The sequence below is a fragment of the Pieris rapae genome, chromosome 11, assembly GCF_905147795.1.
Source record: "Pieris rapae chromosome 11, ilPieRapa1.1, whole genome shotgun sequence".
NCBI lineage: Eukaryota > Metazoa > Arthropoda > Insecta > Lepidoptera > Pieridae > Pieris > Pieris rapae.
This window is the reverse complement of record NC_059519.1, coordinates 6,383,958-6,528,136: the sequence shown is the minus strand read 5'-3', so window position 1 is coordinate 6,528,136 and position 144,179 is coordinate 6,383,958. Positions and strand designations below refer to the sequence as shown.

General features: G+C 32.7%; 8 protein-coding genes across 12 annotated transcripts in view; 3 read left to right on the top strand and 5 right to left on the bottom strand.

Moving 5' to 3' along the window:
• The window catches only part of LOC110998763 (protein O-GlcNAcase), a 13,624-nt gene extending 2,438 nt beyond the window's left edge, over positions 1–11,186 (bottom strand). Inside the window, exons 1-18 of the mRNA XM_022267542.2 lie at positions 10,887–11,186; positions 10,729–10,780; positions 10,310–10,538; positions 9,942–10,046; positions 9,429–9,591; positions 8,831–8,959; positions 8,218–8,361; positions 7,596–7,710; positions 7,238–7,317; positions 6,576–6,763; positions 6,098–6,422; positions 5,077–5,201; positions 4,039–4,118; positions 3,163–3,334; positions 2,069–2,243; positions 1,460–1,513; positions 446–651; positions 1–45 (exon numbers count right to left, since the gene is read on the bottom strand). The exon at positions 1–45 is cut by the window's left edge and continues 44 nt beyond it. Of these exons, the coding sequence (XP_022123234.2) occupies positions 1–45; positions 446–651; positions 1,460–1,513; positions 2,069–2,243; positions 3,163–3,334; positions 4,039–4,118; positions 5,077–5,201; positions 6,098–6,422; positions 6,576–6,763; positions 7,238–7,317; positions 7,596–7,710; positions 8,218–8,361; positions 8,831–8,959; positions 9,429–9,591; positions 9,942–10,046; positions 10,310–10,538; positions 10,729–10,780; positions 10,887–10,953 (2,454 nt within the window). The 5' untranslated portion in view covers positions 10,954–11,186. The remainder of the gene's footprint in view (positions 46–445; positions 652–1,459; positions 1,514–2,068; positions 2,244–3,162; positions 3,335–4,038; positions 4,119–5,076; positions 5,202–6,097; positions 6,423–6,575; positions 6,764–7,237; positions 7,318–7,595; positions 7,711–8,217; positions 8,362–8,830; positions 8,960–9,428; positions 9,592–9,941; positions 10,047–10,309; positions 10,539–10,728; positions 10,781–10,886) is intronic.
• A 1,526-nt stretch (positions 11,187–12,712) lies between these two features.
• Positions 12,713–20,712, bottom strand: LOC110998768 (protein glass-like). The gene is made up of 9 exons (XM_022267549.2): positions 20,525–20,712; positions 19,286–19,485; positions 18,051–18,162; positions 16,512–16,652; positions 14,885–15,250; positions 13,802–14,016; positions 13,535–13,618; positions 13,293–13,397; positions 12,713–13,059 (listed from the first exon to the last, which is right to left on the bottom strand). The coding sequence occupies exons 1-9, from the start codon at positions 20,642–20,644 to the stop codon at positions 12,987–12,989; spliced, it is 1,416 nt and encodes a 471-aa protein (XP_022123241.2). The 5' UTR covers positions 20,645–20,712; the 3' UTR covers positions 12,713–12,986.
• A 14,277-nt stretch (positions 20,713–34,989) lies between these two features.
• On the top strand, positions 34,990–40,033 carry LOC110998759 (protein TRC8 homolog). The gene is made up of 2 exons (XM_022267537.2): positions 34,990–35,425; positions 37,912–40,033. Exons 1-2 carry the CDS (start codon positions 35,179–35,181, stop codon positions 39,678–39,680), a joined length of 2,016 nt encoding a protein of 671 aa, XP_022123229.1. The 5' UTR covers positions 34,990–35,178; the 3' UTR covers positions 39,681–40,033.
• Positions 40,034–40,134: 101 nt separating this feature from the next.
• LOC110998760 (F-box/LRR-repeat protein 2) lies at positions 40,135–50,453 on the bottom strand. 3 transcript variants are annotated; one of them, XM_022267540.2, is made up of 12 exons: positions 50,192–50,453; positions 46,323–46,447; positions 45,277–45,445; positions 44,953–45,108; positions 44,515–44,664; positions 43,973–44,133; positions 43,222–43,327; positions 42,837–43,038; positions 42,055–42,222; positions 41,684–41,738; positions 41,126–41,274; positions 40,135–40,288 (listed from the first exon to the last, which is right to left on the bottom strand). In XM_022267540.2, exons 2-12 carry the CDS (start codon positions 46,377–46,379, stop codon positions 40,153–40,155), a joined length of 1,509 nt encoding a protein of 502 aa, XP_022123232.1. In that variant the 5' UTR covers positions 46,380–46,447; positions 50,192–50,453; the 3' UTR covers positions 40,135–40,152. The 3 variants fall into 3 exon arrangements, with proteins under 3 accessions (XP_022123232.1, XP_022123231.1, XP_022123230.1); XM_022267539.2 differs by lacking the exon at positions 46,323–46,447; XM_022267538.2 differs by lacking the exons at positions 46,323–46,447; positions 50,192–50,453 and adding an exon at positions 45,695–45,879.
• A 1,169-nt stretch (positions 50,454–51,622) lies between these two features.
• LOC110998757 (zinc transporter ZIP13 homolog) lies at positions 51,623–66,214 on the top strand. The gene is made up of 8 exons (XM_022267534.2): positions 51,623–52,174; positions 57,337–57,450; positions 60,555–60,800; positions 61,445–61,584; positions 62,542–62,662; positions 63,525–63,610; positions 63,765–63,834; positions 64,190–66,214. The coding sequence occupies exons 1-8, from the start codon at positions 51,994–51,996 to the stop codon at positions 64,360–64,362; spliced, it is 1,131 nt and encodes a 376-aa protein (XP_022123226.1). The 5' UTR covers positions 51,623–51,993; the 3' UTR covers positions 64,363–66,214.
• A 1,718-nt stretch (positions 66,215–67,932) lies between these two features.
• Positions 67,933–75,321, bottom strand: LOC110998765 (E3 ubiquitin-protein transferase MAEA). Of its 2 annotated transcripts, none has more exons than XM_045629954.1 (9): positions 74,967–75,321; positions 73,542–73,694; positions 73,086–73,229; positions 71,886–72,015; positions 70,978–71,114; positions 70,521–70,659; positions 69,636–69,786; positions 68,802–68,991; positions 67,933–68,269 (listed from the first exon to the last, which is right to left on the bottom strand). In XM_045629954.1, the coding sequence occupies exons 1-9, from the start codon at positions 75,003–75,005 to the stop codon at positions 68,171–68,173; spliced, it is 1,182 nt and encodes a 393-aa protein (XP_045485910.1). In that variant the 5' UTR covers positions 75,006–75,321; the 3' UTR covers positions 67,933–68,170. The 2 variants fall into 2 exon arrangements, with proteins under 2 accessions (XP_045485910.1, XP_045485911.1); XM_045629955.1 differs by lacking the exon at positions 74,967–75,321 and adding an exon at positions 74,823–74,920.
• Positions 75,322–77,164: 1,843 nt separating this feature from the next.
• On the top strand, positions 77,165–130,254 carry LOC110998778 (C-terminal-binding protein). 2 transcript variants are annotated; one of them, XM_022267558.2, is made up of 13 exons: positions 77,165–77,413; positions 98,616–98,650; positions 118,442–118,615; positions 120,705–120,770; positions 121,774–121,901; positions 124,173–124,432; positions 125,155–125,286; positions 125,853–126,052; positions 126,593–126,692; positions 126,891–127,021; positions 127,656–127,811; positions 127,939–128,166; positions 129,152–130,254. In XM_022267558.2, exons 5-13 carry the CDS (start codon positions 121,819–121,821, stop codon positions 129,215–129,217), a joined length of 1,356 nt encoding a protein of 451 aa, XP_022123250.1. In that variant the 5' UTR covers positions 77,165–77,413; positions 98,616–98,650; positions 118,442–118,615; positions 120,705–120,770; positions 121,774–121,818; the 3' UTR covers positions 129,218–130,254. The 2 variants fall into 2 exon arrangements, with proteins under 2 accessions (XP_022123250.1, XP_022123251.1); XM_022267559.2 differs by lacking the exon at positions 77,165–77,413 and adding an exon at positions 93,825–93,964.
• A 205-nt stretch (positions 130,255–130,459) lies between these two features.
• Positions 130,460–141,791, bottom strand: LOC110998766 (cilia- and flagella-associated protein 58-like). Its single transcript, XM_022267547.2, has 19 exons — positions 141,650–141,791; positions 141,136–141,264; positions 139,775–139,868; positions 139,515–139,650; positions 138,856–139,033; positions 138,313–138,432; positions 138,004–138,198; positions 137,673–137,794; positions 137,229–137,368; positions 136,736–136,874; positions 136,309–136,358; positions 135,947–136,125; positions 135,167–135,376; positions 133,630–133,780; positions 132,805–132,929; positions 132,252–132,409; positions 131,604–131,721; positions 131,212–131,278; positions 130,460–130,883 (listed from the first exon to the last, which is right to left on the bottom strand). Exons 1-19 carry the CDS (start codon positions 141,734–141,736, stop codon positions 130,720–130,722), a joined length of 2,562 nt encoding a protein of 853 aa, XP_022123239.2. The 5' UTR covers positions 141,737–141,791; the 3' UTR covers positions 130,460–130,719.
• Between the last annotated feature and the right edge of the window lie 2,388 nt (positions 141,792–144,179).

Below are 144,179 nucleotides of genomic sequence, written 5' to 3'. Positions count from 1 at the left end.
GCAGTCACCTCCATCACGACATGTCTTGTGACAGATGGTACACACCTAGGAACACGATTTTAACATAATAAAATCAAGCAAACATCGAGATCATGATATATCATCCAGATATAACATCGGCCCGAACCAATTTATTCTTGATTAGTATAATGCTTTTACTACAAGATATTCTTTCCATATATCCGAATTCGTAGGTTCACATATTCACGTACGTACTCAAAAAAGCATTTTATTAAACTGATTTCTTTACAAAACTAAACCTTTATTTATTTCCACTACATTATTCTACCTTAACAGTTACAACTAATTAGACAGAACGTCAAAACATCGTTCACAATGCTTGATTGTGATTGGTTGACAGCGTCTAACCTCACAACAATGGTCAATGCAACACATCGTTTTATTCATATTAAAACGATTATTATATGCAACAAAAGTAGATTACCTGTGCTTCATCGCTCGGCATATAAGGTCGTACAGTCTGAGGCGCAGTGCATAATAGCGGCGGCATTGCATTAGGAAGGGAGTGTCTCAAATCCGGTCCGCAATCCAAAGGCACAAGACGACGCAAATCAGCCGCTAACCCACCACGGAACACCCACGGCTCTTGAGCACCGCTCTCGAACGCCTCCCGCCAACCTTTCGAGAACCCTACGCGAATATTAATACCCCAATCGGTTCAAAATTTCATTTTCTTACACCATATATGGGCAACCACCATATATGGGCAACCACCATATATGGGCAACCCGACCCGGCCCTTTGTAAGAAATGATCCAACCCGCGAGACATTTTGAAAAATACCCAATTAAAAAATATTACATTAGTTACTACTTATCCTCGAGGGCGACACATAAAAAGATTTCTACAAAAAATACAGCAGCTTAGCTGACGATAATTTGAAAAATTATTTACGTCTTTGTATCTATGAAAATTCAAGCTGAAGTTCCTCATTGATTTCGGTGTATTAAATTTCGTAGTTTGTAACAATTGTAAATTTATAATTTAATTTTGTCATTTTAATGAATTCTAGTATAATAACACTATCGTATTATTTCATGTCTATCGCAAAAAATTACCACTACTTTAAAATGTACTATGTACCTACTTTTAAACGCGGCCCGCGAACCTATTTGCATGCTAAAGTTTGATAAACGTTGGCATTATAAATAATCAATAGATACTACTATCACGAGTGTCGAGGGGCCTTAAAGATTAATTGAATTAATTTTTTATGCAGTTTGTAGTACATCACAATGACGTCATTAAAGCGAGGTGCCTAGTTAACTTCTACGTGTAGTAAGTACGTCCATATGTGCAGAGCCGAGGTTCGTAACTACGATCTCAGGTATAAGAGTCGAACGCTTAAGCATGGTCAATGCTGCCTTTAATCTTGGCTTTCTTATTGTTTTTTATGTGTATATAGTTAAAGACAAATACTAAAGATTTATTTACTTACATGTATAACTTCCTTGCATGTTCGTTGCGATGTTAGCAGGAAATTTACCCAGCTCTGAAACGAGGAAACAATAATATATCAAAAGAAAAATTTATATGTCCTTCATTTTCGAGGATTGGACACCGTGAGCAATTTCTGCAAAAGCCTGTCATATTTTAGTCGATATCAACTCTAGGGAAATAAATACAGATAATATAACTTTTTCTACAGCTGTGATACTTTTTGACATTCAACACTGAAGACAAATGTGTCTTCAGTCACTGACCACGCACGCTGTAAAGCACGCGAAGCGACGATTTTTTTTTTATTATTTTTTAATAATTATAAGTTTATATTAATTATATCAGGTAAAAATGTATTTTCTTAACTGAAATGTATTAATTAAATAAGCAATAACATCAAATTACACAAAAAATGGCTTCTCACATTCATATCACATAATTTAATTCTTTATTATCAATGTATCTAATAAATGAAGCATCATCAAGTAACAAGACACAAAACTTTGAATATTACTCCCGACAGCATAGTAAGACAACGGGGCGTTAAAAAAACCTCAAATTCTGTCTTAATTAAAAAAAAAAACAGTTAAAAAAATTTAACACTCACCAAGCCACTTTAAAAAGGCGGACAATAAAGCCAAAACAGCGCACAAGTCCCACACATACGGGCGTAACTCGGCGTGCAGTTCTTTGTTAGGCGCGGCCGCAAGTCTTCGCCCGAGCCTACGACTGCGTTGCGCCCACCACGTGAAACGACGGTGGCGACGACGCCATTCACTCGTCTATAAAAGGCATTTATATTTTTTCAATTATATTCTATCCTTTTTATGTATGTACTTAATTACGTACGTAATTATATACGTACACTATAATGCCGTTCACAGTTCGCTCGCGATATCGGTAAAATATTATTAAACTCAAAACATCGTGTGCATACATCAGTCAAGTTCCAATTAAATCTAAATTATATGAAGAATAAGACATCAGACCGAAATCGGACCCAGAACAAACTGTAAGTACCAGTTATTATAAAAATATTTTGTTTTTGAACCAAAACAACTCAATTTTTATTGTTACTGTGTGAAGCAACATTATTTTAACAATATTAATTGCTATAAATTTCCTATGTATAATATAGATTTATCACGCTTTAACGGCAATGATAAAAACAAAGTACAAAAGGTTAATAAAATATATTCAGTAGTCTAAATATTTCAGTTTAATTAATATTCCAGAGTAATCCATAATTAAATGGAATTATATCAACGTTTTTTTATCCTTACTAAACTAATTCTGTAACATAAAAAAACTACTTATTGTATGTATGTATTTACAGTCCATGCATGGCCAAACTAAAATAAAATACAATTAAGCTATTTACAAAATTGACAGAAACCTACTATCGTCTAATCTTATGAAGATGTATCAGGATTTTATACTTCGTTTAAACTTATTTTATACTTTCGTACAAATAAACTAACTCATTTAGAATATTATTTTACCGGATCGTAACGATCCGTCTCAGCTTTCAACCACTGAAGCTTTATTTGCTTATGTATTTGAAAAATAAGTTTCAGTAGATTGGAGTTTTTTCGCTACAAACATACACAAATTTATCCTCTTTAAAATATTAATATAGATAAAGTATCACTCGTTTTAACTCAACTGGTTTAGTTTACGCGAGTATATATCTATACATACCTCAGGCTTACTACCTCTAGGCAGTATACTAGCAGCATGAGAAGTCAGCCAATGGAAGTCATGGAGCATCCGGAGACCACGAGACCCATGCTCGAAAGGCAGATAGAACAAGTCACAGAGTAGAAGAAGATCATCCGTTGTCAACTGATTCTCTTTAAGGGACTCCGATGATCTAAAAGATATGAATTACACAAATATATGAAATCTGCTTTTTATGTATTGAAACCCTTATATAGGAAATAAAGATTTATTGGTTCCGGTACTCATTTTGATTAATATATACATACACTTCTAAAAATATATTGTACACATACAAATTCAGTTGGCTTAAAGGAGATTTTAATGCAAAAAAATTATTATTATTTTAAGTTTTTGCTTCCGTTGAAAGGGTCAAACGCTGCTACCAGAGCGAAAATGTTTTCTTTAATGTATTTATATTTTTAAGGTTAAACTAAGTATTGTAGGACTGTGAGTAGCTTGAAAGAAGGTAACTCGAAGAATTTGATTAATTTTATTATATACAGTTAAAACTTTTCGTTTAAAACAACATAACGGTTATAATGACCAAAATCAAAGGTTGCGGCTGAATCTGTTGTATTAGGTATTTAATAACGTCATCGGGTGTAACGACTAACAGTTTCAGTTAATACAAAATATGAGTAGTCCCTTTATTGTTTTATTAATGTATTTATTTATTGAGTTTACAGCATAAAACTAAATCTACTGATTATTTTACAAAACCTTTCATCTAAAATGTAACAATAATGGTTAACAAAACAAAGTCATCAACAAAACAGCAAATCACGTTCGAGAAAGGTACCCAACAGTCCCTTCGATTTTTTATAACAAATTTTAACTGTATTTGATAAAACTTACACATCAGTAACATCAATTTGCTCAACCATCATATCTCCGCTGAGAGGGCTGTTACTTGGCTCCACTTGCATTGAACCATTCTGAAAATCATTAAAAAAGATAACAAAAAATATTTTAAAGATTAATTATTAAGAACTATCACGGATTTAAATTACAAATTCAAAAAGGCAGTCAAGATACATGTTAGAATGAACATAGCTGACTAAAATTGTTACGGCTAATGGCGACGTGTATCTCGCTCGTATATATTAAGTTTCTCATGTAAATAAAATATTTCTGTTTTGTAATTAGAAATAAAGTTCTTTAAACATAAATTATATATGCGAAGACTAGGGTCAATTGCAGAGTCAATATGAAAACGTACTCTGTCTCCAAGTAATACGTTCTACTTCGAAGGTTTGAAGAATAACGAATAAAACTTATAAAATAACAAACATTAAATACGAGAAATACAGTGTAAAATATATAAACAAACTTTAAATACCAGAAATACAGGGTTAAATACATAACATTCAACGCCTGTGCATAGTTTGACGTTAGATAATTGTCGTTGATTGGAGATAACAAAACTCTAAGTAATAACATAAAAACAATTCTTTGGAAAACTTTTCTCAAACTAACATCTCCCCCGCCTCTATTGCATCATTAAAACATTTTCACCAACACAGTGATTTTTTCTTACTTACCATGTTTACAGTAGCCATATTTGTGTGCAACTAAGAATGTAATACCGTATACATAATGATGTCTACTGACAGTTTACGAGCCGGAATCTACTTTCAAGAATTTGTACATTATGACATATTTGACAGCGCTCAAAACAAGTTTGTGACAATCTAAAGAGATACTTATCCCAATTTGTAAACAGACGAATGGATATATTACAAATTTTTGATTATTTAATTGTGTTCGTTAGTGAGAGTATATCCTAAATAGAGTGTATAAAAGACAAGCAAAGCCGAGTGATTTCGATGACTAGAGAATTAATCGTAAAATCCAGTGACGTAACATGTACTGTATATAAATCAAATACCATACCTCGCTATATGTATCGTTCATAACGACATCCGAGTCTGTAACGATGTTTGACGGTAGATCCACGTCCAATGGCTCCAAACCCACATCCGGGGCCACACGGGTGGGGCTTAGGGTTTGTGGCGTGTCTGAAATAAATTATATAAAAAAAATTCGAATAGTTCGATAGTTTTGTCATATCAAAAACGAATTCTATACAATTTGTATCTCATATTCCAATCAAACGATGCAAGTTCGAATGTTACGTTTAGTTCCAAATACTCCTACGCTACGTAACAAATTTGGGGGGGGGGGGGGGGGGGCTTCTTTCTTCTTCTTTAACGTTACGACACCGGACAGACGCGTTATTGTTAATATAATTTTGGACTTTCCGGTACTTCACACCACATATTGGTTACATTTATTTATAATATAATATTATTTAGACTTATAAAGAGTCACTGGGTGGTCACGTTTTACTATTGGGTGTGGTGGCGCGTTACATGACGTTTAATGGCGTGGAATAAGTACCATGATCTTATGTTCTAAAATAAACGTATTTTCAGAATCTCCAAAAATTGCCTAACGTAATACTTGAAACCTCCTTAACGTGTCCATAGAAAAATCCATTTTTACGTTACTAATACATTACTTATTTATTTGTACGTTATTTTTAACCAGATGATTAGATTACTATGTTACTAGCAGTTTATTCTTTTTTCATACCTATATACATATAACCCTCAAGTCATAGTTTCCATCCCTAGCTGTGCACTAATGGAATTTATGAAATGATGATGAATAATGAATTCCTTAGACCTAAAAAGTCACGGCGTGTGTCAGTCACAGGAGTCTGATCACTTACTTGGCTATTAGAATATTAAAATGATTACGAAACTGAGTCCCAAAACTAAAAGGTAGTGTAACTGGATTTTTTGTAATATTGGAAGATATACGTAAACTATATGTTACATGAATTATGATTAATTACATCTATTGAGGTCGTTCTAAATTTAATAAAGTATACAATAGTCTAAAAACTCACCACCAAGACTCATTTCCCCATTCCGTTCATCATCAACAATAATTTCCTCTTCCTTCCTAACATCCATGAAGCAATGTTCACTGTCATTAGAAAGTTCATTAGCATCCAACTTTTCCATAGCTTCATCCTTATCATCGATTGTTTTAAGACCTAATATGGGCACTGGAAGCGTCGAAACTGGAATTTCCGACGGCATGGAAACATTGGAATTAGCGATTGGAATTATCGGATTTGGAATGGATTCGTTCAAAATCACTTTAGTCGCAGAAACCAGAGAGTTCATGACTGGATTCGGAACTGGATTGAATGTTTCCGATGGTGACATCTATAACACATAAAATATAGATAAACGCTTATTAGATAAACACACAAATTATAGACACAGTACATTCGACTACATAAATATCCTTCAAATAGTTGAACATTGAGATATAAACTTTGCTTTTTATTGTCTGGATTTTTGATGTATGACACTTACCGTAGTTGTCAATGACGATGTGACATTCGAGTGACACATGTCAGGCAGTCCTTGTAAATGCGTTGTTGTGACAGTGGGAATGGCGGAAGGCCGATCCGCTGTACTCGTAGTGGCAGTGGTCGTAGTGCTGACGAGGGACATGCATGTGTTGACGGATGGCACTATGGGTATTATTGCTACCGGCGTCACTGAAATATTAATAAGGAGATTGCTATTTGAAGCTGCTAAAGGCGTCCTTTTTTATTAGTTTTAATTATTTAGATAATTTTAATCTGTCGCTAATATGAACACAAAATATATGAAAATATTACGTTACGATCACCATTTAGTGTAATTACCAACGCTTGTCAGTCACTCAGTCAGGCTGTCAATCAGAGCGTTCCCACAGTAAATATTATTTTCTCGGAATCAAAGTTTCGTGATTTAGATATATTTAATCTGTCGCTAATTTGAACATAAAATATGTATATAAAAACATTAAGTTACGATCACCATTTAGTGTAATAATTAACACCTGTCAGTCACTCAGTCTGTAAATTATTCCCACAGAAAATATTATTTTCTTGAAATTTAGAAAACAAAGTCAATGTTACTTTATTAAATTTGTCAATCCCGCCTTAGCTCCGGCTGAAATAAGACTTCCTTAAAAAAAATATTCATACCATTTGGTTGTGGTTTAATCACAGGTCCCTGCGCAGTTTTAGGGATTGAGAATTCGGGCAACCATTCATTTATCGCTTGCCTGGAACAAGAAGAAATTAAAAAAATAATAATTATAAAACTGTATGCAGTTAAAGATAATTATAATCAGTTAGTAGTAAACATATAAATTTAAACCGTTTGATATAAATTATTTAATGGGGCGGTCTCATAATTTTCCCCCTGTTCTATAAAGAAAAAAGTGATTCCTCCTATCCGGGCAACCCTAGTTAGGAAGAATAAAAACAAAGAAATACTACTGAGGGTAAAGCGCAAAATAAAATTACAAGTCACATGGGAATGAATAAATGAATTATATACCTTAAAGCCTGTCTATGATGATAAACATGTTTCGCTAGAGTGAGAGGTACGTCATCTTCACATACACCTTGCTCGCTCTCTCTTTCCAGTTTTATATCCCATGATATTGCTTCATCTGAAATGTTTTAGACATATATAGGTTCACAATAAGGGTAACACAATTTAATAGATAAAAAATTCATATAAATTCATAATATAGACATAATTATGCACAGTGGGTTGATGAGCTTAAGAAAGTTGGTAGAGATAGAGCCAATTATATAAGGCCTATAAGAGTATAGGCCTTATAGAGATAAGAAGTCCTTGAAAAAAAAAATTACGTGCGTACATTTTTCAAGGAATGACTGAGGCTAAATTATAATTATTACAGAATAGTTATGACGGTCAGTATGCTTCTAAATTTACATTTACTGCCAGTTCTCAAATCAATGCCGTAGAATGGACGAGAACTCTTTGTTTTTTTCAAAGTTTGTAAGCACCTGCACCATTACTATAAAAAATGGAGGTGATATAAATGTGTGACTTATATTTTTTTATATATTTGTATGCTATATATACATACAATAAAGAAATTGTAAACTATTTTTATGTATTGCAATTTGGTCTTAATTGTTTTACTTACTATGCGTAGGCGCATCCAAGCTACAACTAGCCCAGTGTGCGAGCGTCCTAATAGCAATCATATTAGCATTGTATTCACAGTTGGGGTTCGTCAAGACACCGCGGAGCAATGGAATCAGCTCTGGTGACCTGCCGCAATATGGCCCTGTTAACGGGACATTAGTATTATTAATGAGAAAAAATTAAAAAATAAAGAAAATGCGATTTACCTCTGTAAATATGATTATTATTATTAGATAATACATGTGCAGAAACATGTCCCACATTTATAAACTACTACTAATAAATAAATAAATAAATATAGCCTTTATTAACAATCTTGTAAGTTACATTTTATCTTATTTCTACTTTATATACTACTTATACTTATTACGAAATTTATTTAAGGTAAATGTAAATATTATAATATCATTTCCTATTAGACACCGGTTTCTTGATTGTCTTGCTTTTCAGCATAGGCCTCTGCTGAAACTACTACTACATACTACTTAACCGATTTTGAGTAAATTTGGACTGTTATGACGTAACACCTGATTTATATCAAAAAGGATCTTCTCAATATTAATAATTTTTATTTTTATATTTAATCTCATCTGCAAATAAGATTTTTTTACCCAAAAATATCCGTTTCTGATCATAATCATTAGCATGCAAATTGTCCCATATCACTGGTGGTCGTCTCAGCACCTGTGTTATCTCTTCTATGCATTCTGTTGTCAATATCTTAGATATTACCTTTGGGCCTGTAATATATAGTAGAAAATTTGTTAATATCATTCACAAAACAAAATTATGTTTACATGTATATATGTTGGTAACAACAAATATACATGAAAAAAGTATTAGTTTAAGAAATTTTTTAACTCTATAGTTAAAATAAATTTGTTGTAAACCTAGGCATTCAAATTTGAATCAGTCTTCAACATCGCAAATATATTTGATATATCAAAAGTATGACTCATTGTTTGAATGGAAAATATTAATGGGACAATGGCCTATACATATGGATATGTTTAGCATTCACAAAACAATATTTCTATATGCAATAAAACTGTATAGAAATTGTTTATGGTACATAGCTCCTTTGCTGAAACAGCAAAAAACCCAGGGTTGTCATGAGATTAACGAACATAGGAAATTTACTAATTACAATAACATACAAACCACCTTTATGGTTGTTAGTAGGCCATAGTTAGCTAAACAATATTTTACCTGTCCACATAATATCAATCTCCTGAGAAAGCTTAGTACCCAGAGTATTAAGATACTCAGAGTTATTGACTGTAGGTACAGCTCTAGTTGAACAGTACTGAGTAGGACATAATAGAAATCGTGGACACCCTAAGTGTTGATGAATTTCATTTGTTACGGATACCTGCAAACACTTAATAATCTTAATAATTGTAAAAGTAGAGGTAAACTCATTTGTATTAAAGTAATTATTTATTATTTAAATGATTATCATATTTTAAAATGTTAGTCAGTATCTTAATTGCAATATGATATATTTGTTCAACTATTCCTCTCTAAGAATTATATGCAATTCAATGTGACATGAATATTAATTGTTTATTGGGCTGAAATTATATAAAATTATAAAACTTTCAGCCGTAAGAACTACAAAATTTCATATTTATGAACTACCTTAAACTAGAAGCATAATTAAGCTCTACAGCAAATAGCAAGCTTTCCTTGCACACACATATTAAAGTTAGTTTAAATTACCTGTGCATGAGCAAAACTCTGAAATATTTGCTTATCTGCTTCACTCATTTCTGGCTCAATATCATCAAACAGCAGAGAAAAGCATGTGCAGCCGAATTGTGAGACCTAAAACCAATTGTCTAATAGAAAAACATTATAAATAAAATATATATATAAGATATTTGTTCACGGTTCGAAGCAGTGTCCCATGTCTTGCCATCTTTAGGCAATATAGCTAGGGCCAATATTAGATTCCAGTCTTATGGCGTCAAGTCTAAGTCAAGCAGTACCAAACACAGTTCACACTCTATTTTTTTCACAGTTTCATAAATGAAGAATTTTTTTTTAAAAGCATATGTGTTATACAAATCCTTTTAAATAATTCATACCTGTTCCAATTTCCGTTTTAAAGTTGTTATTTCCTTTTGACTACTGTATGTTATGTCAAGACCAGGAGATAAAGCATAACAAAATGTTATTCCATGGGCCTTTGCTTCAGATATAAGAGAAGTCAAGTGCTCAGCCTCTTCTACAGTATACAACTCCCTCCAGTAAGCCCTATGTTTGTAATCATCTTTTGGAGCATACACATACATGTCCATGCCCCATTTCTTCAGCCTATCAAGAAAATAAAACTATAAGATTCTGACAGATCTATAAAACTATCTGATTTATACTAATAGATGTATTCTTTACATGTAGTGTGACTTTTAACAAAGGACATTAATAGAAAATTACAATTGAATCATAACATGTTAGTATAAAAATCAATACCTTAACAGAACAATTGACTTAGATAATGACTTACTTTATGAACAGATCTTTTCTTTGCTCCGTAGTCCAAGGACGGCCGTAAAAGCCTACAACAGAAGCAGGCCATTAGGACCGGCATTTGATACATAACTATGTGTACAAGTATATACGCACGATTCTAAGCAAATTTAGAATTTCTATAAATAAACATACCTTCAACTACGCCACAAATGAAGTTCTTTTGCCTAAAATCTGCATCATCAGTTGAAGTTTCCGTCATTTTTTTTAATTAAAAGGAAAAATAAGAACGAAGAATATAACGGAGGAATTGTATCATTCAATTTCTAATCAAAACAATCCACCCAACGTTATCAAATAAATATCAAAAGTAAGTCTTAGTCTATAATTATGTGAAAAGCGAATTTATAGTTAAGATTACTATCTAGAAATATAAAGAATAAATAATTGAGATACAATTAAATTGTTCAATTGAAATAGTGGTCCTATAGAGTATAAGGGAAAGTGATAACTGAGAACTGTCAAGTATGGTGAAACATTTGATGTGTCAATTCACAATTGTCAAAATCAAAAGCATTTATTGTCTAGTTGGAAAAATGATAAAAACCTTCAAATCTTAAGCTTGAGACAAAATCCCTTTTTTAATATGCGTGATCCACTAAAAGTAAACATAATTATTTGTAAGGGGGCTAAAATTAGCTTACGCTATGTCACGTGACCATTTCCGTACAAATCGTTTAGTGTTAGAGAGTCACGTCCGTTTAGTTATTTTTTCTCAAGCTCCTCACGCTATGTCTCTCTTTGAAGAAGAATAAAGCTACAACTTGAAAAAGTCCATTGTCAATTACTCTATTACATTACCATCAAACATCAGTGATTAGTAATATTTTTGTGATACTTCCAGAGAAAAATTAATATGAATGGTAAAGCGCTATGATAAAAACCCAAGGCGATTGCAAATATTTTATATTAGTAAAAAAATCAAACATTTCAAATCTTTGTGCATAATATTAAATACAGGCAAAGTTTAAGCCTTGGAATTTGAATGTTCAGAAAATGAAACAACAAAATTTTTAGCTTAATCTGATTTATTTGGTTATTTAATGTTGCCGTTTAATAAAGTTGTTAAATAATCATATGCTACAAGACATTCTAGACATATGCATAAAGAGTAAAGTTTGCAGACATTCAATATAATAAAAATTACAACTTAACAACACGGACACCTGAAGTAAATTACAATCACTTGTAAAATCCTTTCCCTTTTGTGACTTAGATACGTCCTCTTTAAGAATACTAAAATACTTAATAAATGTACAATTAAGTCACATGTCGATTTGTTTATCAGACTATATTTTGTAAGTAGGAACCTACTTCTATTATTGTTTAAACAACCAAATGTGCTAATCTTATAAGACCTAATTCAAACTACGTTTATCTGACTAGAAATTATATTACAGTAAGAACAGCCCAAGAAAGTCCCTAATTCTCTCTTAATCTAATATTTACATTTATTCACCTTTAAGCTTAACTTTATAAAGCTTAGGCCCGCGACTTATCTCCCAATAGAGCTGGGGTTTAGTCAAAATGCCTTAACATTACAGATTTAGTTTTGACTTTCTACATATACTACTGTTAAGGCACCTTGACTAAGCCCCCCGAAAACCCTGCAAAATCAAGATGGACGATTAATTATGAATAAGCAACCAATTAAAAATACACCAATTGTTCCATTAATTACAAATTATCGAAATAAAATTTATTTTAACAACAATACAAGGTAACTAATAAGTATGTTATTAGATGTAAAATAATATTTTTAACGGTACCAGGTACCGATACGTACAAAGATTTAAATATGTAAGAAACATATTCACAGACATATAAATTTCTGAACTGTGTTATATTTTTGATTCGTATACAATAATGAAAATATTTTTAGATCAGAAAATATCCTATTATAATACTTTACTAGTAATATAAAATTATTAATGAGATCCCATTAATTTAATTTGGTTTTTATTAATACTGACAAGTGTCATAGCTAAAACATATTACACTCTAGATACATTTTTGTTATAGTCCTTTTAAAGAACAATACTCTTAAATCTAATGCTAGGTCCAACGATTATAATAGACAATTTACCGATACTAAAGCCAATGTCATCTCAAATTTAAGGCAAGACATAAGCAAGATTGCCATTTCGTAACACAATTATCACCTCACTTCAACAAATAGTCATATGGCAAGACTGTAGGTATATCCAAGCTGCATGCATGCAAGCACTGCATATGTCAGCCGAGCATCCCTCCCGACATGTTTCCATGCACCCGCATGTGCCTATTTAAATTCCCAGATTGGGAAAACCTTAAAGGAAAATATTTCGGTTAACAATATATTTAGTTACGAAAATTATACCAAAAACAGACGTGATTCAGGCACAGATAACCTATTTGAAACTAAAAAGAAATTGTCTAACAATGAAAAAAATAGAAATGGAATCATAGAAAAAGCCAAGGCTCACAATAATTCTAAACAAAAACGTTTTGATGATAATTTTTAATTTTAATTTTAAACTTTAATACAGGAATCGCACAAACCTAAGTAAACACAACTTGCACTGGTATGGCTTTTCGCCAGAATGGATTCGAAGATGTTTGGTCAGCGTGGAGCTGTCGGAGAACGCCTTTTTACATGAGCGGCATCTGGTAAAAATATAGACCCCAAATTAATATATATAGTTCCGATTACTTTTTTGTAAAGCAGGCGATAATTATTAATGATGACTAAATTCAAAGGTATATGTTTCGTAGTTAGGAATAATTAGAATTCACACACTTACTGGTAGGGCCTTTCTCCTGAATGTGTTCTCATGTGTGTAGTGACACTAGAACTCTGGCTAAACCTCCGATCACAAATTGGACACCTAAAATAGAAATAAACTTATATTAAAACTTAATAATTATATTGCCAATTTTAAAATTGTAAATAAAAACAAAGTTTAAATATATTATTATATTATGAACTCTCAAGTAATAAATTATTGGTAGCGACGAGTTATTGTTTAAAAATAATTAAAAGTTTAAATCAAATAAGTGCATAGCATTACCTAAATGGTTTTTGGCCAGTATGCGTCCTCACATGGGCCGTTAGGTTGGCGGCTTGTGAAAAACTCTTATTGCAATCCGCACATCTGTACGGCCGCTCTCCCGAGTGTGTACGCAGATGTGTCTTCAAGGTACTTGGCCGTGCATATGTCTTGCCACAAATACGACATAGATTTGGCTTCTGGTCGTCTTCATCTGAACCGCTAAGCGCACCGACCTGAACCAAGGACCGAATTGTAATATACTCTTGTAAAGCGAGATTACGTTAGGTAGTAAAGTATTAATACATAACAGAGGACTATTTTATATGTTTACTAGATTAAACGTTTAAAATAAAATAAATACAACCGTTTTAAGCGTGTTTAATTGTCACAAATGTAAGATATTAGATTTTAATTTTAAATGTATAGTTAGTGTTTCTGTAAAGTGGGTTTTCTTTTAAATATAGTATACATAAAATAATAGTTTTTATAAACGTAATAGTATTTTTTTAAATAGTAAATAATATAGAAATATTTTTTTATTAACTTCAAATTAAGAATGAACAGTACCGAAACCACGTAACAAGAGTAGCAAATACTACGGGCCCCGCGAATTTAGGGGCTCCGCGCTCCAACGTACCCGTAATAAAAAAATATTAATTCGCATAGCAGCGTACCTACTGTATTTTGCCTCACTTCCACTTAAAAATCTAAAACTATTCATCCCGTTAAATCGGGAAAATAAGTAGGTATTTTACAAACATTTTACCGTAATGTTCTAAAGTTTAATTATAAGCGATATAAGTATTTAGATTAGCATCTATACCACGTCTACCTTTCAAGCGACCAGATTTTTATTTTTTTAAAAGAATGTGTTAATCATTCACTTTGTGAAATATAGATCATTATTTGCTTAAGTCTAATTAAAAGTATTACTAAGTATTTATATATTTGCCGATATTAATTCCCAAAATATTTCTTTTATTTACCTAATACCCTAAACTTGAGAAGGGCACCTTGATAGAAGTTGCTACAAGTTGCTTAATCCGGCACTGAGAATGAAACCTATACCTACGTAGTGTTTCTAAAAATTATCCTTCTTACTTGAACTTTCCCCGAGTTGATACAGGAACTGTATCCATATTCTTGGGCATGCATTTGATTCTGATTGACCAAATACCCACTCTCCTTTTGGCCTTCTTGGTATATCTTGGAGGGAGACCTTTTAAGCATGGATCCCATCTTTTGGAAGTTGGGTTTCTGCTGGAAGATATAGTTGGGGGTCTTCTGTGTATTTTGGAGGACGGGTTTGAATGTGGAGGATGCAGTGATTAGAGGGTCTGACTGGTTCGGAGGCCGGAAGTCGGCTGTGAAGGAATACGTGGCAGATGGATAGGATGTGGGAATGTTCTGTGGCGGTGGGTAGACCACGTTAACAGATGGTGTTGCTGCATTCTGATTCCATTGTACCTGTAAAAAAAAATTATATACAAGATATTATTGTTTTTCTATATATTTTAATCTCGTCACTGGTAAAAATTTTATATGTACCTATATCCCAAATTATCCGAACTATGCGAATGAAGTTTCCAGTTTAAATCAAAGCTACCAATGCATTATCACTACATATTATAAAACAAAGTCGCTTTCTCTGTCCCTATGTCCCTTTGTATGCTTAAACCTTTGAAACTACGCAACGGATTTTGATGCGGTTTTTTTAATAGATAGAGTGATTCAAGAGGAAGGTTTATATGTATAATAACATCCAAATTATATCCACTATATAAATAGTGGAGAAGTACTGTTATTTTTGAGGTTTCTAATGTGATGTCGTAAATAATTACATTTTTTCCGCTTACATTGCCAACGCAGGCCGAACCCTACGAGTTTTATCATAATAATGTACTAAGTATTGTACACATTGAAAAGGTCTACAGAAAAGTCCGTGCTGGTATATTTCTACCTCTTATGGATAACCCACATTTTTATATACAACGTTCACAGATTTTCTGTAGTGTGTCGTATCAGCATTGCACCCGTGCGAAGCCGGGGCGGGTCGCTAGTTATTTATATGTGTGCAATTAACACTCGCTTATAAGGTTAAAGGAATCATCATACCCAATCTGGCATGCATTATACCCAAAATTCAACTGCATAAAGCATAGAAGACTGATCATCTATTTGCCTATTTTTAAAAACATAATACGAAAAGAGACCCAGGATTGTAGCGCCACAAATTTTGTGATCAGAAAAGTGCCTAAAGGGTGATACTATTTACTTTAGGCAATAAATAAAATGGCAGTAAAGTATTCGGCATACAAATATTACAATTGACTCGGAGTCCGAAAAGACTATTAAACTATATTCATTATAAAACTTAAAGAGACTACTCTTGCCATAAAGGCCTGTATTCACTTTGATTAGTGCGAGTGCAAAGAGTGTCCGATTATTGTTTAGTGGCTGTGTTAAGTAAATGCAGTTGTCATTTTGTTTAGCAGGTACGCTGGGAGTGAGGGGGAAGGGCGGGCGCACGCGACGTCACTACTCGTTCACTCGCAAAAAAATATAACACGCTTCTAATCACTTTACTACGGAGCCAACTAATCACCTATCACTAATCAGTCGCTGTCCACACTTGTTTTCTCTTAATCACTAATCACTTGCACTAAGGGCACTCAGCACTCACGTAACTGAGGCCGTAAGGTTTTTGAGTTTAAGGCAAGCCTATTACCTGTGAGCAAAGCTGATCTGGCTGGCAACCATGCATGGTCATGTTCATAGACACATTGACGCTCATAGTGGCTGTAGGGAAGATTGGAGTCGCTGCATAATGCTCGTAGTATGGATACCCACTTCCGCTGTTTACCATCATCTGTTTTATAAGTAAAAACTTAATTAACTCTTTTACATACCTTTTTCTGATAACTTGTATCAATGGCTTCGCACGGGTGTAAAATTCGATCAGTGCGAAGCGAAGTGATCATAACATTAGAAAATGAAGTGCCCCGGCCGCATTTTTCAAACGAGTATAGATAAAGTGATCAGTGATTTTTTTATTATTAATTAACTATTAATTACTTAAGATGTCCTGTTAAGATAAGCTCCTTACAAAGATTCTGTTAAAAACATGGCGATTAAAAATATAGCGGAGAGTTTATTGCCGGTTCTTCTCTTCCATTCTACGCCCTGGATTTGAGAACTAGCAGTTAATATAAAATTAGATGTATTTAGTATGTCTTTCTTTATTGACGTTCAAGAGTACGTACATGGTTTACCTAAATTATGAAATGATTTTGACTTTAACTTTCAATGTTACCCATGGACACCTGCAACGCCGTTGTTCAGCAGGTATGAAGACGGCCTTTCAGGGAATGATACTTGGAATACAGGGATTTTTTTCTTTTCCCTTAGTAGAAAGTAGCTTTAAAGTCTTATGTAAGTTGACTGTAATATGACAGTTATTGTTGAGCTCTCAAAAAATTTACAATGAGCAATTAACGTTGGGGAAATTGCCGTCGGAAATAATAATATACGCTGAAAATACCTCTAAAAATACTAATAAGATCTGTAGTTTAAGGGTCTGTTTCACAATGTATGGGTAAAGTACCTACCAAATAGCTGTGCAATAAATAAATTATTCGGAAGATAAACGTTCCAAATAAGACACTTCGCGTTTCATAACGAATAGCGCTATCTGACTGTAAAACGTACAATAGTGTTTATCCTACTTATAAGTAATAGATAGCTTATTTGGAACTTATCCGTACATTGTGAAACAGACTCTAAATATGACTGGTAAGATTCCAAGTCTAGTCATGGCTCCTAATGTCAGTCCCGTTTTGAAACAAAACGTATCAAATAATATGTATAACCAAACTATAAAAGAGCTTTGAAAAGGTTTTAGTATTTGAATAAATACTAAAAAACATTTTTTTATTTCTCTGCTAATAATCCCGATTGTTAAAATAAATATATGTCTACAATTAATTTCTTTTTTATCAAATTAACCATCAACAATCAACATAATATTATGAAGATAATTGACATGTCTACTAGGTAGTAGGGTACCTTTTACCTAAATATAGCTCCGTAAAAATATACATTTCAAATCAATTAATTAACAAAACTTAAATCCGAAAACCAATTCCATCAACAACCAATAAAATGATACCCTACAAGGGTTGGATTAACATTTGATTAATCTTCATATTTCCGATGTTCTATCTCAGTCTAACAACGATAATTGAATAGGAGTGAAAGAGATGACTACCTGTGGGTGGCCCTCCGCACAGTCGCTATGTACAACGGCATGCTTCAAAGAGAGGAGGACGTCTGCCGCCTCTCCCCCTGTTCTCTCCCGACACTCCCCTCCCGTGTTCCTGCTATGGGAAAACGGGGTTGAGAAATATTGCGATGTAGGTATAAATAAACAGGTATTATATATTACTTTCGGAGAAAGGATTTCTGAGGTATTATAATATTTGTATCTCTATAATAAACCTCTTAAAAACTAGTTCGACGATTTATTTATTCTTTATAAGATAAAATAAAATAAAGTATTTTTAGGTATTTAACGCTAAAACTGTTGCAACGCTTGTAATATTTAAAATAAAGTATTTTAGGTATTTAACGCTAAAACTGCTGCAAGGATTGTAATACATATTTCCATCTTTAACATTTAATTTCAAATTGTCTATGGCGGACACAATTACAGGTATATTGCATAGTAGTTATTTTTTTTATAAAGTATTTATAGATACTAGATTTACTAGATTTATTCATTAAAATCCATTCATCCGATATGCCTGCACTGCAGCCTTTTTTCTACTCACTAGTGTTTAATAATTGGCATGCAAATGTAGGTAAAAAATATCACTACATACATACACATCATGATTTCTTTATTACCCAAAGGAAGCTTTTAAAACTGCCTTAGTATCAAAAGTAGTGTTCTTTTATTTCTAGGCTATTTTAACATTTCACACGCGTAACTAAATTTTTTCACAAAATAGTGCATTTTTTATTCAATTACCCATTTGTTAAAAAATTGTCTTCACAAAACAATTCTTGTTAATAAAATATGTATCTTTCTTAGGCCTTGTATCTTATTGTTATAATTGTTAGTATTGATCTTTTTATGTATCTACTAACTATGCCCAGCGGTTTCACGGTAGGTACCGCTGTTGTGGTAGCAGATTGTCTAATTAGTCGGACAGGTATATTTTTATTATAAAACTTTTCTTTTACTTAGTTTCTTACAATACCTAAGGAAAAGAAAAGTTAATATACGATTACGAGGAGAAACGACTATGGGTTTACTCGAGATTAAAATCATGGAATAGATTATTCTTGGTATAGTTACCTACTCGTGTATAAAAATTAAGTTTTGTTGAATCCACCCTTAGATACACATTCATTATCTAATCAAGATGCAGAATTTAGTTCAATTTAATTATTTTTGTAATCTCTTTGATTTACTCAACATTATGTATTCAAACCACTTACTTATACCCAGAACATGGTGAGAATGGGAACAGCGATGGTAGTGGATCCAGCTCTAATGAAGGTAGGGAGAAGGATCCCATCTCCTCCCCGGTCCAGCTCTGCTCGTTCACATCACCAAGATTGACGTCGCACGGAGCGATTGATTCGCTCAATGCATTCAACTCTTCGCCATTCTCTGGACAACAATTCTCATTCTCCTGCTGAAAAACCGTGAGGTACAGGACAAATGGAAAACGAAATTGTGACTCTCAATGCTGACACGCTTTCGTTTGAATATTTACCCGGTAATAAAACATTTTAAGAGGAGTTTAAAATAATATAATATTTAAAAATTTGACGTGATTAGAAAAACGTTATATTAAACGTAATATTTAACGTTAAAGAAGTTATTCGCACAAATAAAAAAAATATATTTCAATTATTTTAATTGTTCAATGCAGAAGAAAAAAAAACAAATTCACTATTCCAGAAAAGCATAAGTCTAGATTTATGTGTTTTATAAAGTCTAAGTATGAAGGCGGAATTTATTTAATAGCCACAAATTTATAAACTATGTCATTTATTATATCATATACTTATATTAATTAATATTGTATTTGGGACTAAGGTGTATTTCGTATATTCAATAGAGTACATAAGAGTTGAATAATTGAAGATTGTGCTTGTACACAAACAATTATTTAGATGAATTATAACATATTATTTTTGCATTGATTTCAATTAAATTTGCACGCGGTCTCAATTATTACACTTACACACTTAAAAATAATGTATTACACTTATTAATAATAAATCATTGATATGCAAAGAAAGTGATTCAGATTGCTAAAATAAATACAAAATTTTCGAAAATAAAAGAATAATGAAATAAAATACACCGATCTTCAAATATTCATCCCGAAATTTAGAACGTGTTGCGTACAAAATTGTAAATTACAATTGGGAGGATCTGGATTTAATTGTAAAGCTAATACATATAAAAATTAATCCAACAATAGAATGTTCTGTTTGTGTTTTAATACAACTGATTTGTCATCATAATTCCCTGTATTCGTTCCTAAAACTACTAATATTTGTAATTTGAAAACTATATTAAAAATTAATATTAAACTATTATCCCAATCAATAAACCATTGCGATTACTTTATCTATGTCAATATTATGAACCAGATTATTTTTATTTTAAATCAAAGCAATATTGTTTAATTTGTGTATTCTTCTAACAATTTATTAACAAACCTGACAACACTGTTCCGAGAGCTCCCGGATCTGATCGCAGGAACAGGGCTGCAGCGGATCGCAACACAGCGAATGGCAGCATCCGCCGAACTGCGGGTTGTTCGGGACATAACAGTCCATGGCCCCGCCTGTGGGCTGCGGGCTGTGGGCTGAGGGCGGGTCAGAGTTTCCGACGCTTGTAGTCACGCATGGCTGAGATGAAATCGATTGGGTGTTTAGAATAAAAGATTTTGTTGTACTGACTTCTATATTTTTGGCTTATGTCGACTTTTATTGATGAAATTTGTTTGAATAAATGTGCAAAATGTACTTCTTGTATCGCTACTAATCATTTAATCTAGTTTTAGGTTACAATAATTATTTTTATCGACTATAATCTTAATAGCCGTATATATGTAATGTTGAATTCTGTCACGTTTAAAATCTCTTTAAAATATTTAAATTTTCACATATTTTATATTTGCCAGAAAAGTACATTATTTTGGAATTATGCATGAATGGCTTTGCTAGGCAATCTACTTATGTTCACGGTTAAGCAATAAATTAAAATTCAACCGTATTATTAAAATAATTATGCTTTACATACCAAAAAAAGCAATAATTTGTAATAGATTTCTTGTATTTGGGCAATAATATATTAATAATATATCGCTTTTCTGTGTTTTCGTACGTAATTTTCTTATTGAAACCAAAATTACTATCATAAAGTCGTAGTGGAAAACAGAGCCAATTTTTCCAAAATACATTCGGCTATTTATAATTAATGAATTATTTATTAACAACATATTACATACCTGTTGATTATGTACTAAGTATAGAAGCCGTTGAGTTTAAGGCTAAACGTGTCGTCATCAAAGAAAAGGTCAAAATTGAAAAGCTTTTGAATATAATTGTCATGAACTTACGAAAGGCAAGGTTTCATAATTCCTCTTATATAAACGTGATTTTTTTACATATATACATTTCGAGTGTATTTTCTGCAATCGTTGTCTGTTATAAATTCACCTATACATATATCATTTAAAGATGTTTTGTTTTGCATTAGTTAGGTATAACCTAAAATTACGTTTTAATTTAATTTCTATTATAAATAAAACTGTTACTCTTAAGTAACAATGTTACTCTTAAGAGTTAAGTATTTTGGACAACTTTATGAAAAATTTATAATATTTTACATAAAGTTATACAAAAAAGGTTTCTTTAACTACGTAAGCAAAAATACAGTGACGCTACAACTCTTTGTCTTGACCTCAGATTTCTGTATCTATTTAGGGTTAAACCTTTAGAGTGAATTTCCTGACGATGTTTTCCTTCTATAGACTGAAAAAATTGTTTTACTGAACTGGATTTTTTGGCATTTGATTTAGTATATAACATAACACAAGTGTCCATGTAATACGAGTATCTTTCGCAATTACAAAATTCTGCTAATTTTAATACAGATGTAACGAGGACGTTGTAGAAAAAATGTACCATTCCATTGTTAAAGGGATTAGAAATTCATTTCAGATAATATAAATAAAACAAAAATGCCACCTGTATTACACATACCTAATATTACCTTTTATATTTTTTTTGCTTTAATATAATAGTATGAGTTACACAACTAAAATTAATTCAAAAATAGGGACTAAAGACAATCACAACAAAAAGACACCTCAAACAGCACGGAAACAAAAACAAAACAATTTTTTTTACAAAAGTTTATTTATCTACGTATGGGACCAATACAATAATCTCTACTTGCAACTCCGAGAAGGAGATCAGCCGAAGAATCCGCTTTGGATGGGCATGATCACTTACTGGTAGCAAATTCAAAAGTGTTTTTCATCGATTTCGCTCCCTCTGTGCTTTAAGTCAAAAGTTTTCAAACAGTGCATCCTTACAGTGATGACTTACGGGCCTGAGACTTGGTCCCCTTAGAAATGAAGAGGTCTGTAGAAGAACTAAAGATGACTGAAGATTAAATATCAATGGGCCCCCACATCGCCTGAGAACGGATGGCCGAGGACCAGTGAACTGGCTAGACGTTGGTTGAGGGCAAAACCCGATGCCAGTACCCGTAATAGGTAAATTAAATGTATGCAGAAGCGACCTGGCTGGTCTATGAAAGTTTATTTGATATATAATAGTATGAAACGTTGATAACCACTTAGTAATGCGTTGGTACCTACAACAAACTTAGACTTATTTATAACTGGGGCCTAATATCTGTTAAATATCTAAATATCTTTTGTCACATAGACATATTATAGTATTTCCAGTTTCATATAGTTTACGTTTTAATAGAAAAGATTTCAACGATACTATTTAAAGTTGCGTTGTCTAGAAATATGAACAAAAGTCACAGAAATCTCTAGATACTACTCTACTACATGTTAACTAGGCACCTCGTCAATTGTCATTATCGCCAAATCAGGTGCCAAGTTGATTTTACGAGTTATACATTCGGGCATTTGTTAAATTAATCTTTGAACTCTGAGGAAGTATTTAATGTAAAGAAAATTCGGAGAAATTGCACGGAAAAATCTGAAAACCAGTTTATATTCCGGTAAAACGAAAAGCAACAATATAATTTAATAATTATTATTATAAAAAAAAGATGCTTCTAAAGGTTAATATCTCTAAAACCCAGGCTGGAGGCAGGATGTAGGTTTTTTTTATGTGTATATAGGTACTATATAATATCGGTAGGGTAGAAAATATCTTAGAAGAAAAATTTCCAACACAGAAATCTAGGACCAGACTCTATAAATAATGGTTATTACTCTGCATTATTATAAATAGCTAAATCCTTTTTGATGATATGTGGCAATGGATACCAGTGTGCGTGTTTGTCTTTATTTAACGCCTACGGCTACAAAAGAGTGTATATAATTATATGGTAATTTCAATAAATTTTCATAAAGTTATTCCTAGCTCCCATACGCATTTTAGTACTAATAATTTTTATTCCTTCGATATATAATAATAAGGACAGTACAGCTACTCTTCTACTAATCTGTTTAGTGATCTTTTGTTTTCTGATAGGTGACACACGTAACTCTTTGTCTTTAAGACAATATTTTCCAACGCACCAAAGAGCTGCAATTCGATTGTTAAGCCCCGCTATTCAAAAGTTTTAAAATGATTAGGTATTTTAATTCCAGTTTTTTATTAAGTACATGTTTCGTTAAGTTCCAAGTAATTTCTTCCTAAGCCTAAAATTTACATAAGTTCTTTATTAGTGAACAATGAAATTTTTTTTATTAAAAATATTATAAGGTGGCTCAAAATGGTTGGGAAGTACTGGTCTAAAGCATGCCAGTGTCCATTGGCCGCCGCTATCACTTAACATCAGGTGAGCCTCCTGCGCGTTTGCCTCCTATTACATAAACGCAGTCGCCAGCTAAAGTGTCCATGGGCGATATAACTTAACAATAGATGAGCCGACGGGCTGGCCGTTTTCCTTTTCTAAAAAAAACAAAACTAACTAAACTAGGCCAACACTGCCCATCTAATAACCAACAAAGTTGAATTGACTGGACTACTTATTGTAACATATTCCTATTTATACATTTGCTTAATGAATTGGCTCTTTGCAAGCTCCAGGCCTAGGCCGTATAAATGTAAATTAAAAAAATAATATGTACGTAAGTCAAATGACATTTATGACATGAAACAAAAATTTAAAAGTTTAATTCATTTTACGAGTAGGTACGTAAAATTTATTGGATGAATAACACAAATACAGTATTTACAATTTTCGTAACTACTGTAGTAATAAGCAGTTCAATGCTAAAACTACATCTTTAATAAACTAAATGCCGTGAAATAATTTTTGGAGCTATAACCATATTATATGAAAATGATTATTACTACACTATAACTAATTAGGTATGATAAAAACAAATGAATTTCAATTTAAGAATAAAATGCTTGTAATTATTTAACTACTAATTATGAAGTTTGCACGAGTTTTAACGGACTCTAGACATTTACTTATTTTTTTCGTAACCGCAGGCGGATATGGTTTAGTGGGTCTGTAGGCTTACCCTGTAACCGAAAGATTCTGATTTTGTTCATAGATACTCGTAATTTCATGAGACATCAGTGCTGTGTTGATCACTGTATCTATTTATTTATAATAAGCTTGCCAACGCTCAGTACACTGATACATTGATACAATAAAAATAACACACAATATTTATTGTAACAAGCACACAACCAAACAATTTAACTATAAAATTAAAGGAAATTTGTTTTTATAGTGGATATCCAGAACTTGTTTATCAGAATGCTGAATCTGGATATATTTTGGCTCAAACTCTATCGAAAATTGTATCGAAATTTAGTTAAAACCCAAAAAATATGTAGATATAAAAACTTATTTCCTCTAATGATTACTTGATATGTCTAGAATTACCTTGTTACTGCTATTAAAATCAAATATCCATTCAAATAAAGGTTAAGTACTTATTAGCCCTTTTGCAATGCTATGGATAAATTAATCTGGTTATAATAATACGCATTGTGAATCACGAATTCAACGTATATCATATATAAGTATTTTACCATTAAAGTGTTTTGATTATATTTTCTAAACTTAATTTAAAAAAATTCAATGTCTGCAAGATTTTTTTAACTGCTACACTAACTTGCCTACTGTTAGGACTGTTGTAATAATTTTGATGTAATTGATAAGATCCTGAAAAAGGTCTTATCATAGGCACAAGGAAATTAGCGGGCTCTACAGAGGTCAACTGACACGGTTCTGTTTCGACTTGTTAAATCTTTTTGGTCAATGCGCAAGCTACGATCGCAACTAAGCGATTATTAAAATTATTATTTTTAGTTATTTGTGTTCAAAACCTTGTTCATACCTTGCAAAACTAATCCATTGCAATCCAAAATAATTTAAAAAACACATCACAATTACACTAAACACTCACTATCACTAATTAAATTACTCGTACCGACATGCGCCATGGCATCTAGGTAAAAAAATCAATTTGACAACAGACTATCACTGGCCAGTGTGTCTGGCTAAATGGCTATCTTCCATGTTCGCCCGCCCCGCAGTAATTGGTTGTTTGTATCAACCCCTCAAAAAAAAACATGACATATTGTGCGCGGGAAAGTATCTGTCAACGAAGGTATCGGGTTAACGTAGCGGTTGGCGGAAGCTTTGTTTTTGTGGTGAGAACAATTTAGTGATCGCTATTTAGATAACTAATGAAGTAATTAATTTGATGTTCGATGTGTTATTTCAGCTTAGGTGACCACAATGTTAATGCTAAATGTGCTAGCGTTAACAATTTAATTAAATACTCAAAACCCTATATATACCCATCATATCGGGTCATATGTGGTCTGTTATTAATTTATAATTACCTCACAAACTTCACATACAAAAAAAGTAGAGAGAATTAATAACGTGAATGCAGAGATCGCTCTTACCTACATTATTTTTAGGTATGTACTTAGTTAACAGTTCATATTTATAAAAAAATACACATAATGAAGTTGATATTGTGTATAACATAGAGCAGTGTAGGTCTAGTGGCTTTAGCATATGACTGTCATCCCGAAGTTTTAGGTTCGTTTGACCTGTAAACCAATGCAATTTCTATTAGGCACAAGAGGCTGATCACCGACACCTAAAGAAACTTTATAAATTCTAAACTAGCATTAGACTTTAATCGTTTAATTTTGATACTCAATAACAAAATGCGCAGGAGTAGCTAAGCTAAATTTACGACTTTAAGCTATTGGGTTATACGCGGACTTTGCATTCGACAATTCGATTTGAATGAAAGTCACAATCCCATAGTGTATTAATTAACAAGGTACAAAATATCGATTTCGTATTTAGTTTGATAGGGCCACCCAGAGCGAAGCATTGGGCCGCACTAATACCTGTCACATCTTACCATATGGCTTAAACTATAGAGAATACTCATGTGAAGTTTATCTTGGTAATCAGCCTTCTAAGATTCTCTGTCGCTTAAAAATTAGCGCTATAACTTCCGTATGTCATATCCTACATTTACATAAGTTTGCGTACATTTTTTAAAAAGACTACACTGACCTTCACTAAGCACTAAATCCTGACTCTGAATCTATCAATCAAAATCTATTTTATAATATACAGAAAGCGTAATAAAAATTATATCGGATTCACTCTTGCGCAATTTTGTTCAAATAACTAGAAGATTAATAATAATTTTGAATATTAATCACTATTAAATACATCATAGAAACAAAACTATTTTAGTTTATTTAGAACTTAGTTGCAAAAAGCTGTCTAAATTTATTATTATTTATTACAGGATGCAAACGGTTTAACGCATTACAGCGGTTTCTTCCAGGCAAAATAAAGACACCAGAGCTGTTTTTGCTCGCACTATTTAGATGCGATTGCGTATACATCGCTGCAATTTGCGTTGTGTGCTAGCAATGTAAGATAGTGTACACGGGTGGCGGTATCACTTAATATCAGGTGAGCCTAGCCTATTACTCGTTTGTTATAAAAAAAATAAGACTAGCGAAAGAAGTGCAAAAACAACATAAAAAAAAACAAAATAGATGCAGAGGAAATATGAATGATAATAATGTATGATGGTAATTTCGAAATCATCTTCGGGACACATTGTAGATACGTAATCAACAGTAGAAGTTTAAATCAATTTAACAATTTCTGTTGAGGTTCGTAAGTCTACTTGTTTACCTATATGAACAAAGTTATTTTAAGTTTGACTTAAAGGTAGATAGGGGTGATATGTAGGTAAAAGTTGTTTTTTAAAGCAAGAAATGAAAATGCACTTTTTTTGTTGTAATTCCTTGTGGAAGCCCGCGAATGCTATTAACAAAAACCTCCATATATGCGTGTGAAAATATTTTTTTACCAAAAAATTTTTGCGTTTTTTGCATGACATTTTTTTCATTTAAATTTGAACTTAATCGTAAAGCAATAGGGTGTATTTTATTTTTAAAGGATGTGGGCCAGTTGGTCGAAAATTACTCCGTGTGAATTAGTACTGTGAGCCTCCGTCGTTCCTCGCAACTACTCAGTTCAATGAGCAGAAAAGCCTGCTTCGATCGCGTTGAGGTGGTCCATACCTCACACGAAGTTGAGATTAAAAAAAAAATAGCACATACATATCATACTTGCCTCCACAGCAGTTTAGAACCTCTAAAAACACTTCAGTACCAAATACGAGACTTTTATATACATCTGTCCATAAGTTATGATGACATTTGATTTATCACATGTAGGAACTAGATATTTAAATACATATTTGCCAATAAATAATACTAGTGAATAAGGTTGTGTTAATAATTGTTGTGTACATTCTTTTGTTCTCGTATTATATTTTGACACTACATTTATTTCAATTCGAAATAACTTTAGGGTGAAATGTGCGTCTCAGCTCTGCTTGGAAAATTTATTCGAAACTAATATAAAAGTCAATAGACTATCAATGACTTCGGTCTTCGGCTACTCAGTACGGCGCACTTACCCCGCGACATATTAAAGTAAAAGTTAGTCAACTGCGTTCTATATCTGTAACTATGACGTTTTGTCTTATCCAGAGACATCAATTAGCAATACATTTTTCGGTTCTAGTCGGATATAGGTAATCAATCGATATCAGGTACCGTTAAAATACGAGAATAAAAATCAATACTTTTTATTAGCTGTCAAAAATTTCGTTTATATACATATGCATTATATTATGCTAGAAGACCCGGTAAACGTGGTTTTGCCATACAAAGAGTAGAGTCTTCTTCTTCTCATTCGTTTCGCTCTTGGCAGAGCGGTCGTGATCGCTATGTAGTAGAAGTAGAAGGCGCAGATGTAATGCGCTTCACGACGCTCCGCCACCGCTGCCTATTGGAGGTCATCCTGCTGCACTGATTCAGTGTTTCTCCTACGGCGGACTTAATCTGATCGGTCCAGCGTGTAGGTGACCTGCCGCGCGGTCTAGCGCCTTCCACCTTCCCCTGGACGACAAGGCGTTCTAAGGACTGATCGCCACGCCGAGATACGTGACCGAAGAATGTAAGGATGCGAGATTGTACTGTTGAAAATAGACGCTGCTTAACACCGAGTTCTTGAAGTATCGAGACGTTTGTACGAAACTCGGTCCACGATACCCCAAGCATTCTTCTCCAGCACCACATTTCGAGAGCGTCTATTTTCTGCCTTTCCACATCTCGCAAGGTCCACGTTTCGGCTGCGTACAGAAATATGGGGAATATGAGTGTAACAAAGAGTAGAGTACTAATGCTAATAATAGTGGGTTATGGGTATAAAGACAAGAGAATTTATAAATTCATTTTCTAAATAGATTTGTTATTTATGTTTGTGATATCATGGTGTTGGTTCTATGTGAACTACGTTCATTTTGAGCGCGAAAAACAACGCTTGAAAATATAGCGCCCGGAGTTGTTAAACACAAAAAAAAATGTCAAATTCTATACTTTTTTGCTTACACGTTCATTTTAATCATGATAGGTTATAGATATAGGAAGATATCATTGATAACAATTTACCTTTTTATCGTATTATTTAAATCGTCGAGAATAACGAAATATATATTTATATTATTCAAGTTCATACAGAGACTATATAATATATAGACACTCACAAAATCGGTTCTGTAGATGCTTAGATCTACAACCTCACAAACATTACCGGTTGAGAATCTATACAGAAAATTTAATTAAACACTAGAATATACAATCGTCAAACATTAACTTCACCAAATAAGCATACATCACATAGCATCTAATAAACCTGTACATAGTTTTGGCGGTAGGTAGGTACATACTTAAAACACAATGAGTTTTATCGATCTTCCGTTACCTGTCGGAAACGGAAGGCTCGGATGACGTGTCCCGTGTAACCTGACCCAGGCTGAGCTGGATTAGATGGGGTGGGAAATTCGACTGAACGAATTTTGTTTTTTAACGTCAGTAATCTTCATATTGCATATGCCAGCACTATTGAAATTATAATATTTAAATATGGTAATAATTGAGTCCATTTAACGGTTATAGCCTGAAATACCTTACCTTATAATTCAGATAATGTTACTGTTGTATGGGATAATATAAATAACTAAATATTGAGTTACAACTTTTTTCAGAAGCAGATATCCAACTGATAAATTCCATTAAAATATAATAAAAATTAGTCTTCAAAACATTTTTTAGCTTTAATTTTTTTTGGATATATATTTGTAACAATCTAATTCATGTAAAACTGAATTCGATCACTCCTCCTCTACTGTGCAAAATATCCTGCTTTGGAACTCCTTGATAATATGAAACAAGCTCAGACTTTAAATTTATACAAAAATATTTGAGCATTAAACTTCTGCCTCGTAATTAGATATATTATTATTATTTTTAAGGTTTTAGTTTATTTTATTTATAGTTAGTGTTACATGCAATTTTATGTTCTGTTATCTTAAATCTAAAAAACCTAAAACCGTAATAACTAAAATATATTATTAAAAAGTCCCTTTAAGCAAGGTTCCGAAGCAACTGGCTCCTCGGTCTCCTGTGATGTCGACTAACCTTATTTATCAATTATTTATGCACTTCTAGTACTTTACCCGAAGATATTAGTGTTTCCTTTTAGGTGCATATACGGCGATAAAGGCATATGTCAATACTTTACCCATTTTAAGAGTGCTTTATAGCTGCTTATAATTTTAAATCTTCAGATGATTAAGTTGATTAAAAACGTATTCTTGACATTATCATAAGTATGCCTTATTATAAAGACCAAAAATTCAGTATGATTTAATATTTTCTGATATGCAAAGTAAAGTAAGTACTACTTTACTTTGCTGTAGATAACACTTTGCAGAGAACAATTGACTGTTTGAGCCAATTTGTCTGCATAACTTATAAGCTGTTGGTAAATATTAGGGTCATAATACAATGTATCCACCTGTGTTTGCCCGCGGGCAAGTGAATAAAGGCAGGTATCTTTTTATTCATTTATTCGTCAGAGGGGATTGATGTTTATGTTAACGCTTCAAAAGATGTTATGTTCAAATTAATTCGCCGTTTTGTTATGAATAAATCTGTGGCGTTCACTAAATTAAACGGTTGGCTACCAAGCCCTTTCATCAAGGGCTTCATTGGTGAAATGAAAAACACCTACGTTATTGCACAATTTTACGATCATACAAGTACTATTGAGGTTTATAAATTGTGTAGAAATTTATTTATAGTCTGAAACTTAGTACAGTATGTGCTTGGAACTTATGTTATGCAAAATGTTTCGTACATTAATAAATTCTAATTATTTAGGTAATCGCTATAAATAATTTAAATAATTTGCTATAGATTAGCCTTAAGATAGTATGTCAAATGCTCGCTCATACGATTTTTTAAAACCTGAGGCGCGGCGCGTATAGCCTAGACCTATCCCAACTATACTGTAAGGAATGCGACCTAGCTTCATAAGTCAACAGGAATTAAAGGAGCTTAGGCACTCGAGGTCGTCTAGCATTCTTAAGTCAAAAGGAATCCTTGTTATGGTCTAGATAATTTTATTAAGTACTTCCGGAAGACAGTTTTAAACAGGAGCTACGGCCTATTTTGGACGTATCCTAATTTACAGTAAGAAAAAAGATCCGGTGGTCTTATATACCTATTTTATTGGAAGTTATTTATCGGCTTTAAAATAAGATAAAATCACTTTAATTGTTCGCGAGAAACAACATCATATTACCAAATTGAAGAAATACTAAAATTTCCATACAAAGCAAACTCCTATTGATACTCTGCGTTATTAATGAAAAATAACTCAAGTAGATCGTAGGTGCTGAAGGTATCTTACTGTTTCTCAATTTAAACGAAGGGTGCGTGCAACAATAGAAAATTCATTCCCATAGAAAACAATAACTAACCGCTGTAAAGTGATACTGCTCAATCGGAAACGTAAATAACAGATAACGTGTAATTCAATATATTGCGGATTCATCACTTAACTGTACGATTCCTCACGATTGATTCACATTTAATTTTTGGAGGGAAGACGCGTGCCGGCCACGCGTTGACAGATTGCCGACATGTTATCTTTTTTAAAGCGTGGATTAGCGTCACGTGGTCTTAGCGTTTAATCTGTGGTTAATTATTATTTTTACCGTTTTATTATCTTTTAAGTTGTGATGTGATGATGGAAGTTATTACGTAAAATTATACGGTTGCTTTTATGTAATGAGGTGCGTATTAGGTGTACGCACTTTATAAAAAGGGAGAGTTTAAACATGAAAGTAAACATGAGTCTTTTTAAACCGTGTCTTAATGAAAATGGTGTAATTAGTTGCTCTTCCATTAGCAATTTGCTATAGGTATATTATTTCCACATTTTAGCTGACAAGCAAACCATAAAGAATTTTAGAAGTTGATATTTTTTTAATGAATAATTTTATTAACAGATAAATATAAATATATATACCTTACTATAGAAATGAATAAGAAAAATAACATGTACATGACAAAATCTCAAATCAAAGTAACTTTCTCAATCTTCTCTTCTCAATCAAAGTAAGTTTATAAAGCAGCAATTTCCTTGAAATAAACACAACTTTCAAAGCTCGCTTTCAGAAGCTATCACAATATCAATGCTTTTAATTTAGCGGCGAAGCCCCAGAGGAAACCTTTGAAGTTAGTAATCGATTTCTAGAGCTTTTTGACGAACTTTGTTGCATAAAGCTACCGACGCCATTTATGTATCATTACAGTATAATAATTACGTAGGAATCTTGGATAGGAAGTATTTATACTTAGGTACTTAGTGACTCGTTATATATACAGTTGGTAATAGTGACTATTGGTACATATTGTAATATTCTTATCTCTAACTTAAGACAATCACTTAGCTTAGGACTTCGTAGTACATACATAATAAAATCATAAATTAATTAGTGTGGTGTATCTCGCGACATACGCCCCGGTTACATCGGTAATATCGAAATCGAATATCGAATACAATTTACAATATTCCTGGGCGAGCCGGGGCGCAAGGCTTGCGAAACTCGTTTATTCATTCTTGATAAACAAAAATTAAATATGTAATTTTTTTTATCTTAGTTTTTCCATCGATTTTTTGTTACTGTCCGCCCTCTCAAATCCAGCGTACCGACGTACGCTTCAAGAAGAGGCTGATAAGAGTTCCACTTTTGCGGCACTCTTACAATGTCCAGCCGATCTCGGCTACCTATGGATCGACAGATCGTCCACTCACAATTACATATAATGGTGACCTTGAGTCACTATTGATTTTTGCGTCGCACTTATTTAAATTTAGATAGTTTATCGCGCTGTGAAGCGCTCACATTTAGGCTTCAACTGAGCAATGGGGTGAGATCTTCATCTTCTAGCTCTTTATTTCCGTTCCATGTAACTTTTGAGGTTAATGCCATCTACGTCAGAGTCAATTCCAGTTTTATTCAGCATTTATTAAAAGAATAGAACGCAAGGCATACATGGGCCTGTAAATTTGAGATGTTCAATGCTGATACCTTCGTGCCTATAACCTTTTAAACTGAAGCGCAAATTTGTGCTCATGTTCCACTTTTACGTCACTAATGTGGGTGGAGCTCGTACTCCTAGTGACAGACCCTATTTAGAACTCTATTTAGACCCTAGGTTCAGTTCCGGAAAGTAGCAAAATATTAAGTACTTACATACTTTTTCAAACATTAAAATAACGATAGACTATTTATATAAGTCTCTTAAATATTTTAATCATTTACTTATAAATAAGTAATATTGTTTAACATATTTATAAGTCGAATGTAGAAGTCAAAGTAAGAAGTAGACATGGGGAGAAATTGGCTGTGCCAAAAATAAACCCGGAACTGTTTAGGAAAGACACCTTTTGTATGGCAATAAGGGTTTACAATAATTTAAATAGACTTGGTGTATTACTTTTAGAATAAATGCATTATTTAATAAATGATTATTTGCGTGAGACACTGTAGACTGTAGTTATATAAATTTAATAATGTATGATACAAATAATATAAGAATTAACCAAGTAATGGAAAATTCAAAATTCCTTTAGGGACAAATATAAGTGTCAGAATATAATTAACGATTGTACCACCTTACACATTTTGTACTATATTTTTGCAATAAATTATTATTATTATTACTGTTAAGATTTAAATTTACTTCTATTTGATCTATTGATCCGAAAATTAATTACAGGGTAATTTTTACACCTTTAAAATAATGCATAATCCAATTTACAACCTAAGATACAAAATTAAATTGTATTATTCTCTATAAATTAATATCACTACATATTATATAACAAAGTCGCTTCCTCTGTCCCTATGTATGCTTAAATCTTTGAAACTACGCAACGGATTTTGATTCGTTTTTTTTTAATAGATAGAGTGATTCAAGAGGAAGGTTTATAATATGTATAATAACATCCATTAAATAGTGGAGAAGTACTGTTATTTTTGAGGTTTCTAATGTGATGTCGTAAATAATTACATATTTTCCGCTTACATTGCAAACGCAGGCTGAACCCTACGAGTTTTATCAAAATAATGTACTAAGTATTGTACACATTGAAAAGGTCTACAGAAAAGTCCGTGATGGTATATGTCTATCTCTTATGGATAACCCATATTTTTATATACAACGTTCACAGATTTTCTGTAGTGTATTTAGTATCAGCATTGCACCTGTGCGAAGCCGGGGCGGGTCGCTAGTTAATAATAAGCTAAAAAAACTTGACTTTTCGGATGAATACAGCACAAACATTTTGTTCTTATGATCTGGCTGCTCTCGTTTATTATCCTACTAGTACCATGAATATGCGTGAGATGGCGTTAAAAGAACGATTAAGTAGTATTCTTTTCATTTATTTTTCTCACATCATGTAGAAATGGTTACGTTTTCCAAATTTCTTTAATAAGAAGAACATTAATTTATATTTATACAATTGATATTTTTATGTCAAGAAAATCATAAGACCCTATTAGAAATTGCCGGTAGCATGACGTACTCATTTTTACTAATAAATAAGTAAATTAATTATTGATGTAATAATAAATTATAATCAAACAGATCCTGTTGACATTTTAGAAAAATAATTGAAATTATGAGCTGGCAATGAACGTTTTTTTTATAATTATTTTCCATATATTTTGTTGTTTTGTTGTTAGTATTCGAGTCTCTATTGCAGTTTGGTTTCATAGGTAACATATTTCATATTTAAAATATGCGGAACATACAGGGACATACAGGAATATTTTCTAATATGTAATAAATAAAATTTTCGGTAAATTAATTGTTGATATCACAAGTTTTCAACTTATGTTTAATATGCAATGGTGAACGCTTCTTTGTGGTACAGCAAATACAGCGCACACTTATTATGACAGGTGGCAACACTGATTAATTATTATTTTTGACATTATTGACTGTAATCTGTGATTTTTTACGACTAGTAACCAAATTTTGAAACGTCTGATTTTGTGTAGTAAAAATTTCAGTCATATATATTATTTTAAAAACACGTAATCCCAAAATAGAGTAGAAAAATATCGCACAAATAAGCTTGTTTCAGAGCCGCCGTTTTACGGCGATTGGTAAATTAGGGGTAAATTTTTTTACATAAATGAATAATGTCGTTGCGGTCGAAGGCCCTAGCGCTGGTGGAAGTGTTGCTACGGGTACCGCCGCTGTTTGTTGTCGATGAGTTCCTCAAGATCAGTTTGGGCCTGCCCGTGTCCACCGGCGAAGAAGTGTCCGTCCTCTCCAACGTCACTGACGACCACGTCGATATTTCGGATGCAGAGGCTATCTATTACGACGCCAATTTCTACAACGCGTTTTTCTTCATATTTCTTAAATTTCTTGTCTGCTGTTTAGGTGAGTGTTCCGCAAGTAATGCAATAGCTTGAAATGTTTCGCAATTGCGATCTCTAGTCCTGAATACTTAGCAACCTGTTTATGCATTCTTAGTACTTATATATATTCTATTAATTCCCAGTGTCAATTTCAAATTTATTTAGGGAATAAGCATTTGATTATAACTAAAGAACAGGTAAATATTTATTTATAAAATGAAAGAGAGTTCCTTTATATCTCTGTGAGTGTTTACTGACAATTAACAGGTTGCATGTAGCTCAAAAACTTTTCAGTCATTTTCATAAATATATTTTGGTCTTTTAAATGTGTTGTTAGGCCAAGCTTTACTTAATTAAATAAAAATCATACTTAATTAAAATAAATAATGTGAAGTAAATGTTTATATCATCAAATATTGCAATAATTAACAGGTAAATTTAGGTTGCTCATTATTATTAACTCGCTGCTTTCTTTAGTATGGGATCTACTGACTAAGTTGAACTGATACCTCCTTATAGTAATACTAACTTAAAGAGTATTCATGTATATTTGCTGGCATTAATGATGTTCTTATACTTCATGGGTTAACTGTTTAAAGATCTTGGCCACGCATTACATAAAGAAATAGTTCTTTGATAATTTTTCTCTTTATAGGTAAGAATTTGAATTTTGTGACCAACACATTAGTATGTTTCCTTTTATTGTCTACCAGATACTAGTGATAATTTTGCTCTTAGAACAAAAATCCATTGGTGTACAGCCTGCCGGTCACACACAGCCAGCCACGTGGCTGGCCTTATCTATTAAGCCATTTCATTTACATTTCTCATTTATTGGTAGTTGTAATAGGTGTTTCTTTACCTTTATGTAATTGTTACTTATAGGAGAATTATATTTATTTAAGTAAAAACTTCAATAATCTAATATTATTCAGTAGTACAGAATGGTCCCACCATTTTTTTTAGTTTGACTAGGTAAAATTATTTTACCTAGTCAATTTTACTACAATATGACTAGTATTAAATAAATTTAAATATTTTTGGTGTGATTTCCCTACAAATAGGCTAGATCAAAATGTGTGAGAGACAAAAATGATGAATTTATTACTTCAAAGTTGTTCTGAAACATTGTAAAAAGTCTGTTTAACTTTCTGTGAATGTTCAATCTGTAGTAATAAAATGGAAAGACTAACTGTTAAATGTTAACGTAGTTTTTGCGAATTTATTAAGTATTTGAAGTCAATGAACTCTTGAGTATACCAAAACTTTACCTACATTTGTTGTACATCATGAAATTAAACGCGTTTTTCAAATAATTGGTTCGGCGTTCGTGACCTACTCGACTAAGGTCAATGAAATCAAGTATGTATTCAGTAAGTAACACATAGGGCAGTTTTAATTTCGTATACATAGTTGCATATTTAACGGATACTGGAATATTGGAATAAGCAAAATAACTTTTTTTCTGTTATTGTGTCAAAAAATTCAACAAAAAGTTGGTACTAGACAAAAATTTAAAAAAAATTGCTTGAATCATGCACGTATTTATTTTTAACAATAATAACGATAAAAATCTATAAAAATCAAAGTCATGATGACATTCGCATAATCACGTCACACCTAACAAACTGATATACCGACCGTTTAAGTCGTCTTAAACAAACCTACCTTCATAAACAGGAAGGACGTATTAACTTCGAATTAAATTACAGATGCGAGAACTAAGTAATGATGTAACGGGATATCTACGCTTATATATATCTTCGTGAATTTAATTTCATTATACGAATTTAAAAACCTATTACAGAATACAGATACGCACTCGCGAATTATATCAATGTTTCTAATAATAAACAAATGAAATCACTTGTCTCAACTCTTTCTAAACTTCTTATACTTTCACAAATTTTCCATAAATTTAACAATATTCATGAAATATAGCCTTATCGGTTTTAATCAAAAAATCTGTTTTCGGCTACCCATGCCAGGACAGGAATTGAAATATAGTGTGCAAGATAATTTGTCGGTTTATAAAATATATTTATTCTACTATGACCTTTAAATATGGACTGCGTAATGTTTGTATTGTTAGATTTTATTGTAAAATCATAAATTATTAAATTACCATATTCAAGGTAACCTTATAAGGATATATGTCATGTAAAGATAAAATAATGTTTTAGATAATAATAAGTGATTAAATATATATTTTATGTAATTCGTTGCTATGCATTTTTAGTAAAAGTCGTCAATGACATTATATTCAATAGTTTAATGATCTTAGGAGCAATCCATACTGTATACTGAAACTAACCTATTTAAATAATAACATTTTTAAATAATGAAGATTGGTACATACCTACATTCTATAATAAAATTAAAAATACAAATTTTTCAGATACATTTTCATTTGAAATAACTTAAATTCTTGGAATTTCCTTAACTTCTTATAATTAGATTATTATTCCTAAAATACTAACAGTAAATCAAGTTTTCTCTTTTTTCCAGGATGTATGTCAGCCCTTTGCATTTTCGTGTTGTGCACGAAACACCTGATTATAGTGTACCTCTACTTGATGTCCCTCGGTATTGTCTTCATCTCCTACTGGACTAATGTATCTGCTATCAAGCAAATCCAGGCACTGACCTTATCTGCGGCATCCACTCAACCCTCTGCGAGTATACTAGAAGATATTCTCAACCTAAACCTCAAGAACCTACTTGACCTTGATGGCCCAGGTATCCTGGTCATACAAAACTTCGCGATACAGTTTACCCTATCAGTTATCTTCAGAAATGTTCACCTCGGACCGCGCCATCAGACAGTCCAGAAGTTATTACCGATCACGTTCATGGCACCATCTTTTTTGGCAATGCTCCCAGTACCTCCTCATCTTTTACATCATTCACCAGTGTTCTCAGCGCTTTTACCATTGTGTCTAGTCAAATATGTACTTTGGTCTTCAGCTTATGACGTCATACAAGTGATATACGCTGGGTATCAACATGGGAGGCTATTTGTAAGCAACTTCGGGCTCTCTGCTCTTGTGGAAACTGAATGGATTCGTTTAAATATACCTTGTGTACTGAGAGTGTTTTGGGTGCTGAGAGTTGCGGAACATGCTATGTTACTTCTAATGGAAAACTACGATGAAGACAGCGATGAAGGATTAAAAGTCTCCACATTACTAGCGGTCCAGTCTGTCGCCTCTATGGCTAAATCTTTGCTAGTAACAGGATGTGAGACTATCACCGCCGTTCTCGGTATGACCTCCGTTATCTCATTCTTCTGTCATTATATCGGGAGCTTCTTCCAGTGGATCCTGCTGACAGATGAAGAAGAAGACAAGAGTATAGGAACTGTGTCTGCTATTCTTTTCTATATACTCGCCTTGCAGACTGGTTTGACAACTTTGAATCCCGAGAAGCGATTCGTAAGATTATGCCGAAATTTCTGTTTGCTGTTCACGGCCCTGTTACACTTCTTGCACAATATTGTTAATCCTATGTTAATGTCACTTAGCGCTTCGCACAATCCGAGCACCCACCGGCACGTGAGAGCATTAGGCGTTTGCGCCTTTCTAATAACGTTCCCGATCTCGTTACTAGTATATCTATGGTCGCAGCACACGATTTCAACCTGGCTTTTGGCTGTCAGCGCTTTTAGCATCGAAGTTATCGTGAAAGTAATAGTTAGCCTCATGATATACTCGCTCTTTTTAATAGACGCATACAGAAGTACATTCTGGGAACAGTTGGACGATTATGTTTATTACATACGCGCGTTCGGGAACACGATAGAGTTTTGCTTTGGAATCTTCTTGTTCTTTAACGGCGCTTGGATTCTACTGTTCGAATCTGGTGGTGCGATTCGAGCGGTCATGATGTGTATTCACGCCTACTTCAATATTTGGTGTGAGGCGCGCGCCGGTTGGTCGGTGTTTATGAAACGACGTACGGCTGTTAATAAGATAAACTCGCTAAGAGAGGCTTCAGTACAGCAACTCGATCGTTTGGACGATGTGTGCGCTATCTGCTACCAGGAGATGCACTCGGCCAAAATAACGCGTTGCAACCACTTCTTCCATGGAGTTTGCTTAAGAAAGTGGCTGTATGTGCAGGACCGTTGTCCACTTTGCCATGACATTCTTTATAAGATAGACAGCGATCCGACCAAGGACAACAATTCAGAGGCTAGCAATGAAGATAACAGTAATCAAAACATTCTCTTGGACGACGAAGATCCGGATCTCTTGCTTGGTGAAGGTGTAAGATGACTGACCGATGAAGACTTACTCAATTTAGAATAATTTAAACATAGTTTGATCGTGTTTTTTCAGTGGTATTTTTGTATATTTTATCAGGTGCAACTGTGATTAAAAATTTGTCTTTGTGATGGATGATGTGTGATTAGGTGTAAGTACCGGACGCTTGTGGCGATTTCCTATTCTTGTTTAAAATCTGCGAAAATTGCTAGTGCAAACAAAAATACATATTGATGTCTATAATATGCGGAGCTATTTGTAAATAGATTTAGAAATAGCTTTTAATATACAGAGTCTAAATGATAGCAAAATATAAAAATAGTAATTTTCTCACTAAAATGTAAATAAACTATAATTTAGTAGTAGCAAGTCGTTTTACTGAGTTTGCTTCTGTTGCGTTAAAACAGGTATTGGGGAGGTTTTTGTAAGTTATAATTACAATATGAGGCCTAGAAGGAAATACAAATTAAAGTGGTAAATGTTTTTAATTAAATATAAGATCTTTATAATTAGACAAGAGGTAATAATTGGAAACACGGCAGTTAGTAGATGTCCGAACGACGGTGGTACGATCCGCGCGCTCGAAGTTTGCTTTCACGATCTCGTAGTAGCGGCCGTCACTGAAATAAATAAGATTACAATGAAATAAATTAGATGAAACGTTTTACTCTCATGTGACCATCTAAAAGTAATGGAGTTGTTGATGGCAACCGCATACATTCCCACATTATGGCGGGATTAACAAACTTTCTCTTACGCGCATTCTATTCTTTTTTAAAAAATTGTTTTATTTTATGCCCACATTTTCGTAAATCAATTGGCCACGTCTCGTGGTAAATTGTAAAGTAACGGATATCCATTCGTAAGATTCTAAACGGTCTAGGTTAGGTAAGTGTATTATTTAACCAATCTATTAATATATATTCTATACTATAATCTATTAATAAGTAGGCTATCGCTTACTTATTATTTTATGCGTGAATTCGGTAAGTTTATCAATTTGCGAAAATGTGGGCGTAAAATAAAACAATTTTTTGAACAAAAGAAATGGGCGTAGTAAATAAGAAAAAGTTCGTTAAAACCGCTATAATGTGGGAATATAAGCGGAAGTTTTCTATGAATTTTCTTAGAAATTTATTTACTTGCGGATTTTGTTATATTCCGGTAAAATATATCATAAAGTTTTATAAATAGGTATGTAGCACTACTGCAAACAAATCCCACGACTGTTCTCTTACATCAAAATTTTTAATCTAATTTTTTTTACATAAGTAGAAATCATAAATTGTCTGAACTTTTCTTTTTCGAATAGAAGTCTTACAGTAACTTCAAAATAGAAGGGAGAATAGTATAGAAATACAGTTTGATTCGATTCGTAAGCATAAGTACTGTACACACGTAATTTCCATATCCGAGTTTTCCTAAAATTAAAAAAAACCTGTTCAGTAACGTCATACCTTAGTACAAGACTCTTGAGTTTAAGACATTTCACTCGCAAAACATCGATTGCCTTCTGACTCTTGTCACTAAAACGTAGGTTTTCAGGATCCCAGCGCAGTTCAAGCCGCTCCAAGTTGGGGCAGCTATTGGCAATGCCGTCCATTAACTAAATAAAAAAAATATTTGAAATTCATATTAAAAGGAATTCGGATTTTTTGTTACCCTATTTTTAACTGTGTATAAAGTAAATATGAGCAGTGTTGGCCTAGTGGCTTCAGCGTGCGACTCTCATACCTGAGGTCGTAGGTTCGATCCCCGGCTGTGCACCAATGGACTTTCTTTCTATGTGCGCATTTAACTTTTGCTCGAACGGTGAAGGAAAACATCGTGAGGAAACCGACATGTCTTAGACCCAAAATGTCGACGACGTGTGTCAGGCACTGGAGGCTGATCACCTACTTGCCTATAAGATTGAAGAAACAGATTCAGAAATCTGAGGCCAGGACCTAAAAATGTTGTAGCGCCACTCATTTATTATTTATTTATAAAGTAAATAAATGACAATTATTTCTCACCTGGTCCACGTGAATGTTGACACCGAGTCTCTCCTGTGTACCCATTATTAGTATCCTGAAATTTATTTATAAAATGTAATGAAGGTATGTACAAAAAGTTGATTTGTTATACCCTCCTAACGGAAATCCAAACTCACTGCATATTTTGTGGAAATGATTTACTGAAACTTAGATTGTGAGCAGTGGTGATGGCTAGACTTTCAACCTTGCGGTTGGGCATTCGAAACCCGGTGGTACAATTTATGGCAACTATCTGCCACAATCTTTATGGAATTGAAGAACTATTTAAGATTCTTCTAATAATATATTTCCCCCCTATACCGCCAAATATCGTAGCCGTTTTAGCTGGACAAGTGTTCACGCATATTTACTTAGCATTAGTAAGAAGCTGAAGAACACTCTGCCATAGCTGATCAGTAATATGGGGCATCCCGCTAAGCACCAGACCCGACAGTTGTGCCCCAACACGAGACAGGAAGCGATGCAACGCGTCATCCGACAAGTTGTCAGATGAGTCCACATCCAGGGCTAAAAGACTCCTGGAAAAAAATGGATTCGTTTAGATTCTGTGTATTTATGTATTAGTGGTTGCCTGGAAGAGATCGCTCGAAAGCGATAAGGCCGTCAGTTGCTCTCCTTTTCAGTTTTCAACTATTTTTTTATATTGTAATGTAACGAAGTGTTAATAATAATAATGATTAGGCATCACGATAACTTATAAACGTACCTAACCTAACTTAACGAGTCATATAAATAATAGCTAATAATAATTAAATAAATAGTTTAAATTCAATGATATGAGCATCCCAATGTCAAAATAGTACCTAAGAACAGTAATGTTATTTATAATTGCTGAGGAAACTTATAGGGTCCAAAAATTATCATCTTCCCCTTGAAAGCATTATACGGCAGTTAACAAGTTTAACTTTTAGTCGTATTTAAATAATTTTTATATTTATTTTCGCACTAAGTTGTAAAAAAGGGTGCAATTACTATTGGCTGTAGGTTGTATGTACTGTTATGTTTTAAAATCTATTTATGATGTTTCAAATGGGATATATTTTAACACAGTTGAACAGTATCAGTTCAGTGGCGAAAATAAATATACTTGTCATAATATATATTATTCATTACCTCGTATACATTTCATTACCTCGTAGTACCAGCCTCCAGCCAAGCCTTTAACACGGAGTCATTGAACCCATTAATTTGACCTGCGCTTAGGAATCTAAGGTTCGGGATCCTGCTAAGCATGTCAATTAAACATTCAGTTGACAGATCCGTAGCTGTCACATCCAACTCCTGGATTGAAGACTTTTCCCACTCCACCTGCATCACGTACTCTGATTGAAGACCTGGAATAATATTAACTCGCATAAATACAAGTTGAAAGAATCATCAAAATCGGGAGTAACTTCATCTTTTAAGTAACAATGATTCAACATTACTTTTGTGAATAGAATACAGACGCAATATAGAAGTATAGAAGTCTTATGTCTATGGAATAATAATTAGCATTTAGGTTTAAGATTACATACTGCATCCATTCATAAGTAGGCAGGTGAGTCTTCGCGATCTTTGGAACAGTGTCTTCATAGTGGAACCCGTTACCTTATTGCAGTAATTCACTGCTAGACATTCTAACTGAAAACATAAATTTATAGATTTGATTTACTCTACATTATTTGCTCTTAATATTTTCAAACATAAAAATATAGAAAAAAAGAAATTACTATATTATTATACATATTAAAGCAAGATGCACACATAAAGGTGTCCTTTAAAGACCTATATGGAAAGGAAGAAAGAAAAGAAGGAGGGTGCCCTAAAAAGGTGGATAGAAGAAATAGAAACGAATGGAGAAAGAAAGCTATAGCAAACCAGCTAATAAAAACTCTCAGCCACACTCTCAAATAAGTGTTTTAAACAAATACTCAGACCAATACGCATATTTAAGGTTATACACAACTTTTGTTTGATTAGATGTAACGCTATTTTTCTTAACAAAAATCTCTTTTGTTAAGAAATCCATTGCATCATGTACTATGAAACAAATTTCATCTACCCACAACAAAGGTAGGTACCCCACCTAGTGTCACAATCATATTTCTGTCATTATTAAGGTTTTACTATTATAGGACATAGGATATTCTTAGGACATATAAAATATTTATTATGAGTACTTCATAGCAGCAGCAGCATGTTCAGCAAGTCTAGCATATATATGTTAAGAAAGTATAATAACATTTAAAAATTAGTGGTACACGCATTAAGTAATTAAATATATACCTGGATACAGTTAGAGCTGAACGCATCAATGTGCGAATCGTCCACAAAATTGATCCCATACAAATTAATCACGCGCAGGTTGGGCGTGGCCGACTTGAGTTTGTGTACGTTGATAACTTCGTAGATCTCCTCCTCTTCTTCTTCTACCTTCTCATACGTGCCTAGAAGAGATTTGCTGATTAAAGTAAGTCATGATTATAGTTATTCTTAACCATCAGGCGGAATTTATTTAATATATAACGTAACATAAAAGACTCTTTCTAGGATTATAAAATATATATGTTTTGATTTATTAACGTTACGAATTTAGAACATTTATTTTATAGGAAAGACGCCGAAAAATGGAACCCTATGGGCAATTTTAGTAGATTCGTTGCCGGCCGGCTGGAGTTCGTATCTCCTTCGTCGAGATTACTAATTTCGCAAGAGAAAATGTCTTGTGAAGCAGACTGTGGAAGACGCCAATTTTGAAAAATTAACAGTTTGATAATATTTATTCTAAGGAATTTGGAAAATGGAGATTGTATTCAGTATATATGTACCAATGAGGTGCAATATCTCCAGGCCGTTGATAAAATTGTAAATCTTCCTCATGAAACCTTCCATGAAGATGACTTCTGACAGGCAAATGCAGAGATAACGCAGCTTCGTAGGAAACGCCTGCATCTCTGAGAAGTCGTGGAGTTGCATCGCTGAAACGAAATGAATAATTACTTCTAATGCATTTCAAAAGTGTTGTTTCATAAATGAGGTCACAAAATGGCATATGGAATATCGAGGACGAGAAAAAGGCAAGATAAAAACTAACTCTGGGCGATTATAAGCGAATAAAAATTGTTGTCAAATTTCTCGCTATTGATACTAATGTATATTAAAAAAAATATTATTAATATTACAAAAATATAACTTAACACTTAAATATTACGCAATGATTAATTCATGGCTTCGAAATAATTCGGTTTTAATAAACGTTTTCTTACCAGTACTGAAGTCCAGTAACATATGAGTCAAATTGGGGCACTTGGCAGCTAACTCATGGAGTACTGTGTGAGTTATCAGCTCAATCGGGAGTTCGATATAGCGAAGAGATGGACCGAATCTGATGGATATCAATGCTAGGAGAGATTCTAGGGAACCTGTAACATAGATTTTATACATTGTAGTACTTTTAACCTTATATGCTAAATTTATGTATCAATATTGCTTATTCAGTTATTTAAGAAATAATTTAATAATAAACCTGTTAGAATCACCAAAATCTATCAAGATTGGTTCAGCTTTTTAAACATTAAAAATGGCCTTACCAACATGTAAACCAGAAATCTCGGGTCTCAAACTGACATGGGTCCACAATCTCGTGTCATATGCAACCATTCGCCAACGTTTGCACACAGTGGCCATGCGACATATTTCACGATGTGTGAGGTAGCAGAATATGTTGAGCAACACTTTATCAGGCAGCTTTTCTATAGTCTGGAACAAAATTTTCGAATAAGATACCATCGAGCTTTTGAAGCTGATAAAGTATTTTTTTACCTATTTTCACAGATCAATAAACAGTCTTAACTCGAACTGTTTGTGTTCTCATACAACATACAAATGTATTATATGTTTACTCACGTTTTATAGCATTACAGATAGTCTAAAACCTCTTTAAGTTTGTGTAGAAAGGTTAGAGAAATTCGTAAACAGGTCAAGAACGCAAACAATATCATCGTTTACCGTATTAGCGAAAGGACTCCTCATTCCACCTTCAGTCAAATATACCTGGCTGGCCTCAAGGGCCAGCTGTCCCCAAACATCAGTTGGTATATCCATAACTACACTTAATCACTACAAATGTATAAAAAATCACAATATTACTGATATTAGGGAGGAACCACGGTCGTATCTAAGAAAAGACGAGTTAATTTTAGCATCAGCTGGTCGGCTCGGTGTGAGTAGGAATCAGTTGGAATACTTTTTAATTTATTTAAAACCTATTTTGTAACGGAAATATTTTTAATAAAAAATGGTGAATTTTAAAAGTAAATTATAAAAAGTAAATATGTGTTAGAGGAGGCGAAATAAACCACGCGCGTTTTAACAATTTCAAACGCCTGTTTAATAATGGTAAATTTTACTTAGAAACTTGTTGAAAATATTTCATTAAATAATTACATAAGATGGAGTTACCGCCTTTTATATGACAAAAGTTAGGTCTAAAGTAAAGTATAAAAGCTAATATGTTAATGAAAAAAGATAGCCTTGAATTGGAATGATCCATAATAGAGTAATTATGAACGCCTACTTAATTTTAAGGAGCAAAATGTAAGAAACGCTATTTTTACGTATAAAGTGAAAAACCGACTTGGCTCTTTTTTCTTCTAAGCGGTATAACGGGATATCCAGTACTCGTATCCTCCATTTTGAAGACGTGGTCTTAGGGGTCGTGCAGGTAGATAAGCCGAAGCATTTGTTATGTGTTAATAGATCCTGCGTAAGAAAATATTAGATTAGTAGTATTTAGTATAAGTAGTATTCAACTATTTATTTACTTCTTTATTAGTATTAGTAGTAGCCAAAGATGGAGGTGTCGCTACAAACAGTTAAGTTACACCTCATAACTGCTGTTAAACACAAAGTAGAACAGTAGTCATAAATAGCTTAGTTGTTAGTAGAATTGTAAACTTTCTCGCAGGCAAAACCCTTTTAATGTTGCTTGTGTAATTAACATAAAGTCTTACTCTCTGTGTAGAGTTAATTTGTATATATGAGTCTTCATTTCAAGCGAAACAGCGCTAAGCGTATCCGTACATTAAAAGTGTATTGTATTTTGATAAAAGCGGGTGATAGTTCGCACTAATTTTTTTATCTCACCCGAGTTGAGAATTAGTTCGAACCATCACTCTCGTAAGTCAATAATGCATTTTAATCCTTAGTTATTGTTATTTGATCAAAGGCCAATATATAATAATAAATCAATTTCATATCGATTAGACTAATAGCACTCCGTTTGCCAAAACATCACTTAAGATTAAAAGCAATTACTTTGAACATGCAATGACTGTTATTTATACTTTCTGGTTATTCCAACTATAGATATTAGTGATCTTGTATAACCTCGCAGGTTTTAAATATAATTATGTAAGGTTGTCTAATAGGTACTGAAAACTGGAAAATTGGAAAGGCTTATTGCGGGAACAGCAAGACCAGAATGATGAAACTGAATTTATATGAAAATGACAGTTCGTGTCGATAATTTTTCTAGATTATATTAGAATTATAGTTTTCGACTCTCTACACATATATTAGTGTCATGGCATCTTGTCTAAGCCCCCAGGATGGATCAAGCGAAGGATAGGATAGGATACTATCTCTTGACTTTTGCCTCATATTTTGGCAAAAAATATTAAATTGAATTCTTTATCATTTTTATGCTTCTTTATTTTATTCTACACATGACAATATTTTATGTGATAAAAAAGGTTACCAGACTGAGACCAACCAAATTGCGAAATTCACTTAAAAAGTAATGAAATGCAGATGTCTTCGTGAAATATTCGATTTGACGAAGAATGCGAACTAATAAAATGCTAATTGTGACTTGTAGTAAACAAGTTGTAATAAACAAGTCATGTACTCATCCAATTTGATGTGACACCAAGTATATTTATTTAAATGAGAATTCAAGTTATTTTTTTATTTACTACGTAATGTTATCGAACAGGAATATAATAAATACTAATTTTAATTTTCGCATTAAGATCAGTATTGGCCTAGTGGTATCCGTGCGCCACTGCATCCCTGAGGCCGTTGGTTCGATGCCCAGCTTTACACCAATGAACTATCTGTCTATACCTAAAAACGCACACGACCTAGACCTAAATACTGTGTCAGAGCCTACCACTAGAACACTTACCAGCCTATTAATTTATCTTGCAGTTCCACATATACATTGTTTTATATTGACTAACAATATGTAAGCACTTCTGGCAACTCTCGTGTCGTGGGGGAGGTTTGATGGAATTTTCAATTACATGGAATCGTAATGGATTTTTTTGTCTATTCACCCAATATCGTATTCCATATTCGGTGAATGAGGCATGTCTAAGACCCAAAAAGTGTAGGCTTGTGTCAGATATTTCTGTTACCTCCTAGTTAATGGTGAAATAATAAAAAAGAGAGACAAAATGATTGTATGCGCCACTGTTTTTCCCAAGAAAGAAGTACATAAATGTTTCTTTCTATTTACAGTAAAAAGAAAGGAATCCCAAATATCCCAGTAATTTTTCCCGTCTGGCATTTTGAAACTTGGCCGTCGCGTCGCCAGGTATTTCCTGCCACTGATTCACGTTCTAAAGTCTACAAAATCAAACAAGCGCACTTCATATTACATGTCAAAATTTAATATAAGAGCATTATAAATAAAAGGAAAAACAAAACAATATCACTTATCAAACAACGCTCTACAAATGTCTCTTTTTCGAATCGAAGGTCGAATCTATGATTACGTCTCAATTCTCTATAGAAAATGTCCCTTTGATCAACATGTTAGTTAATACATTGCTTGAAACACATTGCTTGCAACTTGGATTAATAATAATGTATAAAAGTCTCCAGAACATAGTATTGAATACGAATAGTTTAAATGATTTAAAGACTGGAAATGAATACATGTATTAGTAAATCATATCTACACGTTGGAAATAATTTAAACTAATGTCAAACGAACAGATGTTATCAGAACATTGAAAATCCTTCCAGAAACTGGACATGCAATAGATTATCTACACTAATATTATAAAGAGGAAAACTTTGTTTGTTTGTTTGTTTGATTGTAATGAATAGGCTCATAAACTACTGGACCGATTTTAAAAATTCTTTCACCATTCGAAAGCTACATTATCCACGAGTAATATAGGCTTTATTTAATTTTGAACAAAAATAGGGTTCCGTAAGATATTAGGGACACAAGGTGTAAAAAATCAACCAAAAAAGTTACTTATTTTGCGTACCCTGCCTAAACTATTAAAGATAGAACCATAAAATGTTCTAAGTAATTGTAGATCTTATAAATATCTACAAAAAAGTCCGCGACACACTATACCTATCTAAGTCGAGTGAGGCACAATAACCATAAATGATATACATGGCAAAACGACGTTTGCCAGTTCAGCTAGTATTCAATATATTTCTGTACTAAAATTGTCTAGAATTTGCGTGATAATTTAGATAAAATAAAGGTTTAAATATAATGTGTCTTTTTAACTCAAATTATGTCAATATGTATCGTGAGTAGCGGGTAAGCCGACCGTGACGCCTAGTTAGATTAATTAATTAATTATTATCGGCTAAATTTAACTTTGGCTCTAGTCTGTTGGCTTCAATAAGATGTAGACGCTTGTAATAATGTTAACAAGATATTATAACAACTTGATTCATATCTCCGTACCGTGTATTTAACAAATAGGAAATAAATAAGAAGGGGCAATTTTTGTTATTTTGTTCAGGCAGCGTTATAAATATTTATTTTTTCCACTTTTATTTCCACTTGATAGATTTCTGGTTAGCCAAATTATACATCTTTAAAAAGCATTTGGTATCCAAATATTCCTTATTTATTTTGGCTGTTAATATGAAACTGGCATGTTACATCTTGATGATTGACGTCAGAACAATGTTAGAAAAATATTAATTTCTATTCGCATCTCGTTTCGTGACACAAATTGTTTGGTTCTTAATCATAGTTATTTATGTTATTATAGATAGAACTATGTTAGATTAAGTCCGCTTCTTTACTTGGGAGATCGACATCGTCTAACTCCTCCTAGGCAATAGGGAATACAGATTAGAATTATTCCAGAGAAAAAAAGAATAAAAACAAAAAAAGTAGAAACAAGATAATCTAATTGATTCTCTTCTAATATAAAGCTGTTACAATTTATTATATTTCATGAAGGAGAATAAATAAAAAATAATAATATTCCTCAAAGAACTGACAAAAATATATAAATATTATTATTATTATAATATAAATAAAAAACGGAAGTTTTTACTAAGAAAAGCATTCATTTAAACTAAAAACTTACTAAGTATGATGTTTCGTATGCTTGTATAAACCTATAATGTTGGCTTGTATATTTAAGTTCGTACGTAGTGTTAGAAATAAACTTATTTTAGTGAGTGCAAATGCACTAAGGTTAAACATCACCTTTTAGTAATAATTAAAATACTTACCACATTCTTCCGCCGGAAACTGGCACCTGTATCATCTCTCGAGATGATAGCTGCTGCACTGTCCACATTCAATATACCCCAGGAATCCATTTTAAGGCAACTGTCCAAAACGAGCTAAAACAACACTTCCGACTTGGCACACGATTTTTTTACCATTAGCATTTAGCCCTCGTACCCCAAAACAGTACCTTAAAAAATAAACGTCAACGCATTTTGGCGCGAACTCACTAACTGACCGTCGCGTCCCTACTATCACTACGCACGGTAAACGTTTGATTTTCAGTGTAGCAATATCTATACTAAATTATCGTATCTGAGCAAAGTCTGTTCATAATTAAAACAACATAAAATTTTAGGCTATTGGCAAAAGATTACACTCGGTAAAACATTTTTTGCAAAAATTACCTATTACAATAATAATTATCTGCGATTGGGCTAGAATCGTTATATGCGCAGATGCGCTAAAGGCATTAAGAAATATCAAAAGAATCTACTCAGAAAGCCATATAGTGCAATTCGGGGCGTATTGCTAGTATCTGGTATTTAAATTGGCAGGCCAAAATAAGTTCGGCATTTCGTTTCAACTGGGTTGTAGTGTGGTGCCAAGTATTCCCATTGCATTCGTGTCATGCACTGATGCCGATGGACGGATGTAGATCACTTTTCAAACATTGTAGGTACTATTACAATTTATTAATTTACACCTGGATATTTCATGGGATTTTTTGATGAAAAAAATTTTAAACATTATAATCTAGCAAAACGTTCTCAAAATTGCACGACATAAAAAAATATTGATGTTAAACTAGCCAAATTTAACTCACAATTAAAAAAAATGCTTTATAATGTAAATATCTCTTTCTTTCCTCTTGCGCCTACAACAAACGTTAACATAATAATAACAGTTGGAAAAAAATTGTCAATTCATTTTCTTATGAAGATAAGATAGATTTTTTGTAGTAATAATAAAGATAATGCAGTCACGCAGATCGCTTTCAGAGTTGCTTTAATTTATAAACAGGCGCCGTAAATTTTTATACAAGTTTATTAAAACTATGATTAGAATTACTTCTAAACTAAACTACTTGTGAACTAAACTATTCTTGGTACGCTAAACAAAATAATTTGCGAGAGACGAGTCACAAAAACATATTTAGATAACTAAATATATACGCGTCGAGGACCGAGGTGTAAACCTCCAGGATTTTTTAAGTTCGTTTCAAACCTGTCGCGATTACAGATAAATTTTAAAGCATTTAAGTGTGATCTATTGTATCCCTACACTCTATTGTACTTTGTAATGTATATTTCAAAGTCATAGTTTATGACAGCGAGTTATTTGACTTTGACTTTGATGTTTCTCAATCATTTCGCTTTTGATATATTAAATACAAACAAGTTTGAATATTTTTCTCAAGCTGAAGCATCAAGCAATCGTACAATTCGTATAATCGTTTAGTGTGGACGTGCAATCGCGTTCGAGTTTTGAGTCGTACGAGACAGGTGCTATAGCCTATATCTAATAGCTATAGAATTAAGTTCCCTTCCGATAAAATGGAATTAGGAATGATTGAACTTTGTTAGGAAATGCCTTAGTAGTAATATTATCTTGTGCTTGGGATGTTATTGGAATTGGCAATCTGTGGACTGATAATTTGATAAGGTCGCAAACGTTTTCAGTCTCAGTGAAGATTATTTCGTCTCCGCGGCATTATAATAAATAATGAAACGTTAGAACGTTCGTTGTCTTGTGATAAAACCTTTGTTTACCATTATTTTTCGCGGAAGTATAATAAGTAAGAATGGAAACCGGAGAAGCTGTTGTGGCGGGAATTTTTCCAGAATATTTTTATAGTTTTGTTGAAGAATTAGATGAACACCCATGGTTGTTTGCGGCTCTAGCTTCCGTATTGGTTGGACTCAGTGGAATTTTGCCTCTACTAATCATCCCAATAAACGAAACAGCGTCGTTTAAAGATGGAGGTAGGTATTTTATTTTAGTTCTAATCTATTTTTAATTTTCTTTTAACACAAGTCATTACAGTTGACAGACTATTATTATTATAAGACGTGCACGTGCGACACTGTAACAAAGAGATTATTAGTTTAAAAAATAATGCGGGCAGTGTCGCTATTATTTATACCATGAACCAAAATATACTTATATCTTAAACTATAGCTGCAATTTTTACATATTAATTATAAGTTGTGGGAAGGTAAAAAATACTTATTACCTACTTCCCATAAATAATAAACAAAATCAAAACATAAGCAGTAATGTGTATAGCCTTAGGGAGTTTGTGATTTTACCCACATCCATTTACTGCAAAATAGACCATATCAAACCCATATCAATCATACATGCTTGACCAAATTACCTACATTCTGATAAAATATGAATTATTTACACAAACACAATAGGAACAGAGATAAGTAAGCTATTTACCAACAGTAACCAAACATTTTTATCTATTAAATATGTATTGAAAAAGTGTAAGAATTGATATTAGATATTATAAACAACGTAGAGGTTTAAATTAATTTAAGATTTTTAATATGGTATGATGCAGAGAAAATCTCTAATTCTATATGTGAAAAAAGAAAACATCATTATTTGTAAAAATATATCTATTTGATGTTTTATTTGTCTTGGTAATTGGGAATTCAATACTTAATTGAAATAATACATTTATAATAATTATTGGGAGGAGTCTTAACATGTACTATACATGTGAACAAGAGATTTTAGTACAAAAATTATTTCAATTCTTTAAATTTTACATTTAAAATTACACTTCAAGTTATTTACCCTGATCATGACAATTATGGGAACTAATACATGTTTATGAAATAATTTCCTTAATTACAGGAAGCAACATAAAGTCCAATACAGTTTATCAAAAGGTTTATAGCTTGATTATAGCTATATCAACAGATGATAGTTTTAATGGCTATTATCAGTTTTCCTCCATATTAGAAAGTTGACATGTAAATTGTAGTGTATCTTTTAATTAATTATTATTTATTATTACTGTACAGGTATGTGATATAAAAATATAACAATTATTGTTATATACCAGTTTTAGAAAATTACTAAAAATATAATTTGCTTTTGAATACTTTTCCATCTGTATGACTTGGTTATGCTTGTATGTATGTTGAATAATATCTTGTTTAAATATCATATAAATCCTGTTCTTCAGTATAGTCTGTTTCTTCAGCTTATATGCAACTAAAACTTCTTTGTTCAATGCTTTTTTAAAAGATATGATGGTTAGTGGCTGTAAATTTTAAAGCACTGGTATTTTAAGTTACAACTTAGGTGTTACTGAAAGTGAAATTGGGATGATGTTGTTTTTGGGGAGTTAACAGGTAATGTGTGTAATAAATGCAACAAAATGGGTTTTTTTATTATATTACTAGTGAGGAAATTTTAGTATGACCTCTATCAGTTTGAAATAAAATTAAGCAATGTTGAATGATTTCTCTCAAGATTGCCGATATCTATCTGACTGATAAATGCTTGCAACATTGTATTAGCCTATGATGTAGCATATTTAAACTTATCAATAATAAACGTACATACTATAAAGTATTGTTGTTAACATAGCTGGATTAGATTGCCTTTGCCCTGGAATTTATTTATAATGACTAATTATCTTCTGCAGGGGGACAGAATTTATTTCAAGTCTAAAAAAACATATATTTCAAATCAAAAATTAACTTTTACTTAACATTAACAACATTGAAACTTGACTCTATTATGTCAAGTTAAATATTCTATGCTATTTAAGAGTATGATCTTTTGAGATTTAACTTTTTGCAGTATATTATATTATAAGAATCTATTATTCTTAAGAATAATAGATTCGATCATTAAGAAAAATAATAGATTAAAAAAAACTACAAGTATCACTACTATTGAAATCAATATAAGAAAGAATTAAGGGATCAAAGAAGATAACTCTAAGACTGGCATGCCGAGATAACCACTACGTGATGTGAAACATTAAATAATTGTACAAACATGATTATTTGATGAAAATAACTAGCATGATATGACAGTAACAGCTGTCGTGTAAAATATTTCAGTAACAAAATTAATTGATACAAATAACATTTATATTTAAACTACGATTAACGTAGCTATAAGATTCGTTTACAGCTGATTATCGAACTAAAGCACGCGTAGATCATAGTCTTGATTTTATTGTACTTTTTAATGCTTTAATTCATAATTTAAGTTAGTGTATTGGTTGTGTATATTTATTGAATAATAAAAAAAACATTTTCATCGGCTATCATTGCAGCCATAAGGTACCGTATTATTAAATATCTATATAAATAAAAATTTATATAGATATTTGAGATAGAGATAGGCTGGCAATTCGATTATCTTTTATATATTTATTCTTTGAACTTTGAGGAAAGTTTTTATGGCGAGAAAAATTTTGACTTCAATTTTTATTCCGGAAAAGCGAGCACTAAGGTAGCATAGCAAAATGTTCCATAATAATATGTTCAATGTTGGTATATCGCTAAAATCCGAAAAAATAGACGAAGTAAATATTATAATTAACGCGAAACGAAATTCGCGTTGCCAGCGAGTTTATAATTATAATAATAACTTTCTAACTTTAACTTTCGAGTGTAATGTCATAGGTATTTTAAAGATAACTAAGCACTGACCCTCTGTAGCCTATCACAAGTGCCACAGATGCCAATCATAAAACCTGTTTCAGAAACCTTCGTCTTTTTTTAGATTCCTCTATCGAATCTAAGGAATTAACATTATCTTTTTATGATTAAGTATCAATTCAGCGAAGCACGGTTGTTGGTTTTTAGTTTGTTGTGTTAAGAACTTGATTATTACAAAGGTTTTAACCAACAAAACCCCTCTCGAGTATACCTTATTTTATTATTATTTTTTCTAACTATTCCTATATATTAGGTTAGGGAAAAAGATTCTACGCATTTTTCAAGAAAATTCATAACATTTTTTAATACGTATAGTTTATTTACATTTAACTAAACTATGTAGATACCATTTTTTTTTCGATAATTGTTTGCGATCTTGTAGGTAGGGTCATGATGCCATTGCTATAGAAATTTCAGGGTTTCAGACAAGCTCTCTCTTTTTTGCTGAGTGGGTATAGATGTGTGAGGTCTAGTGTTATCATGACGAAAAATCACACCCCTTCTGTTAATTAATTCCGGCAACTTTCTCGCAACTTCCTGCTTTAATTTCATCAGTTGTTCGCAGTTGAATTCAGAATCGATGGTCCTGCCTAGTAGTAACAGCTCATATGAATAATGCCCAATCCCACCACTCACGTGGTTGTTTTCATTACGTCGTAATAAAAAATCACAAATGACTACATGGTTCATTAGGTTTCAGTGAGCTCGTGAGGTACCCAAATATCGAGCTTTTTTGTGTACCCAATACCAGCCAGATACAAATTGTATAGCCAAAGAGATTTGATTACAAGTTCATATACATATACTATAATGCGAAAAGACTTTTTTCCCAACCAAATATAACCTTTCGCTTCTAAAATAAGCATCTTAGGCCAATGAATGAAAATCCCGCTAGTATTGTTGTATGTAGTTTTGTCGTATGGTTTGATTCTAAACCTGTTAATTTAACCTTCGTTAAAGTTATCTATAGTTATCTCTACGTGAGAGATAAGTGGTAGTCGTTCTCTTCAGTGGCTGTATTGATGATTGACCGATATTGCAAGGTATTTTAAAATACCTCTTTGTTCTCGTATCTTTGAATGACCGCGGTTTAAAATTTATTAAAGACGAATATATACCAACGGCGTTACAACCTTAACCTCTAGGAGTAGTCTCAGATTTCTATGTGTTTCGTGTTTTATTTTGTTTTTTTTTTAATAGTTGCCTGATACGTTTAATAATAAGGTTCGAGCAGTGTTAAATGCGCAAATAGACATATGGTTTGGTGCTCAGTTCGCACACGATTACCACAAGGCTAACACTGCTAATTAAATATGAATAGATGTCCGAAATTACAGCTTCCTAGTACATAAAAAACAGCCAAAGTTCTAAGGTTCAAACAAACACATTACAGATATTAAAAAATAAATATAAACTACATTTTCTTTTGTTATTTGAACGCTGTAATCTCTGACTATGGGTTTAAACCCATATAGGAAGGTTTTAAAGTTAATTTTAAATGAACGCAGATGAAACACAGCACAGCTGTTCTCAAGTCTGAAAAAGCGATAGTTTTGTCATCAGTCACGTGCCAATTTGTAAATAAATATGACGAAATTGCGGCCTCCCGTTTAAGAATAAGACGACAAAAGTTTCTTTCTAACAAAACTATAAAACGAAGATTGCTTTTTACGTATAGGAAATGGTAACCATGGCAACAAACTCGGTACGGTATTATAATATAATAAAACCAAGAGGGTAGAGTAGCAATTCGATATGCTATCGCTATTTAATTATATATGTATGTTATATATATATATGTAGATATATATGTAGATATGTACTAGTTCAATACGAGCAGTAATGACTTCAGTGTTCAACATTCGGCCGAACGGTGAAGAAAAACATCGTGAAGAAACCAGCTTTCATTATACCCAAAATGTCAGCTAGTGTCGACAGTTGGTACCAACTACTAGCTGTCATTTTCATACAAATTTAGTTTTCGACTTTCTACATACACTACTGTTAAGCCGTCTTGATAGACCCCCTGCTTGTCTATTAGATTGACAAATGATCATGAAATAAATACAGAAATCTGAGGCCCAGACCTAAAAAGCGTTGTAGCCGCTAATTTACTTTTCTTTCTTTATTGATGAATACTACGAAAGCAAACACGTATTACAAATCAAAACTTTTTAATCTTGCGATAAAACCAATAGATGCTATCAAATCACTTTACATCCATAAATTGGTAATAATTCTTACGATAATATGGACGATAAAGGTTATCTTTTATATATTCGATTAAATAGCCATTAATTTAGATTAAAATTAAATCGATGCTTTTAATTAGTTGTTTAGACTTTAGACGAACAGAAGATATTTCTTTCACTATAAACAACGTGAAGTGAAATTTTAACATTTAAAGTCATTCCTATTGAATTATAGAACATTCTCGTATTTTTCAGCTGGTGCGGCGACGCTAAGGATCCTGTTGAGTTTTGCCGTCGGTGGTTTGCTAGGGGATGTCTTTCTCCACCTTCTACCAGAAGCATGGCAACATGACCTTGCCAGTACCAAAGGTAAGTGATAATTTATGCCAATGGTGTTTGCCTTTTAAAATAGTCTTAAGACTTATAATTAGCGATTTATTATACTTTATGTCTTGGTAAACACATTAATCTTCCTCTTAATTTTTTTAAATGTTACGTAGTTGGAAATTACGAAATGCAGGAAGTGACTTTGTAAAGATGAGAAAAATTTAACTTCTTTCTTCATAAGTAGTTCATAAGTCTCTACTCTCTATTATTCTGTAATTATAAAATTGTTAATGAAGTCTTAGTAATAAAACTTTCTGCCGATAGAGAATCATTGTTATTGGCGTAATATGTAAATACACCCGCAAGTTCAATACATTTAAATCGAAACAATTCAATGCCATTGCTATGAATGCGCTGATACGGAAATCGCTGAAATTCCGGATTTTTTAACACGACAAATAGGCCATTTAAACTAAGCTATTATTGCGACTTCATCTCTTTGTAAAAAACCTACAACTTCGATTTTGAACATCTTTGGCAAATATAACTTTTTCTTATTACCGGGTTACCTAAAACTTGATAAATTATTACGAACGATTTCCCGGCAAAAAAAAATTTAATTATATAAGCTTCACGCCTAAAATAAAAAAATAAAGCATGGATTAACATGATTTCGGAAGTAGGCAGCAGATGATATACTATCTACGTGAGATAAATGATTTAACTATAGATACAAATGTGGTTGGTAAAGTGTATTTTTTCCTCATTAAATATTCGTTTAAGTTTTTGTTAGATTCATAAATATTTATTTAATTACCTACACAAAATCATACATATAAAAACAATAAAAGCAGGTTACATAAGTTACTAGGCAAATATTGTGTTAAATTCAAATTAAGAAATCATTTATTCATATGGGTAACATCATGTACACTTATGAATGTCAAAAAAAAGAAATATACATAAATATAATGAAAGTACATATTGACTTTTAACACTTGACTGTAACAATGTTGAACCATTTTTTGTACTCTATATTATATTTTCATATCTATTGTACAATACCATTCGTACGGCTGGGTATTTATTTAATACATATGGTTTTTTTTGCTCTATTATCAATAATAATTTACGAAGCATACATGATGGGTAATTGTTTTCTGGTTTGATGAGTTGTAGGGAATTTTATTGGTATTTTTCCACATATTTGAAAATATTCTATAGCTTGAGTGAGGTTCTAATGGTGAAGGATTTCAAATAGTTTCAGTCGTTTTGGAGCCCATTCAATGAAACAAAAACTTTAATTTTTTTATAGTTTCAGTGCAAATAGTTGTTACTAGCTGTGCCCCGCAATTTTTCACGATTAACCTATACCATGACGTGTTATATAGCCTCCTTAGAACACCTCTTAACCAACCAAGAGAATTTCTCGTTCGTCGCTACAACAAAAACAAACACTTGTATATGGTATATTATATATATATGTATATAATATTATATTAGTTTAGAAATCATAATAAAATATACATAAAATACTTTTAAATAAATATACTTTTACGTGAACTATAAAATAAATTTCGTTAGAAAAAGGCGATATAATTAAATACTGTATAAATTATAGCCACGCGATACTAATATGGTAATGTTGATCGTTGAAGTTTTGTGTTGCAAATTTATCAACAATATAAACTATTACGTACAGTCATTTGATTGAGATGATTCATTGAGGTTTTGTGTTTCAAGTGCAATTAAAAGTAAATGTGAATATCGCTAGACAATAACGTCGATATTAAATTGGAATATCATTCTGTAGATACAGAGCAGTTATATTTTTCTAAAATAATATAATTCTTTTATCACAAATAAAACTTTTCCTTTTTTATAAGCTATAGTTCTAAAATCAATAAGTTTGTATGTTTTTAAATTTATTATATCCGTATTGATAACAAAACTGTTCTGGGTATGTCAAGTTTATTTTTGTCTGTCGGATTCCAACACCACTAGATCAACTAACTTTGTCATTGAAACAAAATATCATTATGTTATCATTATTGAAGCCAATATACTATAGAATATTATATAGATATCACAATGAAGAAAATCGAAGCGTATTTTACTCTATAGTTTATAATATATTTTTATCCTTTCCTTATCTTCAAGCTTATTGACATCTGGGTCGATGACCGCGGAAAACGCATTATTACTCTGATACTTATCCGTAAAATGCTTTTGTTATTTTATATACTTGCAAAATTTATATATTTTTCCGTCACTTGGTATGAAATATTATTAATTTGAAGTAGTTATTCTCTTTAATCATAATAACTAGATCTAGATCTAAAAATTGTGTTAGTAAATTAATAAAGTTTTATGACGAAGGGTATTTTATAAAACATGGCAAACGGCAAAGGAAAACTCGGCAAAATTTTAGCAATTGTTACTAATTAATATTTATTAATTCTTAAAAACAACATAGAATTTAAAAAGCGAGGAATTTCAATGAAAACTTATTGCTACATTTGGAAAATATTGTTTTGCAAAACTGTGAGTAAGAAAGGTGGAAGGGGTTAATCTCTGTCTCTCACCGCATTTACCCCTGAGTATTCAGAGGAGTTCGGATTAATACATGGAGCTGAGTTACGTCAAGGCAGAATACGAAATTTCACCCGTATCGTCCCGACAACTATAGGTACGGTTTTGATGCAGTTTTTTTCGCGCAGCACCGCTTTGTAGAACCATCTGCCCGCTGAATTACGTTTAAAATCTGTTATAACGACATCGAAGGGACTACTCAAATTTGGTCGTAAAAACGATAATCGTAACAGACGATGACGTTGGTATGAAGTACCTAATACAATATAATTCAGTCGGAACTTTTGATTTTGGTCAATATATGCGGTATGTTGTTCTAACGATGTCGTCGTAAACGGTTTTGACTGCATTTCCAAACAAATTTATATTTTAAGAAAAGATCGTACAAATTTTTAAGAGGCCCGCGAGCCCGCCTCTGCCATTGAGAGAGATTAGAGATAGAGAGTTATTTTCTAATGCTAGCTCTTGTTGTCCAAAATGCTTATTCCAGTATTTAAAACTATATGTAGAAAACGTGTTCTTTTTTTGTTAATTTCAACTACCACACATTTTAGATGGGGAACACGTATCAATGAAATGCGGTCTCTGGTGTCTGATGGGCATGCTGGTCTTCATAATAGTGGAAAAACTTTTCGCTGCTGGCGAAGAAGAAGAGGAAAAGGGCTCCGTACAACACATAGAGATAGAAGAGATAGAGAAGTTACTGCAAGCTGAGAGGAAACAAAAGGGTGCGGTCTGTGGCAATGGTGTTACAGCCAAACAGCTCTACGATACATGCGTTTTTAATAATAATACTAAAGGTAAGTTGCTGGTAAATTCTATATAATATAATATGTAGAAGTTATGCTGTATATAGCTATTGTTGGCATCTTTAAAACACTGATGTCATGGGTCTGCATATGGATTCGATTTATTATATATAGATAGATTCAAATCCACGAATGAGACTTAGCTGACTTAGCTTAATGATTTTAGCAGTATGGGAGTAATGGCTCCGATAGTGCAATAATGGATAGCTCTGGTGTGTAGCAGGAAATATCCAAATAAATAAACGCTATTTTGATGGCAAACAGAATAGGTATTGAAAGTTGAGATTTTTTTATTAAAAACTGCTTAAAAGTAATAAACAAATAAAATTAGATTTTATATGAATATTCTTATGACCAGTATCATATCTACCATATTAACCATTTATTCATAAAAAGTATATCACATCTTAACTGAAGCACCATTTGTCTCTTTCTTTCAAATTGTGTTTATGCTGTGATGAATAAAGACAGACGTGGCAAAGATGGCAGTGTTTAAAACAAAAGACAGAACAAAGGCTCATTTTGTTTGTGATTGGTCATATCATGTCATGTCAGACGAGTTACAATTCGTTGAAGCACTAATTACTATCAAACGGTACTTGATGTTCCATAATATATTTTTTAAATGTCGTCAGGTGGTGGCTGCTGCAGTAGTGTTAACGGTAACAACGGTGTAGTGAAGTGTAAAGGGAACCGATGGATGGGAAGATGTTTGTTACGTGAGGCGAGGGAGAAAACACTACAGGCAACTAAGGAGAAGAGCGAGAAGAAAGATGTGAGGATTTTTTTATTGTAACAAAAATTTTGCTAGCATTCTGAAAAATTCACCCAAAAGTATATGTACTATAATTTTTAATAATCCAGTGGTGTTTCTTCAATATTTATTCTTGTACTCAGGCGGCTAATTGGTCTTCCGTCTAAAGAAAAGAGCGTATCAATTCAAAAGCCGGCTACGGCTACGTACGTTAGCGTTTTAACATTAAGGGTGTCCATGGGCGGCGGTATCACTTAACATCAGGTGAGCCTCCTGCTCGTTTGCCCCCTGTTCTATAAAACAAATAAGGTTGATTTGGTACTATAAACTTTTATATTTTACAAACTGTTTCATCTAAAATGTATGACACATTAGGTAAACGTTGCAAAAAAAAATATACAAGATAAACTAAAAATACAATGAATATGCCAATGTTTTGCTAAGCACAAAAAACATTAAAATAGTGGATTAGGTTCAAGGTCGAGTATAATCCTTTCTTTAAAACCGATTTGCTCACTACCGAATATATCCAACTCTGGATAAGTACTGTTTGATCGGTCAATTCGAAAGAGAGGAGCCTAAAATATTGGTTTTTGCATAAGGAATTTTGGACTTCATAATAATCTTCAAAAGTCTGCCCACAACTAGAAAGAAACGTTGAGTAATAAATTCATTTACATCCGTTAAAGAACTTCGTTTAATAAAAAAAGAGTGGCGGAGAGTTTATTGCCAGTTCTTCTCTTCCGTTCTGCGCCCGTGATTTGAGAACTAGCAAATGTAAAATTAGAAGTATTTCAATACATTTTCTTTTTTGACGTTCATAAGTGTGCATAATGCACCAACCATGTTACCAACATGAATAAATGAATTTGAATATTTTTTTTTCTTTTTATTCACTACGATCTGTCACATACTGGAGAACATTAAGTAGAAGAAGAATATTTTGTTGAATGCAAATTTTAATATTGTTTATTTTAGGTTGCGGGATACTTAAATCTAATGGCGAACTCCATAGACAACTTCACACACGGTTTGGCTGTTGGCGGGTCCTTCCTGGTGGGATTCAGAGTGGGATTACTCACCACGTTCGCTATACTCGGTGAGTTATATCGCTATTAATAAGAATCTGTAACGACTGTCAATCAAACTTAAATCTAGTTTCAAGAGGTGTCAAACCATCTGTTCAGTATAAATTCGACATTATCATAGCGCTCACAGCGAGATTGTGACTTAAGATACGAATTTGAATGTGCTCTTTAAAAGTTTATATTTTATTTAAATTTTCTATTAAAAAATTCAATTAGGTAAATTGCTACTTTATTAGTAGTAGTAATTTTTTATTACTACTTTCTTTTGTTTTTTATTACTACTTTAGTAGTAGTTTGTCTTAAAGTGTATTTTAGACTGGAGTTTATACTGCATTTAGATTTAAACTACATAGAATACTGTTTTATGTGCTAAGGCATTAAAGATAAATGTCACAACGCTAATCAAAATCTTAAACCTTTTATTACAATTATAAGGCTTCTTGCAAAAAATTATGTGTACTATTTTCCAATTGTATCTCAAAAAATGAGATCCCAACATACGAAACAAGGCTAGAGCACTTTAAGATGTTGCCATTAGAGTATCGTAGAATATATATTATATTTAAACATCGTTTGCGTTTAAAATATTTAAGAATCAGCTTGATTGCTCAAACATTTTAACAAAATGAACGTTCGCCCTTTCTCACTCTCTCAATCTGTCTCTCCCTTTTCTTCGACAAAATCGCTGCACATCTTCGTGACGCTTTTATTATTATTATTGCGTTTCATCCGTAAAATGTTTACCCTCATCCGCCTAAGGAAGTTTCACTTCAATAAATAATTTATTGTATAGGTCTATTCGTGGTTCACATCTGATGCTGTAGACATAGTATTTATTTTAACTATATACTAATTTTACTTATAATGTTTTAGTTCACGAAATACCTCATGAAGTCGGCGACTTTGCTATTCTTTTGAAGAGTGGATTCTCACGTTGGGAGGCAGCTAAAGCACAATTGGTGAGTTTAAAACAATTCTTTCGCTTTCCGTATAACAATTAAATACCTATTAAATATTCTTATTCGTCTTTTTAAATTAAGAAGATATTCTTTATGCTATATTACAGACGGATTATTATTATTATTTTTTAAATAAATACGCACTTATTTCCAGGCTACAGCATCGGCTGGTCTGATCGGCGCCATGACAGCTGTCATCTTCAGTGGAGCCAGTAATGCTATAGGTATATAAAAATTATCAAATTATAATTCTGAACTGTTGAAAAAATATTTATGTATGTGTGAGTTTGGTTGTTCGTTCGCACGAACGGTTCCAGAGTTCGTACGTACGAACCTTGGCTCGGCACCAATGGAATTTCTATGCACTCATTTAAATGGGGGGGGGGGGATGAGACATGCAATATTGTACAAAAATATACAGTCAAAATCTGCTATAACGAAGAACTACTCATATTTGGTCGTCAAAACCGATAGTCGTAACAGCCGATGTTGTTATTAAGAACCTAATACAATATAATTCAGCCGGGACCTTTGATTTTGGTCAATTTAACCGGTTAACATAAAAATGTTTATTTCCAGAGGCCCGAACATCATGGATAACTCCCTTTACAGCAGGCGGGTTCCTCCATATAGCCCTCATCACTGTCTTACCCGATTTGCTAAGGGAGGAAGACCGATGGGAGTCCCTGAAACACCTGGCAGCGCTACTCGGTGGAATACTACTTATGGCCCTTATGACGCACTACTGCTAGACTACTTCAAGGCAAGAAAGAATAAATCTTGGGAATACCGAGGAAAATTATTTAAGAAAATGTGATAAAAATACGTTATTTTCTGCATCGATTAATCAATTTTATTTAAGAAACAACGCGTGGTGGTTAACTTGAATTCAAAATATATAATTGTATAAACGCGTTTTAATCAGATATTTACCACGGACATTCATTTATAATCATTCTGTATCAATATTATTGAAATTGTGAACCCACCCATATCAGTCATCTAAATAGTCCTAGTGTAAAATAAATGTACAAAAATATACAAAAAAATATTTTTTGATACGTCCGCAAGGACACGTAAGTATTATTGGAAAAAATTTAGTTTTAGTTCACAATGTCGGTAGCTCGAAAGAATCAAAAATAAGTCTGGCCATCGGCCCCATATATTTATTATTACATCACTTGGACCAAGTTGCCAGAAGTGTTATTTCATACCAATGCCATAGAAAACTTTTAATACAAAAAAAGCTTTTTATAGTGAATTATAATTAATAACCCTTTAAGATCACACGCAGTGGTATGGAGATGCGCATAAATAGTGCTTCCCTATGTAATTTAACATGATTTTATGTAAAACATAAATAAACTAGTCATCCATATATTTAATCATCGAGCTACCGGCAAAGTGATATAAATAATCACTTTAAAATGTATTATTTTTAAGCTCAAAGTGCGGGTTAAATCCATAGAGCACCTAAATCTAGCCTTGTCTTGTCTTGAAAAGTCTTGATGAAAAATATACGGAATTTTTAAACTAACTCAATAATTGCAATATTCTCTTTCGTCTCTTTCCGTCTAATTATATTCACGATGTTACGAATAGAGATGTACTTTATCTATAACGTTGACATTTTTTGCTCTATGGAAAGTATGCCAGTAGTTATAAGTTGTCTAAATACTCCACTATATGAAAATGGAATATTTTAATCGATAGTTTTAAAGGTTTTTGCTTTGTGTAAGGATGTACAATAATCTTAGTTGAAGCCTTTACCCGTTAGAGATGTTTCACGTACACGTTGTCATATCTGACATATGTCAAAAACGTATTGGATTTGACATTCGGCTGTCATACGTACCGCTTAACTTAAAAGTCACAGAACATGATATAACTCACGTATGTTACAATTCAATAATTTGACGTACGTAAGTAATGTTGTTGTCGACTCTGAATCTTGTTCTTAGTGCGAATAAACTGTCACTAGCATGAGACATTTTCACGGTTCGCACTAAATTTAACAATACGGAACTTTTTAACGGGTTTTTTTGAACACCTTACAGTAAGCATTAAACAATATGTAAATAGCCAATTCATTGCATTTAGTCTTAGTGCAAACTCCACTATATAAAAAACATCCCTTTGTGATTAAAGTGTTAAAATCACGGATGTAAGTCATAGTTCAGGTTACTCATTTTACGCAATTAAAAATTGCCAACTTTCTATGACGTAATTTTTTCTGCAATTTTTTTTTTACCAAAAAAGATATATCCGACGGTGTAAATAGAATCGGTTTTAAAAAATCTTTACGTAACTATTATTTTAACTATGTATTTTTTATGTGTCGTAGGCGACTAGCTTAATTTGCCGTTTAATTAACAGCCTAGCCTTTCAACTTAACGGCGCCGTCGCCGGCGGCCGCTAGTTAAACGGCTAGGCTGTTAATTGAACGACTAATTAAGCTGCCTGCGACATATGGATTACATTTATACATAATTCTTTTATCTTAATAATATAAATGAGTAAGCCATTTTAAGTGATAAAGACAAAAATTGTGATACCTAATGGCCATGTATAAATCCGTTATTAATAAAATGTTTATTGAAGAAATTTTATTTTATTTTTTTATACCAACCTACAAACATTGATTTTATAAAATAGGGGGAATGCTAAACAAGTTTTATGGTGCTATAGGTGACTGTAAGGCACACAATAATAAGGGATAATGATGAACCTAACAAAACAGTGCAGAAGTGTGCGGCTTATTGTTGAGGCCTACTGTCAATGTATTCTCGACTGTGCACCATTTGAATGCCTGAATGCCTTTTTATGAACCTACAGTAATATTCCTAAGGTAATACAAAACCTAAAACAAATTGTGAATTATTTATTGTGCACCTTGAGATCTAAAGTATCAGACGGAACTCTAGATGTACGATGGAAATATGGTGTATTTAAAATAAATAATTATGGGCTTGTAATAGTTGGCGAAGACTTTATAGTCTTTGAAAGGATGTGAAAAATTAATATGATAGCAATATTCAATTCTGATTTCCATAAGATAACGTAAAACATTTTTAAGTCGTAGACCAACACAGTGTTTGCATTTGAAGAAAAATATCTAGATTAATAAAAATCGATTTTATAGGCACGTCTTGCGTCTCTTTCCGTACAGACTACGTACTGCGTTTACGGGCGCGCGCGGTTTATACGCTTTTTATGTTCGACCAAGCAATTTTCCATAAGTATTGCTCTGTTGGTAATTTATATACTTCTTGCTGGGGCCAACTCAACATGAATTATTTTAATACATTATAAAGGACAAAGCATAGAAATTAGTTGCACTCGTTCTTTAATTATATGTAATGGTTGCAAAAATGGATCGATATCTTAGATTGTTCTTCTTTAGAGCATAAATTCTTAAAATTCTGTAAATTATATTAGAGTAAACGATCAGAAACAAACACGTAAAGCGTGTACTAGTAAAGTCAAATGGATATTTAATAAAAAGTCGCGTTTTCATAGATACCTTTATTTAAAGTTACATGATATACAAACTATTACATTCCTTAATATCGATTGTTAGAAAAAACAAAACACAGCTTAGAAAATGGACCGGATATTCCGAGACATTCATGTCATGGCACCAAGATAATATAGGCTTTATTGCAATTACCGTATTTTACGGTAGTACACGAGATCAATAACGTAAATATTGATTACGAAACTTCTTGCAAAATAAAAAAAACTGTGTGATACGTTTCACAAAAGTGTAAATTTCATAAATCATAACTAACGTGAAGACAGTGTAGATGTGTAAGAAATAAACATTCTTGCAATTAGGAAATACATTTATTTTCCCTACAATGATTGGCAGTAGATAGAAAATTGTAGGAGATTCTTATAGTTAAAATGGAGTACATAAACACCTTAAAGATAAACCAAATAAAAAATAAATTTAATAATGGCTTCGTCCGTTAATTACTAAGGGAAATAAAAGTTGAAAATCGTTAAGACTTTAGTTCGTATTTCAAGAGGTGAATGTTCGAGATTTTTAACAATATACTTTAACATGTATGTAGCCTCTAATATATAGAATTAGAATCTTTATATTAATCACGAATAATATTCGAATTTAATGTTCGCGCTTTCGTTTAGTTCAGGTCTAGTTCTGCTAAAGTAAGATACAAGAACTATTGTTACTACCATTACTAGACACCTTTCAAAATACGTATATAAAGTTGACTGAGCAATCACTGACAATCAGAAACATTGTGATGAAATTTGTATGTAACAACAAAATTTCTTACAAGCAATTTTTTTAACAAAATTTTCAAAAGTTCCAGTTTCTATACGATGTCTGGAATAGGGAAATCTTTATTTATGAAAATGGAGCCTTACTTAGAGGATTTAAAACAATAATTTATCGTATAAGAAACCTGGAATTAAAAAAAAATATTCTAATGCTAATACGAAATAAAATACTAAAATTGCGATAGCTCAGTCAGTATGATTTCAATAATAAAAACTAAAATACAAATTTGTGATGTAAAAAATAAAAATAATCTACATAACATACACCTTTTCTATACGCTTCATGCAGAATACCTCCTTCGTTTTCGGGCAAATAATTGAGCCGTGCTCCTTCATCATCTCTTTGAGGGCCTGAAAAGTGAAAGAAATTAAAAAACTGCGTACATAGTACATATGTCAGAAGAAAAACTTCTTTGTAAATAAATTATTACTAAGGTTAACCCAAATCCCCTGAACAATAAATATAAACAATAACAATTTATCAGGGGACAAACAAGAAATATATAAAAATAATCAGAAATATATTTAAAAATGGAAGCTTCGAATAAATTTATTTATTTTTTATTATTTACTCTACTATCCCTACCATCTTGTCCAGGGACTTTTTCTATCTCACAATTATTTTCAAAAAAACAAGAATACATATCATTGCTTACAGTACACCAATTCACAAATGACGTATTACGAATTAAATTAATTAATTTTATTATTAATTATTATTGTTGCGTTTCATTAATTACCCACATGCGCCTAAAGAAGTTTCAGTTTTACAAGAAATTAACTGGTAACAGGATTTATTAGAAAACACTTATATTTTTGGAACATAATTTTTGTAGTCAGTTCCCTACAAAAAATGGGTTAAACTCAACATAGAAAAACTTACCTTTTCGCCGTACACCTGTCCATTGGGCAGCACCATTGGGTGGTTGTGTTCGTTCAGTGGTTTGTTGGAAATGCGGCAGACCAGGCGCGAGTGGGAGCAGTGCGCGTGGGGCAAAGTGGAGGCCAACGAGTTGAGGGGGGGCTGACACGCGGGACAACCTGACACCTTCGTGCTCTCTTTGTAGCACTGAGTGGGGGGGAGTTAGGGAAATTTGAAGATAAACGTTTATTACCAGAACTTTTAACGTCGCCTAGATTTTTAGACGATTTGCTAACTACTAATGAGTACTGTATAGCAAAATTTAGTTGAATTAAAAAAAATACCGCTCAGGAAAATATAAATATTACGTGTAACGAAATCTGAACCGTCTCAATCTAAAGTTTAACTTATTAAATAAACGAATAAATCACAAGTTTTAATAAATCTTAAATCTTTTGAATTATTTTTATTTCATAAGGAAAAGTTTATTTTCTTGTGTAATAGTTCTAAAAAAAAATTTTTGCCCACAATTTTAAGTAAATCAGAGATACAAAGCAACTGCTGCCAACACTGGACTTAATTTCAACCATAATTGAAAGATTTCACAATTTTCAATATTAGCGTTGCAATTCTTAAAAGACCGGCAACGCACTTGCGAGTCCTCTAGCAATGTGTCTTCCGTTAGCGGTATTACTTAATATCAGAAAAGCCTGCCCATTTGTTTTATGTAAAAAGGTTTGTTTTATATAAAAGGTTTGTTTTATATAAAAAGGTTTGTTTTATATAAAAAGGTTTGTTTTATATAAAAAAAGGTTTGTTTTATATAAAAAGGTTTGTTTTATATAAAAAGGATATGGCGTATTCAACGCAGCAAGCCCAAGCTGCAAGGTAACGGGTAGAGCTGGCAGCCTTGCCGGGTGTAGAAGTCTGGCGTGTTCCCAACGGAACTGGCTGACTAACTGCTGCCAGCGACTGGCACGGAGCAGACCAGCATACGGTTCCACTTCTGGAAGTCAAACGGTCACATGTAATAACTGCCCGTTATATGGATTTTTTAATTAGTATGTACGAAAAGAGATCTTATAAAATGTATGTGAACTGCCATAGCTTGTTTCCTATTATTATTTTCATATTGAAGTTCTTGAAGTCATTTTACACATTTCAATTCGATATTGAACTGTTGTCGGCAGGGTGAGCTCAGAGCTCAATAGAGCTTTTTCAAATATGAAATAAATACTGTATATATATACAGTGTAAACTCTATATAACGACACTGCAGCGACTGTGTATTTTAAGGCGTTATAGAGAGGTGTCGTTAAATAGAGAGAAGAAAAATCAGGGTTAGAAAAAAGAAAGACTCGGACTAGGTACAGTGACGTCTTTTGCTGCACCAATAATATTGTTGTATTTTTTTACTTATTTTATTCATATTTAGTTAGATCAAGTTGAATCCATAGCGGACAAACAACGTAAAGCGTTATTTATATCAGTTTTGTTCTTTTCGCGGTACTGATATTCATTAAAACTCATTTAGTGTGACTAAATCTTTTGTCTTTTTCTGTTGAATTGTATGAATAAGAGAGACAATGTTTTTGATAAACCGTATCGGTTTCGTTTCTTAACGAATTTTGAGTGAAAAGTAAGAATCATGAACATAAAATTATATGAAAATATATGATAGACACATCTTTTTTAACATTTGTTTTACAGTGTCGATAGAAATAATGGATTGATTCTTACCAGTATCCTTGGGAAATGCGAGCATTCCCATACAATGCTGTATGTCCTCTAGCTGTCCATCATCATAACTGGAGAAATGCTTCTTGGCGTATTTCACTGCATCCAGGCGCAGGTCTTCACGGACCAGCTCTATGAACTCCTGCAAAATAATAAGTCAGTTAACTGTAAACATCGAGATAATATTAATATTTTATAAACAAGGTATAGTTAAATTCGACTAGTTGTTCTCGTTTTCAGATACTGTAGTTTATCTTTTTTGCACATATCAAAACCAATAGAGTGAAATATAGTTAAATTCGACTAATTGTTTAAAAAAAACAATTCATTTAAACTGTTAGTTAATTCAAAGATCACCATTATATTTCCATCCATAAAGTCCAATTGCCTGATCCTAACCACTTCATTAACACTGCTATGTAAAATATGATAAAAAGGGAATTAATTAGGTATATCAGACCTGTATCCGCGTGTTAAACTCCATAGTGGAGTTCAGTTTGCGCAGCTTAGAGCGATTATCGGCGCACCATTGCAAGCAACGAGCGGTACGACGCGCCCATAACTCGCGTTCGACCTCTGCACCTGCCGCGTATATATCTGGAATAATTGATACATGTTTAGTCATAGATTATTAACATCAGGTGAGCCTCCTGCCCGTTTGCCCCCTGTTCTATAAAAAAAAAAGATTATTTTGATCCTTATATATACGTTATAATTAAATTGAAAGAATTTACGTTTCGATTACAATACGGGAGTGTTGGTCAGACAGCCCTTTATATAAACACACCAATTAAGTAAATATAAACATTTTTTTTTCCCGCCAAAACTTTTAATAATGTCATCAAAGCCGTGATTATTGACCAAGGTAAATAGCATTTTTATATGTGTGCAATAACGATAGAACAAAAATCCCACAATGCGAACACAGATAACAATAGCAAGTTTAAGGACTTCGTTAGACATTTGTAACAGATTAAAAATTTAGACAAGTTTAAATATCAATTAATAAAAATCTTAAAATTGCTATAATATCAAAGATAACAACACCCGTTTGAGACAAAATAATATTAAAAAACACAATTAGTATGTGTCGCATTGAAATAAACTAACCAGACTTCCGTATGTCAAAAAAAGTATTTGCTTTTGACATGAATAAGTATAGTAGGCGTGATGTCAACTACAATACCCTCACTTGAACGAGATCTATATATCCATTTGGCATTTGGCATAAAAATAAATAGGACAGTTAACATGTATGTATGTTAAGGCTAATGTTACATTTAAACATCTTGCTTCTGCTTATATAAATAATAGAAATTACTTGTTAAGTAACTTATACTGCTTTGAAGAAAGATGTATTGGACTTACCAACGTTAGTCAAATCGCGCAGATTACGAGAATCAGCTAGTTTACTTGCGGAGTCATAATAGCCGTTTCTTAGGAAGTAATCGACAATCATACGGTCCAGACGCACTTTACGCCATTGCGTCATCGCCGTCTGAAACATGTCATTTATACAAAATTACTTGAAATTTTATCTCCTCCATATAAGGCATACTTGTATGGAGTATGTTTTCTTAAATAAATATTTCTAAAAGATACTATTAAATACCAAAGGTCCAGCCTTATAATTCATCTGTTTCTTTATAGACTGTGCCTGACATACGAATTCTTACGTTCATACGATTAAGTGTTAATATGTATGTACAAAAAATTCATGGATGCACAACCAAGATTGGAACCCATGACTTCAGGTTTGAATGTTGCACGGGTTGTTTATCCAAAACAGTGGAAAACAGCAATACTGTGTTAGCATTCAATATGTTTCAATTTAACTGAACTGAAACACATTCAAGAAAGCCTTCTATCTATCTATTAAGAACCCAACCAGTCGCCAAACTCCAAAAAAGTACATTGTTTCTTTCATTTTCTGTCATCGTTTCTTAAAGTAGGGCAAATGGAAAAAAATATATAATGTAGTTAAGTAGTTTATGTAACCATTTTGAAAGATCGAAACCAGATTTAAATAACTTTGCTCGATAGAAAAAATCCAAACATAGCCAATTTTTGACATTTTGAATTCATTTCATAACAAAAATGTATATAGAACATAATTTTGTAATTTACACGATATATTTTATCGCAAGCCAAGTTATCCATTTCAGAAAAACAAAATCTTAATGTTTTACATAGGTTAGGTTTAGTAGGTGGACTCATTTTCCACAACTAGACTCAAATTTGGTCCGTTTTACGATAAGCCCTGGCTAATTTAGCCAGCCTAGCTCCTTCCAGAAGCATAGCATAGCAGAATGTTTTACATAACTAATTGTAATTGTTGCGCACCACATTCCACCCCGAGACACTGACACAGCAGTGGCCTTAGCCAATGACAGTGTCTCGGCCACCCAAAACTCAAACTTCCTGGCATCATACCCCCCCAATAAGGGTAAATAACTAATCCAAGGATGTTATATCAAATTGGTAAGGTAAATATAAATCATACCTAAGTAACTTTCTGCCATTACATGATGCGAATTGCATGAAGACTATATCAAATGAAATCTGTACCTTATTTTGTGGCAAATTTGGTTCAACAATGGCCTCTGCTTGCTCTTTCAAATGTTCAAGTCGTTTCTTACAAACAAATGCAGCTTGTACTTCCTCTGCTATTGCATCTGACGCTTTACGCTTCATTGTTGTCAGTTTTTCAACCTGTTTGAGTATAATTTTATGAATATTTAATATTTCTTGTCAATATGAATAGATCATTGAATCTATGTTCTACGAATTTACATAAATAATTTTAAAGAATAGACTGTCATTTAAAAAAATTAAGTTTCAATCAATCTTCATTAAATTGAGTTTTTTTCAAAGTGAGTAAAATGTTTATTAATTTATACTACTACAAAAACATGAATACTTATTGGTATGATGGCTAACCTAAATGAATATTTATGACATAAAAAACAAAAAAATGTCAGTTCCATGCCATGAAAATGATTAATTAAAAGACATCACACTTACCATTCCTCCAAGCAAATTATTGATTTCACCAGCTGTAGATCCACTTTTTACAGCATTATCTAGATCACCAACAGCAGCAACCACTTGACGGGCCTCCACATCAAATACACGCTGAGTGTTGCGGTATTTCTTGTTAAAGACTTCATATGGCACCTATTAACAACAATATCCTATGAGAGTAAATGCCCACTTCATAATAGCAATGATATTTACGCTAATGAATACTACAACTATTAAAACTGTATGTCATGGCTATGAAACATGTACTAGGCCTATGTTAATAGGCATGTATTATATTGGAAAGTGTCCAAACAATAACTAAGTTAAGCATAAAGCATTTTCACAAATAAGCTCATAATTATTTATTTTAAGCAAATGTATATCATAAAATACGGGTTGGATCTTATATTCAATACCTTGAATTTGATTATACTGAGTATGTACGAGTCTTGGGGGACCTTGATTCGAAAACCTCTGTGAGATTTGGAGTAATTTATGCTGCTTGAGTTGTAATTTAAGCTAATTATTTTTTTTTTCGATGTTTTGTGCAATATTAGAAATTTGTAAACAATCCGCCAGAACAGTGTGTTAGTGTTACAGTGCAGATTATTCGTTAAAAAGCCGTTACTTTTTACATTTCTGTTGTTTTCTCGTCAATGTGCGTGCTTTTATTTGTTTTTTTTTAAACTTGGTGAATTTTGCTTGGTAAACGACCCGCTTATGTGGATGACTTTGAGGACGATGGGCCCAGTTAATGTTAGGTATTATATGTATGTTTTGGTTCATTTTTATTTTTCTACTGTTATAAATGTTTCTAGTACTTGAAATTGGTTGGGGGTGATAAGTTTACCCTCCCCCGACCTCAAAATCGAGGTATTGAATTGTAAACCTTAACCGAATTATTGAACAAAAGGGTATCGATCTAGAATAATTTTAAAAGAGTATTTATTTATAGCTCATGTATGCAAATAAGACATGTATAAAGAGAAAGTGATACAAGATAGAAGAAAACTAACTGACTTTCAAAATATGTATTATATTTGACTATACTTTGATATTATAGTTCTTAATGACTTTTTGAAAGTGCCAAGTCCTCATTTATCTTTAGTGATTAATTTTATATTATGACATATAAAGATTTTTTTTTTGTAAGGAATGTAACCCATATGAATTTTAAAAGTTGTAATACAAACAAAAAATACTTATTAACTTTAAAATTCAGTGAATTTCAATAAGGCGCAATAAGCTATGCTAATCACTAAGTCAAAAACAAACACTAACCAATCCAATAAAAACAACCTCCAAAATGTTTTACATGTTGTAATTGTTAGACACCACACATAAACCTCGAAAAAATACTGGCAATTATACCAGCCAAAACGAAGAACTAAACACAACTTTAGTTATGGCGTGAATTTCACCTACCTTCAAAGTTGCGTGTTCTAGAGATTTTATTTCATTCATAGTTGATTGTTTAATTTGGTCTTTTGTTGTTTCCAAAAAATACTACCACCTATTAAATAAATAATACGATCAAAGCTGGTATCAAATCCAACGAAAACAAAACTCAGCTGATCAACGTCAAGTCTCAGGATGATATTCTTGTTTGATCAATAAAAGTTTAATAACTTCTACTTATATTTATAGTACCTATGAACTTAAAACCGCAATAGTTAACACAATTACTTTAAGATACAGGTATGAAATATGAATTGAATGTAGTTTTTATCAAAATTTTGTTTTAATGTACGCTGTTGGACAAAAACAAGCGTTGTCATGTGTCACAATCTATTCAAAAGCATTATCTTATGTACTTTCTTATTTTTTTACAGATATAAGAATGTTTTATAACCTGTGCTATCATATATTTTTTTACCCTTGATGATGGTACTCTAAAATGCAACGTAGGAGTTATACTTTTAGAGCATTCTAAGTTTATTTCAGATTTTAATTCAATATGTATAACTAAATTTTGTATTGTATGTAAATATTTATATAACACATTAACATTATTTAGTTATACCTGTGTGTACATGTAAAGTGAGTATTTATACACCGATTATATATTTTAAAAAATAGTATGTTAGCCCCACATATAAAAATATTAAATGAAACATCGTAGAATCTCTATAGGCACTGGAATTTCAAAGCAGCTTTTGAAGAATATATCAACTGATCAAAACCAAAATTCAAGAAAGTTCCTCGCCGTCTTTTGGATATCACAAACTACTCAGCATTGTTCGTTTGAAAATTCTGTCCTTTAATTTCCAACTTAACTAATGTTCTTTGTTTTGCCTTTTACTTTTCGATTTGGCGGATTAGGAGTGTGCAAGATGGCAAGTGTAGCTCTTCCATGTACCCTGAATCTGCTGCAAAAATTTTGGTAGTATTTTTGGTAAATGCCTTAGATCGTATTCTACTAACAAATTGAGATTGCGGATTTAATATAAATGCGTGGTTCTGGCCCAGGCTTAAGTTGTCTTCTACGTCAACTTTCAAAGGATCTGGGATGATCCTCTGTTTAAATCTAAATTTCAAAACTTATAAGATCTCACCTCAACCCTTTTGGATCACTTCGAATAGCCAACCGCCTTCGCTTACCATACCATACCATATCTACGAGTCCCTGTGGTATTGAAGTTAATAGCTTTGGATACCATGAAAGGTCATGGTATCATTGCCAAATGTGTGCAGGTAATTTTGCTGGATAATGGGACAGGCTTTGATATAGCGAAACACCAGCGTGGACACGATAACAACTTTTCACCTTGCACGGACAAGCACTCATTCTCCAACTTTGTTCCCTTTGGAGCAGAAACTCTTGAGTCGTGAGGGTCACAGGCGGTAATTAAAGATTTAAATTGACACCTGTTAAGTTCCAGTGACCAGTTCCAGCTAGTGCTTGCCTCGTGACGAATGATAAGTATTGTAATAAAGCGAGGATTCTCTTTTGTACACTGCCACAGAAAGTTAATTATTTTTCCTGTTTAACCTAAAGTAAAATTAAAGTTAAAATAATGTAAATACTCTCTCTATATTTGATATGTTATGAATGTGTTCTACGATGTAAGATCTAACATAGAAAACTTGCAAAAATAACAAAGGAAGGAATATTTAATCTATTATTTTCTTACGCCATCCTCATGTGGTTGTATTTGGTTTGGATTAATATAGATTTGGAAAAAAACAATTCAGTTTCATTAATTAGTGCTATTGACCTAAGAAAATGTACCAATTAACTGATGAAATATCTATGTTTGTTTAGTCTTCGTTATAGAAAATTTATGATCATTACATCCATCGAGTGACGTTAACTGTACATGGGTCCTTACATGGGTCTTGGCTTCCTATGTTCTCTCTTTCTCTCCTGTCTATAATACTGGCCATGTAAATTTTATATCTTTTTCAGGTGATCGTCGGGAACTTCAATGAGATTTAATTTATAAAAACGGATACCGGAAGAATAAATAATATATTATTACCTAAAGCATATTAAATAGAATGTAAAGATTTTTTTCTTGCAACGATGGTTTATGACGAAATGGTCCATAGTCTGTTTACTACACTCTGTATTTGTTACGTTATCTGTGTGAAATCGGCGCGTCAGCGGTCGGCGCGTCACATTCCACAAATCCGCCATTTTGTACGTAGCTAGCGGTAATCGAAGGTTCGCTTTCCCGGTTTTGTGGTGAATGCGTGAAAAACTGTAAACTTATTCCGTTTGAAGCTGCCCTTTGACTTTTAATAGAATTAACTTTTATTTAGTGAAAAATATTTTCAGCTGTACCTAGTGCTTTCGTGATAAGTGAGTGCCCAGTAATTGGAGCGCGTGGCTGCTTGTGCCTTTGTTGTTGGATTCAGCATTTAAAGTGGTAAGATTCCTTTAAGAAATCATTTACGTCGAGTTTCAGTGATAGATATTAGCTTTCTATATATATTGGAATGTACGCGTTAAGAGTTCGTTCTAAATAGTAATTGGACTTAATGCGGTGGCGTCGGCTGGTTGAACTCAACGGCGGGCGCTACGCTGGGGTCTGAGTAATCGTTACGAGTGCTTCTGTAATTTACGCCGACGCCACGCGTATCTTCATCAAAGCCGGTCCAGTAAACTTATGATTCTAGAATTTACTGCGATCTCTAAAACTCATGGAAATCCACGCGGTTTAGATATAATATACTGTAGATATATAGGGTGCTGATCATTGACCTACTTATAGGTAGAAAGTATATGCATAATTTATGTTCACTTTCCTATCCTTCATAGTGTATATTTTTCACAATATTGGTTGTTTATAAATGTTGTCTGTTTGGGTAATAACAAAGGCAGTAAGCATAAAGAATTTAAAGATAATATATGTACTAGTAAAGTTCAATCATTAAAGATTAGAATTAGCAGACTTAAGTTGTGACTATATACACCCTCTGTCTTGTTTTAATTATTATAATTCTTCCTGAAAATTACTTTAAAAAAAATGATTTTAACATGGTTAAAAATATTCTTATTACTTACACTGTTGCAATATTTACCTAATTAAAAAAAACTAAGGAAATCAACTTATTAAGCAATTATGTAATGTTTTATACATATTGTATGTAGACCAGGGCATTATCTTGTAAGCAATAAATTCCGAAAATGAATTAAAGTATAACTTTGTACTGAAAGCTCTGTCCCATTGGAAAGTTTAATTAGTACCTACAAACTCCACTGAACTAAGTTTGATTTGGGTAAAAAGTTTGAATGAAATTCATTCAAAAGTTTTACCTCTCATTATTTACAAGTAAGCATGTATTTGTTTTGACTTGTAAGGTTTTAGGCTCAAGATTCTTTCAGTTTTATTAATTTGTATAAAGTTTGTTAAGAAAACAATTGATTTCTTGTTTGTTTGTTCATAAATGTTTCTTTGAAGTTCAAATCTCATTTAATTAGTTCAGAATTTGGAATAAACTTCTTTTCAACTATTTTTTTTATTTTGTTTTATTTCAAAGATATTCATAAATTTGTGAATACATACAAGTGTTATTTTTTATGTTATGGAAAAATATTTTAGGAAGGAGTTTTTTGTAAATAAAATACAAGATGTACATCTAGTATTTTATTTACAAGTTTGTAGTTTATACTAGAAACACAAATGTACATTACATATTTATATAAATACTATCGGATCCGACAGACGTTGTCCTGTCTACACGTCTTTAATTTCAAAATTTCAATTTTTAATAAGCCATTTTGATGAAAATTATTATTCAAATGTTATGACAATATCTAACGATCCACAGAGCACATGGTCACACACGATATAACACAATGATAACAAAACTTTTTTTAAATTTCGGGACAGACTAAAATTAAAATTCGAATATTATTTAAAATTTGACACTGCGATGGTAGCGCCGTCTGTCGGATCCAATGTAAAACATTCCAAAATCAACAACAACTAATAAATTGAAAATTAATTAAAAAAACATTGTCCAGCGGACAAAATTGTGAATCTAAACCATTCCCAGATCCCCTTGAACACACACAAAAAATTTCGTCTAAATCGGTCCAGTCGTTTAGGAGGAGTTCAGTCACATACACACGCACACAAGAAATATATATATTAAGATATAGTTTCTGTCATTAAATACCAGAGCAGGCACATTTAGAATATTATTTGTCAGTATATCTACCATTTTCTTTATCAGGCAGAGTACTTCATTAGAAACAAATAATAATTTAAATAATATGTTCAGTAATCTATTTGGTACATAATTTTGCAACACGCGTTATCAGAATTTTCTGTCATATGACGTCAAAGAATAATAATTCAAATTACTAAACTGCCTGAAACTAGATTTTACATGTTCTAAGCCATGACAATTTGGTATATAAATATCTAGAGTATGTGTTTTGGTTTTATTTAAGTTACTTACTTGGTAGACAGATATATATTATATATGTACCATTTTAAAAATACCCATGTAATTTCTATAAAGATTCAAATAAACAAATACGTGATTAAATAATTATTAATCACCACCAGGATAAAAGCTTTAATTACGTAAAGAAGTTTCATGCTTATTCGTCAAGCAGAATATTTCACATCGTGTACAGAAATCGCGTAATAGCAAATTTAACGATACTGTTAGCTGTATTAAATGACAGTGACCATGGCCACAGCCTACATTTGCGAAATGAGATCATTTATATGCTTGTTTGTTACGCAAAATGGACTCGATTTTTAAACGGGGTTTTTCGTATATTTCTATTTAAAGGGTAGATCTTAAGCATTTTTATTTGAATTGACATGGCATTACTAATTCGCAAAACTTTATTATTACTAGAGCAGTAGCTCAGGTAATAAAAATGTTTTAATTTATTAAAAAAATATGTTGTTTCTCCGTGAATATATCACAAATGCAATAACGATTTACTATCCGTAGTTGTAAAACTTTGAGTAGAATATTATCAATTCTCAAATATATTCTCTGCTGATACTTCTCTAAAAGGTCATAATGCTCACTTACATAACGACGCTCTATTCGCAAGACACGTCTCAGTAAATAGCACTTGTATGCACAGACCACATCCGTTCAACACACACATAACTCGAATATACGTATACACACACACAGCCAGACCAACCGGCCCAACCGCTTGATCGACTATCGATTGTAGTTTTATATACGCCCACAAATCACCAGTGTTGTCTTTTTCTCGTTTCACATGTGTGAGTGAGCATCGGCACTTCTAATTACCTCTATCTATAGTTTATCTATAAAATAAATTCTCAGTACCAACTTTATAGAATTAGCAAGTAATCTTTCATTAATAAAAATAAGAAAATACCTTTATATAGGTGTTCAAAATTCATTATAAAAATCGCGTGTTGTATTATGTACCGCATAACTTTCTTTGTCGCAAGTTCGAACCGAAAATGTATGCGCATATATAACTCACTCGAATACAACGTTGGGTTTATTTTTTCAACAGTGAAGCTCGCTTTAAAGCAAATTGGTCTCGTCTGTCACGCAGAGGGTTTTCCCCAGATGTTACGACGCGGTAATTTTTTCTATTTCGCTCGCTTGCGATAAAACAGCGCCACTTCATAATTCCGCGTTTTCAAGTGGCAGCAAAGTTTTTTTATTTACTTACTTTGATATTCGATAATGATTTTTTGCGTATATATCCTTTTTTACTAAATGTCTTATCTCGGTAAAAACATCTTAAAATATGCAGCGAATATTAGCGGTAAAGAAATCTTAAAACTTCTGAAATCACCTACCAACGAGTAGTCATGAAATCTATAATTTTCTTACGTCACTTCGGTTTGTGTTGAAAGTGGTTGATCGAAACCTGGAGGGGTCTGCCCCCTCATTGACCTATTAAAACTGTAATTACTTATCGTCTTTGTGTATTGTTATAAAATGAACATTTTGGCGTTTTGTTTGGCGGATCATGCTGTGTAGTGAAGTCGCTAATCTATCCGTCTAAAGTAGCTAAGTACAATTAGATTATCTTAGGTAACGTATTTCGTCTAAGTGTGAAAAACTAGTACTACTTTTTTCTAAATTTAAAATACGACAATGTATTTTTTGTTCCGCCACAAAACATTTTTGATAGCGATATTATATATGACCCGTAGTCGATCGCGCTTAGTAGGCTGTTTTTCGAACGAGTCCTATTCTAGCTGGGTAGTATAAAAGCCGCTAACAAATGACGACCATCGCGGAGCGGGCATGTAATAAAACACTCTACTGTTATTGCTCAGCGATTCCGATGGCTGAAATACATAAAATTCTAGTTATATTGTCGCTTCAGCGAATATCAATGGAATTTTCTTCTATAAAAATAAAGAACAAAGAAAATTGGTTTGTCACAGGATGTTATATAACGTTTGGCCGAGCATTTTAGACGCGTCAGTTGTCTAGATGATTTTTTAATCATTGACTAATTGGAGTAATTAGTCCTTAAGACTTCATTAAAAATGTTATTGTACGCAGTGTCATACAATATTTCCGTAGACAAAGGGTATGCTAACAATGGGTAATGTATTTCTGAGACAAAGGGAGGTTTGTGTGTAGGTACATACATCCCGGAGGAATGTTAAGGGAAACTGTCCCAAGATTCGAGATACGACCTTGTCCCCCATCTAACTCATTTATCGAATGCTTTGTGTGCCTCCTGAATACTATGCCTGTCATTTTGATATCGCGACATGACGCAACGTGACTTGCCGTCCAATATTATTTAGGGGAATTTCAATGCTGCATAGAAACGTGTTGGTAAGGGCCCACGCGTATTTTTATTGGTGATATGTATAACAATAAAACTAGGGATCTGTCTTCTGTTTTGAGAATTCTCAATGTTTGTCTGATGAGAATTCAATATCCACTTTTGAATTCAGCTTCTGCGTAAGCGTGCGGCTTAGTTGTATAACTAGCCAATATAAAAACACAATTACTCATCTCCCAACGAGACGCAATAGTAATTCGAAAACTTGCTCTCGGGAGACAAATATTAAAGCAAAGTTGTAAGCGCTTTTATTCCAGACTCTGCCATGAGTAGTTTGGAAGTTGCGCAGAGCTTACAGTTCTTGCTAGTTTTCATTACTCTCTAGGGTAGTTTAACATGTGCTTTTGCTTAATAAAATCACTTATTATGTACTTAAATCTTGTTCTTAGTTGAAAATGAACATACTACATACTCTTGTTACATTTTGTTTGTTTCTAACGAACTGTCGAAACTTAAGTAAATAATTTTCTATGTTGGCATTTAAAACTTTCCAAGCTCCAGTAGTGATTATCCATTTAAGTATGAGCATTTTGTTGTTTATCGCCGAACGGTCTCCAGGTGATAAAGAATTTATAGCTCTATTCAGGGAGCCCATAGCGGTGTCTTTATGCTTTTCTCCCCAATTGCTGGCCTGGCAAATTCTACAATGTATGATTGTTATTGTAACTTTGTAGGAAGGGGAACGATGGAAGATGTAATAAAAATAATCTTGATTTTTGTTTGAGTTGCAACCTTGTTAATATTATTTAGTACTTGTGTTCAGAGATATAGTTTAGAAGTTTAACCTCCAATCGGTGTTTGTAATGTGTTTTGGTGGAAATCCTGTTATCTGACGGGAAAACAATAGGTTTTCAAACAGACTTTATGTGAGATTACTTATTCATATTATATATATATATACATCTCATGTCGGAGAGTTAATGACTGTAGGTAAACAATGAAATAATACCGAATAGTTGTTAAAATTATTATTAACCATAATATATTAGGTATTCGCATTCTAAGAATTTTGAATATCTCGTGCCTTTATAGGCATTTTATCGTATCGCAGCCGCGCTGGAATGAGTTTGAAACTCGACTTATCGTGTTGGTGATTACAGTATAATTGCGTCTTGTGTAAGTCTCGTTTTAGCGAGGACCGCTGGTCAAGTTTTTACGGCTTCCGCTCTTTGACGGCCAAAAGCGAGATGGGATGCTTAATTGGATTTTATTTTTCATCGGAAACAGCCGTTGCCTCGTTTCCTGTTGTGTTGTTCGTTCACCTTTGTTGCCACGGTAGGTTCACTTGATACGAGAATTTTAGAAAATCTTTTGTTGTGAAAATAATATATTTTATTTAGTTTTTCTTCCAGTTTGAAATTGTTAAAACAATATTGTATAATTTTAAAATATATACTTTTACTTTTTTTTCAAATAAAGCCCATTTATTTTATTGTAGTCAAAAACCTAGTCTAGTTCTAAAAACATAAATTTCTCTCTATACAGAACGAACAAAAAGTTGAACTTCCTTGATTTTGTCGTGGTTAACTTGGTCTAACCAAGTTCAGAGTTTGGATAGGCAGTGCTTAGGAAGTTTCTGTACCAAGTTTTATTAAAAACTGAAACAAAAAGTTAGAAGTAATATATTCCGGTCTCACCTTGATCATTGGCAAGCGCTATTACGGAATTTATTAGCATTAAACTGATACATTAATAAATGTAAGAACGACGCGTTTGTTGTTTTTAATGTTAGTATTAGCTCTTAAGAAATATATCTGAAAGACGTCGACACGTCTTATTACTATATTCATAGAATATTTATATACACGATCCTTAATAATCACATATTTGATAAATGCATTCCATGATTATCTGTCCTGTTTCGGCAGTCGGATAGATGTTGTGTTACGAAAACATGCCGTTGAGTTCGCAGGCTCGCAGCGTCGAATTTGATACAGCGCTGGTGCTGAGTCACGTAAGTGCCGGCGGGTAGGGGAGTTCAAGGGGGGAGGGGGAATGAAACCGCTCTGCTCAGCCATCTATTGTGCACCTCAGTTTACTTACGGCTTTAGTAGCTCAAGATTGTTTTAACTGAATGAATACTCGAATTATCAAAATAAACGTTGAAATTAATACAACCAGGCATTGTATATTGTAAATGCATAAGTATCACCATTGTACCCTGCATATTGTTATTTTTTTGTTCGCTAAAAAATATTTAAGTTATCAATCCGAATTAATTTACTGTGAAAATACAACAGTCAATGTTTTAATACATTGCGCACAAGAACTACTAAATATTAAATGTTCTGTGGCAATTTTGTGGAGGACGGTTGTTTTTGCGAAGTGGTATGTCAGCGACATAGCACAGGCTGTGCGTTGTAGCGATTTTAAAACAATCGCTTAGAAAATTCTAGATTTATGTTTTGTTGCTAGGCTGTTTGCGTGGGTAGCTTCATTGTTCTCTGTTATTTGTGATATTTCTAAAATGTTATAACGTCAGGTTAGTCTTTTGTATTTTTTAATGGTATATTTATTTAAAGATAATATAAGTAACTTTAAATACAATTTGAATAACGTTGGTTTTATAATTAAAAGATCTAAATAAATGAAACTTACTAAAATTTGAGATCGAGAGTATAATTCGGCACGTTTGCTAAAACTACTAAGTACGTGACTTGGAGTTATACTAAAAAAGGTGTTTTGAATAAATATGTAATGTATATATGTATAATAATGATGAATCAGCATTCGGAAGCTGTATAAAATTGACAGAGCTAGCTGTCACCCCCCCTATCGGCCCCCTTTACGATGTCCCTGATGGATGCTAAAGATAAATTATTATTGTAGGTACGTTCACAATGAGGCTTTTTACTTTGTAGTAATTTGCAGACTCATTAAATTTGATATCTAAAGTAAGTGACATTATAAAAGTATTTTAGAATCAGGGTTTGTTCCTTTTCATTTAAGTCAAAAAAAATAACTTAAATTATGTACCTACATAGGATATTATTATACTTACTATTCTTCTTTATAAGTAATATTTTTTTAAATAAAAATCGTTAACTGAATGTAAAGCACCCAAGATACCAGTTTATTTTGAAATATGTATAATACAAGAAGTTAAATTTGTTATACATTTTTTAATATAAATTTTTAAACAAATATAATTAATTAAGTTCTTAACTCTGTTCATAATCAACGTATTCCTTATAAATATGTTGCATACATATGGCCACACTTATAATATATATTACGACATTTCTAAAATAGTTAAGAAAAATATTTTAATGTCAACGTCTGTTATTTTTAAATATGCTTTGAGGACGATAATAAAGAAAGTATGCCAGACCTGAATTGTATTAACGGAAAGAATTCAAATTACGTGCTATTTATCTTTTAGATTGGCTCGTACTAAGATTGAATGGATATGATCAATATATTTTAGTCACGTATCACTTAAACATTTAATTTTTCATTAATTTCAGTTTTACATTACAACGATCGGAAATGCCGTTTCTATTTGAAAAATGACTTTCCGCCTTATTGTTATGATGTTTTAATAAATGTCAACAGGGTTAATAAATTTCATCAGATTCATAATTCCATTTTCATTCCCAGTTTTTACTATTTGTTTACCAGAATGGCAGAATGTGAATTTTATATAAGGCCCATTACTTAGGCATAAAAGCTCTTACATTATTGACTCGTCAGATTTTCCATTTATATACACCATTATGTACTGTATTCCTTTTTATTTTTATATCGGAAATTAACGAAAAATATTTCTCTTAACGAAATTTACTCTTATCTGCGAAAACAAATTTACAGTTAAAAATAAAGGACTATTGAGCCCAATCTATTTTGGTGGTATCTATTATTCAACTCTCAATATAAAATAAACAATTACGGTCTCGATTTGAAAAAATATAATTAATGTTGTGTAGTAGTCGGATACACACTTGGTATATAATAGGTTAACTATATTTATTATCTTGTGCATCTTGTATAACAGTATATTTGCTCTTTTTAAAATAGTTTTTGTATTTGCTTTTGCGACTAAGTTATCAAATATTTGTGCTGCAAAGAAAGTGTCTGATAGTAAAATTGTAAGTAGGTTATCTTTAAAAGTAGAGTAAAAATAACACAGTGTAGATTCCTATTCTCATTTTCCAAAGGGCAAAATATATGGCGTTAAAATGAAGATTTGATTTCAATACGAATGTTTTTTTCTGTTTCATCTCAAATTTAGTCGGTTTGGCGTTTCTGAGAACAAAATATAAATAGTTTTGTTTTATACGCTTTTGTTATATATATTAATAACGAAAAAGAAACATGTAAATGTAACATGGAAATTGGAATAGATCTCTATTGATTTGATATACATATATCAATAGTGATAACTACATATACACATATCTTTTTTATGGAAGATTGAAGAGGTGCTTGCTAATCCTTTAAACTCACAGATACCACAAAATCTTATCTTGCCACTCCCTATGATAAAACTATAATAACAATAGAATTTAATTTTAAACCGGTTTCATTCAAAATTTTATCAAAAGATTAAATAATTTTAGATAAATAATGTAATTGGAAATTGTGAACATGATCGTCCTATGCTAAATTTTAACAACCTTTACAAAGTATTTCAGAGGAATATTTTTGAAGGTAATAAAGTTATGTATCTCTATGAATATTTTTTACCTCTTAGAACGTTGAACTCGCCAAATCCATAATACGATTAATTATGATAAACGATAGATTATAAGTACAGTTACAATTATTCGGTTTATCAAATAGAGATTTTGTTCTATGAACAGGTTTATAATTTTTATTCATACGATTTCATAGTGATTGTAGAATGTATAGGAAAAATAATGTGTAGTTATTAGTTATTACAGACATCAATCTTTATGCTTTAGTGAAATTGATGCGTATTTTAATAAAATAGGTATGTAAAAACTTAGCGGCATTTCGGACGAAGTTTTACTTATACATAAATAATATTTTAATTATTATCTTTTTCAATATTTTAAAATCGCTTCTCATGTTACTATAAGAAGTAGTAGAGAGAAAAATAAGAATTAGTTCGAGTGATATGCAAATATGATGACGTCACGAACGCGACACGTGTAGATAAAGAATGAATATTTGTACTGTAAGGCAATATCTTGTTCTAGATATTTCTATGCGGTTAAAAGAAGAAACTAACAGTACGGAAAAGGCGAAGTGTGACGTCACCACTATTAGTAGTGTTTCAGTCGTTTGAACTCTCGTGAATTGTATTTTACGAAGCACAAACGTTATTCGAAATAGTGGTGTTGAAAATTTATCTGGTTTAAATGTCCCTTATGATTCAGAACTTTATTTATTATCTTAGGCAAAAAATATTAGAAGAATAACGGATGATAAATAATATTATTGGGATACCTTTCGTATTTTATATATTTGGTATTAGTCATGATAGTTTTTTTTTCTTTAAAATAAATTACGAAAAAACTTCAACTGTGTTTACGTACGAAGTTCTCAAAGCTGAGGCACAAGAAACTTACTGCAAGAATGAACATGTTCGTTATATTATCACGATTATATGTATATCATAGCGTCATAAAAAATTATCGTCACATAATACTGTATTTTTTGTAATTATGTACATTTGTTTTAATCAATATTTTTCTATGGAAATTAAGTACGGTATACATTATATAACCTTGTATTTGCGACATTATAAACTATAATTCCATCCAATACATATTTAGTATGTATATAGATAAACGATTGTATAACGTAGTCTGATTCACTATCGCTCACGTGGCTTTCGCCGCAATCCACGCCGCGTGACTTGTATTAGCAAAGTTTTTTTTACTAAACCAATTTTTTTATCAGTAAATATGGATATTTACTTAGGTGGTATTTTAGGTCTTATTTTTTATATTGTTATTATAGTTTTAACTAAATATGCTGTAAGTATTATAGGTAATCGGGAAATCTAGAGGTCTAGGGAGATGTCAAGTTTCAGTTATTCCTTTTGTACGGTACGAAGTGAAAGGCTAATAAAATACACAAATCACTGATAATTTTGATCAATTAGGGGTTTAATCCATTAATTGATAAGGTAAACAGATTGTATAACGAATAAGGGATTTAATGTTACATAAGACAATTGCTGCGTGTGAATAATTTAATAAATTCAGGCAAAATACATTTTTATTATTTACTAGTGGACCCGACAGACGTTGTCCTGTCTTAACTATGAATATTATAGTGAAACTATAGTTTGTTTTTTTTGGCGCGTATATAATAAACAGTTTAGTTATTGTTCCGACACGGTAACAGGCGACGTATATCTGGCTATGTGAAAAACATTGTGTGTTTGTGATTTTGAAGATTAATTCCTCAAACAATTAGCGACCTTAATTAAACGATACTTATTTTCATTACATCCTCTTTGATGAAGCACACTGAAGCACACACACACAGCATTGTAGCACACGTTGTCAATGTTTTGTCAAACGCCATTAGGTCAAATCAAGAAAGTTTGAATTGTAAAAGCACAATGTACTGAAAAACGAATTTTCCACCTAATTTTTTGAATTTTTTTTCATAAGAAATTTCTCCTGACAATAACAGACAGAACAAAAAAAGAATTAACGAAATCGGCCATGCCGTTCAACGCGTGATGCCGTGACCAAGAGAAACAGCGTTTCATTTATATACATATATAAATTGTAATAAAGTATGTACGAGGATCTGTTTATGTCTGAAAGTGAAATATCCATATATTAATAATAGTTATCATACTTACCTATTTGCAAGATAGGTGTCTGTTTAAAGCAATCAGTCGTATAACCTGTGACACTATACCTGCTTATACAAATGATATCGGCCACGTCTTTATCTAATTGACACTGAAGCGACAGCCATCCTCAATGCCACCTGGCGCTGGAAACCAGTTATTGAACGCATCGTGAATCCAGTTTGCATATAAGATTGCCGCCTTTTTATGTAATTATGTATGGTATACATAGTTATAATATAAAACTTAAACGTATTTAGTTATATATGTTCCGTGTGTAATTTTATTAAATGCAAAATAATTTGATAATAGACTATTTTTTATTGATATCAGCTACTATAAATTTTGGTATATAAGAATTGCTCTTACTATAGAACTTTATTATTTAATTTGTAATTATTGTATTTTATGTATAATCGTTAAACAATTAACCGTAGTAGAGTGACCGCCGGCTTGAAATTATTCCGCTGATATCTGAACAGTGCAGCTTTTCCTGAGATTTGTCCACATTTCATTAGGAAGTATTTGATATTAAGGGTTAGGAGCAAGCTGTTTTGTCTGTCAACTTAGACACCTAATACGTATAATATATAATAATAATTTAGTAAATTGCGGTCTAAAAAAAGTTTAGTTTAAATTCTTCTAAACAAAATTGGGAATGAAAAAGTTGCATTACCGCATCCAGTACAAAATAACATCGCCAATCCAATGCCTCGTCAGCAAGTTTTTCAAGCCGCAAACCGGATATAAGGGAGCGTCGTTCCACTGATTGCAACTCTTTGAAAATTTTTCTTTTTACGTATTGATGTAGGTGCAGAATCAGCTCTATGGATTGAAACTGCTATCTTATCGATTTCAATCGGGTTGCTTAACGCTTTTGAAAGTGAAAGATAATTGAATTTAGTTTAACTAGAAGTATTGATGAAGTAGCATTTTAAAGTAGTGGAAAACAGAAAGCTTAAGAAAATCAAATACTCTAAACGCATTTAGAGTATTTGATTTTCTTAAGTTACAGTAGTGTTGGTTGGTATTGATTTAATATCATTGTGATATGATGTGATGAGTTATCACACACCCATGTATTTAATTAATAAGATTCACATACTGATCATTAATTGGAATTACTACATATTATACAGTTTATATTTACCTGGCGTTTGATTAACTACCTATAATTATTCATAAAAAGACATAATTGGAAACAATGGTAGCAACTGGATAAAAATAAACTCGATGAAAAGGTTTATCATAGTATGACTCATTGAATGACTATTGAATGAGTTTGGATTCTGTCAACTCGCTTGAAATTCTTGAACTGGAGCAGAGTTTAAATATTGTGGTACATTTTAGGTCTACGATAGTTGTGGCATGGTTATAGATGATTGCTTGATTGATTTTGAATTAAAGAATAGGAAACCTGTATTTACGAAATTTGAGCTTTACTGTGAATATGCTTGGAATGCATAAAATTACGCTAATTTTAAAGTAAGCGATACGAATTCAGCAATTTAAAGTGTTCGATTATTAGTCTAACACTCAAGATACGAGCTGTCGCATAGAGAGTATGTATGAAAGTCACCCCGAGGGGTGAAAACGGGGGTGGCAAGGGGCCAAGGTCGCCCTACGACATCGCGACCCAACTGCGCCCGAATCCATATCGAATGACTTTGAAGAAAATATACAAACAGCTCCCAGAATTGAGCTAGCAGACTGTAAACTTGAAGTTGTGTTTTTATCTATGCCAAGTTTGTGTTGGCAAGTATACATATCTAATTGTTTAAAGATTACGCTGTTCTTAAGTTTCGTCTTTCCAGTTTCTGAACCTCAACGGATTGGGTTTCACGATATAAAAATAAATACATGTTCCTAGTACAATTATAAGTTATGTTCTTCGTGTGTTGTCATTGAATGTTTGTAGCTTCAAGTTAACATATATGTAAGCATACGATCTGTTTAATTTTCTTCATTATAATGATTCTTATATGATTATTTTATAAAGAATGGGTGCAGTAACTGTTAATAATACAACTTTACTACATGATAACATTTAATAAACGGCGAATCTTAGGAATAATTTTATTGTTGCAGGTATGTAAACGATCCAATTAGCAACATAGCGACAGCCGACGTCACCACGGCGTGAGTCATTTGCGCCTTTCTAACTAATGAAACCATAACGAGAATATTGTTTCAAGAACGAAACATACGCTCAATTTAATTGTTATTAAATATAACGGTTCACTGGAAAATAACGGAAAGCGTTTAATATTTTCTTGTTTCTGTTATTGTATTGGTTAATGTAATTTATGTACGGGCTACTAACGACTTGTGTACATAAGAGCTTCAATTTTGCATCTCTTGAGATAGTCATAGTTACGGGTTGATGAATGAATGTACTGGCTTGAGAAAGTGTTACGACATTATAAACATATTAATGTAATTGAATACGTCAAGGAGAATTCAAATATTACTCTAGTTGTTTATAGACAATTCTACGTAGTGTAGTAAATCATCGGTTGGGCATTTTTACTCCTATTCGAAACAAATATTAATAAGTTCTAGTCATTAGGAGTTGGGATGGCGTCACTGAGTGGGTTATTCTATTTTATCAGCCTTTTTTAAAATCTATTACAGTCTTATATTAAATTCTAAAAAGATATTTGTCTCTCTTTGAACTTCATATTGTGATACTTTTTAGTTAATTTTATTAAAATATAAAATTTAGTTTTATAGTTATCATGAATTTGGATTAGGAATATCATTATATACATAAATATTTTACCGTAACCGCCTCTGCGCTGTGAGCCAAATGTCAACTGAACCCAACCCATTTCATGTCTTGGATTTCTGCGACATGACAACGACGCTTTCAAACCAAATCCCACCTTTTCCGGATAAGTTGATTTGTAGAATTCAGCAGATACTGTAGAAAATTTAATTTCAGTTTTTCCAAATTTATATATTACTTGACTATTATGGTGGGGGTCGGAAACTAGTTATTTGATATTGTAATAATTAATTACAATATTTAATACATTTACGTAATATTGAATGAATAATACATTATTCACACTTAATCGGATGAATCCAGACAAGTGTATCGATGTGACACCAGCTAATATTATAATTAAATTGGATTCAGATAAAATTGGGTTTATGTCACATTTTCATAGTTGTATATACAAATTGCTAGTTAAAACACCGTCTATTCGTGTGTGTTCCGTGGTGCCATGATTTTCACACTTTTTAGTACAGTAGGACCTCGGTAATCCGGAGAGGCAAAAACAAGACCCTTTTCGGATTATCGAGGAATCCGGATTATAGTATGCCATATTTATTGTTAATATAATATAATAAAACACATGTTTAACTTTAGTTTCTTTAATTAATTTTTAAATTATAGCATGAAGACAGAATGTACAATTCGAGCTTTCTTACAAATCATATCACCACTTACAGGAACATGCAATCGCCTTTGTTGCAAAAACCACGTAAACAAAGCATCTTCTAAAACAGGATTTTCCGATTGCTTCAGTGTTTTTCGTACACCGGCACCACTTTCTGTTAGGCTAAAAAACTTCAAGAGTTTGTTTTTGATTTTCTTTATGTCGCCTACTGTTGACCTGCCTATCCCAAACTTCCGAGCAATGACAGGGTATCTGTCACCCTTATCTAACATTTCTATAATCCGCAATTTGTCTTTTATTGTCAATGTAGAATGTTTACTTTACTTAATTACGTATTACACGAAAGGCGATGAACAAAAGACTGACGGCGTCGCATTGGCTCATGCCCCCCCGTGAATCTCTTGCCCGGCCGGATTACAGCGATCACCGAACAAGCGGGAGTCCGGATTACCGAGGCCCTACTGTAGTAACAAGTATCTAACTATTACATTTCTATCATGATATTATGTTCTATAGATTTTTATAAATATTTTATTATAAAATACATATTTCTTGGTTTTATTATGAATATCATTAATTTTATGTTCATATTTGATTAATATTTGAGTGTGACTATAGTCGATAACATGTTTAACGTCTAGATATTCGAAGCATCCTATTACTAGTAGGTATTATCGCTAACAGGAAAATAGACGTCTCAAAATAGAGCAATTGTACAACGACTCAGTCATTATTCACTTTTTGTTGGAGCGGCGCAGACCACGATTTGTACACGCTCCGCTTGATGCTTCTTTGTCATTTTTTGGACGGACCACTCCAATTTCCGGGCTGCGATAAAAAAAATATATTCGACGCGTTCGCTCCGCATTTTCCGCTTCATTAACGTTTCTGTTTCGAGTGTCTGTTTGTTATATTAATGAACTCTTTGTCCCACTTGTTCACGACATGATGCACGCTAGGTTTAATATAAGCTTCGTGGATGATTAATCTTTTTTAATCTCTCATTCCTAATAAACTACACTAAAACCAACTAGCTGAAATATATTTAATATCTTACTTAGCTTTGTTTTATTAGACTCGAACAAATTTATTAATTTTCGATGTGTCGTTCTGAATAAATTAGATAGATCCTTTTGTAAACGAAAATCTACTGAATAAACATGATGTTCAAATATTTGCCGATCGAAGCATGACCTTCAAACTACTATATTTGTACTAGCCGAAGCGTTGAGATTAAGTTGTGAAATTTTATATCTCCCAGCTGTATGACCTCTTGTCACCTTACTCACTTACACGCGGTTCTCGCCCTTATCGATGTTAATGTGGCGCAATTGAGTAAATATTAAATAAGCATTACACGTGCTATCTCGCTGACGTTTCGAGAATGTTCGCGGCCGCGTGGCTGCGCCCGCGCTAACAAACGGAGCACGTTTTAACGGCGACAAGCCGGTCCAATCGTAAATTGCATTTGGCCGTGTGAAAGGCGACCGCCAGCGTTGCATTCACCGTGTCGAATTTATCGCGAGATCGATACGTGTCTATACATTGCAGTAGGTACATCACTATATACAACGCTTACCTGCCGACGTCACCACACGTGGCGATATACTCGTATATAGCACGCACACATGCGGAGCGTTTATATGGAACTCGGCGATTACGCCACCTACCTACGTACAGACTATAGACCTGTGCGAGCGCGAACTGTAATAATAATAATTAGCGGCTTCGTTATTGTTATTCAAGCGGGTTTCATACGGCTTGTTCAACGCGACGATTGTCTATTTGGTATTTTATTGTTCGTGTCGCGTCCCTATTGGATTATGTTTGTCTGGTTTGCTTTGTGTGTTTGCCTGAAGGGGTGGACTGTCCGTGGTTCGTTCAACTTGTTGACAAAACGTTCTTAATTCATATCACGTTCAACTAATGCAAGTATGACGTTAAATTTTAAGAAGATATATAGGTAAGCTTGTCTCATATATCTTAGTTTTGAATCGTCCCAAAGTTTTGGGTTTTCACGTTTATAAACAAATGGAAAGCGTACTGTAATGCAGTTTTTGGGACATAAATAATTCTTCAACCTCTTTCTGGGTCAAAAATATTTGTGAATGTTATCTTATCTAAAAGTTTAGTACGGCATGTTTGACGCTTGTGTTGTAGGGTTACAGGTGTGATTTCGGAACACAATACTTATGTTTTTATCAGATTGTTGATGTACTTTTTACGTTTGCTTATTGCCGGTAAATCCCTGCTACTTTTCTATGTTAAATATTTTCCATCGCTCCATCTGAATGTAAATAAATTAAAACAGTGAAGTTTATTATCTTATATTATCGCATATATGAAATGACGTGTACATGAATGGAAAATCGTATTATTGATGTGGTCATTCTACATAATGCAAAGATTTAGTGGACATGGTTACAACACATTTAAAAACATATTTTATTCGCAATATCATCAAGGTCGTTATTTAAAGTACGCAGTTCACATTAGTCAACCTCAAGAGTGCCAATTCATATTTCGATGACGATTTTTCTCTTTTTTCTTCATTCGAATCATCAGCTTTAAATAAAATTTTAAACTAAGTTAATCCACATGACATTATTATTTTATTTAAATTTGAGAGTTTTATAAAATTAACTTAATGGTTTAGCTAATTTAAGTAAGATAGGTACTGGGCTCTATGTGCATTATGGAGAGTTAATTAAATTTAATAAGATGGATAACAAACCTATAATGATTGGATTGTAACTTATACTTGCGTTCTCAGTTAGAATTTGTTGTCACATGACTCGGTATTCAGATAACACGTTTCAATAATGATATTCCGTGCATGCATTATGCGGCGTTATCGCCGACGTTGCAAAATAACGAGGATCGTACAAGATGTCCCTTTACGTGATGTTGGAGATTTTGCCGAGATTGGCAATGTACGCTACCTAGTGAAAAACACGTAGATAGTGAAACAATGCGGTAAAAATGTCACACAAGTGCCAGAATGTATATATCCAAAGACAGTTTAATATTAAATTTCATTCCACGTGTAAGAGTATTTTTAATTGATTGAGATTTCTATGAGAATTTTTAAAGGCACATAAACGCTAAGTTTTCTACGAAGAGTAAGCTATATTTTTTTATCAGTTAATATGTATGTACACCGCTAAAATAAGCCATTTAATATAATTATATAGGTCTGCGATAGTAATATTTTTTCTAAAGTATTGTCGTTTTATCGTGCTAATACTTACGTACACATTTACGAAAGTTAGCGAAACGTAACTAACTCCATTGAGATGCGAAAGATAAAATGCAATAAACAACGTGTGTCCAACTTTCTAGTCGAGTCACGCTTGTTGTATACATATATACGTTATATACTCTACGTAAAGAGCTAGACTAGACCTACGCCACTGTAACTTTCTTTGATCCGACTTTGGTTTCCACAGCCCGTTTGCCGTTGGACCGGTTTCACGAATGAGACATATAGGGTTAGCAGTCGGATACTAAATGCCTAAGCCATAATGATTTCTTATATTTGAATATCGCTATAACATTGTTAATTGCGAAAAATACATACGGACTATTCTGTTATTGAAGATATATTTTTATCTTACAAATGCAGAACACGGATAATATTCTTAATTGTGTTTATGATAATTACATTCTCTTCTTAATCCGACTACGACTAAGATATCTAAAACAGCAACATGTTTTGAATTGAATTCATGCAGTAATATGCTCGTGTACTTTATAAAATAATTCTTTTCAAATCCAGCCAAGCGTCAGCCCTTACACAGGCCCAACGAGTGAACGCACTCTTACCTGCACCCAGTGCATATTGTATGCGCATTCTTGTAATTAATGCGCTTTTTAATGTTATACCTTTGATACGTTTTAAAATGTTCTTTCTTTAAAAGTCACAAGAGATTTTTATGCTTGGAACGTAGGCGAGCTTCAGAATGTTTTAGAGATTTTCTGTAGGTATGTAGGAAAGCTAATTTAAATAATAATACACTCCAAAAATTTAAAATCATAATTTGCCCTGCCTAAGCCGACTTGAAAACTCGTTTTATATTTACATTTTGCAGTATAACAGTTGCACAAAACAAAAATACATGTAATCATTTACGCAGTTATAACAAAAATACATGTTTGTATCCGCCGATGAAAGTCGGTTATATAAAACCACAAGTAGCTGCTATTGTAAATACCGATATCTTATTATGTGAATTAGGCAACAAAACGAGACGTTAACAACGAGGATACAAAACCAACAGACACGGTAACTGGCATTTTAACTTAGAACCGGCTTCGTTCGTGGGAAAGTCTTAAACCAATTAGATCGAACGATATAGCGCACCCGTTGCGATTTATTCACTCCGTGATATTTGTCACGATTGTGAACAGAATACTAGAAGTTGTGACTGAAATTGTCAAAATCCATGCGAACAATCGAATTATTGTGTCCAACATGTTTTTAGAAATTGTGGTTGAATTACGGCTTGTATTGCAATACTTGAATCATTTGAACCTTTCAATTTTCTGGGGAGTTCTTAACTTCTTGTACTACATAATAAATATTTTGTACTATTATTACTACGGCTTAAATAGTCGTATTCTAAAAAGCAAGTCCCAAGAAAATAACCCGCAAGCTAGGATAAGAGTCATGTTATATGGCCTCCTTTAAACAACTAGCTGAGGTGAGCCTAATTTTGTGAAGAAATTTTTAATATTTAAAACGTAACATTTATCAGCGTCATGATTAAACAGTTTGATAAGTCGATTGCCCCTTTTGACCTTTAAGCGCGAAGTCAACTCAAATTTGGAGTGTATTTTATTCAACTGAAGGATTTTGTATAAGATTCAGCAGAGTGCTCTTCTCGTGAAAAGCATCTTGGATTTGTAATTCACACAAGATGTTTGAATCGATATGGACTTTGATGTTTGAAATATGAATTTGAAATACTAAAAGGTACTTGAAAGTGATGAAAGGCGAGTACAGGTTACAGGTTCCACTTATCTAATGAGCGGTACTTTTTATTCTTTTTTATGCACTATTTAGAATTGAATGTTTAAGCCTGGTTATGTTTTAATGATTAAGACGAGATTCCGAATCTAGTCATTTTTTTTAAATTTGTAAATAAAATGTATTAAAATAACCATTACGCATTAGTCCTAAAAATGTGCCATGTCACAGTAGCATCTAAAAATATTGCACTTGGCACTGAATGGTGCGGCGTTAACTTTTTGAAATGCAGCCAAGATTATTTTCCTTTTATCCGAGCTGTCGATCTGTGATGTATGCGTTTGTGCTGATAAGCGATTAGGTTTCTTTGCAAATATCTCAATGGCAATGGAAGTAGGACAGGCTATTTATTACGATGATTTCAAATCCGGCGAAAGTCCGGTTTTGCGAGGCCCTGGGCGGCATTATTTACCTTGGGGTACTTTTCTCTCAATTTGAGGCAATAGACTATACTATATATACTACAATACTAGTTACAATAAAATACTACTAATAATTTTTTTATTTCAAAATATAAGTATTTAAATTTGTTCGTAAATATTTTAACACATTAAGTAGGTGTTAATAATATTATTAATTAATTATTATTTCAAAGAATTAGAAACGTATGCAATTACATTTTCATAAAACATGACTTGACATGACAAGTAATGCTTACATTTTATATTGGCAGAACGTAGCATTTTTCACGTTGGTTTGTTATCATACATCAGAAGATAACATATTTATTGCAAACATTACATAATTTTTTTTAGAGCATTGTGTAAAAGAAAACGTGATTTTCTTAAATATAAACCGTTTTGTTTTCTATTTAAAATAAATCTTAAATATTTTCTATAATCATGACCTTGAGTCATCAGTCAGAGTTTTAAGCTAAACTCAGTACTAAAATCATGCTAATTATAAGACTTAGTCTAAAATTTATCAGTAAGATGCTTCAAGGCTCAAAGGCAGTAATTGCTAAGATACTAACTAGCTATACATAGCACTAATGTACTATAGCGCCGGGCGTCTTTCGTTGTGACGCGACACGGTCACTCGACCTCGCCGAAGGCCGGATCGGCTTTTATTGATTTTTTATGCGCATTGTCCGTTCCTCTCCTGCCGGTTGAACGCTACAATGGATTGTTGTATAGATGTATTTCTTTTACTAGCTCACACAGTTATAAAGTCCGAATGTGTCAATAATTGTTGTTTGAATCAAAAATATTGTATTTATAGTGTAATTCACAGTTATATTGTATAGCGTCGTCTTCTATATCGACTGGGACTTAATTAGCTATTGTGTAGAGGGTATTTGAAACAATTATAGACATATAAACAAAAAGTACCATATAAGCGATGTGATAATAAATTATAGCGATACAATAACTTCCATACACGCAAAAACAAATGTTCTATTAGGATATGTGATAAGAACTTAAACTATGATATTTCATAATGATTAAACTTACATAAACTTAGTTGGCTGTTAATCTACGGTTGTAACTTGTGTATAGTCAGTTGTTAGTAACTTCTCGGAAGCTAGAGCAATCTCGACGACATGTTTACGGCACTTTGTAATTAATATACTTATTTGTTTCAGATCTTAATCGACGTGTTACGTTTCTAGAGTCTACTGTGAGTATATTTATGCTGTATTTCATCAATACGTGCAAAACCTGCTTAATACATGTAAAAAGACCCAAAGATGCCGTTTTTGGAGTTGAATTCGACAATTGTATTTTGATTCGTTAGTCGTATAGTCGTTTGTGATCATTCTGTTAACTAGTCATGACTAGCCATCACACAAATGCCATCGTAGCTGACATGTATCTTATATGCTTACGTTTTTTATTATTAAATTCGCTTAACAAATATTAATTTAAATGACGGCCTTGTATGCGTACAGTTTGTAGATATACCCTCTTTGCTTATATGTAACAAAATCATCAGAATTAGGTTGTGTGTAGGTATGAACTCAGCTGACAGTCAACATAGGTAAATTATGCAATTTCAGTTGTAATGTAGTGTTCATAGCTTTGATTTATGCATAGGTATGTAAATTTATACCAATAAAGTCTACAAATATTATCCGCCACACGCGAAACGACAAAAATATTCGTATTGTATAATTTTAGTACGTCTGCAAGCGGTTTTGTTATTTTGGCTCAGGAATTCGCAATACATCGCACGCTTTCACAGACGTTTATATATATCTTCTGCATATGTATGTACACATAGTATGGAAACACTATTAGCGATGTGATACATAATGTTCTATATGACACAACATTATCGTTTTATTCAAGACTATTCAGAGACTATGTTAGTCTACGTGTCATTTGAAATATTCAAACAGTATGAGTTGATGTCTTGACTAAACGTTTTATAAATAAAATAACGTGTTTGTAGCGCAGTACTTATGTTACGGTATGGCATAAGAAACGTGAGTAAACACAGTTTAACCACGACAATTCCCAATACAAATTCAGTGTTATGGTCAAACATCTGTCTTCGTAGACAATGAAATATGTTTAACCGTGACGGCAATGTGAACAAAGGCTCGACTTACGAAATTTTATCATCCCATACTACCTGTAGTCCCTTTAATAATTTATTTATCATAGTCCTTACTGTAGTTCATAGCTTCATATAAGAATATATAAAGCTATTTAGTTAAGATTTGTAGTTAAGTTTAACTGTAAACTATCAATGCAATAACTATCTAACCACACGAGGGGCAAGGCATGAAAGTGAGTTACGCCATAAAATGTCCCGGACAAGGTGACATATAAAGTGATCTAGCCAATTCTAGAGATTGTAATATCTGTATAAGCTGTTTAACAACTAAGTCACATTTTTTTCTAAAAGTATATATAGGCCAAAGTCATTACTATACCGTTTAGTAAATAGCTAGTTCAGTTTAAATGGCAATGACAATTAAAATAAAGTATTCTAAGCCAACCAATTTTATTTCATTTTGTCAAGTACATTTCTTGATGAATTTGTTTGTTCAAGTTTAGTTGCTTCGTTTTAAACTCATCTAGTACATTAAACTCAATCTTGAACATTATTCCAAAGAATATTACTCTGAAAAGCAAAGAAATCAGTACTTCATTAGCATGAAAGATGAATTTTCTTTCCTTAAATGATGTGATTATTAATTGCGATTTGTACGTGCTTGTCGAATTGCGCTACGGTTCGCTGTTGCTGAGCAAACTCAGGTATCCTTGAAATGTTTGCTTTGTATTCAAACCTTGAGACTTAGCTTTTGCGGTCTAATTATACAATTTTATATACATGTTAATTAATATCGTTATTACCTAAACATTATCATTTAAATATTTCAACAATAATTGAAACGATTTTTGATATAGTTCCGATATAAAGTCAATATTGCCTATCAATGGTACTCAAATTTGACTATTCTGTTAGACGACATAGCTGATAGCTTCATATGGTAATTTAACGCAGGCGGTGCGGGTACGTGATCCCCTACGACGTTAGCCGACTAGCGAATACCTATTTATATAGAAGTAGTAAATTCTAAAATAACTTAAACAATCAACATGATTATAATAGTATAGAATAATCTATAAGTGGTGCTTTTTTAGCCATGTATGATTTAATTATGTTCTACAATTTAAATTACTTTACAAATAAAATATATTTCTGTTATACCAGCGAAGTAGCTATAAAGAAGAACTTATAAAAGTACCACAATAGTGGATACCATTGTGGACTTGCGACTCGCAAGATCAACGCTAACAGAAGTCGATGTACAAAAAAGTGTTTTTGGTACAAAGATTTTACGTGATGCAATCAAATAGTTTCTACTTTCTATTGGCCTATTCAAAACTCAATTTGAAATACGTTTCTGTTATAACAGTTAAATGTATCAAGATGAAATTTGTGCATACCTTCTTATTACCTATCATAGGTCGTAGTTCCATAGCAACTCCTGTTTCTTTGTTATTTATTTAAAATATTTTCTTTGATTTAAATGTAAAAGTTATCATACGTCATATGAAGCTATTTATATCCGCTTCATGTTACGTTTAACATACAAACGTTCATAAGTGTGTATTGTAAAGTTACATCACCGAATAGTCTATACATATATATAATTTTTTTTTAAATATTTATGCTAGACAAATGACCTTTACGCACTACCGGTACGTTCAAAATATGTGATGTCGGTACGTGTGTGATATATATCTATGATGAGGGTAATTAAATGTAAACTAATCTAATCCATTGAAAATACTCTTTAGATTTTAATTTGTCACCACTACTCTCGATACATTATGTATTCTATATTATAGAAAAGGCATGTATCTGTTTGTCATCACTGTTTTTTTCGCGCTGATATAAAAGTATTTAGAAAATAAGAGAAGAATCGATAGTTATTCACGAAAAACGGTGGTTCTTTACTAAGATTCATTTATTATTTGATATTCACAAGTTATTCTAGTAAATAATAACGGTATTGAAAACGGCACCCGAGCCCAGGAGTGCCATTAAAACGTCAAAATCGTTGAGAAGCATACAAAAGGAAAGGATATGCAACAGTGGGTGCCATCCACACAATCTTTTAAGAACCCTTCGTATAAACATTACCTATACGTTATTACTTAATTATTTATTTGGATAATTGATAAAAGATAACAAATGATTAAAAATATGGAAAAACCCTAAGTTATGCGATTTGAGATTACGTACAAAATCTTTCTAAATACTAACTCAATGTATAAAGTAAATATTCAATTATTCCACAACTTCAAAGCTCAATACTTTGTAGCGTACTAGGTATTAAAACCTCGACCCTCCAGTTAAAACAATCGAGTTAAACTTTATGGACCACTGAGTTTCGCAACCAAATGCTATTTGTCATGAGCTTAGAGTAATTAGTAAACGATTTTGAGTCGGATCATTTATATCTTTCTCTAGTGACCTAAATAGAGGTTAAGATATAGGTCAATAGAGACCGAATTTATCACGGGTGTTATTTTGGATATGTTTAATACTATATTTGGATTATTTACAAGCTTAGACTTAAATCCATGAAATGTAACGTTTGCAAGGAATATTTTTTATATTATGCGAAAGTATTATTTGTAAACTACCTAAGTATATTGTGTTGTTATCACTAATACCATCGGCACCGGCACATGTGTGTTTAATATTATCTGCTATAAATGCTAAACACAGCACTAAAGTGTGCCTGCCTCCATATAGCAAAGTATCTCAAGAAATATGTATGATGAAGTAAACACGTGTCTCCTATAAAATGTATCGCGTAATATTATTTATGTATAGGGGAAGACTTGCCCTTATGCCACGATTCACGTTTGTTGCCAACGGAATGTAGGGTTGTTACACAATAATTAATCATAACTTCCTATAATTACTATACTCTAATAAAATATTGCTACTCTACTCTAATAGAGCTTTTTATGCAAAGTAACATATGGGAACGAATGTTTTGAAGAACAGTATATTGTGAAAATATATTCACACAACACAACGAAGTTAAAGTGTGTTAATGAGAAACACGATATGGTGTATAAAAATGTAGAATTGGTGTATAAGGATGTTAGTGACTCGCATTTGTAAGATTTTGTGTGTAAATTGTATATATTAAACTGCAACACTATCAGCCCTATAGATATTTTTATTTCGTAGCCCGTAGGAGACACGTTTAACAGGAAAATGCTGGAGGCTTCGCCAACAGCCCTTGATATTCAACCGCACGAGAAAAGCGCAATCGACCGACTTTCTACCTTAACGCCTTTGGATAGGTACATATTTTGCTTAGTTGAGATAAGTATGAGCCGTTGTTGAGACGTGCTCATGGACTCGGAAAGTAAAATGGAGTGCCGCAAATGATTTCTTCTTATATTTCTACCGGACTTGTGAAAAATACTCTCAAAGCTATCGGAAAAACATATCTACAACATTACGTTTGCGCTGCGTATTTCGTATTTACTGACCGAGTTTTTTCTCAGTACATATGTACTTAGTGTTCAGCTTTATTTATCCACTATGTTTATTTTTGTTTTGTTTGTTGTTGGCTCAAGTTTTATCTTCAAAGTGGCTATTAATGTTTCTATGTCACTTTTAGCGCTATGTCGCAGTTTATTTATTACTTATGCCGCAACTCGAACGTTTGCGTTTGTTTCGAGAAGTGATTTAATAGCCCGAGACTTATGCATATATTTTATAGTTTGTCTCATATTTAAAATGCTGTATATAAAATAATATCCGAAGTTTTACGGGAAAACGCCAATTTTAAATACAAGTTGATTGATATAATTAGGTTTCCAGGTTCAGGATTCCTAAAAAGTGTTATCGCCAATATAAATTGATAATTAAAGACAATCATATTAAGGGGCGTTGTTAACCTACAAAACTTACCCAAAATGTCTTTGTTAATTTTACCATATGTCTCATGGCGTTTAATAAAACAGTAAACACGTATCACAAATTGGTTTAACATAAGTGACTTCCATTTCCCCTACACACCCTTCTCCAATTAACAGTTCTATTTCCACACCGTTTTCGGTCATCAACGAATATGTACGACTAATTTTCTTAAGTAAAGGTCCTTTCATAAATTTTTTTAAAATACCAAACTGTACAATAACTGTTTTTAAATTATAAGTATTCACCTTCGAGTTTTTTGACAGTAATATCCTTAGATTTTATACATATTCTGTTTCAAAATCAAATAATCATCGCGTTACTAAATGACTACTGCATATTATGTTAAGATGTTGGAGGTAGTCTTTACACCTACATAGACTTATGTTTATGCATACGCATATATTAGTCATTGATCGTCCGCTTAAAGGAAGTTTTACCTGTTTTACGACATTCACTCATCCGCTACCGAGAACTTATGCGGCATCGGCGATGAATTTTTTTGTTTTGTAATTCAATATAGCCTTTGAGGTCCTAATTGCCTTTATCCATGCTCGTTGAGTCAACGTAACTTTATATATAAAGCGTTATGCTTTTTGCAGATATACCAATGCGATATTTAATATTATTAAAACCAGTAAAACAATTGTTTGTTAAATCTTAGTGTAGATAGGTTTATAGGTTTACAGAATTCACATATTTACGTTATTTTAATGTTTCTGTAAATGTTTAAGTTCTTGTTAGTATCTATTTATTAAACATTTAACCACGTTTTGATGACTTAACTTAAATTTATTAATATTTTTAGTATTATACATAATGATCGACTTATTTTTAGCCTTAAATGAGTTATATATATAAATATATAATATGACAAACCAGATCATTTTCGATTGATAAAGTTTTTATCGTCTTAGTGTTGATATTTTAGTTATCACGCGCTCGAGCGTCGGCTTGTCCAAATCTAGTCTGAAATTAAACTAGGCATTGTTCAAGTTTCGCCCCATCGATCAACTTAACTTAGCTGTTGTGAGTTGAGTTGGGACAAGTTTGTGCATTTGCTCTGTTAAAACTTGTACTGAATCCTAGCGGTTGATCTGGCGACGCGGATGATATGACATTGAACCTAAAAACCTTTATAATACACATACACACTTTAAGTAAAAAGTATCTCTGATAGTAAAGAGTATAAACGGAATCTGATTCGAATCCACGTCGCTTTAATATAACCTACGTTCATTTTACATATATGTATATAATTAGTAGTAATATTTAGTTAATAATAATAATATTTACTCATGGTATTCGTCTCGTGTTCTGAATTCAGGTTTCTGTGCCATTTTTTTTGCAGAGATTGATCTCTAATATATATATAATATAACAATTTATACATTAACGGTGTATGGTATGGTTTATTTTTTGTAATATCCTTTGATGAACATTATATACATACTGCATTATCTGTTTATAACGGTATGTATTATTAATTCATTAATCTGCCTACGTCATGTTATGAGTGCACATGCCATCGTCGATATTGATATTACGATAACAATAAAGAAATGATATCGTTATTGATTGAAGTTATATTTTTTTAGCTAGTATGTTATCAATATTGTCCATTAGAAGAAATGTACTAAAAAATAGTACAAAATATATATGTATGTATGTGTTTACTTAGTACTGGAAGTACGGAATAGTAGTAAAGTGTAGCCAAGGCCGTGAAGCTATGCTACTGGTAAAGATGATATGATGTTAAATGGTGTCAATTGTACAATATTATGCACTAATGGACACATCGGACGTTATTTATTCGACCGTGTGCTGATTTGTTTGGCTTTGTTATGTTTTGCACTACAATCCAGAACTTTAATTAATATCTATTTCAAAAGAGACCCATTAGGGGTCATATAAAACAAACTTTTCTTGATATATTACTAAATCTTGTTGATTTTTATAATAATAATCAAATGTATTTTGAATGGAAAATACGGGTCGTAGCAACTACCACTGATTACTAGTGCAAAACCCTCTAAAGTATTTAATTGCCTTTACATGCGTTTTAAATTTTCCCTCGACTACTAATACATCCATTGTAGAGGACAATCGGACTTCAAATGAACTTTAAAGAGAATGAAACGTATTATTTATTGGAATTCGGAGATAAAGTAAATGTCAATTATTATCCGATATGATGCTCTGTACGTGTAATGCATAAAGTGACCCTGTACTGTTTTAAAAGCCCCGAGTTATAAGCGATACTCAACTATAACGTTAACCGCATCGCATCTAATCCATTAAAATTCAAGTCGCTCGGGAAATGTAGTTAAGACCGCTCGGTTTCAAGTCTTTAGTAAAGCATCGTTTTATACATGCTAGGTGCCTTTACAATGCTGCCTTGTAGGGTAATTTTAACGTGCGGCAACTAAAAAGTACATTAAAGAAAAATATGTGAAAATATAAATTTTTTGGTAAGTTTAATAGCGCTTATTCTAGATTCCACTTTTAATTTTAATTTGCTGTCTCATAGATCTAAATTTGGTTTTTACAAATGATAGCGATAATTAGTAAAAGTGTAATTGGTAGCGTCGTTTTTGGATGTTTAGGTTAATTAGTGGAAATTCACGTTTGTCGTTAATTTTAACCAATATTGTATGTTATGCAGGTATTTCAACAGTAATACTGCTAACTAATTAATTAAACTGCAATCCGTGCGTGTCTCGTTATTTTTGACATTAGTTAAATAATTAAGATTTAGAAATATAAAATTGATTGGTTATTAGTTAGTCTAATTTAAGTATTGCCAACTTGTAAAGTAAGTCTTTTTAAACTTAATAAACATTTCAATTTCTATATAAATATTTTCTTCTTTATATATATTTAGCAATAGGAAAGATTAATATAATAAGGATAGTTGCATAAAATTCAAGCTATAACCTCTAGCTACCATTGACCTCTGGCCCGATGCGCTCCGCTGCATACTTTCACAATATCTTTTGTTACTACTATGCGTTTGAAGCCAAGCTATTCCTGAACAATTTCACATACAATGAAGTTTAGGTAACTTTGACTTTCCAATTTTCAATTACAAGTAGCTCTTTTGCTATGTTCCTAATACATATTGGTAAAGTTTACATGTATTTTATATACTTTTACATAAATACCGGATAAATCAAACTTGTAAATTAAAACTTCAGCTAGGATTTATTACAATTCTTCAGATTTTATTTGTAGTGATATTTCATTATCTCATAAATCATAATTAATCCGAACCCGAGTACCGGTCCCTTGTGGTATTCACTAAGATTTGTACCCGGATTAGATCTCGCAAGGGTGAATATACTATAAGACTTGACCTCCGTATGACCTCAGGCTTGTATCGATGCAACGATAGCATCTGCGATTGTACCCTTTGAATTATACGTATGCGTTTATCACGATTTAAGGGAAAAAGCAGCTAATAACATAAATAATTTCAATAAGGACACTTTGCGAGTCAGAAGTCAACTATTGTTTATGTATCTTAGCTATTTTAACCTAGAAAACCAAGAAGGTAGATTTCTGTGTCTGGCTCATAAACTATTAATTAATCGGTACGTCAAAACTAAAATTAAACTCTTAATTTACTGCGGCTTATAATTCTAATGAGACCTTAGAAACACTATATTCTTATTTGATTCCGCCCAGGCGTAAGGACGCGCACCATAACTAGTTCGCTATAATTATGACCGTGCCTTTCCTTGCCGTTTCTATTTTAGAAGAGCACTGCAATTTATAATTAGACATCTTTAGAGACTGCGAAGTTGCCATAGGAAAGTTGGTACATAGTTTGCGGTTAGTGTGAGTGACCCCACAGCTGAGAAATGGAACATCGGACTTTGAACTGATCCGTGAGTGAGTGAGTACTGAATGAAATTCAGCACTCCAGCCACTGGCAATGTGTGAATGTGAAAACACTTCTATGTTTTAGACCCGTGTGCTTACGGATTAAATAAGTTTTGTATGTAAGATGCTTAAGTAAAAATATATTTTTAAAGACGGAACCTATGAAATTCTGTTTTTAAAGAAGAAAATACAGCTTTATTTGTTGACTCAGTATTTTCATATGACAAATACATGTTTGTCTAAAATATAGGAGCAAAATGAAATGAATGTAGCTATATAAATATACTTTGTCTGAGAATCCCTAAGACAAAGCACTGCTCTCGGACTATTGTGTGGAAGGGAACTTACCATTGTATTGTCGCTGCGAAGTGTGTCGCTAACTGACTGTTTGTTCAGTTTGTATGTTTAACTGTACCTACCTATACGCTTTCAAGATACGCTTAGGCAGTGATTTTGGTTGAACCATCCGTTTTCAGACATAGTAGGATAATATAGACTATTACTAATCGGCACATGACGTGTACACCCCAAAACGACAGGCGCATTTGGGCGTGACGCATGACGATATAATATTTGTGCAAATAATATACGTATAACAAGTTACTACTCAGGATGTGTAGGATCATAAATATATATACTTAATCGTATAAGTTTTTGGGGCAAGTAACCGGTTTTGCAAGTTGTAACCCCAAGCACGAAACGCCGGAGGGTGACAGATAAACAATGGAATCTACTCGTGCGTGCTGATCCAAATATTGATTGGAAAAACACCAGCTAGCGATGAGTGACTATAACGTATACAACACTGCCGCTTACAATTTTACTTGTAAAACATAGCGCGCGCTCACTCGCGTGTGGTGAAAAATTTCCACTGTATCTATGTATGGAAAATGATTTTATAATATTGAAATAGGTAATTTCCATATAAACGAAAAACTATGTTTATAGGTTTTAATGTCCACTAAAACAAAGAAACATTAGCAATGGAAATAAAATAACAAGTAACATCAAGTCTCCGCATGCCAATTACAAATTTACTTCGTTCAACACAAAGTAAATAAACTTTTTATGAGCCATATTATTGTTAAGTGTCCTACTGGAAGGGGAAGTAGGAACGAAACGCTAAAAGAGCTCACATAATTTATACTAAATCGACATAATGTTTTGTTCGTTTCACACGTCATTCGTCACCCGTGAGAAGTGGAAAAGAAAATACAATTGCGTGACGTCACTAACAACTATACAAATCATTTTTTACACTTTGAAAACTTGAAAAGAGAACTTAGTACGTTGCTCTAACTTTTAATGCCTAGACAATGATTAGGTTCAATGTACCCATTCGATACGTCGTTCAAGTCGTGAAGCGGTAATAGACACATGTGCGAATATTGCTTTGTCTTAAAAGTTTTTAATTATATGCTAGTCACAACGTATTTTGTAGTTAAATGATTTAAACGGTTTATTGCATGTTAATTGTCGGTTTTATATCTTGTCCTTACCTTACCATTAACTAATTATTATTTTATTTTATTGTATGAGAATATAATAAGGAATTACAGAATAATCGAAAAATATAAGTTTATTATATAGTTATTAACACATTTTGCATTTACCGACTTTTAATAGACAGATTCACATCGCTAAAATTTCTGACAACTCAAATGATGCAGTCCTTCCCGATATTCATCTAAAAATCAGATTTTTTACACTTAAAATCCTTATTTAATCAACATAAAGCTATGAGAAGACTTCAATTAAGGGAGTAAGAATTTTCTTAATTTTATTATCTTACAAATTAGTTTTGGCGTAACAGAGTGTATGTGCAAATAGCAGCTAAGTATTTGATATAAGGCGACACGTTTCTGACACGTGTTAATGGCGTCGTGTCACACCTGCCGCGTTGATGCGTGGAGGAACTTAATTTATTGCCTCAAAATACATTACACATACTAAAATATATATTCGGCATATATGACTTGGCAACCGATGTAAACTTAAGTGCGAAAAGCGGGCGTTACCTGTTCCAAGAAGTTCTTTCCTTGACTTTTCATGAAATGCAGGAAACAATGCTTATTTAATTGGTTATAAATCCATGAGTACATAATTATTGAGATCAAAAACAGGATTTTCATTAATCACTAAGAATAAAAATTTAATTAAATAAGTTATCGATGACACTGGTGGCGGCCATCTTCAAAACGGTTCAGAAAGTAATGAACGCTTTTTAACTTTGCTATGATATCCTTTACTTGTCACGATATACAATATAGACAGGGCTTTAACTTTATTATCAGCACATATTTGTGCTTATAATTATCTATCATTAGATTGCATTTAAGGAGACGAAGTTGATGTGGTAATGAAAAATATTATTTAGACTTGATAAATTTTCTACACGGAAGTCATATTAAGCTTTAATTAAATAGCATTAAAATCTTGTTACGGAATCCCCTGTCTCTCATTTCCGGGGTCGTTACTTTTAATCAAATAATCTTATTTTGTTTACAAATCTTGTAGATTGATATAAAGTGATATTTAAATCATGTAATTTATTTGATTCGACTAATTTTATTACTGTACCGTATTGCATTGTAAAACGTAGAAATTTTGATGCTAAAGATTGATTTTTGAATATGTTTTGTTTTTTGAAAGTTTCCCTGAGTACTTTTTACCGAAGTAGAACTAATTCTAAGGTTTTCAAAATGTCGTAGTCGTATCGTTTGAGGTGGTAGTGTACTCACGGCGGCGCTCGGTCCGGCCGAGGTAAACGACCGGAGCGCGTCCCCGCGATCGAACGCCCGCCTCCGCACCAAGCTTTGCCCCACTTGCGCGACTCGCGACAGACAGTTGTACTTTCTGTTCTTACCGACCTCGACACTGTACACTAGCGTACAAAATTTATTATCAAATGGCATTGTTACACTCGCCAACATAAATCATTTTCTTCTAAGTCGATTAGCCTTGATGACCACTAGAGCTTTTTTTGATACGACCTAACAATGGAGCTTTTTATTATCTTATCAGAATATTCGGCAGTGGGCTATAAACTTGACGCTTTCGTATTTTAGCTTAAAGTTCTATTCATCATTATCTTAAGGAGCGTGAGAATTAATAGTACATAATTCCAAGAGATGTTTATATTAAATAGCAAGGCAGAAAGTGCAAGCTGTGATTAAATTATGATGAGATTAGATCAAGTTCTGAAATCCAGTTCACCAGGGAAATTATATAATCTTATTTCGTAGTCAGGAGTCTAGACATTTTTGGTACATTATTCAATAACTAAGTATAACGAAAATGAACAGTGTTGGCCCAAAGACTGCAGCGTGCGACTCTTATCCCTAATCTCATTGGTTCAAAACCAGACTGTGCACCATGGACTTCAATGTCTATGTGCACATCTAACACTCGTACGGTGAAGAAAATCTTGCGCTTCTTGTTTTTTGTTAACATATAGAGTATAGTAAATAAAATCTTAAAACAAAATATTGTTTGAGTTTTCGCACTTGCTTGTATGTGATACTAGTTATGGTAATGGCTTAAACATATCGTAGCTTTTTTATTCTGCGATAAGTGTGCAACATTTTATTTGATGGCAGCTAACTGATATAATTACAAAGAATCTACAATTGAAGACACTGATATACTACGAATTGGGCATTGTTAAACTAGCTATTTTTCGCTGATAATTTTTAATTATAATAAATTTATATAAAATTTAGATGTTTTATAATTCTCGTATCACTGCTATAGAGAGTGCCTTTGCAATGTTTACGCTGGCGAATCGGTACATAATTATTAAGTTCAAATAGGATAGTACTGGGTGACTAAGTCTCCCCTAGCCTATTTTAAGATATTGACCTCAACTGACACTTAATAATAAGTTTTCTATCGATTGTACTAACAACGCGAGTTCTGTTGACGACATTTATGAATATTTTGTTCCTTTATGTTGTTTGTTGCTTTATTGTTGTGACAGACGCTTTCTTTGTCTCCAAAGAACCGTCTAATTAACTCCAATTTGTATATTTCTCGCGACTGTACAAATTAAAATAAGTATTTGTTCATACTTTTGCAACAATAACAATTATGGGACAGAATTTACCATATTAATATGCAGAAAGCCGTAATTTTAATTAAATAAACAATATATTTTAATAATTCATTTACTACATCGTCACCTATTTACTCAGGACTTATTAATCTAATTCTGAATGCTTATATTCGCAATCAACTTACTTTATATCTATAATGATGTACTAAACCCTCAATTACTTAAGCAATGTTTTGTCACCTTCATCTATTTTCAAAGTGTCACGGAAAGGATAATGGAAAATTAATTATTAGTATTAAAGAGGCTTATCTTAGTTTTCGAGGTAATAATAACGGGTTGTCGATAAATTTATCCGCAATGACATTAAAATAAACGTCCACAGGTTTAGGTTAAGAGGTAAATGTAACATAACCCGCACAAAATGGCTATTTGGCCCGGCTGGGCCAGTCGATCACCAAATCACATTAGACAGCTCCAATGAAGGCTTTGTGGGGTATTCTGCGAAATCGTAATTGTTAGCAAAGATGGCCGAAAGAACGGATTTCTGAGGCAATCGAGTAGATATTTTTTAAATTTGTTTATATATTAATTTTAGTATTGCAGAGATACAGTGCATTCATTGCTAAGCAACACTCGCATTGCGATTAATAGGATCATTGCTAATGTACAGAGTTATGAGAAAGTTATTCGCTTGTATAGAATGTTTAGGGACTAGCGGATACTAAAGGCATTAATAATAATAATAAATCATTTATTTGCAAGAAATGTACCATACTGCATTTATACCGATCAATATTAAAAATCCACACAAATATAGGGTATGCAAATGATATATTAGTTTTAATTAAGTCGTACAATAAGAACATCAGTCATCATAATAAGTCAAGCTATTTATAATTATGCCCAAGCTATAAAACACCTTGACTTTAAAAACCTAATCACTTTGCCCTTGAAAACATTACATGGCAGCGATTTATAACTTCTAGGAAGGTGATTAAATATTCTTATAACCATGGCGTAACAATTTTTGGAATAAAGCGCGGTTCAACATGCTCCTGCAGCCGTGTTGGATCCCTCGGTATTCAAGCAATTTCCTTTCTAATACATTTTTTCAGAGTAATAAAAAATTGGAAACTTAGTATATAATGATGTCACTGCAAATGCTTTGCAGTTACAAAAGTGTTTACGGTCGTTTGACAACCGTTAAAAATAATTATCAACGCTATTTTTGCTTATTAACACTCGCCTAACGGGTCAACTGTAATATTGTTCATAATAAGTAGTAGAAGGATGAGCGAGGTAGGTGGAAAGTTTGTAACCAACTCAACAACTTTATCAGAGAACTTTGCAGGGAGTTATCCTTCAAAAACAACTTTACCCGTGCTCGCAAATATTATGACGGCGAGTTTTTACTAGTAGCTTATTTGTTAGTCTTATTAGTGAGTTTGATGATATCTAACTTAATTGATTAAATATTTAGATATAAATAGACTGGTTCTGTCCTGATATCAAGTGAAACTGCCCTTCATAAGCATTAACTTTAATTAATGTGACAAAATGGTGTCTGGAGTTTATCCAGTTTGTATTCGATGTCGTATATAATTTACTCGTAAAGTTTACAATATTTTTACTTTATCTTGTCGTTAACAAATTGCTTCCGATAAAGCGTTCACAAACAGGAATATTTCTTAGGTAAAACCAAATTACTCCATTCCAAATGGAAACTCGCAACTTCAATTGAAATATTTGAATAAGATAAGTATGTTAAATCAATCATTTCGCATTGATCCCGCCAATTGAAACAAATATAACTTCTTTACGCTTGTAATTTTTATACCTTTGCAGTAATTTATTTTTACCATGTGGAAAAATGGTAGCTCCTTGAAATCTGACTTCGATGAAACACGTCTATTATAATGCAGTCCTGTCATTGGCATTACCTTCAACAAATAAACACACAAATTGCTAAATTTAAACAGGTTTCTATTTTAAGTGGTGTTTTAAGTAGGTGGATTTTCTTCTTCTTTTATTATTTTATATACAGCGCTGCTTCAATAAAAACTTCTGTAGCAGAACTCATATTTTTATTACATTTAGTTTTCTAACCTGATTTTTACCAGATTTTAAAATTAGATAAGTATATTTGATTTTGTATATCGATGATTGAAAAGTGTATAAAATATTATTTTATAACAAAGACCAATCTGTGACTTTTATTATCTATCAATATCAACTATATGAATGTAATCAAATGATACGTCACAAATATCCGTTTCTCTGGAAAGCAACAAAGCCGACATCGATCTAGTACATGATAAATATCTCTCCATAACTGATAAGAATTACATTATATTTATGTTGGTGTGTTTCATGTTTGCCGTCAACAATTATTTGTTCGTATACATAATGTTACATCAACTTTTTTGTACTAGCGACCAAAGCTATGTCTAGGTATATAACGTAGCATGATATGACAATTATCATAACATGGCTTCATTCATCTTATTATCACTTATTGCACCAGATAGAATGCCAAAAAATGTAAGATTTTTTGGCATTAAGTTTTGTTTACTTTTTCAGTGCAAAACTTTGGGACACTTAATGATTGTGGAATTTGGGTCAGATCCCTCTGGCAAAACATTAAACTTCAAATAAATTTAATGAAAATATCTTAGTATCATGGTTGCCCAAATGTGATTTTTTATTAGTTTTTCTATTACAGAAAATATGATCTTTCAAAGCGGAGATTTTCAATTAACATGAAAACTCAATTAACGCCTTACGAAAACTTGTAAGGCTGAAGAAATTCAGAAATGTACCTGCGCACGTATGCCCCTAAACAAATCTCTTAGCAAAAACTTCGGCCAAAGTTAGATGCCAACAAGAAAGTTGGAAACTAGTAAGTTGAAAATCCTCGGTGTGAATAAACTTGGAAAAATACATGCGTCTTCATAAACAAGTTTTCGACACGTAAGCGTTTGTTGATCGTATACATCATTGTAATGACATTATCTTGCGGATCTTCTATACATTCAAAATTGATAAATTCATTTTTTTAATCATGGTTGTTCAGTCTTGACGCAATATCGTGAAGTGTCATCGATATATACATGTATAACCGTATTTGTATAGAAAGAACTTCGAACATGTACGAGAATATTATCGCATAAGGTGTCAGTTTTGCGTATTGCGTATTGTAGGTTAATTAAAAATCACCTCGTTACTGAATCTGCATACTTATAGTATTGTAGAAAATTCATATTATTTATTAGCCATAATTATTGTATAGGCTAAATGGCATATAACGTCGAACTCTTATGTGGACAAAAAAGCTATCTTATATCTTAGTTCGACGAAAAAGAAAGCGAATTTGTTGTTGTTATAGAAGCGTGACTAGTTGTATATTTTCTTTTATGTGTGATTAAGGTTTGCGTCATCAATAATTTTGCAAGATATTGTTGAACTCGAAAACTTGCGCTCGTAACAGACAGAAGGCAGCGGCGGTGACGCGAAAGTTTGTTGCAAAAGATTTAATGGAAGTTAGTCTGTCTTTGTCAAAGTTTCGTTCCTCTGCGCCGCACCGCTACCTTTCATAACTCCCAACTCGCCAACTTACAGGGATGGGGCCAAACCTACTATTGTTTGTTATTACTTTTCAACTATGTCATGCTTATGAAAAAGTTTATCCGTTATTGTGAACACGGAGTTACAACGAGGCGTAAAGGAAACTTAAATAATATACTGTAAGTTTAGAATAAAATGAAACCTTTTATATTTTAACACTCAAACCAGATGTGTATAGGCCAAATATAAATGTTATTTACAATGGTTTACATAAAATGCTGTTAGAAACTGCGAATACGTACGAAAATAAAAACGGAATAAAAATCGAATTAAATACAAGAGTCGGAGAAGCACAAAAATGTGTCAAGTGCCTGCCCCTATCGATGTAGCAATTTAAATCTATGTGAATGGTATCAAATTAACATACGGCGGGAGAGCAGCCCTATTCTGTGCACGAAAGGGAAGTTTTATTGCTTGTGAATTCCATTATAACTTCGTCGAACCCCTCCTCCCTTCGTCTCTTACTCCTCTTCGAAGTTCTAAGACGAGGATTGTTGTCTAATTTGTTCGAATTATACCGAGTTATGTATTACTCTATTTCTTAGAAAATATTTAAAAAACGAGGCGTTTAGAAAAAACTTTATAAACAGAAACAAGATTACCTATATTATTTATTACTTTCATGCTTCTCCAGTAGTAAAAATTATATCCTAGAAAAACTTTTGAGCGCCGAATTATCAGGTTAGTCGCGTCTCGTTGTGGCCCAGTTACCGCGCGCGAAGACAATAGCTGACGTGGCATTTTGCCAGTCGCTATATGAACGCAGGCTGCATAAGAAAATTTGATTTACACCATACCGCTATGCGAACACGACGGCTTCGTGTGGCATGAAATGTGCAATGTTGATAGTAATTGGAAAATATTTATTTTTCTGAAAAGGCTTAACGGATACCAGCAACATGAATATTTGGAAAAATGAAAGGCGTCCAGTATACATAAATGCTTTTTTATTCAAATTGCATCGATTCGTTAAAAAATTAAATAGGTGTTAAAAAATCACACTAAACAGTAAACAATTACACGTAAAGGAGAGATTTATATTTTGCCATTTAGTGCAATTGCTTTTATCGTCACTAATTTATCAAGAGTCCAAAGAAGCAGTAAGATTATAAACGAATAAACTGAACCACGTCAGCGAAAAGTAGATATTGGCTACCGAAGATGTCGAGTTGGGGTCGCGCAATCGATAGTACAACGACCTCCGTAACGAGTTGTGAGCGCCCTACTGCGATACTGATGGCCATTGAAAAAATGTACAGCCTCAATAGCCTTAACAGAGAACTGAATATTCAGACACGAAGATTTATAGCCAACAGCCAATAGCGAGGAGAAAAATATATTTTATGTAAAAGCAGATTATAGCTAACTATTTTACAGTGACAGATTATTCATTGGAAAAGGTCGTGAATTAACACAGACATAAGAAATCTAATTAAAGTAAAACGTATTGTTACACACATGCCTAATTGTAAGCTTCCTATATACATATATACTAACGCTCCGGAGTTTCGTCCGGAGTCTAGCACATTAATTATACGCACCAAAACCACATGATCATGGACCAAAAATGAGCGAGTTACTATCTAGTATTAACGGCGTCGGCCAGGTTGCGTTTGTATGGAAAATACTTCCGAGTAGATATATGGAGTATTTTTTTTTGTTAAAATGTGTTATATGAAACTTAATTAGGAACCTAGACATTACAGATACTTCTATTAATTCACAAAGGACGTTTAATCCGATAAGAGTATCGCGTGTTAATTAAATAGCATTGTCGCTTATCTATCCGAGAATTGGCATCTCGAGACGTGGGATTTTCCCTAGGATTATTATAAGTCGCAATTTAAATCCATCTGGGGACTTTTCAAATGGATACTGTCAGCATTTGTGGATAAGAATAGCTACTTTTACTACGTTATTGAATTGGTAAACAAATCCTTCTAGATGTATAACATTACCATAGATAAAATAGAATGATTGAAGTTACAATTCTCCATTAAACGTATGACAGTTGTATTTGGTACTAATAAAAAATACACATAATTAACTATGTAGTATCTAAACAATTTAGAAAAATAACGTAACGTAGACGTATTCCGGCTATTATATTCATAAACTCTTTATAACATATACTATATCGAATCTAGTTATCAGGCCCTATAATTTATTTTTGTCCTAGTCAATGTAAATAAACGTCTATATAGAATCATAGTCATAACCGTGAGTTAGTATTATACAGTAATCATAACAGACGCTAAAATATGGTAAATAGAAATTGTTTAAACCGAATTATTAATTACGTTTTCAATATTCATAGCCGATGGTTATCTAAAAGATATTATCTTAATTGAAATTGAATGTTTAATCGGAACTGCATTTATGCATTAGCGGGTCACGAGAGCCTTTGAAAAGAACTGTTTGCGGCGTTTATCGTGGTTAGAGTACCTATAAATGCGCATATCAGCCAGGGGAAGAGCTACGTAGGGCTTATGAAGCTTAGTAACATCCCAAGCAACGTTGTAGACGGGATATAAATTATTGTTTTTAAAAGGAATTCTAACTGATATAAGCTCTTTGAAATGTATTGAAAATATTTTAAAAATCATAAAAAAAATTAGGGAACGCAGTGTACCTACTGTTGTAGAGGCAGCAATTCAATACTTCACTAGAATTAAAAACTGAATAATTTGTAAGCTTTCGCATAAATAAAACAGAAGATAACAAACTTGCGATTGTATTTAAACAATTGCTAACAATCAAATATTGTTTTAAGCGTAATTACAGCAACAATGTAAAATTGTTTTGTCCGTCCGTCTGAGTTCGTAACTTGTCTCGGATGCGATCAGCGGCCTCAATTAAAAGTTGCGCGGGTACACCGCATACTTGAAGGGCTTTTTGCTACAACGAAACTATTGAAGGCTTCGGCGGCCGACTGCAGTTTTCTATGTTTATTTACCAGATAGACGTACGATTTAAATGTTTCTGAATGCGGTTTTATTTTATATTCTTGATTATATAACTTATAATTTATTACATTTATGTTTTATATATTCCACGTGTATAAAACAGTATTGCATAACTTTTCTTGTCTATAAATGGATCGATTTTATTAATTGTCTTGCTCATTTACTTTAACAAATCATGTCACACTCATAATCTGATTCCTACTCCTAAAAACTAGAAGAACGTCTTGAAACAGGTACACTACGTTCAGTGAGATGCGCGTCTAAATTTTAGCTACCTAACTATAACTAGGTCAAAGGTTGGCTAATCGTGACGAACACTGTACTGCTGAAATAGAGCGAAATGTCATACTTAGGTTATATTCAGACACCTAAAACAATAGATGTCTTGTCATAGACTTGAAACTGTTCAAAATTACCCGTCTCGTCGTATTTAATTGTAATATCTATGATATTAATTTTGACTTTTCTTTGTTGCAGGTGTGGTGAGGTGGTTAGTGGTTGTGTTACCGTGTCAGAGTGCTAGTGAAGTGAACAGTGATAAGTGTTCTCTACTAGTGTTTGTGCGTCCAGTGCGGCGCCTGTGCCGGTCAACTAGATGCCGGTGCGCCGATGGAGCGGTGATCTTGGACTGATTGCGCCTCGGCAAAACTAGTAAGCGTCTAATGAATAATTTACTAATAAATTAGGATCATCATCCTATTAGCGGTTCGAGACGCGCAATAGGCGTCTATATTTTCTATATAATCCACCAGGCCAGACCAGACGATCACAATCTTGGACCATGTGAAAAATGGAATACTAGCAGATACCTTCCAAGTTCTTAGAGTAGTAGAAAATTCCAAGATGGCAATGTAGTAATAGATAAAATATTGTTAGATATATATATATATTAAACTTTATTATAATTTGTTGTATTAGTAATAACAAATTTGAGCTTTTCTTGTAAAACTTGTTATCCTCATAATAACAATGAAACATCGTGACTTTGTGGGAACGTATTGAAAGATAGGGGATCTTTCAATAATAGCCGCGGACAAGTTGTAAGCAACTAAGAACTTGTTACCGTATTATCATCATACGGGTTGTGAGTCACGACAAGTAGACTCGTTGGCCTCCTAACCCGTTAGAATGTGAAGCTTATCTTGTTCGGCAGGTAGCTTGTGAGCCAGCTGTCGTCTTACTTTTAAGGCCATTCTTCAGTTCTTATAACGAGTCTTAACTAGTCGGTAATTAACAATAAATGTATGTTTAAAACAGAGTTGAAAAAAAAGATACTTGAATTGTGTAGGTATTTCAAAATCGAAAGCTTCAGAAGCAACTAGCTAGTCTTAACCCAATACTGAATTCTTAACTACTAAAGTTAAAATACTATTTCCAATAATGAAAAATTATAACACATATAACGCCGGCTTTACGGTGTATGTACTTTTTATTACTATCTGCTGACAGATATTATACCATATAACTATGTCATGTTACACCAGTATAATAAATGGTGGAATTGATTGCGCTGAGGCGAACACAACAATATTACAAATAGGATTCGGCGAATCGCCTATCAAGCGAGACTTGAACGCTAATAGGGAAAAAGGCGCACGAAAGAGAAATATTTATTCAATTTACGTCGCATCGTTTTATTTACGTCACGAAAGGCCTTTGAAATTGAACGGTGAAAGAGCAAATCCGATGTAGCCACGCTGAAAAGCAATTTTTTGTCAGTGTGCAACTTTCGTCTGGCCAATTAGACACGCTTTTTAATTCTTTAGTAGTCAGTAGACGCAAAACGTAGTAGTTTTATTCTAGCTAGATAGTAGAGTTAGATGCAGTTAGCATTAGTATTAAATAATATCACTAGTATAAATGGGATGAGCATTTAATTCTGATATACAATTACCTACAAAAATTAACTTAATACTCCAGTAGATTAGTATGTGTGTGTGACGCGTGATAGACATAAATTACAATTTATGTATGTATTAGTTATATTAGATAACTCGCGGATAAACAGCTGGAAGGAATCTAGATGAAACAAGAATGTGTGTATTTCTGTATTGCCAGACACTTATTTTATTAATACATTATAAATTGCCTTACCCGGTATATTTACTCTCCTATTAAAATCGTACACCGTCCCATAATTTATTACCTCATTTATGATTTATACATGAATTTGCCGCTTAGCAACGCAGCGGCGTAATGCACCAATACGACATTTCCTTGTATTAACAAAGGTATCTCCGTAATGCAAAATAAAAATGGTTTATTTTTAACGTCTTAGAGCCGTCTATGTCCTATGAATTTATTTTTCGCTTGAGGTTAAATTTATCTACGAAATGGGAGTAACTTGTTGGAGTATCATAGCGTTATTTTCTTCTAATATAGACTGATATTTAATTAATCAAAAAAATACTTTAATTCATTTATAAAAATGTTTTACTTAGGTTTTTACTCGAATTACTCAACTTTATAAATAGTTCCCAACATTTATATAATTATATTTTCAATCCTTACGTTAGATTTTAAAGGTATTAGTTAAACACGTAGAAATAAATACTTTAACTATAAACTAAGTAAACGCATTACTTAAAGTACATTTTAGATGTTGATGATGCTGAATTTAGATTATGATCTTAAAGCCGCCTGAGGCTCAAAACACCTGTCTGCTTAGATTTCCGTAAATTTATGTAAACGTTATTAAATAATTGCATTCACCTTATGCTTATTTTTATTAATTTTTCAGGTAAAATGAACGCGTCGAGATCAACACGACCGGCTTCAAAACATCAACCCTAATGACATTGATATTGTAAGTAATTTGATATTTCCTCATACTTAGTATACACGAAGGAGTACCAGTTTATTTTCAACTGACTTAGTTACTAAAGTTAAAGAAACACTAAATTGTTTAACACATATAAATCAATTAATTTATAAGGTTAATGTATTTCTGAATGCGTCTAACAAATTCCGTCATGATTTTTTTTTATACAATAAAGATTTTTTTTTATTGGAACATAATATTTTGTTTTTTTAATTCGTACCTGCTTATAGTTGGGTAAATGATCGCGTTGGCAACTTATATTTCTTTAATTTATGTTCATGAATAGTACGTATATAACTTTTTTCAATTATATGTTTTGTATAGAAAGTCGCGTCAAACGTCAGGCTTTGAAACATTTTCTAAAAGCATCTAAAAATTTAAAATCAAGATTAATCCTTAAACATTTGTTGCTGTTGTGATAAAATGTTGTAGATAACTACGAAAATCACCTTACTGAAAAATCAAATGTGCAGGCCTGTCGGACAATGGGACAAAACACACCGTTTATCCCATTTTAGTAACTCTAAAAAGTAGTTTAATCAATGATTGTTATCACCAGTAGCCGCACTCGTTGGCCTCGTTCCAGGGTTTGTTATGGCCAGACAACGTGGCGGTCGCTTGCCGTATCTAATGAGATTTAACTTGATTCTATTCAAAATACCCCTATAACATTGAACTTACTGAACTGTGAGAGGCGAGAAGAAAACCGTTTAAACATATTTATGATATTTATAAGTATATAAATTGTTCTTGTGGCATCTTAGAGTTCACTTTTACAATAAACTTTGTTTAAAGGATTTAGCATATATATCGTGACTTATAGGCCTAGACTTATATAATAATTAATTATAGGCCCATATTTTTAAATAAAGTACATTATTTATTACTATATTCATATTACTTATTACTTTTCTCTACTCAATAAAATACTACTAAAATTTTAATTTTCCTTTAAATTCCGGGATGACCGTTTTTATTGCAATTCCAGGTGACGCGCTGCGAAGCAGTTAAAAAAGCGGCTCTGCCGCTTTAAATGGACAAACGCAAGATGCTGCCAAAGAGACCTCGCATGGATAGCATTCGGGGACCCATTGCAAATGGACCCCTACAATCGAGGTAAGTTGAAACTATTATCTATTATTAAGTCATAGTTAGACAATATCGATATATTACCGTTAAATACCGATTCGGATAGTTAAAAAAAGTTTGCCTGAAAATGCCTCTACCCAGGCCAAATAAAAATCCGTTGTAAAATGATATTAACTTAAACTTTGTTGAGTGTCTTACGTTACTTATGGGATTTTCCTATCGCTCTCATGTTTTTATTTATGAATTACTGTTATAATATAATCAGACATAGCAAATATTTAAAGCAATACAGTAGCGGTATCGGTAAAAAATAGTTCTGTAACGATAGCATTTATGTACATAATGATGCGAAGCTGATTTTTACGATGAATTAGATTAATAAGGAATATTTATACATAAGCAAGATATAATTTTCAAGAGTGTTATAGGAGATTGCGTTTTGAAAATCGTATTTATATTCTGAATTTCTGATGAGCGAAATAGGTGCTCTGATGCTTCTTATATTATTACGGAGCAAATTCTCCACTTTTAACAAGTCAACAATCATTAACTTTTGACTTCGAATAAAGTATTTCCACAATAACAACATGATCGCAAACTTGGAGCCAATAGAGTTATGTCACGTCCATCTGTATAACTAATTCTTTCCTCGTCGTGGTAATCCTATTTGTTTTTCATCAAAACTTGCCGAAAAGGTTTTCTATTGCTTAACGCCAAATCTGCTTTCGTCTACCCTCAAAATTTTGCCAAAAGTCTACCCACTATGAAACTTTCTAACGTAATAATTCAAGTACCAAAGTTTCAATTATTGTTCGGGTGGCGCGTTTTAATTAAAACGGGGCAAGTGAAGGGCGAACGGTCAACGCCGATCGATTGACTTGAAATCTACAATTATTAGATATAAGAACAACTTTTGAGCCGGATGTAAACAGTTACTTCCTACCCTGCTATGTTTAAGACCTTTGTGGTATTTTAATTGATATTACAAAACTAGTTCTTTAAATGAGCCAAACTATCCAAGGATATTATGTTCTTTTTGAAGTAAATTTTTGAAATATATAAATTATGTTATATTAAAGAATTTATATGTGACGTATAATATTTATTTGCATGTTTTAATCTCATTGTGATGTTTACATTCCTGATCCAGTTTATGTAACCTTATGGAAAACAAGTTCTAAAACCATATAAAGTTCAATTCATACTTGTATTGTCTTGGGTTGTTTTATCGGCTTTGTCCGTTCGCATCGCCGGCCGCGCTACACTAACTTGACTGCGCTCTTAATCCGGCTTACTAGACCGACCGTTTTAGTTTACATAATAATCGTGTCCATTTTTACCACTTAGGAAATGCTTGGTATTTAAAATTTAATAAGTCTTTAATTTATTGGGAATATTTTAACTTTTAACGCGTTTACTGTTATTACCAAAATCTTAGTTCAATATCTTATTTTCAATGTATTTTAATTTCAATTATGTTTACAGTAAAATTATACTATTAATCATGATATGATTTTACTACTTTATGCCATTATAGTTGATAAATTCCTAAATTGCAATAAGAAATATTTCTTATTATATTATAATTTACTTAACGTTTATTTTAAAGCCTACTTTAAACAAAAGCCAATGACACAATTCGTAAATTGTCGTTAAAATCATTCCACTAGAACTGTAATTCTACATTCAAGTTGAAATCTCACGCAACATTACATCCCTAAAGGATACTCGAGTATCAGTTGTATGTATGACTATCTCTTATAAGCATTAATTACTGCTTCGTAACGTTATGGACCGTATAGGGTTCTCCGTCCTCCGCTCCGGTCGATAGCAATTTATGCCGCGCACTTCCTTCCACTTAATTAATTTGCAATGGTAATGATCGTGAAGATCTTGTTCAAATGTATTGATGCGTCATACGCTTACGACGTGCAAGTATAGAAGGAACGTTGTGTGTGATTATTTGATTATGTAAATTGTCATTATATGGCAATGGATATGTTTTTATTTAAGACCAATTCAGAAAATGAAAAAAAAATGAAATCGGGGAAGCCCGTGTCTGAACATTTTGCTTTTATTTTAAATAATTTGTACGTGAGCGATCACTTTACGGATACAGCTGTTCTATAGAATAAATAGGAAATGGACATTGTTAAAAGTATTATTTATAACATATAACGGTAAAAGCTTATCGCTCCACTTTAGCGTTAAAACGTAATAATAGATACTTTAAAATTTTAGAATTTAATATGTATATCCTCAATAGCAGTTCATTTATTTAGCATTATCTCTTTCCAGGCCCCTAGTGGCACTTTTGGACGGTCGCGACTGCACCGTCGAAATGCCAATACTGAAAGATGTCGCAACGGTTGCGTTCTGCGACGCTCAAAGCACCTCGGAAATACATGAGAAGGTATTAAACGAGGCGGTGGGAGCCTTAATGTGGCACACCATTATATTAACTAAGGAGGACCTAGAGAAGTTTAAGGCGCTCAGAATCATTGTGCGCATCGGCTCCGGCGTTGATAATATAGATGTCAAAGCTGCCGGCGAGTTAGGTGAGTACTTTATAAATATAACAATAAAGTTTAGGTAGCATAACTTTTCTAAAAATTCCTAATTTTTTACGGAACGTCACGAAGTTGTACAGAGTTTTTGCCGAAGAAAAGGGAGAGAGCTTTTGAGATCAATTGGGAGTGAGAGTGAGTGAGAAAGGGAGATCGTGAAAAAATACACACTATGGGTTGATGTACCTATTCGTTCAGTAGTTACTTATTAGATCTTTAGATGTAAATTCTGTCGCATAACGTCTTGTGCTTACTGCACACATACATAGATATAGAAATACATAGAGTTATCATATACTGATACATACATGATCATCTAATAAATAATTGACAAAGAAGTTTCTCTTCTAACATGTGTACTTTAGACGCACGTATTTTTTTATGGACTTACAAGTCTGTAGTCTAAACTTAATTTTATTTTCTTATCAAGTGAGTCCTCAAGGTATGATTAAATCCTAACAAGTGGCTAATAGAGCTATTATATTTGCGTAGAGTTGCAAAAACTTTCCTCAATCAATTAAATCTACACGTGTCGATTCTGTGACGAGTTATTAAGTAATTTGACGTTTATATTTTTTTAAAGTACTTTTAATTAATAGTATAAAAGCCACGCTTATTTTTTATAATTATAACATTTATATAATTTTATTAAAATAAAATAATGCAATTAATGTGTGATTATAATCTTTCATGTTTTTCGATGTTGCTTCCAGGTATAGCAGTATGTAACGTGCCTGGTTACGGCGTGGAAGAAGTTGCAGACACGACACTTTGTCTCATACTCAACCTCTACCGGCGGACTTACTGGCTCGCTAATATGGTCAGGGATGGAAAGAAATTCACAGGTATGAAAATATGTTGATATTAAGACTTGGAGACATAGCATGTCTTGATTTCAAGACATGCTATATCTTTCATTTTATATAGAAATTACAATAACAAATGTTTAGTGCAAATATAATGAGAAGAGTATGGATACTTTCTTCCTTTTATCTTTGAAGTACCATAACTCCCCAATCATACACATGCCTGTGTCTGTGAATGTATAATTCAAAACAAGTTGTTCTAATACCTTGCCTAATATGAACAAAAATAGCCTCTGAATAATAATATAATATTAAGAAAATCTACCAGCAAGGCCTTTTCCAAAAAGTTATATAAAGCGTCCTTGCTATATAAAATAAACAAATACGCGCTCTATTACTGAATTCTTTCGCTCTCATGGACTGTATTATGTATGTATTATTACTAATGGTAGGTTTATAAGTAATGAAGATTTGAAGCTCCTAGTTAGCTTTTACTCTTACATCTCTTCATACTTTCATCATACTGATCATACTTTGAAGTGTAAATATCTGACAATAGAGCAGGTTAGGCATCAGGTATACCTATAACATTTATTAAATTTCAGGACCAGAACAAGTCCGCGAAGCGGCATCAGGTTGCGCGCGTATCCGCGGCGACACATTAGGAATTGTCGGCCTCGGCCGCATCGGTTCAGCGGTGGCTCTACGCGCCAAAGCGTTCGGCTTCACCGTCATTTTCTACGACCCTTATCTGCCCGACGGTATTGAAAAGTCGCTAGGACTTACGCGCGTCTATACCTTACAGGTAATTATTTTATAATTATTATAATTTACCTACGTCTAATTCAGATAATATTAGACAATATATTTATACTAAGTAACAGTTTATTTGGATGGATAAATTCAGTTTGAATATCTTTTTCAATTGTATATTATATGTATATTGTCCACCGACAACCATGATACTTAGATGCCGGAATACAATTTCCGCAGTTCTAACATACTTGGATTTTCATTTATCTTAGACCCTGATGGCATTTCCTCAATTTTGCTGCATACTTGTGTTCCTGGGGTATCGGTTCTCACCTTTCGTACCTTTTCTGGTACCTGTACTTTCACCGGCACTGTCACGAAGTGCTGGAAGAAAGCAGCAATACATCAATATGATTCCTAAAAATTCGCTCTAAATCGTCAAACTATTGGCCAATAGCTATAACCTCTGTATTCTTCAAAATAATGGAAACCTCTGTTGATGGTCAACTTAATCTAGTCCAATTTAAGACATATTGAATTTTAGCAAATGCATATTTGAGGTTTAATTAACATCCATTGATGTCTTTTGCAGGACCTATTATTCCAGAGTGATTGTGTATCATTACATTGCAGCTTAAATGAACACAATCACCACCTCATCAACGAGTTTACTATTAAACAAATGCGTCCAGGTGTGTATCAGATTATTTTATTACTGCTCAGGAACTATTAATTTGTAACCATTTTAGATTAAAAAATTGAATAAACTTTATTGAATACTTGCCTGCTCTTTTCCATTTCTCCTTGATATATTGAGAATAACTTGTATACAGAAATATTTTTTTATGTTAAATGATTACAACATTTCAATATAATTATTTAAATTTCAGGCGCGTTCCTAGTGAACACAGCGCGGGGCGGGCTTGTGGACGACGAAGCGTTGGCAGCCGCGCTTAAGCAGGGCCGTATCCGCGCAGCCGCACTCGACGTGCACGAGAATGAGCCCTTTAATGTCTTCCAGGTAAATTACATTATTCAAGATTTATGGATTCTCTAAAAATATGGCATTTTAGTCTGTAGGGACGCACATTTAATATTTTGTTCATAAAAAAACCTATGATTTAACTTGAATGAATGCTTTGAATTGGATCACAGAATCTATTTTATTTTTTATTTTTTTCAATGTTTTGCATTCAAGTTAAAATTAAGTTCAAATACTGAACCTAATCTGCACTTAATTTTTCCCACTTGAATGTGGTAGCAAAACAAAAGTACCAGCTCCCTTATGTATTTGTATAATTGATAACACTTGGTTAACTTGCATTTATCTGCTCTGCCCGTTTAATTAATTTTGTAATAGTTCGTTCTATTTCATAAAATCTCTTCTGCGTAATCTTTATTACTATAGGTCGTGTCTGTCTTGAAAAGCCCTAAGCGATACGTCGACTTACTGGCTCCACACCACCCCCACCCACCTTGTCTTAGTGCATTGCATGAAATAATAATCTATTTTAAACACTGTGCAACGCATGCTCATGTCATAACAGTATATCTACAACTTAAAAACGTAATGTCTATAGGAGGGATTACAATTAGTTTTTCAATTTGGTGATTTGGTGGTCATGTGATATTTGACATTAATCATTGAATTACAGGGTCCGCTTAAAGACGCGGTGAACTTACTGTGCACGCCACACGCGGCATTCTACTCGGATGCGTCGGCGCAAGAGCTGCGGGAGATGGCAGCCTCTGAGATACGGCGAGCTATCGTTGGACGTATACCCGATTGCCTGCGCAACTGTGTCAATAAGGTACGATATCATGTCACTTAAAAGTAAAAAAAATAGATTTACTTTCATAAGTCTCCAGAATTAGAGATTTAGTCAGACTTTCATATTTTTTATAATTCATACTTACACCCTGTATCTGATATTACAGGACTACTTCCTGGCGGGCAGCGGCGGCGTGGGTGTAGGCGTACCTGTGGGCGTCGGTGTTGGGTCGGGCGGAGGCGGGACGGCTCCTACCCCGTACAGCGAAGGCATGAACGGCGGCTACTACGGAGGCACTCAGGCCGCGCACTCCACCACAGCGGTGCACGACCCGCCCGCACTGCCGCCGCAACCCGCGCCGCAGCCCTCCAATCCGCAGCCGCCAATTACGCTGGTACGTACTAAAATATATTCAATAGAATTAATATACTATAGAGGGGCTGGCTGTTAATCTATTTGCTAGTTACGGCTTTTTGTTGGCACTAAAATTTTTGACAACATTTTTAATACTACCTGGACTACTAATCCTTATGAAATGTCTTTTATGTGATCTTAATATGCAGCTACTTCAGTTCTGTTAAAAAATTAAATTGCATTTTCTAAATGAGGTAATGTAATATCATTAAAATGAATACCAACATATTTATTTGTCTCAGCAAAAAATTAAAAAAAAAATCTGTTTCTAATGACCTTTGAATGACTTACGCACGGTTTCTTCTCAGGGAAATTTCGTCATTGTTTGCATGTCATAAAGATTTTTTAAGAGACTATGTCAGTGTCTCGTTTAGCGTAGGCCATGTACTGTAAAACTGACCATAATTTAAAGTCTAAAGGGTTGAGATCTGGGCTAGATGAGTGTTAGTATTGAGCTATTATTAAGTCCGGAACCCAATTCAAGCCAGGCTTGGGTAATTCGTGCCTTGTGACCAGGTGTTAAATCCTGCTGGAAAGTCTACGGTATATTTTTAAAAAGTGTATTGCTGTGGAATCTTTATTTCTTGCGACAACATTTTTTGCTTCCTAATTATTGACCTATTCTGGCTATATTAGCACTAAGCCTTTGTAGTTCATACAGCACGCCCAGACTTTTTCTGGTATTCGACAGACAAAGTGTTGTTGTATCTGTTGATTGCACGATATATGAATACATGGCTAATACCAAGCTTTTGAAGCGTCTGGTATATGACCCGACGTCTCCATACCCTCATTGCGCTAGGAAATCACTACAAACCAATTTTGTATACCACCCCAATTAAAAATACTGAAATAATCCATTATCATCACAATTATCAATTACTACTATAAAGTAAGTTTTAATTTGTCCCAATCAAAAGTTTCTAATGAATAATTTGTAATTAACCACCCGTTATTTATTTCAGCCGCCAATAAACACCTCTGACCCGGCGAACCACCAGATGAAGCAGGAAAGTTCTGACGTGCACTAGGCGCCGTACGTTGCAGTACCGCACCGACATACAAACAATAGTTTTATTCACCCTCATACCCCTCCCTTAATGTAAGCGACACACGCGGGACACTGAGTGAATGACGTGTGCTCTACGTGTAGGTTAGTTAAGTGCAGAATGTATCGCGGGCCGGACTCTAGGCCGAGGCCCCGAGGCCCCATGTGTTTGCATGTTTGGTGTCCCCCGCTCGGAAAGACATTGCGCCATCCCGATTATTGATAACTTTTAATGTTAAATGTACATTTCGGGGTTAAAATTTACGGATATTCCGAGACTAGTGTAGGGGCTCCGAGTCTTGAGATTTGAGTTTGGAGCTTTTGTGTCGTCGGTTGAGCTTAGGCTTCAGGGGCCCCACAGAGCTGTGTACGATTAGTTTCTTTTCGAATATAATTTGAATGCTCTGTGTATTTGAATGCGTTCGCGGCTGCAGAGGCCATCGCTGGCTTGTCACAACGATAACATTTTTTACGTCATGTAACTTGTTTTATGTACATTGAGTAGTGCTCGGGTGAAACTTGCATTTGGCAGATTTAAAACAAATTTTATGGCGATTGGTTAAACATTTAAAATGTTAGATCACTTTGATTTTTTGTTTACGAGTCAACGAGTCCGAAGGAACCTGAAATGTCGAAGTGTGGCCTCGGCAGTGCGCAGAGTAAGCTTGGTAAAGCATTTGATAGCATTTGTATTCGCTACTCGGTACCGCATGCATTCGTATTATTTTTAAGACAAACGACTGTAGATTATCATCACACTTAAAACAGGATTTTCTTGTTTTTATTTTGAGAATGTACAAAAATGCTTTTGATTTTTGACTTTTTTTCTAAATAGCGTTAAGTATTTGTACATGAGCGAACACCATACGACCGTAAGGGCCAAAATCTCTTGTGGATCCGAGAAATTGGTATTTAAAATTAGTATTTACTTACAGTTTAGTTTAATGACAAAAACAATGTGTATATTTTATGAGAAAGTGAAAAAGTTCTTAAATAAAACTATTGTTTTCGGATTAATTATCACTGTGTTTTATTTCTTTACCCATATACCGATGTACAAAATATTTACAAAAATAAGTCGAGTACTACACATAGACAAATAATATACAGGTTATGTAAAATAGAGATCAAAAAGTCAATTGGCACACATCAATTGTTATAAATAAAAATATATGCTTGTGCCCACAAAGTATAAAGTAGTATTTATTCTAAAAAAAATCTCGCTTAAAATTCGTTCAATCTAGACATAAGACTAAATGTTGTAATTTTTTGTATTGCACACACCCTATTTACCAATGATTACTAATGACTATAATTTATTATAACAAATATAGTATAAATAAACTATGGCTGGCTGTAACAATATTTTAAACAACTAATAAAGAAATAATTCCCAAAATTACTTATTAGTACATTCAAAATAAATTAATATCGTAACGCTCAAGGCTACCAAGATAAAGGATAGAAAGAGAAACTGAAACCCTTTCAGGCAGGTGAGGCTGGTGTTGGAACTCGGAGCCGCCTCGCTTCATCAGCATCTAACGCCCTCTTCATTTCGTAATACTTTTGCTTGAAGTTATTCAAATCTTCATTCACTTTGTCGAGTTCTAAACGCAGGTCTGCTACTTGTTTCTCACGCATACTTAGTTCTGAAAATTTTGAATAGTAATAAATTGTGTACCTATGCTATTAATAACTTCAATAAAGAATAATTTGGCAAATTTGGGCCTGATTTTGTGAAGCACATCACTGTTCATACTGTGAGCCTAAAGTTGAAAAAAAATACTTTTTACAGATCAGTAAAGTATTTGATGAAATAAAGGATAAAGAATTCTTGCTAACTCCAACTCATAAGAACATTTCTTAGTCGTAATGATAAAATACCGTGTATAGTATACCTATCAATTTGATCATAGAGTTACTGCTAGATGGTGTTGTTATTATACTATGTTTAAAGTGATTAAACTCTAAACTTACCCGCTATAAGACACTTCATTTTGGAGGTCCGTTGAGCTAGGGCGCGCTGCGTTCTATTCAAGGTTTGCTGTGAATGTTAAAACTGTAAACTCTTTAACCTTACACTGAGTAAATGTTAAGTGAGAAAAGAGCACGAAAATGCTTAGTACAAGAACAATTGACATAGTCAACTAGTCGCACATCGACGTCTGTCAGTACAAATGCATATTTTTTTTGTTGATTACGTTTATAATTTTGCGCATTGTTCTTACTAAACATACTGGTTAGTATAGTGGAAGTACTTTATAAATTATATACAATACAAACAAGAAATAAAAAGTCGGCTGAAAATAAATGTAACTTTCATATATATATATATATATATATATATATATATATATATATATATGTACCTGTATTTCAGGGCTAGGTTGTAATGCCAGCATGTCTTTAACGGCACCGTACAAATTCCTTGTCTCCTTAAGCTCACGATCCTTAGCCACCAGCATTTCACTTTGAGCCAACACCTTCCTACATCGTAGATAATATTAAGTCAACTAATATCGGTATAATTTCGTAGACGACAAGCGAACTATTATCCTTAGCCATTGGGCCTTACATTGTCAATAGAAACAGTAAACGGGTTATAAATTTATATTAAGCTTTGTGTGTCCTGTAAACGCCACTTTCACCATGCAAGAAATACATCTTAACAACCACTTTGTAAATCTTTACAAGCAAATTCAGTAATAAAATCAAAACTGAACCTATAATACGACCAACATGTGTTCAAATGCTATTAATAAATACTACTTACCAGGATATTTCTTTAAACAATATTTTACATTTGGCAAGAGTAGCTATTCATATAATAGCGCCGATACTCTGAATCTTCGAAAAGTGATATCGATTCCCAATTTTCAGTTTTCATAATGTAATATCAGTGTTAAAGATATTGTAACCACTATCGAAATTAGGTAAAAAATCGTTTAGATCACTATTGGAAGTTACAGAGAATGTGCAGTGCAATAATAAAAAAAAGAATAGCCTGTTAAACTGACTTCTGTGTTAGCCTAAGTTTCTGAGTGAGATGAACACTCTCTGGATCTGTGCCTTGCAGTTTCCTCCACCGATGGACGTTGAGTGGAGTCTCCAATGCTTCTTCGAGAGCCCGAACCCGCAACCTTTCACGACCGAGCTCACGTTCCAGATTGAAAACCTAACAATATGGGAATGAAACAAACTACTAAATAAAAAGTAAAAAATAGATGGCAATATGCTTATTTCATTATTTAATATACACGATTTTATAAAAAAAAAATTACATTCAGTAATAACTAATTGCTACGATAAAACGAAGATCACTTCATTAAACAAAGTAGTAACGAAAATAAAAAGAACACAGGAGTTCTCTACTCACAGTAATTTTCGCAAATCGAAATATTAAAACAATAATCTGTGTTGTATTAAAATTATTTAACGTTACAATGTCTCATCAATAATTTCCAGAATCAAGTACATAATAAAACACTATAATTCAGTAATTTCAACTTGGAAGGCTATGCTATTTCAAATTAATACTTTAACAATGTCGATATAAAGATAAAATCTCACCTCTAGTCTCAAATCCGTCATATTTTCAATGCCCTTTGAGAGGAGGTTTTTCTCTTTGCGAAGGCGAATTATCTCCAAACGTAGAAGGCGAATATCTTCAACTCTTTGTTCGTATTGACGCTCACCTAAAATATACGATCATATGAGTACCACACATAAGTTAACTAATGTGTCCTGGAAATATTCCTTAATTAATAATTCAATTCAATTCAAATTAATTTATTCATGTAGGTAACATAATGTACACTTATGAACGTCAAAAAAAGAAATATACATTAAATGCTTCTAATTTTACATTTACTGCCAGTTCTCAAATCAAGGGCGTAGAACGGAAGAGAAGAACTGGCAATAAATTCTCCGCTACTCTTTTTAATCGCCAAGTTTTTTTTCTTTTACACAACGTTTGTAAGGAGCTGCAACCATTACACCATGTTCCATAATATGACATCTTGAGTAGTAAACAATAATAAAATAAATTAAAAACAAAGATTTGTCCTCTTTCAGCAGGAGGAATAATAAACATTCGACAGTTAGAAATTCATATTTCTATTATATATATTATATCCATATAAATTTCATTTGAATTGCCACGGCTCATTAACTTACTGAATTTTTCGTATTTGATTTTCCTCTTTAAGTACTTTATAAAAACCTTTTTAAAAAAGGAGATTTTCGTAAAATACATAAAAGTCTGATATACATGAAAAACATGAAACCAGACAGTAATTCATCGGATCACCTAAGGGATCTTCCGGTCTAATCTTTTCCGTACAATGATACTTTGAATGTACATAATCAAAATATTTATGTCAAGTCTACACGAACCTCTTTGTAAAGTAACCTCTAAAATCCGTATCTTTTCGTAGAGTAGTGATATTTCATCGTTTCTCCGAACCAGTTGAGCTCCGACCACGTCTCTCTCATTGACAAGACCTTCTAACTCCTTCATGAGTTTTGCACGGGCTGTGTCACTTTCCTGTTTATAGTTTATATTAAGTTGTTATCTTTGATACCAAAACCACTACTACATATTACTAGAACAGTTAGTTAATTTAATTATCATAATATTATAATGTTTTCTTTGGGATTTATAAATATGTTAATACCCTATGTAGTATATAGTGCTTACTAATGTAGAAGTTATGGTCATAATAAAAATTTGAATAAATTTAGTTCACATATTACAAGATCATTAATTTGTGCAAAAAAGAGAGAGTAAAGTAGAGAAGTAAAGGTAGAGAACGTCGTAGATGGGAAGATGATATTAAAAAGGTGGCAGGAGACACATGGATGAGGGAAGCAAGAGATAAGAAGAGATCTTTGTGGAGAATACTTGAGAAGGCCTATGCTGAAAAGGAAGACGATCAAGAAACCGGTGTCTTAGGAAATAATATGATAATATTTACATTTAACTTAACTAAATTTCGTTAATAAGTATAAGTAGTTAATACAGTAGAAATAAGATAAAATGAAACTTACAAGATTGTCAATAAAGGCTATATTTATTTATTATAAAAATATCTTGTTACAAGGGGTTTTTACCCACGACAAGACACAAAGGAGACTAATATTACCAAGCAACAAAATTCTTCGAAAAGATCTTTTTGAGTCCTATAAAACATCAATATCGCGGAAGTACATAAACATCCGCGTAGGTTCGAAATTACTGGCCTTCAATAAATGTGTCATATTGTGACAATGCATTAATTTCAATGCATTGATATAATTGGAAACTTGGGAATTCCCTACATATAAATGCGTTAAATCCCGAGATTGTTCATTACAATCATGAGGATAATGAACAAGAATTTGTTGTGGTGTAAAAAATAACCGGGTGCTTCCCGTTACATTCTACGATTCATTTATTGCATTTCACTATCTTATAAGCATTTCTTTTTATACGCATAAGGTTGGTTGAAACGTACAAAACTATCTCTGGTAAATCCTTCTTCGTAGATTATATAGAAGAGAAGAAGAGATACATAAACCTATCTTGTTTTAAAATAAATAACCGTACTTTAGAAAAAGAATATTTTTTTAAATATGGTATTAAAAAGAATTGCGAATGTTACACTTAATTACTAAGAAATTTAGATTAAAACATATTTTATTCTACCTAATAGACGTTTTCCTATAATCATTAAATACAACCTACGTCATTATACGTTATATTGAAGTAATATCCAAACGTTTAATATTATCAAAGAATTATTGAAGAGAAAAAAAAGAAGAAAACAAGTGTTATTATATAAATACAATAAATTATTTGTAACAGTTTCTTACAAGAGTTGTCAGGTGCAAGATACATTTCTTCCATTTTGCTTTTTACTCTTGTTAATAATGTTGCATTATTGCTACTGACCTGTAAGATTCTATTAAGCCTGGCTTCTTCCTGTCTGCAGGCAGTGATTTCTGCCTTTGCCTCTGATAATTTAACGAGTCCTGCCTGCACTTCAGACCTCAGCTGATCATTCTTCTTATTACACTTGACGAGAGTCCCTTCACACGATTTAAGACCACTTTCTTTGCCACTTATGTCCTCTTTTAGCTGTTCAATTTGGTAAGCTAACATCTGCAAAACATTATAAAACATGACAAACAGAAGAAGTTTCGTAGTTTCTATGTGAATTTAACGTTAATAAAATTCAAAATAATGTTAAGATAATTCTGGGATACAGATTTTTGTTCCGATATATCGAAATGGCAGCGTCAGCAGTAATTAACGAATTTTGATATTTATATATTTTAAAAAGGCAGTGGCGCTATAACCATCTAGCTCTAAGATTAGGTCACATTCCTGTATTTGTTTCGTGAAAATTTCTTTTTCTTAATAAATAAGTCGCTGATCAGGCTTTTGTGACACACGCCGTCCACTAAGGAATGCTGGCTTTCACCGATATTTTCGACAGACGGCGTGACTCAAAGTATCACGCTGAACCCTAGACCAACACTGCTCTTGCATATTTACTAGTTTGTAGAAAAAATGTGTAGCCTTGAGTTCCTTAGTAGTGTACATCGTTCCATTCCAGTAAAAATCCGTAGTGGATATCCCAGATGCTTCCTAGTACACAACTTAAAGGATATGGGGAAACTCATTATAAAGCGCCATACATTCCTCGCGACGCCTACAAAAAACCCATACCTTAAGTTTTTGCTTCAAATCCTGAATCTCATCCAGTGCCTCTGTATAATTCTTATGCAACATGTTCCTCTCAGCTCTGGTTGCATCTAAGGCTACAGAGAGTTTTCGACCCTTTATCGTTTCTTCACGTAGTGCTTTTTTAAGATCCAATATATCTGCTGTACGGAGTCGTACCTCCTCTAAAAGTTATAACAGTAGGTAATATAAATTACCACCCGTGACAATTATCAAATTCAATCCATTTGCAAGAGTGACGAAAACATTTTTATTTACAAATAAACCTCTACATAGATTTACGAGCATAGTAATTTATAATATGTAGTTAAAAATTTTAACTTAAAATAATGAATAATTAAATTTACCTGAAATTTCATCAATTTTTTCATTCAAGGCAATAGTCTCTTCAAGCATTCTGAAAATAAAAACTTGTTAACCATCGCACCAATACATAACACTTTTCGTAAAGAATTTGTATTAAAATTATTAAACGTCACTTTTTATTTAATTTAAACCACGCTTTGCAATGGTGTTTGAGAAGACAACTTAATTAAGGTATTTCAAATTTTGTAAGTACAAAAAACATTTTCTATCAGATTTTATAAAAAAAAATTTAATACCGTAAAGAAACTAATATTTTTTCCTTATAGATAATATTTACAAAAATAAATATTTTGGGTGTCGTGTGGGTCAAATGTAATTTTCGACACACACACCTTTGTAGTATATAAAGAAAGAATACAGTTGTGGGGTGTTTTACTAAAGCGTACCTTATATATAGCGTTTATATACCTGTCCTTATCCTTCTCCAGCTGTCGTATTACGAGCCGTTGCTTATTAAGCTGCGATGCGCTTACTTCTAACTCATGCTCCAGCTGCTTCCTTCGCTGTTCTTGTCGGCTTATGACTAGCAGATTCTCCATGGCTTCGTCTAAAATTATTTATGAAAATACAGTTTTTAACTATTAAAATAATATGAGGCAAATGCCTATAATAAAATAGCCACATTTATATTGTATTTATATACCAGTACCTAACTTTATTTCAAATTTATAGGCGTAGGTTTTTTTACAAATTAATAGTTGATTTTCCGTACATAATTTTTTATGCAATAAGTTTTCTCTTGTTACTTAACTTTTTAAACTTCTTTAAATGTTATCAAATAAAATTAACGGTCAATAATGTGTAAATTAAAGACCAAATGCCATTAGTTCAAATTGGACAGTGTTCAAGACATTGTGTCTTCAGTTTAAATACTACTTTTAGTATATTATAACATTCTCACTCTGAATTTTCTGCATATTTTTATTAAATATCTCTTTCTCTCTGTTTAAATTCTCAATCTCCCTCCGGTCAGCTTCAGCTTGTTTCTTGTTAAGCATTATTTCTCTTTCCATTACGCTCACTTGCTGCCTTAGATTCTCACTAAAAACGAAAATTTATCATCAGAGTCAGATACCAACAAGATAACTATTAGCTTAAATTTAAGGAAAGCAACAAGCATTCTTCGTATTCTTATGTTAGTAAGGGCAAACTTGCTTTTTATTAGGTTATATTTTAGAAATTCAAAAGAAAAAACTACATAAATCTTTCCGTTCAAACAAATATACATAAAAATAGTTTTCATAGATTAATTGGTGCTTAAACAAGTAATACATATGACGAATTGTTCTACAAAGTAAAATTAAAAATAAAATCAAAAAGTCTGGGATAATGGTAACTGTATTACCGATCGCCTTCGACGCCGGCTTTAGCCTGTTCTAGGAGCTGATATTTCTTTGTTTGCTGAACACTTTGCTTTGTTAGTTTTGACACTTCGTTTCGGAGACGGTTACCATCATCTGTCGCATTCTGTATGTAATTTTATAAATTAATCATATGAGTTGATCATTAATTGTTTGTTTGCTGGGAACAGATTTATTATTTTAGCTTTATACTTTTTGTGAATCTATAAAATTATTAGCTTAGCTGCATGCTAATCTTAGAATACCTTGATTCGAAGGGAAATATTTTTGTGACATTGGTAAATTACATCAGGACATTAAATCTTTTACACTAACCTTTAGTTCCTTAGTAGTGTTAGTTAGAGTCTGTTTTGTTTTATCAAACTCGGCATTTGTAAAATCCAGTTGCTCTCTCAACTGAGCTGCCTTATTTGAAGCGGCTTCTTGCTCTTGTTGGGCTAATTCTAATTTTCGCGTCATATCCTTCAGCTGTTTATCTCGACGATTAATTGTTTTTTCTGCTTTAGACAACTAAAAATTTCAAAAACTAATAATTCATGTTTTGGTTTTACTAATTTTAATTACTAACTTTCAAACACTTGGTTTTAAACATAAAATTATTAAGTAAGACATTGAAGTACTCACTTTATCTTTAAGACTGGCGATCTCTTTTCCTCTATTATCCACTTCACATTTAAGTGTATCACTTTCACTTTTCAAGTGATCCACCAGTCGATTTTGTCTCACCGCATTGTTATCAGCTTCCTGGAATATATTATCTTATATCTTTAAATTGCTCGTTTAAAGATGTCAGTCAAATAAAAACTTAAATATGAATATAATTATCTTTATTCGATAATTATATTCAAATTTCATCATTTTATTAGTATGTAATTCGTACTTAAATATAATTTCCAAAAAACACAATTTATAAAAATAAAAAAAAATACTGAGCAAAGCTCGGTCATCCAGGTACTGCGAATAAAATAGCAGTTGCATCTGTATCTTTCTTATAATCAAAAATTTAAATTTGTTAAATTCTAGTACCAAGATATGTTTGTATTCAACAACAATTTAACAATGATAATAGTTATTAATATTTATATCGACTGTCGTAATAATTTTGATTAAGATGAACAGATGCTCACTCATTTTCGTGCCTGTAAAAACTCGGTTTCAGTCAGATACCTCAAGTTGTTCTTCCAATTTGGAGATAGTCTCCTCTGCAGCTGTATTTCTTTGCTCCAGCTCTTCAATGAAGTTAAGAGCATTCGTCAGCCTCAGTTTGGCGCCATCTAGCTCACCCTGGAGTCGTGCTTTTTCTTTCTCAAACTTCTCTTTCTCTTTCACAGCTGAAGTTGCTCCTCTGAAACGAAACTTTTGACCTTATCGGGTGTAATATAAGTAAATAGGTTAAGCCACTAGGAGAAGGGAATGCCCGCAAGTAATAACTTCGTCGAGGAAACTATACTTTTTCATATTAATAACGTGTCAGTATTATGGCCATGTGTAAAGAAAAAAAGGCCACAAAGAATTTATTACAGTAACTTTATTGTAGCAATAATAATATTGAATATAGTGAATATTTAATTTAACAGTCAAAAAAACTATTGAAAATTACCGCTTTCGGAATCAAAACCTAACAACTTAAAAACGAATATGTTTTCTGTAAGATATTTATTATTTGTACGTGAGTTATTGTGTAATTTATTTTTCTTTTCCATATTATCTCATAACGTTGTAAAACTAATAAATTGCACTCACTTGCAATGTTTAGTTTAACTGAGTTTCTTGTCTACGGTAGTTTTTAACTAGCAGTGACTATTAAATTGAATGAAGCATCTTACGCATCATCATCGCCAGCACGTTTCCTTGCATCCAGCTCCTTCTCCAAGCGAGCGATGGTCTTCTTCATCGTTTCCAACGTCTCTACGCTATTCAACTCGCGAGCATGCATTGCGTCTGCTAGTGCACGGGCTTCCTCTATTAAGAAACAAAGAAAATATTTTATAAATAAACTCTTTCTATCATATAAATTGAGTGAAATTTTAACTTACTGTTACAAACCTTGATGATAAATTAGTTGTATAATTTAAACTGTACGTACCAATTTCAGCTCGAAGTTTGTCAACAGTTTTATTTGTGTCCGAAATTTCGTTGAGATAATTAGCAATTATACCGTCATATCGGCCCACTTTATCCTGCAATCAATTATTAGAACTAGCTCCGATTTCGATTCTATTGAATAAGTTAAAAAACAGCCGAAACACATTCTTACATTCTGTGGCAATATGCTTTGTATCATAAATCGTTGTATGACAAAATCTATTAATAATTATATATAATTAATTTTATACTAGATTTACTCTTGTGAAACAGAATTTACTTCGCAATTATTTGTTTTAGTTGGAATTTGGTCCTAAAACTATGTTCGAGGTCAGCAGTTGCATTAACAGCTAAATATGAGTTACCGATAAATTATAAGTTAAGTAAAGATTGAATGATAGTGTTTTAAGCACGCCTATTATGTTTTAGTACTTAAAGTTATATTCATGTATCTTGCGAAGGTTTTGTAAGGTCCCGTATGACTCCTTTAGCGATACCTACAATGAGTACGATGACGTCATACCGAATCGCGTTTATAAAGTTATACTGCGAAGATGGGCTGCTTCGGGACGGCCAGTCAGTGTTACATCCAGTGCTTACATCCCGTCTTTAGGTCAAAGTCAGAGCGGAACCTTCCTTTCACTCTTTAAGGTCTAAATATCTACTTCTATGTATTTACGAGCTAAGTTATTTGCCGAAATACTATAAATAAGCCAGTTTCAAATTACAATTGAAGATAGCTTTCGTTATTGTCTAGATTCTAGTGTATACTACGAGTAAGTCTTTACGACCTTTGGTGGGAGTCGCACGATTCAGGCAGCTGATTTAATCAGGACCAAAAAAATATAGATTTTATAAACTTGGCATTAAGTCTATTGTGTTTTATTTATTGTAAAACTAATTCGTTTCGTTTCAAGAACGACCCAATATTCACCGTGTTTATTATACGTTCAAAAATAAAACAAACTTTAAACAAAAATAGCTGTTACTATACTCGCTATAATGTAAAAATGTTTAGAGTGTATTTAGAAAACATCTACGACCTTATATGTTTGGCCGTACGATTTCTGTGATCATTTAGGGGATCATCCTTCTTTGGTTCACACACTTTAACTTCTTAAGCATGTGGGCATCACGATGTTTTTCTTCACCGTATGAGCGAGTGTAAAATTCGTAAATATACGGAATGCCCAATGGTAAGCAGGTCATGGATGATAGTCGTACGCTGAAGCCACTAAGGGAACGATGCTGAAGAGCTTATGAACACTAACACTATTGCTTGAATATTTTGTATATTGATTTCGTGTTACGTGCATTAAACTAAGGTGCATTAATATACGGTGGAAAATACAAATGCGATACCATGAGAGATGCAATTTTCTCCTGGTGAGTAGAGTTCTCTCCCTTGAGTTTGAAGTAGGAATCATACAGCTTAGTATACACATCGCTGTACAGTTTAAGACCTTCCGTTTCTCGCATTTGTTCTAGAACCTATGAAATGGTAGAATTGTTATGTTCACATTGATTTCTAATTCTCAAACTGTTTGAAGTCTTGTGAATTGCAGCGAACTCAGAAACTAGGAATCACCTTAATTATTAACAATAAAAAATAAAATACGTTTATTTTAACATAAGATCATCAAGGTCATTAAATTTGAAACTGTAGGCATCCCTACTCATCGGCAAAGAAGACAGAGGGTGTAGGCCGATAGAAATTGTATGTTTTACCTATACACTTTTAAATAATAATATTTTTACTAGGAGCTTTGAAAGTTGAAATACCATATATTAAATATGAGTAATGACTTGGTCACCACTTCTTAAAGTCCTTTAAAAAAATGGAAATTAGGCGTTTTGTAAAATAAATGTTATTTACTTTTTCATATTCCCTTTCGGCTTCTGTAGTTTCCGAGCCAATAACGATGGCGGCGCCGAACGCCTCCTCCTCATCAGGTAAATCCATTTTGATTTAAATAAAATACAGTTAATATAAATAACTTGAAATTAAAGAAGCAAAACAAAACTTAAAAAATTAGGCACTATTTCAAAAGACTGTTTATTTTGTTGCTATGGCAACCACCACAGACTAAGAACAATGAACCACGCAAATATGTTTCTATATTATTTGACCAATTTTGCTCATGTTGCTTCTACTTGTTTGTGCTAATGTCACTTCCATATTAATCCATTTGGTCCTTTGCCTTTCTTATTAGGGGATAAATTAATGTCATCATCACTAAGATTTATATTGATTCCTGTAATACTAAAAGGGAGGGAAGGCTGCAAAGACTTGTGATTTGACCGCTGTCATATGAGAAGAGAGCTTTTGCCTTGAAACAAGAGGTCACTTGTAAATTAGGTAATCTATATAATATTGCTGGGGATATTCCCCATCAATTGCAAAATGGTCAGTTTCCTCATTAAAGCACAATTATTGCCCCTTGCCCCAATTAGGTTGAGTAGTTCTCTCGTCATATTAAAGACACTGTATATTTTTATATTAATTAATTAGACTTTGATTTTATAATTTTTTCGATACATAGATTCATTACATAATTTTCTATACTGAGTTCGTTAATAACTGTCATAAATTCATTACATTCTCATTAAAAGTATTTTATTGGCTAATACTAACTAGTATTTAAATAAGTGCAATTTTTAAGTTGACACGAACCGGAAAATAAATAATAATGGACACGCGAGCAAATGGGCATATTTGAGAACTAATCAGCAACGTGTGTCAGGCACAAGAGGCTCACATAAAACACTTAGGTCATCTATTTTAAGCATTGATTTTATATGAGAAAATGCAATTTTATTTTAAAAATGGGTTTGATACTCGATTTAATAAACGCCTCTGTAGTAATTGACGATCTAAATCAAAACTTTGCCTTCTCGTGTATAAAATTTTTTGTTTTCCTGTTTAATTTCATTTGAAAAGTTTTTTATTTTTCTAAGTTTTGATATGTTAGTTTAATTTTTAAGTTATTTTATGATACAAAGCTAGATAGAAGATATTTTTATAACTAATACCCGTTAAACGTAGACATATTTTATGGCATTGATAATACGAATGTTTTTCATAACGAGAATCGTAGAATTATAGGTTTATAGATTTCTCACACCACTGGTTGGGTACAGTAATACTTAGTACACTAAAACTGTATTTGTTTTCATATTATATTTTCAAAGGTTATTAGCTATATCTAAACGTAAAATTTAAAATATTTTTCGTATAAAAAGATTTTAGTCAACTATAACAGTATTAAAACCTTGACAATCTTTTTATTGAAGGTCGACACGGTTTATATAATTTTTCACAGTAAATTGCCGTAATTCTTATTTAATAAAGAATTAAATTTTTATTTTAAGATGCTTAATATTACTTGCCCCGGCGCGGCGGAACCAAACGCCCTCTGAATGCTGTACGGAGGTTATTAGGAGGGTCCACAGAGTTTATTATAATTAATAATAATTAACATATTATAAATAATATGTATTACAATTGAATATGTATAATCAAAAACTAATATCGATTTAGGCTATACTTCCTCAAATACGTTTTCGCTTTAAAAATAGATTTAAGTTTTGTCTTGCTTATCAATGAGGAAATTGGAGACAAGGTTATTTCGGATGATTTATTTGAATGCATATGATTATAAAATGTTTTAGGATTCTGCGATTGCGTGTTAAATTAATTATTTTATGTAGGAACTGTATTGGATCCACTCATAAAATTGATTGTGTTTATCATCATATTTTTAATTCATATATATTTATATTACATAATATTGAGTAGTGTTAGTTTAGTGGCTTCAACGTGCCACTCTAGTTCCTGAGGTCGTAGATTCGATTTCGGTCTGTGCGCATAAAAGATTTTCTCGAACGGTAAAGAAAAATATCCTGAGGAAACGGCTTGCCTTGAACTCAAAAAGCCGACGGCGTGTGTCAGCCACAGGAGGCTGATCAGTGATCACCTTCTTCTCTTTTAGATATAAAAACGATTATGAAACAGCTACAAAACTCTGAAGCCCAGATCTTAAAAGATTGTAGGACCACATATTAATTTTAAAGTTATAATTTCTAATAAACTTTTGACTATATGACAGGGGTCGCCCAGTTCCTAACATTTTAAGTGTATTCTTCTTAATTTGAAAGGATAGGCGGTCCGGTCAAGATTGGAATGATCCTGGTTTATAGTATGTGTTTCAATTCACTTTAACATTGACCAACTGCTGACACTGCTCATGTGGTCTTATTGGTCCTTCGAGACGGATAAATGTAGAACTTACCAGACAGTGGACTGGGAAATGTGTGTTTAATTATATTTGTAATAAATGGCAGGACTATCTGCAGTGTATATGTTACTGTATGTATTAGCAAGCTCCACTAGATAACTAAATATA

What these genes read in the sequence shown, in the direction of transcription:
- LOC110998768 (XM_022267549.2), bottom strand. Translation starts at nt 20,644, where the DNA reads ATGGACTGTTATGTCCCGAACAACCCGCAGTTCGGCGGATGCTGCCAT. An exon ending in TCACCATGTTCTGGGTATAA is followed by an intron (nt 18,163 to 19,285) that starts GTAAGTGGTTTG and finishes GTTTTCCCATAG; the next exon opens with CAGGAACACGGGAGGGGAGT. An exon ending in TCAACTCGGGGAAAGTTCAA is followed by an intron (nt 14,017 to 14,884) that starts GTAAGAAGGATA and finishes TCCTTGGTTCAG; the next exon opens with GTCGGTGCGCTTAGCGGTTC.
- LOC110998759 (XM_022267537.2), top strand. Translation starts at nt 35,179, where the DNA reads ATGTCGTTGCGGTCGAAGGCCCTAGCGCTGGTGGAAGTGTTGCTACGG. An exon ending in ATTTCTTGTCTGCTGTTTAG is followed by an intron (nt 35,426 to 37,911) that starts GTGAGTGTTCCG and finishes TCTTTTTTCCAG; the next exon opens with GATGTATGTCAGCCCTTTGC.
- LOC110998760 (XM_022267538.2), bottom strand. Translation starts at nt 45,790, where the DNA reads ATGGATATACCAACTGATGTTTGGGGACAGCTGGCCCTTGAGGCCAGC. An exon ending in CAGCTTCTTACTAATGCTAA is followed by an intron (nt 41,739 to 42,054) that starts GTAAATATGCGT and finishes AATAAATTTCAG; the next exon opens with GATACTAATAATGGGTACAC. An exon ending in CTCAAGAGTCTTGTACTAAG is followed by an intron (nt 40,289 to 41,125) that starts GTATGACGTTAC and finishes TATTTATTTCAG; the next exon opens with TGACGGCCGCTACTACGAGA.
- LOC110998757 (XM_022267534.2), top strand. Translation starts at nt 51,994, where the DNA reads ATGGAAACCGGAGAAGCTGTTGTGGCGGGAATTTTTCCAGAATATTTT. An exon ending in AGAAGAGCGAGAAGAAAGAT is followed by an intron (nt 61,585 to 62,541) that starts GTGAGGATTTTT and finishes TGTTTATTTTAG; the next exon opens with GTTGCGGGATACTTAAATCT. An exon ending in AGGCAGCTAAAGCACAATTG is followed by an intron (nt 63,611 to 63,764) that starts GTGAGTTTAAAA and finishes ACTTATTTCCAG; the next exon opens with GCTACAGCATCGGCTGGTCT.
- LOC110998765 (XM_045629954.1), bottom strand. Translation starts at nt 75,005, where the DNA reads ATGAATGAAATAAAATCTCTAGAACACGCAACTTTGAAG. An exon ending in TAGAACACGCAACTTTGAAG is followed by an intron (nt 73,695 to 74,966) that starts GTAGGTGAAATT and finishes TGTTGTTAATAG; the next exon opens with GTGCCATATGAAGTCTTTAA. An exon ending in CGCATTTCCCAAGGATACTG is followed by an intron (nt 69,787 to 70,520) that starts GTAAGAATCAAT and finishes TTTGACTTCCAG; the next exon opens with AAGTGGAACCGTATGCTGGT.
- LOC110998778 (XM_022267558.2), top strand. Translation starts at nt 121,819, where the DNA reads ATGGACAAACGCAAGATGCTGCCAAAGAGACCTCGCATGGATAGCATT. An exon ending in CGCGCGTCTATACCTTACAG is followed by an intron (nt 126,053 to 126,592) that starts GTAATTATTTTA and finishes TGTCTTTTGCAG; the next exon opens with GACCTATTATTCCAGAGTGA. An exon ending in TATTAAACAAATGCGTCCAG is followed by an intron (nt 126,693 to 126,890) that starts GTGTGTATCAGA and finishes TTTAAATTTCAG; the next exon opens with GCGCGTTCCTAGTGAACACA.
- LOC110998766 (XM_022267547.2), bottom strand. Translation starts at nt 141,736, where the DNA reads ATGGATTTACCTGATGAGGAGGAGGCGTTCGGCGCCGCCATCGTTATT. An exon ending in CAAACTTCGAGCTGAAATTG is followed by an intron (nt 139,651 to 139,774) that starts GTACGTACAGTT and finishes GTTTCTTAATAG; the next exon opens with AGGAAGCCCGTGCACTAGCA. An exon ending in AGAGGTTACTTTACAAAGAG is followed by an intron (nt 132,930 to 133,629) that starts GTTCGTGTAGAC and finishes CGTATATTTTAG; the next exon opens with GTGAGCGTCAATACGAACAA.